Raw genomic sequence first — 144,179 nt, 5'->3', positions numbered from 1 at the left:
TGCTCAGATTTTCTTTTCCTAGTTAAGATTCTGTCAGCTGTATTCTGTACTAGTTGTTTTCTACTCTATGCGACTTGCACACAAGGCAAGCAGGACTTCACAGCTGATTTTGTATCCTGTTTCTAATTATGATTCTTCACCTCTGGGTCCCCCAACAATTAAGAATGAAGAAACAAGCGCAATTACAAAAGAGAAATAAAATTGAACAGTGCCCGGGGCGGGTGAGGGAAGTTGAAAGGATTGCAATTACATATTGATTAAAAATCTTATAAGGCTGTACTGATCACCTAAGTGGCATCCCTAGGGGGGTAGTGTGAGGTGGATTATACCAAGAGCAAGTCCCATATATTCAAGATCCAGCAAAGGCCACCTGTGACTTAAAAATGGCAGAGAAACACTGGTTTAGGAGTATGTGCCTACGTATATGACTAGCTCTGTGCTCAGGTCTGCCACCAAAAGGATTGTCCTTGCCCATGTTACCCAGCACTGGAAGATACTGGTATGAAAATGTATATATGTATTTAGTTAATTCCAGGTGTAAAATGCTAGAAAAAGCAACAAAAACAAAATAAATAAACATTTGTGTGCAATAGAAGGCAGGAAAAGATGTGTGAATTACTGAACAAAAACTTCAATCTAGCATACAAAAAATAAGCTTCCTCTGTGTCTAGTGGTAAATGAAACCGTTTCAAGGACTGGCATGACAAATAATTTTAAAAGTACAGGTTTGAATGAGTACATGATTCTACCTATATAATTACAAATTGTGTACTTATTGCTTCAAAGTGATATAAAGTGTATCACCCCAGTAACTCTCTTTATATCTTGACTCAAAGAAAAAATGTTAACATAAATAGTCCCAACAATAAGGAACTAAAGTGTTTGTCACAAAAATCTTTGATATAACACATAATCGCTTGCCTAGGCTTCCATCTCCTCCATGGTCCACTCAAGATCTGATCGGGGAGACCTGTGGTACACACTGTCAGAGGTGCTGGGGCGACGACCTGGCCGGGATGCCATGAAGGACCGGAAGAGGACGTGCGCCCGCCTTGGATTACGTGGGGGCCGCCACCATGGTTGCTTTGGGGGCCACGGGTACGGAGCTTTGAAGCTCCACCCTGTAGGGGCCCGTGGTCACCACCAGGGGGCGCCCCCATGCCTTAGAAGCCCTGGACCTCAGCACTTCTGCCACACCAGGAAGTGCTGGGGGGAAGAAGAGCAGGGACACCTGGAGTTCTTCCGGGGATGCAGCCGGAACTTCCGCACACAGGGGTGTGTTGGCGGGTGATTGCTGGAACCCACCTGGAGCACATCCGGGTGATAATAAAAGGGGCCGCCTCCCTTCATTAGAGGCAAGAGTCGGGAGTGGAGTGGACTGAGCTGGAGAAGAGAGAAGGAGGCGGTCTGAAGAGAAACGCATTGTGTGGCCAGGACTTTGGGGGTTTTGTGGTGCACTTTAAGACTGTAAATATTGTAAATAAATGTTTTTGTGGGTGACATGAACGTGTCTGCCTGACTGTGTCTGGGCCAGTCTCCACCATGGCACCCAATGTGGGGCCCGAACCAACGACCCTGAGATTAAGAGTCATGCTCTACCGACTGAGCTAGTCGGGCACGTGTTCTTCATTCATTGGATCGAGCCCGGACGTGACGTCAGAGGGGCCGGAGCTGGTAAGGTCTAGTTCCATTGGCTCGGCCTCGGAAGTGACGTCAAGAGAGCCAGGTGGAATCTCCCGGGAATGGTCTACAGGAAAGGGAGAAAAAGAGTCAGTGCACTCTGCCACATCCCAGCATGCCTCAGAACTGCCTTCACTCAAGCCCTTTAGCTGCCTCCCATGCGCACGTGTGTGACAACACGCATTATAAACTGTACATTTTTTTAAAAATAAAAATGTAAATATAACTATAGATACAATACTTATTTTGAGAGATTGCTTAGATACAAGAGACTAAATGGTTCCAAAAAGGGACACTATGCTTCCAAACAAAGAGACACGTTTTGTCAAACTGTATAACTCTGCAATGCTTTTGGATATGACATCCACAATTGTTACAATGATAGCTGATGGATTGGGACAAAAAAGAAAATTGATTCCAGTAAAAAAGTAATAGATGTTTGTTTTCAGGTACATAATTTAAATGCAGTAATGCCAAAAAAACCCATAGTGCATAAAGGGTTTAATAAGAAAATGAAGTCATATACAGATATTGTTGCAGGAAATAAACGGAGCTCCAAGACACTGAATATTTATATTAACTAAAACAGTAATCCACTAGTACAACATTTACATTTCTTGTCCTCTTGTATGAAAAAATGTCTGGATATCTATCTCTGCAAAAGTGCCATCAGCTAAAGTCAACCATAATTGCATATGAGCAGTGCATTTAACTCTCATGCCTAAAGACATATTAAAGAAAATTAAAGGAAAAATATTTCATGTAATATGAAGGAATATGACTAGTCAGTTTTCACCATTCGATTTATGCTGACCTGAGGCATACGTGTCATCACATACAATGTAGATACCACTGAACACAATCTTAAGAAATCACTACCTCATATTTAATCATTGCATATGGGAAAAAGTGGCAAGACATTAGCAATAATTTGACTACAGAGTACTACTTTTACTTCAGGACTGAAGGATTTTGATAATGCAATATGACAAGTATACGCAACTAAAATGACTACTCCAGAAAGCTAGCATAACTTTAATGGCAAATATCTACTACTAAAAACAGATTACTAAGAAAAATGTTATTATGTTTAAAGCATTATAGCACGGGCGGCACGGTGGTGCAGTGGTAGCGCTGTACTTGCAGCAAGGAGACCTGGGTTTGCTTCCCGGGTCCTCCCTGCGTGGAGTTTGTATATTCTCCCCATGTCTGCGTGAGTTGCCTCCCATAGTCCAAAGACATGCAGGTTAGGTGCATTGGCGATCCTAAATTGTCCCTAGTGTGTGCTTGGTGTGTGGGTGTGTGTGTGTGCCCTGTGGTGGGATGGTGCCCTGCCTGGGTTTGTCCATGCCTTGCACCCTGTGTTGGCTGGGATTGGCTCCAGCAGACCCCCGTGAGCCTGTGTTAGGATATAGTGGGTTGGATAATGGATGGATGGATGGCATTATAGCACTAATTATTATTTATTAGTCAGATAATTTACCCAAAGCAGGTTTCAACATCAGGATAAATTTCATTTAGCAGATCGACAGGTTATGCAACTTGTTCAGAGTCACATTGTTAGACAGAGGTGGCACATGATCTGGCATTTTCATGGTTAATTATTCTTAGGTATTAGGCCCCACTTCATGCAGCATCTATGGGCCACAAAACTAACAACAGCATTTTGCACTGTAAGCAGTGCTTAAACGGTTTATTGTTATAACCTAAAATCAGCGTTATCATCTATAGCTCTTCAAAAAATTTTGATTTTCCTTAAAGCAAGCATCAAACCATAGGAAATATTTCTGGGAATTGCTATATGTTCTACCCTACCCAGCAAATCTGACTGAATTTGAAATGGGCAAATTGCTGCCAATCAGGAGAAGGTGACACAGGACAGAGACTGTGCTCAAAGTGAGAAGACCACAGTTAAGGTCAGTCTTGGTGCTGGTGGCACCTGGTTCATGATATATGACCTATTTAGGCCAAAATCCATTGTTTTAGAAATACAGTAATTCAGCAATACAGCGGTTATTCGGCATTTTAAGTGTTTCATCCTTCAAAGGCAAATTTAAACAATAGCGGCCACCTAGTCTTGCAGATTCTGAAGCTATGTGCATGAACTTGATGTCCTCCTGTGACATCTCCTCCTTTTCTTCACAGTTGCGCTCTGGAAAATCTGTGTTATACTGTTGCAGCAACATATCTTCAATCTCTGTTTTTGACACACGATTGATTGAATGTTTAGGCATTTTACCATTTTGTTTTGCGAGGTCATCTATCTCTTTGTATGGTCCACCAACTACCCATCCAAGTGCAGTTTTCATGGCGTGAGGTCCACCTCCTTGGCTAGGTATAATTTGTGACTGCTTGAAGATTTCTGGGTAGTTGATTCCTATTAAAAGATCAACTTCAGAGTCAATATTAGATAGATGTACCTCTTTAAGATATGCCCACTTAAATATCTTCTTGTAGTGCTCACTGGAATGGAGACCTGTGTGAAGACCTTTGGCAAATCAATATATTCAACATCATTGAGACCACAGACTTGTAAATCTGATAAGACAGAACATTGGGTTAACGTCTTTGAATCGTTATCATAATTACTCATAGTTTTGAGGAATACTTGAGTCCTTCTCCCTTGAAGGCTCAATTGTCTCTGGAGCCTTTCAGTGCAAATTGTTACTGTACTGCCGAGGTCTATAAAGGCGTATGTTTCTACATACCTTTCACTTTTCTTAGATTTTACCTTAACAGGAACTACTTGAAGTGCGCATTCTTCTCCAGCCCCAGTAAAGGCACAAGTTCCAGTCTCGGTTTTCATTTCAGTAGATGTTGCCACACTACTTGTAGCTTTAGATACTGCTCCACTGTCCCTTTTAATGTGCAGGATATCTGGGTGCTGTAAGGAACATGTTCTTACTTAGATGACCCTGTTTGAGACAGCGAAAACATAAACCTTTAGATTTTAAAAGGTCAATTCCTTCTTTATGTGGCAGTTCTTTGATTTTTCTACATTCGGCGAGGATATGCTGGCCACTGCAAAAGGCACAAGGTTTTTCAAATGCACATGTATCGTTAACAGTCATTAAGACAGAGATTTCTTGAGTCTCCTTTTCAGCAGCATCAGATATATTTGTAGTGAAAATATTTCCTGATTTCTGTCCATACTTAAGAGGAGATCTAATTTTGTAATTTTTTTCCTTTTTCTCTACGTCCTGTGGTGGATTGCCGGCATTTCACTCCGGCCCTCAACCCCAGGCCGCCAGGAGGAGCTCTCCGACAGCATGATCATGCCCCGAGTTCCAGCAGGGCATCATGGACTATGTAGTGTTTGTATACAGCCCTGCTGGATACCTTGGGGGCCACCAGGCGTCGCTGTAGGGGGGCTCGTAGGCTCTTATGTGCCCTATGACCCGGGAGTGCGTCACGGTCACGTGACAGGAAGAAACGACGTGCTCCCGGGTTGAAGAAAAGGACTATTTACCCTGACCCGGAAGGAATAAGGACTTGTGGACTATTGGGCAGAAACACTTCCGGGTCAGGAGGTATAAAAGGATTATGGGAACTCACAGACAATGAGCTGAGTTGGGAGGCAGGGTGGCTAAGCGTCTGGGAGTGGAGGATTGTTATTAATTATTGTATTGTTTATTGAGAATTGTGGAGAGGAGCGTGCTTTGTGCACTTTATTATTATAATAAATATCATCATTGGACTTTTACCTGGTGTCTGACGTATAGTCTGAGGGTACAAGGGTGCGAGAAGCGCCCTAATCTATTACAGTCCCCATAAACGGGATGCATAAATTTCTTAGCCTGTTTATGTAAAAAGACAGTTAAATCGTGAATGTCAATCTCTCTATTTTCTTCATCTTCAATTTCGTAAGCTATGTCTCGCTACTTATCTTGTATAGAATATGGGAGCTTTGAGAGAATAGTACAGATATTTTCATTGCTATTGAATGCTGCTCGATTTCTTGCTTTAGTCATGGAGTCCATACAGTTATCAAGAAAGGTTGCATAATCTCTCAAGGCTTTCCCATCATTTTGTTTTATTTGAGGCCACTTCAAAGCCTTGCTTATGTATGTATGTATTACGAACACTTGGTTGCCATAGTAACTTTCAAGCTGCTTTCTAGCCTTTTCATAGCCTTGATCAGGTGGCAATCGTGTACACCCTTCAATCATTTCTTGGGCTAGTCCTGTATATTGAATCAAATAATCTATTATCTTGTGGGTCTACTAATATATCACCTACAGCGTGATCGAAGGTTCTGATAAATTTTGCGTAAGTCAGTGGGTCACCTGAAAATAAAGGGACCTCTCTGTGTGGTACTTCACCACGTGGCGCCAGAGGTGTTGGAGGTGAAGGAGGTACTGGAGCAGGTGTTATTTTTTGATTAGTTAATGATCTAGCCATTTCAGTAATTGCTTGATTCTTCTGATGTTCGACTTGATTCCGCGCAAGCACATCTAGTATGTCATCCAATTTTCTGGAGCGCTGTGTTTCTGTTATTGCACTAATTGTGGGCTGTTCCTGTCTTTCCGCTTTAAGTTGTATGTATGTATGTATACAAGGACAAAAACAGAACACTAAATGAGATGAGATAACACAATACCATAACTTAATCTTCAGGACAGAATTTTTCTCATTCATTGGAAAGCTCACCTGCTAAAAAATACAAACTCAATATAAAAGTAAAATGGCCAGCAATGCACTTTACCGCATAAATAATACACCAGCTCTGAAGAAAGAAAGAAATAAAATTGGACATTAGCATCAGTAGGCTACACGCCCTAGGAACCCAGTTACCCAAACTATTCTATAACATTTCAGTAATTATGTACTGCTCTGATGCTGATCTTTCTGATCATAAAATAGGTCATTATGATAGCAATTGAATTCATAATTAATTGCAGAATTACAGTATTTGAGGGTTCCTCTAGAGGTCCTCTTTCTATTCCACAATTTGGCTCAAAAACTAACCAGCACATCGTCATCTCATAATAGGCTTAGGTTTCGAATTTGGTATTTTTCTGTCTAGCTGTTTCCACTATAGACCATCCTCAAGAAACTGTGACACACAGACACACATAGGCAGACACACACCCATCATTGAGATATCAATGTTTTTGGTATCAGAGAACCCAAAAACATTGTGATCCATAGAAAACCGGAGATTGAAATTTATGATGAACCTAAAGCTTTTGACGATAGGTTATGGTGGGGAAGGGCGCAAAGCAAAAACAACAAAAAACTTTCTGCTTGTAACATTTCAGTAGCGAACAGCATGTGAAATGAACAGACAAGGACTATGCTGTGTGGACATCTCACTTGTGTGATGTGATTTACTGTGAATTACTAGTTAGTGTAATTATTTGATCACTGGCAAAGTTCAAGTATTTTCTGAGTACAAGTTAAGTGACCAAAAGTGTGCTTTGCAGTATGTTAGACACTGCAGCTCTTAGCAAATATCCACACACCCCTGCCCCGGGTGCTTTTCTGCATATATGCTATGTAACAGAACAACACAGATTTTTGGAACATTGCTTAGCAGGGGCCTTTTTTGCCAAGATGGCCTTTTCTTATGTAGCAGCCCGTTTTATCTTTAGATGCTGTACTGTTTCAACTGCAACCCTAAAATCAAACCATTTACAAACAGCAGTGGTAACCTGGCAGAGTGGACATAGACAGGCTTAGAAAGAGTGCTGGAGATTTTGTGGATTTTATGTAACATTCGGGAGAAGGTATGGAAAAGTAAATAAAAATGCTGCACATCGTGACATTGACTTTTGCATATTGATTTTATTAAAGCCCTATTTGAAATGATACACAAATCAAAGTTAGCAAGGTAATGTGTACAGCAAAGATGTAAAAAGTAACAAATTGTGAAATGGGAATTGCTGCTTAATCAATCTATCCTTCCCAATTCACAGAGATATTCAAATAACTAAGTCCTGGGGAAGTCTTATTTAACACCAATCCATTTATTACTAAGGTGAAACTCTCACTAATTCTGAAAAAATAGATGTACCAACTGACTTCTGATTGTGAGATTTTCTCTTTCCCTATTTCTCTTTTTGCCTGTTAGTAGTGAGCCTACCATTTGTTATCTCAGTTTGCCCATCTATTCGGCACTCCATCTCTGTTTAGCTTTGCTCATTATCGCTAAAACCCGCCAAAGTCTGTAAACAAACTTAGGATGGTAGTTGATGACAAGCTGTCCTTCAAGGACCATGTTGCTACAGTGTCTTGGTCTTACAGATTCACTCTATACAACATCTGCAAGATTATGCCATATCTGCAAGTGTAAAACTCCTGGCCCAGGCTTTAGCTTTGTCACGTCTGTACTTCTGCAATTCTTTGCTGTCAGAAGTACTGGCTTGTGTCACTAAGCCACTACAGATGATTCCAAATACAGCAACATGTCTGACAGGGACATGTCACTCCTCTTTTTAGATCACTACAGTACTTTGGCTTCCTGTTGCAGCATGTATTAAGTTCAAAATCTTGATGCTTGCATACAGTGTAGTCAATAGATCAGCACCTTTATATATGGAGACGCTTGTGAGGTTCTATGCTACTTCTCTACAACTCAGGTTTGCTGATGAATGGCATCTGGTAGTGCCACCTTTGTGTGGCATCAAATCTCAACTTCAGACTGTTTTTGTGTATAGCTCCTAGCTGGTGGAAAGAGCTGCCCGGCCCCATTCCAATTCTGTGTGTTTAAAAAACATTTAAAGGCTCTCCGGGTTGATAAATGTCTGTCTATTGTAGCTGATACTGGCTGTTAGGAATTTGCTACCTAGAAATTCTATCTAGCTTGTATTTTGTATGATGACCTATTTTGTAACCTTGTCCTATAACATTTGTTTCCAAACAGTACCCCGGCTGATGTTATCTTGAATATGTTGACCTCTTTTGTAAATCGCTTTGGACAAAAGCATATCCTAAGCAAATAAATGTAAATTTAATGGCATCCAGGAACTTCTGTGAGAGGAAAGCATGGTCAGCATAAGGCTTCACCACTAGAGTAATTTTTTTTAATAAATTAAAAAAAACCCTCAGTTTGGCACCCCTAAACTTAGAACACCAGTGCAGCACCACTCTGAAGCCAACCCCAGTTGTAGAGCACAAAATGGTTCTGACTCAGGACAGGGTACAAGTAACCCTTTAAAAGGTGAGGTCTTCAATGACTGGACCTAAGTAGACTGCTATTCTTCAGACTCACAGTTACAGTAAAATTAAATAGATTTATAGCCCTTTGATGACTACAGAAAATTGAAGTGAAGTTTTTTGGTTCACTCAGTGGTTTTAGGGACTACCAGAGGTTTGATGACTACAGTACTTTAAATCACTTCTGTACCACTGTAAAATTAAAAGTCCAGTGAAATCAGTGTGAGTGATAAGATGGGCAGTGTTCTGCCAGAGAGGAAAGGGCAGAAGGAAAAATATTTCTCGTAAATGCCAAATGAAAAAAGCTAGCAGTTTACTTGTGTCACAGCATAGGCAAGTCTTCCCTGCTACAAAACAACAAGCAAAAAAGGAGCAGGAGAAGAACAAAGCGAAAACAATAACATGCAAGGGTCCTAGGTAAGAAGAAAAGAGGCCAGACAAGAAAGAGTGTATTAGAGAGAAAGAAAGGTGGAAGGTAAAAGGAATCTTTTCTGGTAGAAAGAGACATGAACCCAGTATGGGAGGCAGTGAGTGGCTGCAGGGTTACTTGTCATCTGTTTACTTTGTAATTTTGTGCACTGCATTTCTCCCTCCCTTATGTTTAATTGCATAAAAAGTCATAATTTAATGTATGTTTTGTCCTTGTTGCCATCATTCTGAGCACAAAAGCACACCAAATTGAGCGCAGTCAGAATTTTGTCTACCAGAACTAAGGATAGATTCCTGTAAAAGCTCAAATTCAACATTATAGTTATGGCCTTTCATTTGTTACAAAAATAATGTGCACATTAAAAATACATTTGATACACATTATACTGATATTACACCTATAATCAGAGCAAGCAATGCCAACAACAAGCCTAAATATTACTTCAATAATTTTAAGCTACATATGACACAAACTGCTGTATTTGAAGGACATAGCTCAAAAGGCCTTGATCTGCTTATTACATTTAAGTAGAGGAAGGCAAGCATGTCCCACTAACAAATGTATATATTCAAGTTTCATGGCCAATCGACTTAAACTTTTGACATCTGGAAAATTCATTAAGTATAAGAAAAAACAGTTAACTTGAAGATATTTTATTTGTCTTTAGCATAAAAATCATTGTCCTTACAACAGGTTAATTATTTTGAATGTAAAAGTAAGCACATAGAGCTAGAGGGCATAGGTGAATGTTGAATTTAGATGGCTATTTAAATTTAAGAAATATTCAACTGAGTTTTGCAGATATTATGAAAGCACATGGGTGAAAAATGTGATGTGAGCAATGTCATTGTTTTTCTATAATCATAAATCTGCAAGTTTGAAAAATAACATAATGGGAATGCTCATGGCCGGCTCTAAAATATAGACAAACTAGGTGCCCGTCACGATGGGTTAGAGGTGGCATTTTGTCAGCTATAATTGATGCAGCTTCTGCTTGCATAAAATTCCAAGGGATGAACAAATCACCACTACCACATTCTCTGCCACCCCATAGTGGTCTTCAATCTGATATCCACTTAAAAATCATGCAAAGCCCCATGCCCCCACAAACTGCACTCTTTTATCTACAGTAATATATATGTAGCATTTGCCTTCAAGAGTCCGTAGTCTGGATGCAACATTTACAGTTTTGCCTAGGAATGCTAGATGTTTGGCAAGAGGTAAACTGTTAATTTTATTATAATGTAACATTTTTACTTTTACAAAAAAAAAATTGGGTGCATTATTTATATTTTGTGTTCATGAACTTGAGCACAACAAACTTTGTCAAATCATAATTGTTATGTATTGTAGGTTAGAATGTCAAAATCTTTACTTCCATTACACAAAAGCCACTGTTTCAAAGATCATCCATTTTCTAAATTCCTGTGTTTTATTACAAGGTAGACAACAGAACATCCCAAAGCAAACTCTTTTGCCTCAGATTCTCATTTATGTCATTTATAAGTAATAGGTTAAGTAAAAACTAAACCGACCCGGGTTCGCTTCACAGGTCCTCCCTGCATGGAGTTTGCATGTTCTCCCCGTGTCTGCGTGGGTTTCCTCCGGGCACTCCGGTTTCCTCCCACAGTCCAAAGACATGAAGGCTCGGTGGTTTGGTGATTCTAAATTGGCCATAGTGTGTGCTTGGTGTGTGGGTATGTTTGTGTGTGTCCTGCGGTGGGTTGGCACCCTGCCCAGGATTGGTTCCTGCCTTGTGCCCTGTGTTGGCTGGGATTGGCTCCAGCAGACCCCCGTGACCCTGTGTTCGGATTCAGCGGGTTGGAAAATGGATGGTTGGAAAACTAAACCATATTTGTTTAGTTAAGTATAACCCACATTTAAGGTGCTAGAGTGACAATAAAAACTTGATAATAAAATATAGCACAAAAAAAATATTTCTGATATATATATATATATATCTATACTAATAAAAGGCAAAGCCCTCACTCACTCACTCACTCACTCACTCATCACTAATTCTCCAACTTCCCGTGTGGGTGGAAGGCTGAAATTTGGCAGGTTCATTCCTTACAGCTTCCTTACAAAAGTTGGGCAGGTTTTATATCAAAATTCTACGCGTAATGGTCATAACTGGAAGCTGTTTTTCTCCATTTACTGTAATGGAGATGAGCTTGAACGCCGTGGGGGGAGTTTCATGTGACATCATCACGCCTTCACGTAATCACGCAGTACATAGAAAACCAGGAAGACCTCCAAAAAGCGCTGAAGAAAACATGCATTATATAATTTAGAAGGCAGCAAAACAATAAGAAGCGAGCAAGTAACATATACAACCATATTTATGAGTTCTGCTACTTCGGAAACAAAGCACGATGTAAACCTACACTTTAAATTAAGTTCATAGACAGGCTGCGCTGGCGTTTGTAATTTAGTGCCTGCCCATATAAGGCCGTCCGTCAGCGGCAATCCAATAGCAAACTCCCACTAAATATTCACGGGTTAAGGACTGTGCTTATGCAGAGGAAGATGAGATGGTCAGGGTGGTGTTTGGTACAAACTCAGCTAAACTGCGAGAAAGTTTTAAGTGCCAGGACTAAGGTAACATTAAATACAGCCATGGACATAGCACGAGATGGCACCAGCACAGCTGGGAAACTTCGATGCATGTACACCGAGTGGCTCACGTGAACTGACGCAGTGCACAGATAAAAAGCAACAGTTCCAAAGAGCGCTGAACAAAAACTAATTACACAATTGAAAAGGCAGCAAAAAATATGAAGCATCTGATACATACAAGCATATTCATAAATCCAGCTACTGCGGAAACAAAGCACATGTTGGAAAAAGTCAATGTCCCGCTAAAGGAAGACAGTGTAAAAAAAACCCGTGCATGCAGTGTGTCAGGTCTCAGATAAAGAAGAAGACGAGCTGTTTATTGATGCAGTAAGAAACGAATCGATGAATGAAACCTGTCATCTTTACAACGATTGACAAACACGGAATGTAACTTGAACACAACACATCCTACAAATACGAACCTGATTGAAAGAAATAATGATAATCAAATCCTTGATGACAGCAACACTCAGTAACACTCACAAAACAAATACTGTATATTGACAGTCATGTTACGTTATTTTTAAAATGTTCCCTTTTCTTTTTCTAGCTTTTTAACACACTACTTCTCGCTGCGATACGGGTATATATATATATGTATATATATATATCCCGATCTACATACTCGAATAATGGATACTTTATTCGCCATCAATGATTGTTTTGGTAAAGCCATACTCAGTGTATTCATTAGATGAACGGTAAAAAGTAAGAGCGAGGGAGGATGACTTATTGAGGCATGCAGGCTGTAGTGCGCGTCAACTCTATCTGAATTGCGCGATCACATTTAAAAAATATATATATTTTCAAGTTCTATTTAGTCCATATGTGTCAAACTCAAGGGCACAGGCCACATCCGGCCGGCGTAATTATATCCGCCCGAGATCATTTTATATACTGTATTATTGTTATTAATGGCCCGGGATATGAAGCGCTGGTAACACAATAAACTACAGATCCCATAATGCAGCGCTTCAGCTGCCTTGCCGAACACTTACCGCGTTAATCAAGTCTAGCTTATGATGCTGCAAGTTATTGCGAAGCTAGCTCACACGATGCTGAAGAGAAAAGTTGATTCTGAAAATAGAGCCTTTAAAAACCGATGGGAGGCTGAGTATATGTTTACTGAACCCGTGTGTCTCATTTGTGGAGCTAATGTGGCTGTAATTACAGAATTTAATCTAAGACGGCACTATGACACAAAACATCAGGGTAACCTGAAAGACCTGAATGCAATGCAGAAGATACAGAAAGCAGAAGAATTAAATAAGAATCTGACACTTCAGCGGACGTTTTTACCCGTGCACAATCACAAAGTGATTTCAAGTGAAGCTGCTTTTATGGGAGACACAAATGCACCAGTGCAACTTGCCCCACTTTCCCTGTTGCCAAGTAATGTTAAACCAAGTCGTCACTACGGTGTTCCCAAAATACGCACTTTGCTGATAAACTGAGCGCACTGAGTTTGCACGGCGCTTTGGTGACTTTGAAGAACAAAAAAAGTCCGTCTACATGCGGCTCGAACCTTGTGCATGTTTGGTAGCACATATCTGTGTGAGAAGCTCTTCTCAGTGATAAAGACTAACAAAACAGCACACAGGAGTCGCCTCACTGATGAGCACCTGCAATCCATCCTGAGAATCTCCACAACACAGAACCTCACACCAAACATAAACGAACCTGTTGCCAAAAAGATGCCAGGCGTCCAGCTCTAAAATGACATATGAGCAAAGACAACTGAATGATTTGATTTGTTATTGCTGAAAGGAACACATTTTATTTATATTTCCAGGTTTTGTTATGCAGCATGTTCATATTTGAATTTGTATAATTTTGACAGGATATATTTTATGGAGAGCAAAATCTTTTGGGATATTTAAAATCTAAGTTTATTTTTATATAAAATTACATAAGAGTAAAGAAATTTGAATGTTTGTTCTTTTAACGTTTACTTTATTTCTAACTTGTATAATTTAGACAGGATATATTTTTATGGAGAGCAAAATATTATAAGTTGTTTAAGGTTTGAGTTGATTTATTCACGAATAATATTCCTGTCTGTTTTTACCATTCCTACCAAAGATATTTCTGTCGACTAAATAAAAATTCCTTCTATTTAAAATTTAAATAGAACTTGAACAAATACGATAGTTCATAATATCCACACAGACTTGCACGTAAGAGCGGGAGTTATCCGTTTTAACAAGCAGCGTATTGCACTGATACAAAATAGCTGTGTGTGTATATATGTGTGTGTATGTGTGTATGTATATGTATATATGTAGATATATATGTATGTATATGTGTGTGTGCGTATATATATATATATATATATATGTATAGATATGTATATATATGTTTGTGTGTGTGTGTAAATATATATGACAGCAATACTATCACTCACAACAGTGACAAAACAATTACATTGACAATCATGTTACGTTATTTTCAAAATGTTTCCTTTCGGCGCTGGCTTTTCATTGCTTCTTTAACACACTGCCAGAGCCTCCTTCTCCAGTATATATATATATATATATATATATATATAAGTCACTGAATGCAGCCCCGCTTATCAGACCATACCACCGTATTAGGAGCTCTTTTCTTTGTCAAGTCGGTCAAGGCGCCGCTTCTCGGAGAAGCGAGGCACAAACCGGCGGTAGTACCCGCCAAACCGAGAAAGGATTGGACTTGTGTGTGCTAAACGCGTTTTTCCTTCGGACTCTAAAGGAACCTGCCAGTACCCCTTTGTCATGTCAAGTGTAGTCAAGAATTTGGCTGGTCCCAGTCTCTCGAGGAGGTCGCCCACGCGAGGCATGGGATAAGCATCAAATCGGAAACTTGGTTGAGCCGACGGAAGTCATTGCAAATATATATGACAGCAATACTCATCACTCACAACAGTGACAAAACAATTACATTGACAATCATGACCTCAAGTCCTCCCTCGCTGCCGGGCGCTTTTCAAAATGATTGCTTCTTTAACACACTACTCCCCCGAGGATTACTCCGGTGAGAGAGAGAAGACTGAGAGAAAGGTTTGGGGATCCTCCCTGTATATTATAATAAAATTTTTATTCTGCAAGACTTTATTATCTCAAATAATCTGGATTTCTTTTTCATCACTGAGACCTGAATTGTAAATTGTGACTCTTCATGTTTTACTGACTTGGTACAATCAGGTTATTCATTTTTAAACTCTCCTCGTCTGACTCGTTGTGGTGGGGCCATTGCCACTGTTTTTAAAGTATGTTCTTGCGTTCTTCTTCAAACTACAAGTTTTCGAAGTATGCAGCTCCCCTTCTTTGTTGTTTGCTGTGGTCTATAGACCTCCAGTAATTAATGATAACTTCATTTCTGAATTCTCTGATCTCCTGGCTGATATCACCTCTCCCATTACAAAGCATTTATTGTTGGTGATTTTAACATTCACGTTTGTTGTCAATTGAAACCTTTGGTTAATGACTTTTTATCACTATTGGACTCATTTGATTTTATCCAGCATATTAATACACCAACTCACTCTCTCGGTCACACCCTTGATCTCGTTCTTACGTGTGATATTTCAGTTAATAATATTGATTTATGCAATGTTTCTTTTATTGATCACTTTTCTATAATGATGGATTTGAATATTACTGTAGATGTCCCTAGTACTAATTGTGCTCCATGCTGCTCTCACTTTTTAAATTCTTCCATTATATCCAATTTTAAAACCATATTCTCTAGTCTTGATGTGAATGTCCAATATGATGGTATCAATGATTCTGTCTTAGAATTTAATTCTTCTTGTAAAATGGTTTTAGACTCAATTGCTCCATTTAAGATACGCTGTAATAAGGGAAGACCTGCTCCCTGGCTAAATGAAACTACGCGATCGCTGCACCTCGCCTGTCAAACTGTGGAACGGTGCTGGAAAAAAGATGGACTGATTGTTTCTAAACAGATTTTTAGGATTTCTCTATTCAACTTCCAGGTTGCAGTTAAGAAAGCTAAACATGATTTCTTCACTGATTTAGTATCCCGTTATTCTAAGAATCCTAGGGTCTTATTTAATTCAATTAATTCACCCTCATTTTGTGATGGGATTAAATAGCACTGTTCTTTCATGTGAGCAGTTTCTTTCTTTCTTTGTCAGTAAAGTTGATAAAATTCGCTGTGGTATTGTTCCAACTGGCTATGAACTTCCTATTGTTAATCATGGTATTGTCTTGGAATCTTTTTATCTTGTCTCACTTTCACAGTTAAAAAGAACTATTCCTATTCAATGACATCTCTATTATTACTGACTCAGGTGGTGCTGCAGTCCTTGTCCTCCTGGGCCTGTCTGCTGCCTTTGACAGTATTGACCATGAGATATTGCTGTTGCAGCTTGAACATCTTGTTGGGCTTAAAGGGGCTGCTCTTAACTGGTTCAGGTCATATCTAACTGGTAGACACTTTTCAGTGACTTTAAATTCCTCTTTTTCGTCTACTTCTCCTCTTGAATGTGGTGTTCCCAGGGATCCATTGTGGTTCCTGTTTTTTTTCTCTATATACTTACATCCTATTGGAGCTATTTTTACGAAATTTAAAATTTTTTTTCACTGCTATGCTGATGATACACACGTTTATATTCCCGTTTGCAACTCTTCAATAAATCAACTGCACAACTGTCTTTCTGAATTAAGATCCTGGATGGCTAATAATTTTCTTGATCTGAATCAAAATAAAATGGAGGTGCTTACAGTAGGTCCATCAGCTTAAGCCCAAATTGGTCTTGGACTTCTCGGCTCTTTCTCTGCCTTTTGCAAACCTCAAGTCCGCAATCTTGGTGTTATATTTGACAGTAACCTCTCTTTTGAAAAACAGATTAATTCTGTAGTCAAGAGTTGCTTTTTCCAGATTCGTCTATTAGGCAAGATCAAGCCTTTTTTATCTTCTAGGGATCTTGAGAAAGCTACTCATGCTTTTATCTTTTCTCGCCTTGATTACTGCAACTCGCTGTATTCTGGGATTAGCAAATCCCTGATATACAAGTTACAGTTGGTCCAGAATGCTGCCGCTTGCTTTCTGGTTGGAGCAAGAAAGTCTGATTCTGTTTCTCCAATATTAGCTTCTTTACACTGGCTGCTTTTTATATAATATATTATATAATCTTGTTGCTAGTTTTTAAATCTTTACATAGGCTTGCTCCTGCCTATTTATCCGAATTGTGTGTTTTACACCAGCCATCTAGATTGCTTAGATCTTCTGGTCAGTTGTCTCTTGTTGCCCCTTGTTGTAAAACTAAGGGGGGCAGGGCTTTTGCAGCTGCTGCTCCTCGCCCGTGGTACTCTTTACCTCATTACATAAAGGAGTCGTCTACAATTGAACTGTTCAAAACACAATTAAAGACTTATTTCTATTTTCTTGCATTCTGTGACCTTCAGTAATACTGATGGTTTCCTCATTGTGATTATGTAACATTATTTCTATTTATTATTTATTTTATTTATTTATGTTATTCATGTTAATTGTATGTTTTTCTTTTATTTTATTATAGTAAAACACTTTGGCCACAGCAGTCCTATGTTGTTTTAAATGTGCTATATTAATAAATTTGACATTGACATTATAAGAAAAAGCAAGCAAAACTAATGAGTAGTCACAGAAGACTGAGTCCAAATAGAAGTGAATGGGGAGGAGATGTGTGGGGCTTTTATAGGTGGAGTGCAGGAAGAGGCGGGTCCATGGGAAAAGTGGTGGAAGTGAAGTCAGTAGGAAGGTGTGGTCTGGGCAGGAAGTTGATTCTGGTTTAGCTGGGTTTCCCTGTTGATGATTTGTAGAAGAGGTAGAATAGAGGTTAGTGCACTACATCAACCGCCAAGCTGAGATCTTACCCTCAGTTAAGCCCTTTAATTGCCTCCTATGTGCATATGTGTGACAATATATATATCTTTTTCAGACATGGCTAATATTATTTTAAAGTTCACAACGTGTTTCTAAGATATTTTACCCTCACATTTGTTTGTTTAAATAGATTTTTGACAGCATTGGGCATTATGTTCTTTTAATTATTAATACTTCCCTTTCTACTGCCTCTGTCCCTTCTTATTGTAAACATGCTGTTGTCACCTCCTTAAAAAACCCAATTTGGACCCTACTGTACTTTCAAATTTTAGGTCTATATTCCATGCTCCCTTTATTGATAAGCTCCTTGAAAAAGTGGTCATTGAACAACTCCAGTTATTTTTAAATGTAAATCATATTCACAAACCTTTTCAGTCTGCCTTTAACCCATACCATAGTACAGAGACAGCACTTTTAACAGTTTTAAATGATGTGTTAATAACTGTTGACTCTGGGGTTTCTGTTGCACCTCTGCTCCTTGATTTAACCGCTGCTTTTGATACAATAGACCACAATATTCTTTTATCCAGATTGGAAAAGGTTTTTGGCATTAGAGGCTCTGTGCTTGACTGATCTAAATCTTATGGTAATGATAGGACCTTTTCTTTTTGAATAGACAAATTTTTGTCCTCCAGTGCCATTTTTAATTATATTTTAATTATATTTTTCCACATCCTTGGCCCTATGTTATTTTCCATTTATTTGCTTCCTTTTGGTTCTACTTTTATAAAGCATGGTCTGTCTTTCCACTGCTATGAAATTGAAAACCAAATGTATTTACCACTTAAAAACAACACTCAGTCTCTACTGGAATGTTTGGATGACATCAAGAGCTGGATGTCCTTAAATGTTCTGGATTTTAACCAGAACAAAACTGTGATTTAAATTTTTGGTCCTTCTGAAGTTTCTTGTATGACCGCTAGTAGTCTTGGTCCCCTGGAACAATATTATACATAATCAGCTAAGAATCTGGGTGTCATTTTTGACATCAGCAGCATTAATCCTTGCCTCTTGAGAAGAGTAGAGTAAGAGTTTGAGAAGAGTAAGACTGCGAAGAGGTGATGTCTACATGGAAAAGAAGGCGAGTCACTGACTTTGAGTGAATGACTATAATTTACTTAGCAGCAATTGTGCGCAAAGAGAATAACCTGTGCATTGCTGGAGAAAGGGGAAAAGACACAGAAGGTACAATTAAAGGTAGATTTGTGGATGAAAAGTTATTATGATAGAAAGAGCAGCTGAGAGAAAATTGGAAGCACTAGACCAGAATACAGCAACTGTTGAACATTTCCAGAACACAATAACAGAAATAGTTTGAATCTGGAGGGAGATCAGGAATTGGTCAATAGGATAGAGGGGGAGAAAGTCCAACTTTTGCAGAAGGTGTTCAGTGGAAGAAAGCTCCATGTCATATTTTATAAGCATATTCCTGATGTTTACAGTTTATTCTATGAAGACATTTTGGTGATGCTGTCTCTTTCCTAGATTGCATGTCTAGCAGATGTCTAGCATATAAATATATAATGAACTGATGTAAAGGAGATTTTCTGTAACCAAGGAAACTAGCATTTGCTGTTATGTCTTAAAGCACCCTAAAAGTCTTCCATTTCAAACACTATTATAATATTTTAATACTGTTGTAAAGTATTTTATTTCATTATACTCTTAATGCAAACATTTTAAAACTAAAGGTAGAAAATAAGCAAAATATCACAGTGTTTAAAAATAACACTTTTGTTTCAAGCTTTCTCCAGATACTCTTTTCCTCCCCTTTTTAAATATTATGCTGTTAAATTTACCGGCTATTCTAAATTATTCGTTCTTGACTGAGTTTAAATACATAATTAAGCTCTAGCACTCTACAACACCAACCAGAGAAAGTGAGCATGAATGGATGGGAAATAAAAACTGTGGCAAGAATAGTTCAAGGAAGGCATGCATTCCTCTTATAGTCTTAAAAAGATGGTTTCTTTTATGGCATTTTTTGGTTCTTTACTGGGTTGTGTGGTTCCTTGTAGAACCTTTGCTTGACAAAGCTCCATTTAATTCTGGGAAGGACTCTTTGCATATGAAGCTGGTTCTTTGTACTTTGAAAAGCTTCCTAATATGTCCAAAATTAAATATGCAGCATTTGGTAGGCTATCTAACAATATAGTATCAGATTAAGAAAACATGAACTTAGCCTATGTTATTGTAATAATTCCTTTAAAAATCAGGAGCAGTTGGTATTTCATAAATCTGTTACCATCCATTCACGGTTGTTTAGTGTAAGGAGCGTGTTATGGATCTAAATAAATAAAATGTTCTTTTTGGAACCTTCATGTGGATGTCTTTTGGGAAAGTAGAAGAGGGTATATGTTTCCTGAACGGGAATAGAGATTTTACTTTAAAAACAAGTTTGCCTATCAAAGTCTAAACTTAAATAAAAAATTAACATATTTGTGTGCAGGCTCACCCATCTATCAATAAATTAAGCTCATATTCAAAGAAATATAATCATTTAAACCTAACTCAACTCCATTGGGTGGTGATGTGGTACATTTTTTTCATTATTTGCACTTAAGTAAATTTCATGAAAAACTAATTTAATGAGTAATTTTTGACATTTTACTTAAAAAAACTCTTTACTCGTTAAATTTCCACCACCCTCTTTACTCTTTCATTTTAAATTTCCACATGTAATATTTTAACTTTCTCTCCTTTATGTCAAACAAGTGCCTTCAACAGTGAAGAAGCAGCAAGAGCTCCTTGTCATCAATTGATTTATTGTGTGAATTTAATTGGTCATTCCTGGCTGTCAGTCAAAGTTTTTTGTTAGTAATGCTAGCCAATGGTGAATCCTCATTACATTCCAGTGACTTATTCTAAAGACTTCATTGGCCAAAACTAGCTGTCAGTCACTGACAGGCAGGCAAGTCTCAACTTTGTCCAGACTTTAAAGTAAACGGGCTCTAGCAATTTACTTAGAAAACAACAAAAATAGAGGAGTTGCCAGGTAGCTCAGGTGAACACCCTGACTTCAAATATGACCAATGTTTATTCTGAAAATGAACTAGAAAGTTACTTGACATGTTGTCATCTTTGTATGCACTAAGGTAGAAATGTCAGCATACAAAAATTTTACCTGCAATTTATGAAAACATAAGACTAGAAGTACATTTATATTTACTGTTTGTTTAGCTATCTTGCCAATGTACTTTTTTGATTAGCGTTTTTAAAGAAGATTTGGAGCAGGGACCTACTATTCATAAGATCACCATGCTGAATACCCCTTTGAATGCATCAATCAGTCCATTTCATATTGGATGAAACATGATATCAATTCATTTTTCTCAATTTATATCATTTTATTGAAAAAAAGCACTCAATGCCTAAAATAGTGGCTCCATTGCATCAACTCAAAAAAGAACAAATCATTTTCTTGATTTTCCCACATTGTCAAATGAGTTACAAGACAAAAATATCACACTGGAAGCCTAAAACTAAAAGTCTTTTCAATATTCAAGGACATTCCACCAATCATTCTTTTAATAGCATTATCGGGAACTAGAATCACAGTCAGTTGTTTGTTTGCTGCCCCAAGTAACATGGCAACTAGAAGGACTAGGTCTTCAGCTCTTGTGTTCAGCTCTATTACAGCTTTTTCTGAGTTGGAACACTTCATAAAGGTCAAGTATTTCTTCAAGTATTTAGTTCATCTGACCTTACATGTTTATAGCCAAACTGCAAACATTCATCAGTGCATTGCAGTGCAGAACTTCAACTGTATTATATTTGCCATTTTCTTAATGCAAAACATTGCTTTCAAGGTTCCACCTTTTCACTTCAATCAGTTTTCACTGCTTCAGAGAACCCCTTTTTTGAGTAGTATTCCATTTTAATTAGAGTAAAAACAAATATTTACAAAAAACTAAATAAAAAAACAAATAATAAACAGATTAATTATAAACAGATCACAGTTGTTTTATTATACTTCACTAAACCAACTGCAACCTTCTTAAACAAACTAATATTGATAAGGAACAGGACTGAGTTGTGTCATTGGTTAATTTCTTAGTTGTTATGGGGAAGGAATTGTCATACAGGATGTGGCAGTCTCTGTTGCTCTAAAAATCTGTTGTTTCCAAAGTTTAATATTTACATATATAACAATTTAACCCTCTTTTAATTTTCTATTAACTTGTATTTTGTCTTTCAACAAAAACACTTAACTAGTGTAATTTACTGCACCTTCACCACTGATTTTGAACACTTTGTGAGACATGGTGAAGCCAGAACAGTGAACACTTAAACACATTAGAATAATACCTACTTTGCAAACTTTGTTGCCATGTTTACAGCTGGCACTATCATGTACTTTAGGTATAATTTTGACAGATTACATATACACCTTGTATTAAAATGTGTATTTAATGTCTGCATTGTGCCCCAGATGTGTGGCAATGTACGATTATTGGTTTGATCATCGGTTGCATTTATCAGTTTAGATTAGGACCTTGACTGACTCAATCACAATCTGATCAAAGATGAATTTAGACTTAACTTTTAATACGGGCAAGTGCTATGGGGACCTTCCATTATGCTGTTCTTTTCATCCCTTCAAATCAGTTAACAAAAGACAATACATCATTTGTCTTTTATCTCTGCCATTTTATTTCCTTGGTGTTGTAGAAGAAGAATGTTCTCCTCAGCACCACGTACCCTGTGTGTTTTGTAAGAATACTTGTAACTTTTCCAGTAAGAGAAAGCTTGATTTATGAACTAACAAAATATGTTGCCACATAATGATGTCCTAAGCTGTTTTTCTGTTAAGTTCCTCAAAGTGAACAGCTTAGGGTGAAAGGGTCATAAGGCTAAAAAGTGCGAGCGTAAGGTGTTATGTCCTGTGGTCAGTCTTAGAGACATAAATAAAAAAATTGCTTAGCTTAGACATATTCCTCAACTTTAAAATTTTGATGATAAGGATGTTTTCTGTCTAACTGATCATGAGATAAAGAGGTATAAAAAACTAACCCTAACTTTTACTCAGGGTTCAGATGAGCCAGCTGTTGCTTCAAATAGACTGTGCGGTCTGAACCTCTGCTTCCCGCGACTCTGATTTTAAGAAATAAAGAGAACTGAGAAATAACACTCACCTGCTGTCATTTGCATTTTATCGCCCACAGTGTCTAGGAGAATAAAAGGAAATTCAAATTAATGGAGGTTCATGGATTCTTTCTGGTGGTGCTCCTATTTCCAACTTTCCTCTCCAGCAAGCCAAATTTGACTTACACAAACAATATACACATTTGTATATATTTATATAAACAAAACACCTGGGACAGTAAAAATAAATTCAGATTAACTGAGGCTCCTGCATGCCTTATGGGAGATGTTTCTATATCCAATTTTCCACTAAAAGAAAGGGAAAACATTACAACAAGAAAAAATCACTTAAGGTTTAGAAAAATTAATTTTAAGACAAAAATTGAACAGAATTCCGCAAAGCCCATCCTGCCTCCAGCAAGCCAAATTTGAGCTTACTGAAGGCAGCAAATGAGTTCATACAATTGCGTCCTGGGTGAGAGCCTGAAACACTTGCTCCCCCAATAATGGTTCCTGTCCATGTTAAACATATGTTGGGCCAAACCCATTTTATCCAATGTGTTAAACAGGTAGTCCCATTCAACCATGTCAAATGCATCCAAAGACAATAAGATCTCTGGTGTGTTAGACTTTATGAGTGAGTATATTAAATGAAATAAACATTGAAAACTAGAAGCTAAATGTCTGCCTTTAATAAATTTATTTTGGTCTTCTGATATTACAGAGAGTACTTTCACAGTTCCTCCAGCTAGAACTTTGGAGAGTATCTTAACATTTTTCAGAAGTGAAATTATTCTGTATTATGCACATTGTAATGAGTACTTATTTTTCATTAAAAAGACAGCAATTAATACTTGGCGAAAAGTTTGAGGTTGAGTTTCGTTGTCTCCAACTTGTACAAACATTACTAATAATAGCAAAGCTAACTAATTTGAAAATATTTAATACAATTCCACTGGGTAGCCATCAGGGCCTGCTGCTTCTGAGAATGTTAGATGTTTGTCCAGTTCCTCTGCAAGAAGACTATCTAGCTGTGGCGATTTGTAATACATCAAAAAAACTCATTACATTGTGTCTTATCTTCTTTAACCCGAGTAGAATATAAAGACTTACAGTACTTTCTAAATGTGTGGGTTATATTTATATGGTCAATGATTTTATCTCCATCTGTGGTGGAAATTTCTGTTATTGCATTGCAAACTACCTGCTTCTGGATTTGTGGAGGTATGATCTTATTAGCCTTCTCTCCATGTTCATAGTAGTAATATTGCAATTTAAACAGAGACCTGGTATATTCTTGATCTATTCTGGTAATTTTGCTGATTAACCCTGATGCCTTCTTGGTTTACAATTATTTTTTGTGGGAAAGATTTGAAATAATCTGTCTTCTTTAAAAAGTCTTCAGAGTTTCCCAGAGTATTCCTGTAGAGATTCTGAGGATGCATTTGTCTCTAAAAAATAATCAATTTGTTTGGAGATGAATTGTGTACAGTTCTCATCAGATAATGACATGGGGTTAAGATGCAATCTATGAAATGAGTGTGTAGGGCATAGTGATTTAACTCCATAATCAGAAGAGTGTGATTGTAGATAACAATACTGTTGTACTTGCAAGATTTGATAGTGGGCAGTAAATTATTATCTATAATGAAATAATCAATTCATGAGTAACTATGATCTACTGATGAGAAGAAGGAATATGCTCTTGAGTTAGGATTTAAAAATCTCCATAGGTCTGAAAAGTTATGACCCATTACAAACTGTGATTATTTTTGCAGTATTAGATGTTACTGCCACTGTAGTTTAAGACCTATCCAGGAAATAATAATAATAATAATACATTTTATTTATATAGCACCTTTCCCCCGCTCAAGGCACTTATAGAATATAAGAAAGAATGGCAGGGTATACAGTGTATAGCATTGTACAAATCAAATAAATAAATAAAGGAGATTAAGACAGTAAATTCAGAGAAAGCCTAACAGACAGCAGAATTGATGGTCTAGCACACACACATACAGGTTACATGAGCATCTTGACAGAGAGGTAAACTGAGAGATAAAGTCAAGTAGAGCTAAAAGCCTTCCTGAACAGATGAGTTGTTTTTTAAAAGAATTCATGGAGTCAGCTGACCTGATTAATTTTGGTAGGTCATTCCAGAGTCTGGGCACTATACAGCTGAAGGCCCTGTCACCCATGGAGTGAAGATTAGTGTGGGGCACAACAAGATTACCAGAATCAGAGGACCTTAGTGAGCAGGCAGGCACATAGTGATGGAGAAGGTCATGGATGTAGTTTGGCGCAGGGTTATTTAAGGCTTTGTAGGTTATTAGTAGGATTTTATATTCGATTCTGTAAGACACCGGGAGCCAGTGAAGACGGAGCAGGATGGGTGTTATGTGCTCACTGCTGCTGGACTTAAAACCCAATTAAAGTCTCCAGCCATTCTTTCTTTATCAGTGTTCATATTAGGAATATATGCAAATACATTTTAGGTGAAATCTCTATCATTATAGTTGCGTACATATTTATCAAGATTATCACCCTTCAGAATTAGGTACTACACATGATACTACAAATGAGATTGTTTGTATGTATTCAGATTCCTACACCTCTAGTTTTCTTTGTACAGATGTACAGATTTCGCTAATCCAATCTCTTTGCAATCAGAACTGGTGAAATTGATTTTGAGGCTCAAAATGAATTGTTCTTTTGTGTGAGTTTTATTGAAATACAAAACTAACACTTTAAAGGTGAACATAAACCATTCTGAAAGGAATTACAATGAAATAAAACACCATGCGTGGCGCCCACTTCCCACCCTACCACCCCATAGCACAACACAACCCAGCACTGCTTCATTAAAATTAATTGCAACAGCAAAAGAATAAATGACCCCATGAGAACCAGGAAGTGATTGGACAGCATAGCATGACCCCATTAAAGAGAAGAAGAGCTAAAGATTAGATTTGCAGTCAGGACCAGGGAGCATCCGTGCTCTGATCAACTGTACCATATCTGCCCATTTATCAATACAAGAGACAGACGTCCCATTGATCCTGGTCACTAACAACTCCAGGAAAATCAGATTAAGAATAAAAATCAGGAGATTTGTAGCAAGAGGCAAGGCCAGTTTTGCCAGTGATTCCCCGTAACACAAATAGCTTTGGCTGGAATGAATTGCTATTATTAATAGTAGCTGTAGTCTTATCCATCCATCCATTGTCTAACCCGCTGAATCCGAATACAGGGTCACGGGGGTCTGCTGGAGCCAATCCCAGCCAACACAGGGCACAAGGCAGGAACCAATCCAGGGCAGGGCGCCAACCCACCGCAGGACACACACAAACACACCCTAGGGCCAATTTAGAATCGCCAATCCACCTAACCTGCATGTCTTTGGATTGTGGGAGGAAACCCACGCAGACACGGGAGAACATGCAAACCACCAGGGAGGACCCAGGAAGCGAACCCGGGTCTCCTAACTGCGAGGCAGCAGTGCTACCACTGCGCCACCGTGCCGCCCAGCTGTAGTCTTATGTAGCTGTCAAATCAGCTAAGCTGGCAGAGTTACAAAAAGATCACTGAATTTTTTTTATTATGTGAATCGAAGCAAAATGGCTACCTGCGGTATTGTTAAAAAGCAGTACTTTAAAAGGTTGTTTTGTAAAAAATGTAGAAGGTTATATTTTTAGTTGCACAAAACTGTGCCGTATGAAAAGATATAAAAACAATTTATAAAGAAGCTGGTTTGTGTAAAATATATAAAATAGTAATTCAAATTATTTAAACCTCTGCCTAAACTTTGTGGCCTCTGCTGCTGATGGGCTCCTGCATGCTCATTCTTCCTGGTTGCTGTACCTGAAAGGCGCTGCTGCTATTATTTTTCCCTTCTTATGTAATGTTTATGATTTCTTTGCATCTTTAAACTTTAGTTTCATTTAGCTTTACAAATTATTATTTCTTGTTTGTAATCTTTCAGTTTTGTCTGTGACAGATGCAATAGCATGTCATGTGCTTAATGCAGACCAAATTCAGAGTAAGAGCAAATAATACTGTAGCTATCGTCTCTCTTTTTTCTCCTCTCCAGCTGTCATGAAATCGCAAGAATTCCTTTGAGCTTTTCTCTAGCATCCTAGTAGCATTTTTCCAGACCCCAGATAATATCCCTATAGAATCCAACCTCATATGTGTGCCAGTTCGACACAAATTCATCAATGTTACTTATTCTCTTTATTATGTATTATTTTTTTATTGCCTTAAATCTATTAAGTAGGGCTTGTCCATTTTGAACTTCCAAACTGTGTGATTATTTTTGCAGTATTAGATGTTACTGCCACTGCAGTTTAAGACCTATCCAGGTATGGACTCAAAACCCAATAAAGTCTCCAGCCATTCTAACTTTTTGAGTGTTCGTATTAGGAATAGATGCAAATAATTTTTGGATGAAATCTCTATCATCCGTATTAGGTGCGTTCATATTTATCAATATTATTTTAGATTTAAATATATTACTCATTACACTGACATATGACCCTTCAGGATCAGATACTACATATAATCCTAGAAATTAGATTGTTTGTATGTATTCAGATTCCTAAATCTTTAGTTTTCATTGTAGAGATGTAGTGAAGGATTTAGCCAAACCAATCTCTTTATTATGTATTATTTTTTATTGCCTTAACTCTATTAAGTAGGGCTTGTCCATTTTGAACTTCCAACCCATCTCAGTAATTCTGTGCTTAATATGCATAAAATACATTGACATTTCAACATTGTCAGTTACATTTAATGGCAATAATATTCTTTTCTTTGTTATAAGCACTGAAATGGAAAACCAAGATACTCCACAGAAATGGCAGTTCTTTATTTTTTCAGGGAAAAGAAAGTAAATGGACTAATCAACAATATCCAAAAGCCTCTCTGTTAGGGTTATATAAGAACTCTCCATGCAGCTCTGCAAAACGATGTTCATCATTAATTGTCCCACTCCACTCTGTTCCATGGATTGTTGTTCTCTCTCCGGTTTTACAATCTTTCCATTCTTTAATGTGTCTCTCCAGTGTAGCCCACCTGACACATTTTTACCCACACATAGCCCAGTCTCTCCAGTCTGGCCAACTTCTGTTGTTTTACCCCACTTTTAAACAATTTGCTATATCACAACAGTAGTGTGTGACTCCAGGAAAAGACCATTCTAGGTGGCTAGGTCAGGTTTTATATCAACAATCATTCCAGAAGTTTAATGCAGCGTCATGCCTTCCCAGGGTGAATGTTATCAGTCTCTGTGCTATTAATCTTTACTTTAGAGTGAAATTCTAATTTAATGTTTTCCTTGTCTTGGGATATTCAAGTTTTCATAGATCTCCAAGTATATTTGGGTTTGTTTATGGATTTTCTTTTTAGCCCTATAATCGATTGCCCTCTTAAAGCAATTGTTTTTTATTTTTTCAGTTCTGAGTCTTTCTGGATGTTATGGATCTTTTTTGAAGCTAGCATACTCGAGGTAGTGTATTCTTCCACATACTGTATATTCTGTATAATGACTTTTAGGTATTTTTTAAGGCTAGTAAAACAATTTAGCTGTACTTTTTTAAGAAGGCCATGACAAGGATAGTTCTCTGTGTATTAGATAAGCTCAAACATGTACCCCTTTTCAAAGCCATAATTCTTAATCTTCTACTCTTTCATTTCCCTTATACAAATAACCTCTATGAATATGGGGATGTTTATTAATACAACCTAACTGGTTATCATTTTGCTCCTTTGTTTAAAACAGGAATTCAAAAAATGAATGTATTTTATGTTACTTGCCTATTAAATAAATACAGCTAAGCAAAACAATTAATCATCATGATATCCAAGACCAAATTCTAATTAGAATGTTTGGCAAGTATAAGATATTGTATTTTGCTAAAACAAAACTACAGGAAATTAGTTCCTTAGTCAACACCAAAGGTATTAAAAGTATTTACATTTTCTTTTTCTTCTGTGTATAAACATACTGAATGTAATAATTATTTTGTTTTGGATTTTAAAAATATAATTAAGTGCCTTGAGTATGGGAAAGGCACTTTATAAATAAAATGTATTATTATTAAGCACCATGAATTAGTATAAAATGAATTAAATAAAATGCAGAAACTCAGTTTTCGACTACACAAACAATTTGGTCATTCACAGAAATAAACAAAATCACAAGACTATGGAAAGTCAATGGAAAAAAGATGCACTGTATTACTAGAATTTAAATTGTGAGCCAAGCCTCTGAAAATGCTTTTACAGTCTAAATTTTGAACAAGTTATATTGTATACTTTTACCAATAATATCATTTCCACAACAAAATATGAATAATGATAAACATTAAAAAACTGATGCATCAACTTATTGAACACTAAAACATTTTAGATTTGATACTGACACAAGATGCTTTAATATTTAATATATTTTAAGGGATAGTAGTATGTTTTGACTTAATATACTGTATTTTATTTCATAAATGGTTTTCATTGCAATAATGAAAAAGTAACATTAAATAATTCATTGTTACCCTATAACCTGTAATTATTGATGACTACTCTACATATCAGAAAGCTAACAGTAATATGTTTACTGCTGTCATTCAAACATTTTAAAATGAACGAATTCATATCATAATCAAATATACACTTTAAGTTTTTTCTTTGCAATTCACTACATAGGTTTCTTTTTCTAAATTTTCTACTTTGATTCATTCCACTATTAAAGTATGATTTATTGTACCTTGAAATGCAGCCAAAAAGTACACATTAATGCTATAAAAATGAAATGCAAGCTTCATGACATAGAAAAAAAAATTAAGTCATAACAGTGCTTTTTCATTTTACTGTTTTTTTTTTCATCTGGGAGGCAATTCATTCATGGAGATGTGTCGAGGCTTTAGTTTGTCTTATTACCAATAGCTATTCATCAGTACATTATTCAGCACCTCTCAATGGGACGTGCACGCATGAAAAACAGTTGTGAAGCTTAAGTAAGACACTAAGTAAGACATCCAACACTTTATGAATTCTTGACAAGTGTTATTATTTTCATTGCCCCTTGAAAATTATATTCATATATTGCATTGGAGTCCTAGACCAGAGGAATGCTTCCACCTAGCATATTGGGGGAGCATATGGCCCCAGGAGGCACTCTCCCTCCACCCTTCCACCTCATCCTGACCAGTAAAGGGTACACCCAGCAACCTAGCTGGGACACCCATCCATTCATGCGAACCATCCATTATCAGAGCTTCCTGTCCTTCCTGCCAGATAATTTATGTCCTCTATAACAGTATAACGGATTTGTTGGTGTATAACCACTGCTTTGGGTTTTTGACAGTAATATTTTTATCTTTTCAAACCAAAAGACTTCAATAATTCTTGGCACACATAAACAATTCTGTGTTTGTTTCTTTTTTGCTTTCCAAACTGTAGTGTGACACCAAGTTTATCCTCCCCATAGGAAATATACACATGTACACAGGCTAAACATGTAGTTTCAGAACTAAAATATAAATCATGTGCTGAATAGGTATTTGAATTAGCCTTTGCAGGCCAGGCTTCAAATATCACTTATCAGAAGCAGTTTCCTTAGAAGGGGTGGGTAAATATATTAGTAGAGTCTGGCTCCACCCTGCTGCCTGCGCTCGGGAAAGCAGATCATAACCTGGTTCTGCTTCAGCCTCACTACAAACAAAGAGTGAAGGCGCTACCTACAACCACACAATCATTCAGGAAGTGGTCCCCTGAGGCACACACAACAAGCTCTGAGAGACTGCTTTGGAACTACGAACTGGGATATCCTGCAGGAATCACATAGTGAGAACATTGAGGAGGTTGTTGACTGCACAACTGATTATATCAACTTCTGTATGGACATTGTAGTTCCAGTAAGAACAGTACGCTGCTATGCTAACAATAAGCCATGGATTACAAGTGACGTCAAGGGCCTTTTGAATCAGAAGAAAAGGGCTTTTAAAGGCGGTGATCAGCATGAGCTGAAGCGCATGCAGAAGGTACTCCGAGTGAAGCTCAGGGTGGCGAAGGAGCAGTACAGGAGAAAGCTGGAGCAGAAGTTGCAGAATAACAGCATGAAGGTAGTGTGGGATGGGATGAAGATCATCACTGGCTGCACCTCAAAGTGGGGTGCCACCATCGAGAGAGACGTGGAGAGAGAAAATCAAATGAACAACTTATTTAACAGATTTGACCTCCCTAACCCACTCTTACCTCAGAGTACTGCATCCCCCAACCATCCTTCTGCTGATACCAGCATAGTAGAGACATCCCCACCCACAATTACAGCAGCGTAGGTGAGCAGAGAGCTGAGGAGACTTCGTGCCAACAAAGCAGCGGGTCCAGATGGAGTATCGCCACGACTGCTGAAGGCCTGTGCGCTGAAACTGGGGAGTCCTCTACAGCACATCTTCAACCTGAGCCTGGAACATGGGAGAGTCCTGAGGCTTTGGAAAACATCTTGTATCAACCCAATCCCAAAGGTACCACGTCCTAGTAAGCTGAACGACTTCCGGCCTGTCACTCTGACATCACATGTGATGAAGACCATGGAGCGGCTGCTGCTTCACCACCTGAGGCCACAGGTCTGCCACACCCTTGATTCTCTGCAGTTCACATACCAGGAGAAGGTGGGAGCGGAAGATGCCATCATCTATATGCTACGCAAATCCCTCTCCCACTTGGACAGAGGCAGTGGTGCAGTAAGAATTATGTTTTTGGACTTCTCTAGTGGCTTCAACACCATTCAACCTCTGCTCCTTAGGGAAAAGCTGACAGAGATGGGAGTAGATACACACCTGGTGGCATGGATCGTGGACTATCTTACAGACAGACCTCAGTATGTGTGTCTCGGGAACTGCAGGTCTGACATTGTGGCCAGCAACACATGAGCACCGCAAGAGACTGTACTTTCTCCGGTCTTGTTCAGCCTCTATACATCAGACTTCCAATACGACGCAGAGTCCTGCCACATGCAAAAGTTCGCTGATGACACTGCTATTGTGGGCTGCATTAGGAGTGGGCAGGAGGAGAAGTATAGGAAGCTAATCAAAGACTTTGTTAAATGGTGTGGTCTCAAACGACTTACACCTGAACACTAGCAAGACCAAGGAACTGGTAGTGGATTTTAGGAGGCCCAGGCCCCTCATGGACCCTGTGATCATCAGAGGAGACTGTGTGCAGAGGGTACAGACCTTTAAATAGGAGTGCAGCTGGATGACAAATTGGACTGGACTGCCAAAACTGATGCTCTGTGTAAGAAAGGTCAGAGCCGACTATACTTCCTTAGAAGGTTGACGTCCTTCAACATCTGCAATAAGATGCTACAGATGTTCTACCAGATGGTTGTGGAGAGTGCCCACTTCTACGCGGTGGTGTGCTGGGGAAGCAGCATAAAGATGAAGGACGCCTCACACCTGGACAAACTTGTTAGGAAGGCAGGCTCTATTGTAGGAATGAAGCTGGACAGTTTAACATCTGTGGCAGAGCGACGGGTGCTAAGCAAACTCCTGTCAATCATGGAGAATCCACTGCATCCACTGAACAGGATCATCTCCAGACAGAGGAGTAGCTTCAGTGACAGACTGCTGTCACTGTCCTGCTCCACTGACAGACTGAGGAGATCGTTCATCCCCCACACTATGCGACTCTTCAGTTCCACCCCTTGTAAACGCTAACATTATTCAAAGTTACAGTGGGATGCAAAAGTTTGGGCAACCTTGTTAATAGTCATTATTTTCCTGTATAAATCGTTGGTTGTTACGATAAAAAATGTCAGTTAAATATATCATTTAGTAGACACACAGTGATATTTGAGAAGTGAAATGAAGTTTATTGGATTTACAGAAAGTGTGCAATAATTGTTCAAACAAAATCAGGCAGGTGCATAAATTTGCTCACTGTTGTCATTTTATTGATTCCAAAACTTTTAGAACTAATTATTGGAACTCAAATTGGCTTGGTAAGCTCAGTGACCCCTGACCTACATACACAGGTGAATCCTATAATAAGAAAGAGTATTTAAGGGGGTCAATTGTAAGTTTCCCTCCTCCTTTAATTTTCTCTGAAGAGTAGCAACATGGGGGTCACAAAACAACTCTCAAATGACCTGAAGACAAAGATTGTTCACCATCATGGTTTAGGGGAAGGATACAGAAAGCTGTCCCAGAGATTTATGCTGTCTGTTTCCACAGTTAGGAACATATTGAGGAAATGGAAGACCACAGGCTCAGTTCAAGTTAAGGCTCAAAGTGGCAGACCAAGAAAGATTTCGGATAGACAGAAGCGACGAATGGTGAGAACAGTCAGAGTCAACCCACAGACCAGCACCAAAGACCTACAACATCATCTTCCAGCAGATGGAGTCACCGTGCATTGTTCAACCATTCGGCGCACTTTACACAAGGAGATGCTGTATGCGAGAGTGATGCAGAGGAAGCCTTTTCTCCGCCCACAGCACAAACAGAACCGCTTGAGGTATGCTCAAGCACATTTGGACAAGCCAGCTTCATTTTGGAATAAGGTGCTGTGGATTGATGAAACTAAAATTGAGTTATTTGGGCATAACAAGGGGCATTATGCATGGAGGAAAAAGAACACAGCATTCCAAGAAAAACACCTGCTTCCTACAGTAAAATATGGTGGTGGTTCCATCATGCTGTGGGGCTGTGTGGCCAGTGCAGGGACTGGGAATCTTGTCAAAGTTGTGGGACGCATGGATTCCACTCAGTATCAGCAGATTCTGGAGACCAATGTCCAGGAATCAGTGACAAAGCTGAAGCTGCGCCGGGGCTGGATCTTTCAACAAGACAACGACCGAAACACTGCTCAAAATCCACTAAGGCATTCATGCAGAGGAACAAGTACAACGTTCTGGAATGGCCATCTCAGTCCCCAGACCTGAATATAATTGAAAATCTGTGGTGTGAGTTAAAGAGAGCTGTCCATGCTCGGAAGCCATCAAACCTGAATAAACTAGAGATGTTTTGTAAAGAGGAATGGTCCAAAATACCTTCAACCACAATCCAGACTTGAATTGGAACCTACAGGAAGCGTTTAGAGGCTGTAATTTCTGCAAAAGGCGGATCTACTAAATATTGATTTCATTTCTTTTTTGTGGTGCCCAAATTTATGCACCTGCCTGATTTTGTTTGAACAATTATTGCACACTTTCTGTAAATCCAATAAACTTCATTTCACTTCTCAAATATCACTGTGTGTGTCTCCTATATGATATATTTAACTGACATTTTTTATCGTAACAACCAACGATTTATACAGGAAAATGACTATTAACAAGGTTGGCCAAACTTTTGCATCCCACTGTATTGTCTGTTTTTATATGCATTTTTATTACTCTTAAATTTAATATATATACCGGTATGTATATATATATATATATTTTGTATCCGTATACTGCTACTGGTTATGTGAATTTCCCCTTGGGATTAATAAAGTATCTATCTATCTATCTACAAACCTTCAGTCATAAGAACTAAAACAGTGACTTAATGGATAAACACTTGTGTGCATGTAAAAAGGCAGATATGGACACTTAAATAAATAAATAAATAAATAAGGCCTATCCGGGAATCATTCCTGCACAGTTCCCATTGCTTTCTAAGATAGGCCTTGTGACCCTAACCTGGACAAAGACATTAAGAAATTGGATGGATGGATGGATAAATAAATCTATAATGCCATGTATGAATATTATTTTATGAGGTGTTTCTTGTGGCCTATAACAGTGTCAAATTTCCTGAGGTACTGATGGGTAACTTAAATAGCATTCGGTGTGTTTCAGTCTTTCCATCTTGTTATTAATATGAAGGTATTTTAAGATGTTAGCTGGTTAAATGCTCTCAGAATGTACCTATTTTTAAAGACATTGCCACTATAGCACAGATACAAAAATAGTAAACAACCTTTTGTTATTGAAATTATGCAGTTGTTAATTTGTAATATTAGACTCTACTGTCGAAATGCAACTGCACTAATTTATTTATTTATGCTCAGCATCCACATATGTCTTTACATGCACATATACCTTGTAAAAGCCAGCCCTGACACAGACAGATGTGGGACACAAGTTCAAAGTGCACATGGCTTTTATTTTCTTTTATACCTTGTGGGCAACACCTTCCCCATTCCCATAAGCTCAACGGAGTTCTGCACAAGCACAGCACAGCACAGCACAATATAATAAGTCTTCTTTTCTCTTTCTTACTCCTCCACTCTCCCTCTGGCAAGGTTCGTCTTCTACCTCCCGACTCTGGCTCCCGGAGTAGTGGCCGCTGGCTCCTTTTATATTGCACCTAGAAGTGCCCCAGGTGCTCGACGACCTAATTCCGGCAGCACTTCCGGGTGTGACGGAAGAGCTGCTCTGTAGGGCTGAGCAGCAGCTACAGCACCCCCTGGCGGCGCCCATGGATCCCAACAGGGCTGCACCAAACTCCAACTCCCATGAAGCCCTGCGGGAGTCGTAGGCACCGCTGCAACCTAGGGGGGCTGCCATCTAGCGTCCCGGGGAAGGTACTGTCCTGACCAGGCTTGCTCCCCTGGTCCATACGAGAGAGGCATCCCGGCAGTCAGCCACAACCTTTATTCATTAAACCAATGACCCACTGAATGGCACATTTTCAACACTCTTGACTTCAGCTCCTTCTGCATATTCCTTCCTGTCAATGTAAGTGACTGACACAGAGTTACACAAAACACTTGAAGCTACAGTATTTATAAAAGCTGAAGCTTTTTATATGAAGCTATTTATAAAGCATTAAACACTACACATTGAAGCTTGGTAGAGCATTTTACTTTTTATACAACAAGAGACTGCATTCTATTGATTTCTACGGGTAGCGACAGAAATTAAGAGTTATTATATAAAATCAGCGTAATCAATAAAAAGCAATGAAATGAGAATCAGATATGTTTGCTGTGTTAAAGGACCTTACCCTTTTAGGGGTGTGCTTACTTTCTCACAGCATTGTCTTTCAAGTTTACAGTCAATTGTGTGTTATCTTTCTATATAGTCTCATCTCTATTTTTTTCTGAACTTCGTTATTTGTCCTATTCACATTAAGGCAGCTAAAATAAAATTAGTGTGGCTAAATGGAGATTTCAGCATTGTCCAGTACTGCAATAGTTTCACTTAAAAAAATGATTAAGGTGCACCTCCTAGAAGTTGAAATTTCATTATACATTGTAATAACATTATTTTTAGTGTTTGTTATTTTTGTTGAAATAAATAATTTGACAAGGTGATACATATCCTTACCGAAGGACACAGGAAACAGATTAAGTACTTTATTCAATACTATATCACAAATTGAAATTACCATTTGTTACAAAGTTTTTTACTTAAACCATCCATCCATTTCTAACCTAATTAATCCAATAGGATGTAATAGGCAGATTCCATGGGACATACGGAGCAGTAAACAATATTGTGTAATTATATGACTCAGCAGAATGCTGCTCTTCGGTGACTTAATATCATGTTTATAATACTCCGCTTATCCATGCACGACAGGATTTTTTGGCTTTCTTATACATGTGAGGGACACAGCCTAGGCTTTTCTAGGGTAGATAGCGCATGTCTCATTGCATCTGAGAGAAAACAGATGCAAATGTTGGGATAGTTTTTGTTTTTTGATTAAGGTCTCCCAATGGTATGTACTAGTTGTCAAAATAGAAAGCACACATCTGTGAGTTTTTGCAATTAAAAATCCATTTTGAGGATTGCTGCAGTTTCATGCAAACACCGTGGTCAATTCAATCATTGTGCAGTAGAGCAAGCCAGTTGAATTCACACCTGTTGTTAAGTCCTTTTGACGATTCATACTGAGCAGTGTGCTTTCCCAAAGGCATATTTTCAAATTTTACAGCAAGATTAATTCTCACATGCAAATTTACTTTTGTGGAAAAGTACTTCAGTAATACTGTACTTTATTTTGTGATTAAATAGTCCCCTTCTTACATCTGCAGAGGTAAAAAATAATTTGTTTTCTTTCCTGAGTGATACATTTTTGGTGAAAAAGAAACATTCAGGACAATTTTATATTTTACATTTTATTAATAGCTTTTCTTTATTGTATTATTGGTAGAACAGTAGAAGCAATGTATGTTTATGTAGCAGGAGATGGACTCAGTACATGACATGGGTTTGAGAAAGTGCCTCTATTAGTGCTATTTTTACTTTTTGTTGCCAGTAAAGACACTGAAGAAATTCAACCCTGAGCAGGATGAAAAAAACAAATGGATAAAAGTGCACACCTTCTAGCTGACTTTGAAGCCTAATGCTGTTAAATATTTCCCAGAACTGCTGGCAGTCTTGAGTGTTGTGAATTTAGATTTTGTGTAATATTCCTTAGGGTGAAATTTCTTAGTACCATTGCCTCGTACTCAGTTTGAGGCCAGCCCAGTTCCTGTTTTTTTAAAGTTTGCTTTTTCTCCCTGAGAGTGCAATCACTCCTGTTTTCATTGAGTATGGATGGATTTGTAATTGTTCTGTGACAGGTGCCCCATCCAAGAGCGTTCCTGTATTACAATCAATGCCTTGCATATGCTCTTGCTTCCTTCATTTAAATAAGTTTAAAAATGGTATCCGTCTTACTGTAACTTCAATTCTGCTACAGATGTTCATTTTAAACTGTGATGACCCAATGAAAGGTACACATACACAGACTCTAATACTGTAGCTTATCTCTTACTCCATTTATTTGTCCCACATGTAGACAAAGTGTTTGAGTACACAAGACGAAGAGTATTGATGAACGACATCTTCAGCAGCAATATTTCCCCAAGCCTTGCTGGGTGCCCAGACTGATCTCAGATAGAAACACAATAAAACGGAGGACTTGATGACAAGATGCTAAAGTAAAAAATTGGACATTTAAAAATATATACAAATACACAGGATGGAAACGAAAGATGAACAAGAGGCAGACACTGAATAAAACAAGATGATTTAAAATGATGAATTTTAAAGTTAAAAATATGCATCTAATGAGAAGTCAGGTAGGTGCATTTTGTATGTTATTATTGTTACCTTGCTTGATCCAGAACTGCATACCTTATCCAAGTCATTTCACATTTGGTTGTTTTTAAATAATTTATTTGAAATGAACTAACAGCAAGACAATGTATGGAAATCTGTTATTGATTGTCCATCAGATTTATTCTGAGAGCCAGTCTTCAATTTAAGATATTTAGCACTTTTTGAGACATTTACTCCTACAGAAGTTATGTGATTAATGTCTGTGTCTGCATACTGTATGAAGTCGTAACTTTTCAGCAAATTAATTCATAAGTTTATGATTCTCCTGACTTCATTGTTCCATCCCTCCCAGCCCACCTACAGGTCTTGACCTAAGGACTATCAATAAACAGTTTTTCACCTTTCATAAAAACCATTTATCTTCTAATTAATTTAGTGCTTTTTTCAGTTAAAATGAAATCAAGTTTACTTGGAAAAAGTTATATACAACAACAATGATTTGATAACAGAGAAAAATATCTAAATAAAATTCAATTTGGGTTGTTTTATTTGAAACTAATAGGATGTAAATTATAAATGCTAAAAGTAAGGCTAATGTTCACCAATATGTGTATAACATGATCTTAATGAGAACATAAAAGAAAAAATATTTGCTTCAGATTAAGAATACTGTATATAATGATTTTAAAATATGTTAAAAAATACAGACAGTTGAAACCAAGATTGAATAAGTGATTTGTGAATGTTCCTCTCTTCACAAAAATAAAGCTGATTTTTTCAGAAACCTGGACTCACTTCCTTCTCTCTTGTGCAAGTCTGTGACCCACATATCACAAAATATATATTACCACTATATGTTGTCACAGGAGGCTGGGGTCGCCTGGTAGGACCAGGAGGTGGTTTATACGTCAGGCCATGAGGGGGATGTTGAGGGGACCATGGGAAAGGAGCAAGGAGGCTCAAGCCCATTGGGGCCTGTGGCCATCGCCAGGGTGGCACCCCAAGCATCATGGAGCCTGGGAAACTTGCATTTCTGCCACGCCTGGGAAGGTGGAGGAAGATCTTTCTAGCAACACCTGGAGTGCTTTTGGGTGCAAGAGCAGCACTTCCACCACACCAGGAAGTGCTGCCGGAAGGATGTCATCATGCACCTGGGGCACATCCAAGTGGAAATAAAAGGGGCAGCCTCATTCCCATCAGGGAGCTAGAGTCAGGAGTGGGAGCAGGACGAAGTTCCTGTGAGGAAAGGAAAGGCGGCCCATGTACAGTAAAAGAAAGGCCTGTGGAGGGTGATTGGTGCTGGGGGCACTGTGTGCTGTGCAAGAACTGGTTTAATAAACGTGTGGTTAATAAAGTGTTGGTGTTAGTCTGGTGGTGTTCGGATCCAGTTCTCACAATGTATAGACTGTAAATATCTCTATATATAATCTTCATTTGGATCTTGATCTTTGTCCGCTAATGAATTATAAGAAGCAGCACTAGATGGCAGTAGAGAGACAGCTAAAACATAGGCATTGCTTTAAGAATCTCCTCCAGGCTTATACTACTGAAGACTGTAGTACTCCAGTCACACCTCAAAACACAGATATTAAAACTAAACAAATTGTTGTGCTTTAAATTAACTAAAGAGATCTTCATTTAGATCTTGATCTTTGTTTGTCCGCGAATTCCACGCATGCATAGACGACCTTCCAGTTTAGTACGTTGTTGTTACTCACCGATGTCAGCAATGTGCCGGAATAACGAAAACGGATGGTGAACAGGTGTTACACTGGTTAGCTCCTGAGGCCTGGTTAGAGAATGAGATTGCCGAAGATAAAAGGTACGTGCCTACGTAACATATGAATGAAAGAAAGACAGTGGGTAAAATGAATGACAACGTAACAGCACGTTCCAGAAATTACTATTGTTATGTTGTAGCCAGCGAGTGCTGCGCGTCTCACAGTTGTACTGTGGCTTGCTCACATGTCAGTGAATTGATCCCTATTTATGCTTTAACACTAGAATTACCAGAGCCTACGAAAAAACTCGTAAATCCGTCCCACCTTAAATCGCTTCTTAAAATCGTTCACAGATCTCCACCAGCGTCTTTTGTCATCTAAATGTGCTGATAAAAATCAGGCTGCAAGATGCCGGCTATTCCATCTCCCCACTGACTTAGAATGTGCACAAACTTCTCCCAGCTCATGCCTTGATTGATTTTCTGGGAGTGAAGTAGAGTTTTAGAGTGGAAATAATAGATCGTTGTTTGGAACACACGCATTTCATGTCTGTTCCGTTTCTACAGTAATCTGTGTAAACACATTGTTAAAACAGAAACATTTTTTTATATTCTAGTAGTAGATGACAAAATGTAGGCATAAACTATATAATGTATGAAGCCTGAAGTATCAAATAAATACTTTCACAAAAGGTACAAATCTAACACAACAATTGCACTTTTATTCAAAAATATAACTGCAGAAACAAAAAGCCGCCTTAACATGCGACAAAGCAACCTGCGAGATTGGAGAGAGGTTGAGACGAGATCGTGAGAGGAAACGACAGCATCGTGAAAACGACATGGACTGTGAACGGACAGAAGCAGAAATGCTCCTACACCACCACATAATTACTATTCGGACAGTGATTCCGAGTAGGCCGTTCCTATCGAATCAATATCCAAGGGTTTTCTTTTGTAATTTTGTTTCCCTTGTAAAAAATCATAATGCTGTGCGACGAAGGGCCCAGTTCACGACTGCCGCGTATAAATAAGGAGCCCTTCACAGACAACTAGATGGCTAGTAGTTTATATATATAGACTATACATATAAATACAGTATATAATAAATATAGTTTAACACAAAGTCAATCAAGCTTCAGGAATACCAATCTGTCCAGTTAGGAAGCATAAGTGATTGTGAATCAATTTCACCTGCTTTGGTGCAAATAAAAGTGACAAGTGCACAGGAGAGGCAACAGCAAGACAACCCCAAAAATTGAGCAGTTTTGCAGGTTCTGGCAATAGGCAATTGCTCTATTCTTATCCTTTCTGACTGATTCTTCTCTAGTTTTGCATTTTGCCAGTGTCCTTGTCACTACTGGTAGTATGAGGTGGTACATGCAGCTGACTCAGATTGCACAGGTAGTCTAACACTTTCAGGAAGGCACATCCAAATGTGCCGTCGCTAAAAAGTTTGCTGTGTCTCCCAGCACAGGTCTCAAGAGCATGGAGGAAATGCCAGGTGTTCAGCCCCACGTGCTGTTAACTGTTAGTATTATTTGTTGAACCGTGTTTCCCGATTATCTTGTCATTTATTAGCACACCTGTTAGTCACATCCCACACTCATAGTGGTGTTATAAATGTCCATTAAGCTTGCGTAAAGCATGTAGGTCTCACAATGAACATTTAAATACAATGCGCAGTTGTGTCACACCCCCTTTATCTCTTGTTTCAGTAACATCCAAAACACACCTTTAAGGTAAATAAACTCCTGGGTCTGGTTAGCTGTGGTACACCGCAATCTTAATCTCTGTCTACGTGCATCTCTAGTCACTATCTGACACTGGAAATCACTCAACTTGTAAGTGTCTTATATCTTAAAGCTTTATTGTTTAATGTATGCTGTCTGCTATGTACTGCTTTGTAAGACATTACTTCTTATTTAGCAGCATGGAGTCGGCATAAAACCAGAAGACAGGCCATTGCATGAGGAGAGTGGGACAGGTCTATAGAAGGGCATCAATCCAGCAACAGGACCGGTACCTTCTCCTTTGTGTGAGGAGGAACATGAAGAGCACTGCCAGAGCCCTACAAAATGACCTCCAGCTGGCTAATGGTGTGCATGTTTCTGAGTAAACTGTCAGAACAGAATCCAGAGTGGCATGAGGGCTAGAGGTCCTCTAGAGGTACTTGTGTTCATAGGCACTCACCATCCAGCTTGATTGGCATTCACCAGAGAATGCAAAATTGGCAGCTTCACCATTCACAGATGAGAGTAGGTTCACACTAAGCACATGTAACAGATGTGAAAAAGTCTGGAGATGTAATGATGAAAATTATGCAGCCTGCAACATCATCCAGCAGCACTGGTTTGGTGCTGGTTCAGTGATGGTCTGGGGAGGCATACCTTGTTGGGTCACACAGACTTCCCCGAGCTAGGGTACAGTACTCTGACTGCAGTTAGGTACCATGATGAAACCCTCAGAGCCATTATCAGTCCTTACACTGGTGCAATGAGCCGTGGGTTCCTCCTGGTGCAGGACAATGCCTAAAATCATGTGGCCAGAGTGTGTAGGTAGTTCCTGGATGATGAAGGCATTTGTGCCATTGAATGGCCCACACCCCAGACACAAATCCAATTTTGAACCTCTGGGACATTATATTTCACTGCATCCAATGCCACCAAGTATTGCCACAGACTGTCCAGGAGCTCACTGGGGCCCCAAGGACACCATCCACCGTCTCATCAGAAGTATTCCCAGATGTTGCTGGGAATGCATGCACATATGTAGGGGCCATACACACTACTGAGTCACATTACGAGTTGCTGTGATAACATTCGCGCAAGTTGGATGTGATTTCAGTTTTTGACTTTCATTTTTAGGGTAAAATGGTAAATCCAGCCCTTGATGGGTTGGCGACCTTGGTTTCCATTAACTATTGTTACATCATTTTTTTCTCAACTAACTACACAGTATTAGTCAGTAAAGATTTTCAACTTGAATATTTTGTTCATCAAGAAACAATGTGTGATTTAAGTTTTCCCTTAATTTTTTTTGAGCACTGTGTGTATGTGTGTGTGTGTGTGTGAGTGTATTTCTTTTTATGTATACTTTAGAATTTTTTTTCACATCCCTGTATATTTGTTTTACACGTATTTATAACTTCACATTATTTCATTGTCTCCTATTAAAGAAGCTTTGATGGAATAAAAGAAGTAAGCAAGTTACAAAATTCAAAACACAAAAAACTGAAAATCTATTCATTTTTTTAAAATGAGCATTTTTAAAATTGAGATGAACTGCACACCAAGAATATTTATATACCACAGTTTATACAACTAACAGGTGCCCTTAGTTATTTGCAACAATAAAACCAATTAACAACTGAATAAAAAAGTGTAGAACATGATCATTTAAAATAATAGAGAATTGAAGGAGAAATAAAATCAACACTGACTACGTGAAAATATACAATTAGAGAATAAAAAAAATCTGTATCTCGTGGAAACTAATGTATACTGGCCATGTCTGAAACAGAGAAAAACACAATAAAAATAGCCAGACATGCAAAAAACGTATTTGAGTTTTTGTTGACCAATATTGTAAACATGCATTCCATAAGCTATCCTACCACCCTACACCTTAACCATGGGCACCAGTCTAGGATTGAACAGTTGTGCATCTCTGAGCTCACTCATATTCACAGAATTGTTTTATTAATATAGTGATGGCAATCTAAGCATCTACTGTATATACAGTCCTTTGAAGCTATGAGAGAAACCTAGAGTCCCCTGGGGTAACCACCATCAAAAGATAGGGAAGTTCTGACCACTAATCAAGTCTTATGTATGCTTAACTGAATTAGAATTGAGCAATTTCTCCAAACTTATACTTTTTAAACTTTAAACCTCTCTTATAGAAAATGTATTTGTTAATTTTACCACTAATTCCAATTTTCTAACAATAAAAAATTACATACTTTCCTTTTCATTTCTGGGCATTGCTAATTTAACATGTCCCTTTGGATATGTGTGCCTGTAGCCTGTGATAGACCAGCATCCAGTTCATAGCTGAGCCCCGCTTTGTTCTAGTTTCAGTCAAAACTCCAAATCAAGTGGAGCTAAGGTGAAAGTTACAAGAAATACTGCAATCTGTCACTTCACTGCTAATTTTCTCTTAAGAAACTGTTAGTTTATTGAGTATGTGCTGTGATTTAATTTTCAAAAGCTGTTAAAAAAATTGCCAAAAATGAAAAGTAGGCCATCAGGTTGTAAAGAAAATTACAATACCACAGAAAACCTCACATTTTAATTGGATTTTCTAAGAAGCAACATCTCCTCTTGGTCTCTTGGCTCAAAGATCCTGAATGAATGCTATTGATATAATCAAGTAATTACAAAAAACAGCACCTATGAACATGTAATTAGTGATAATCCTAAGGTTGTACCAAATCACAGACAAGACAAAGAAATCAATTCTAAAAATAAAGAAAAATAAAGAAATGCCAAAAAATAAATGACAGTGACCAAGAAATACTCAGAAATAGTGGGGTAACATGCCCAGAAACCCTGAGAAAAGCTAAAGCAGTACGGACAATTTAGTAATCGAAGTTTAGATAAGCTTTGGCTGAAAAGGTGCACTTAATATATTACTTTATTACTATTACCTTTCAGAGATACAGTGTTTAGGTTGTCTTTCCACTTAATAAATTCATTAGTCAAAAATTCAAAACAAGTTCCAAGACAAGAAGTTATATTAAAAGCAAAAGAGGCAGAAGCAGGCTTAAAGTTTAAGCCATAAAGAATAAACACAAAACTATAGCACAAAGTAGTAATTCATATTTAGAGGGGTTAGTCCATCCAATTAATGAGGAATCAGTCCTTACATTTTTCAGTCTTCTCTTTAAAACCTCAGTGCTAATTCTTTACCAGAGCAGTGCACACTATACAGCGACAGTTTCCCCAACTCTTAATCAGTTTCTCTGTGTCTTTTATACTTCGCTATATATATATATATATATATATATATATATATATATATATATATATATATATATATATATATATATATATATATATATATATATTTTTTTTCTCTTAAAACTTTGGCACAGACTTGAATGTTCCTTTTGCACTAAACAAATACATTACCATAGTTACTATCTAGTTATACACCAAATGGTGCACATGAAAAATAAGCATACTATCTTCAGCCTTGGCTTTAAGAAGCAAGAAGTCGTTTACAGCAGAAAATAAACTTTACCTAGGAAAAAATGTGAGAAGAGGGTTCCAAAATCACTACAAATCTTCATTAAGGGCTCCCACTACTAGCTTAGTGTTGTGAAAATCAACACTACGTTTCAGGAGCAGAGTCAAAAAGCATAAATGATCTATGAACATATTATGTTGTTTTGCGTGGTTAGTTTGAACTTATACCCACCATCTTGATTATTCTATCACAACGATATTTTGTACAATATTTTTTAAAACATTACTTTGTTTTACCAAAAAATGCATTATTCAGTTCAAATATTTTCCATCAACGTATATTTACTACATTTAATTCAAGAGAAAGACAACAAATTTCATCACATATAAATTCAAACCAATATATAAAACGTATTTCAGGTGTGTAAATTAAAACATGAAATGTTTTGTGAGTTAAAACCATTGATATTACATCATGAAACAGGCAATATGCTACATACCATGCATTGTGATAGAAAGAATAGTTCAATTTTAAGCTTTCACCCAAACCACGGAGCATTTATTATATAATTCTACTCGACTCTCTTTATCTTTGCCAAGAGACTTTCATGATACTTTGAGATTTGATAGAAAAGATTGCTGAGTGTTTAGCAGCACTCAGAGGTAATTATTCAGAGCCAGAAATTTGACACATTTCAGTCAGCTGATTGATTGCTTTCTCCAACACATTAAAGCACTTTCAGCTGTAGTGACGTTTAAAGGCTCAGATGTGATCATCACTCTTCATTATAACCTTTACTGTCAGTAAAACATTTTATCTTATTGAAACCTTTTTTCTGCCATCTGTTAGTATAGTTGGGCTAGGCAGAATGTCTTGGTGAGATCTAAAATGATAACATGAATAATAAAAACTGAGTTATAATATACAGTTAATTGTAACCAAAATACACACACTGTAATTGCAAAGAAAAAGAGTCATACAAGTATGAGTGCTTAACTTTTTTCAGATTTAAACAAGCACCACATTTTGCCAAATGCATTACATTAACTCTAGGTGAAATCTTTGGGTAAGATAAACACATTTGTACAAATTATTTTATTCAACACATTTTTAGTTCAGAGTCATTTAATAATGGAGTTGAAACAGTGGAAAATGAAAAAGCAATATACATGATAAGAAGTACTAAAGAGAACTCTAAACAGAGAGTGCTGTTGATAAAATTAAATTTTTCTAAATTTTAAAAATTATTTTGTTAGTTTTTTTTTTTTTTTCAAAAATATGTGCATGTATTAACACTGCTGAAGAAAACTGAACAATTTGTAAATTAATTTTTCATTTTCTTACACCAGGGTTTCTCTGGATGGGCTTACAGCTTTCCCCCACTGACTCATGAAAAAATACTTTGTATCTGCACTTTATTAGGCATTGTTCTCTTATTTGATGGAATCCACAAAGCCCATAGGTAGATTATTTTGAAAATTGTTATTGAAGTTATCTAGCTGGGTCTTATAGTTCCACCCCTGTTCAATTGCTACTGTTATTAAAACACCTTTTTTCCAAATAGCTGTTTGCTTAGATCATGTGATTAAGTAACTAGTATGTTCGTTTTTAAAACCCATGGCAAAGCAAAGCAAAACTGTTTTTCAAAGAAGAAAGACATAATATTTCCCGTAAGCAAAAGTTCAAAGATAAATGTGAATTGTCACCACCAGTTAAAACATAACAGACTCACACATGAGGCTTGAAAAGGCAGATGAGAAAGGATTAGCTTCACCATGACATCTGTGTTAATTCCTCAACCAAAACTAATAAACTTTGAAGAACTGCAGTAGTTGAAACATCATGCTGTTTTTCCTGTTAATAGTATGCAAAGTGTAAGTGAATACAGCATGAGAAAAAAAATTCAATTTTCTTTAACATACATTACTCATGCACTTCTTTCATAAGCAAAATCACATTTATGAAAGTGAACTAGAAAGCTCACCTGATTAAGATATATAGAACAGCATCACAGAAATCTTAGTGACTGCCAAATTGTGAGGGCATTATAAATAAACGTGACTCCTTAGGTATAGAAATCAAGGCGGAGGTAAAGAATTTAAAGGTAATCATTGAGTCTGGCAAAAACTTTAAATCACATATTAAGTAAATCAGTAGGACTTAATTTTTTCACTTAAGGAATACAGCAAATGTTAGACCTCTTAATAATTTACAAGGCAGTGAAAAATGAACGTATGCTTTTGTTTTTGGTTAACTAGATTACTGTAATGCACACCTAAAAGAACTACCCAAGAAAGACATAAATCAGCTGCAATTAGTGCAGAATGCACCTTCAGATCTAAACATTTTCAAATGTGTATGTTTTTTGATGCCAGATAATTGATTTTGCTTGTGTCTTTCTAGACTACAACTTTGCCACACAGGTGTTTTTCTTTCTTTTTCTTTAACTTATTGTTGTGATGTGAGATTTTGCATTTAACTTGATAAATGTTTTGTATGTCTTTATTTCTAATTTAGACAAACCAATGTAATTTAGTGTTACTTTGCTGAGAGGTAGTTGTGTTTGCACCCAACCACCCATACCCCACGACTAATTTTACGACGGGATTTGGAGGGATGTGTCTTAAACCTGTTTGATGAGTATTTCTCTGCTAAAGTCTTTTAACCCCCCTGCAAGGAAGGCAGGATGTTTAACATATGGCTTGGGGGGCAGGTGTTAAGATGTTCTATTTCACCCATTGGTCTGAGGTATGGCTGTTTGGAATTGGCTTGTCTTAGAGGCCTCTAAGTACCATGATGTCCTATTGGTTCTAGGAATTGGAGAGAACATCTATAAATGTACGTGCTTAACCTCACATTCTCTCTCTTACCAACATATGATGAAAGAAGCATCTCTCTTGCTAACCTGTGATGATGTAGAAGTATATTTCTCTTGCTAACAACTGAAGAAGACCATCACAGAGCACAGCTTCAGCCATTTTGAACAGACATGTGGCTAAAAGCTGAGCACCAATGATGCCTTAACTAGAGACATTAAGTAACTATAAGTCTGTGTGCCACCTGAATTACACATCACCATTTTATCAGGTTGTATGGTTGCCAATATTCAAATGTACTTTGCATTTTGTTATTATTTATGAATATTATCAGCAATACATTATTTTATGTGTAACTTAACTCCTGCTTGTCTTTTTACTACATCTACTTGCCGGAGGTTATAGATATAGAAGGGAAGGTGGGGATAAGTATATATACCTATAAACAGTGGTACGTCTGTGAGATTAGGCATTCTAAGGCTACATATTAATAATACAATAGGGGAAAGTAGAGCAATATATATATTACTCTACCAAGATAAAACAATTGGCGTTGTCGGGCAGGATTTTGGGGTAACCATGTTTTGCACCCTGTTTGCAAATACTGTTTTGATGAATTTTAGGGCACCCAGTGTACAAATGCGGTGGAAGTAAAACTTTGTTTGGTTGCTGAATGGAATATAACCAACAAAGTGTAGAGACTTCATGTGTGTCACAAGGACACCCGCATGTTTGTTAGTACTCTTGGTAGTGAGTCCCTAATTAAAGTGCTAGGTAGTGGTGAAAGATGCATGCGTCATTCATACGGCATTTAAGTGGTTAAAGTGCTAGGGAGTGATGGGACATGCATTCGTCATTCATACGGTACTTATTCGTTTAGAATCTTTGTGTATGTATGTGTATGTTTGCTTACAGGGGCAAAAGTAGGCCAACCCATAACGAATTTGGCAAATTGTATTAGAGTAAATTGTAGACTTCAGAAATGCCTAAGTTCATTTTAAAGTCAGCCATCTTCCAGTGGAGTGGCAGAGGCAAGCAGGCTAAAGCTAGGAAACCTGTAGTTCAGGTAGAGAAAGCAGAAGCTGAGCTGAGTGTGCCACAAAATGGAAGGGGCTGGAAGGATTAAAAGCAAGAAAACAGAGATCAGGTTTAAAGAAGACAGCTGCTGTTATAAGAGGTTTACTAGCTTGTATTATTGGTAATAAGGAAGATCATGATAAGGAAGAAAATAGCAAAGTGAATGAAAGTGAAAGTTGTGGAATGTTGAGTGAGAGTTTTGAAAGATGTAACAGTTGGTGTGATAATTGTGAAGTGTTAGCATGTAGAACACCCACTGCTGAAGTGGAAAGCAGAAAGGGGAAACAAAGAGAAAACCCACCCATGGTGAAAGTTAGGGCAATAGTAACCAGATCGGACTGGAACCCTAAAACATGGGTGGGTGACTTACATGAGACAGATGAGTGCTCAGATAAAGAGTGGGAATGTGAGTGTGAGGAAAAGGAGAGAGATGAAAGGAAGGAAACAGCCAAGGGTGTTTTCTTCCATTATTCTTCACTGCACCACAATCTCCAGGTAATTCTGAGGTCTGTCCAGTATTTAAACAGCATGCTACACTGATAGATATTTCACCACCGTTAGGAAAGGTAACCAGTGCTGCATTGATTTAGGACAAAGAGATCAGATAGAAGGCAGAGAAGCTGGTGAGTGTGAATGGCAATTGTTGACTAGAGGGCATGAACTGGATATTGGCTTAAGGATACTGAGTAAAGAAAGTGTGGAATTTAAACAAGAACAATGGAAATGAAAGGGATTCAAGTGCTTGTGTGTGAAAGGTCTGAATGTGCTAGTGCAAGAATGGCTGAGTTGGAAAGAAAGTGCACCAGTTTAGGAGTTGGTTTGAATGGATCAGGACAAGCCAAAAACAAAGGATGGGGATGGTGCAGCAGGAAGTTTTACAAGCTAGCAGCAAGCCAGGAATGCACAGGGGTGTGAAGGTCCTAACAGCTGTGCTAGGGCCAGCAGTAATTAAAAAGCACACACACTTAGGTTCAGTAATTCGAAACCTGACTGACCAGTTGTTTAAAAAGACAGCCTATGAATCTCCATGCAATAAAATGGAGAAAAGTGAGCTGGTCTTTAGTAAAGAACACAGGTCAGTTTTAGCAGAAATGCTGGATTTAGCACTTGGATTCTGGAGAGGTTTTAGCCCACACTTTCAGGTAGCAGTTACCATACAATAAAAAAAGGACACACAGGCAATGAAAAAAAAATAGAAGGGTAGCGCAGGAAGACAGGAAAGGAAAACAGTTATTTCTGTTTCAATTTTCTGGCCTTTTGCAATAGTGCTACTTCTATTGTAAGGTTTTTATGGACTTTGGTTTGGTGCAGGTAATAAATAGTGAAGGCAATTAGCAGAGTAAAATCCATGCAGGAGATTGGGTTACCATTGGCACATTGGAGTGGCATGGCACTAGCGGCTAAGCTGTTCCAATGAATGCCTAGAAGCAAATTTTGAGTGTTGGCACCAGGTCGACAGCCAAGAAAATGAGATGGACAGAAACTGCTTTGTCACCTTCCATTTTGCAGACCTGCCTACATAGCAGAATGAAGAAAAGACAACATGCAAAGACTAAAGACAAAGACATGAAGAAGAACTGAAGGGACAGCAAGAAAAGACACTTACTGGGGTTTAAGTGAGTAACAAGTCCACAAGTCATGCAATAATAGGACTAGTCACAACAGCTACAGTATAGTTTAAAAGGAAAGGTTTGTTCATTACTGCAGCAAATTTATATTCCAGGAATGCCAAAAATAAGGGGATTCATTTTGTGCTCATAAAGTATACATTCTGGGTATTAATTAAGTGGGATAATTAATATAAGATATACTAAGAAAATTGGTGAACTTTTCAGGAAAGCAGGTGCAGCTGATACATTTGCAAGACATATGGGCTCCGATGTTTAGGTATAGTCTAATTGGGAAAATACGGAAGCCCTGCTGAGATTGTCGGCTGTGGTACAGGCACAGGACCAGTGGGCCAATTCTAAACTGAGGTGTTTAGCACAATGAGTATGCATATGGTGAGCAAATAACTCTAGGGGTGGCCTACAGAGGGGAATGATGAGAGTTGCATAGTTTTGATGTCTCATGGTGGTGACGCCAGTCTATACTGTTAAAGGCTGATGGTAGTCAAGAGATGCACCATGGGTAGGAAAGCACAAGAGGCAACTAAGTCAACCCCAAATGTGTGCAGAGGGGCCACAAATGTTGGTTTTTGAACAGTTTATGCAGTGGCACATGTGCCCTCACTTGGACAGAAGTGGTTGTACTAGCACCTGTGGCATGTTACCTTTCAAATTTTGATGTTAATTGTACAGCTGCATATGCTTAAACAGATAGTTTGGGACAGGGTCTAATTAGCAGTTAGACACAAAACCAGTACAGATTAAAATTCACACAATAGACTAAATTGCAGTGGGCTAGTTTAGTGGAAGGTGTGGACTTGTCTCATTTTGAACCACCAGATCTGATGACATATGAAGACTGCAGAAAGAGTTGATGCAAGCTGAAGCAGATCCAAGTCATCAGGAGCAGATCCACATTCTTCAGATTGTCTTTGAAATAAAGAAGATATGTAATGGACAAATGGTTACAGACAACTTTTAACACTGGGAGAGCAAATACTGCAAATCAATGCACAAGTTATGCATCAGACTCTTTAATCAATTTAAAGACATTGTTTATAAAGACATTGTACAAAACATTCATTGGGGTGGAGTGTTGTGATGTGAGATTTTGCATATAACTTGATAAATGTTTTGTATGTCTTTATTTATAATTTAGACAAGCCAATGTAATTTAGTGTTACTTTAGTGAGAGGTAGTTGTGTTTGCCCCAATTTACGACTAATTTTCCGACAGGATTTGGGGGATGTGTCTTAAACCAGTTTGATGAGTATTTCTCTGCTAAAGTCTTTCAACCCCCCTGCAAGGAAGGCAGGATGTTTAACATATGGCTTGGGGAGCAGGTGTTAAGATATTCTATTTCACCCATTGGTCTGAGGTATGGCTGTTTGGAATTGGCTTGTCTTAGAGGCCTCTAAGTACCATGATGTCCTATTGGTTCTAGGAATTGGAGAGAACATCTATAAATGTACGTGCTTAACCTCATATTCTATCTCTTACCAACATATGATGAAAGAAGCATCTCTCTTGTTAACCTGTGATGATGTAGAAGTATATTTCTCTTGCTAACAACTAAAGAAGATCATCACACCATGAACGGAAGACAACACAATGAAGAGCACAGCTTCAGCCATTTTGAACAGACATGTGGCTAAAAGCTGAGCACCAATGATGCCTTAACTAGAGACATTAAGTAACTATAAGTCTGTGTGCCACCTGAATTACACATCACCATTTGATCAGGTTGTATGGTTGCCAATATTCAAATGTACTTTGCATTTTGTTATTATTTATGAATATTATCAGTAATACATTATTTTATGTGTAACTTAACTCCAGCTTGTCTTTTTACTACATCTACTTGCCTAAGGTTATAGATATAGAAGGGAAGTTGGGGATAAGGCATATACAATAATACCTTATAAATAGTGGTAAGTCTGTGAGATTAGGCATTCTAAGGCTACATATTAATAATACAATAGGGGAACGTAGAGCAATATATATATCACTCTACCAAGATAAAACACTTATTAATTATTTTCAATAGTGGCCTGAGCAGGAAGAGGTGAAGCCTTATGCACAATTAGGACACTTAGCTGCTGTGGTCAAAAAGGGATGCAGTCAACTGAAAGAACAATGAAAGACTCCAGGTTGTCAATATTGTTTGCTATGGCATTATTTAGCTTACTGTGCTTTCAGCCATTTTATTAGAAAATATTCCATAGATATTTTTATAAAACTGTTGTAACAGGTAATTTTTTTTCTATTTTTCTATCTACTGTAGTCAAACATGGCTACACACACCTAGTGTGTACTTCTGATTTTGAATTCTATCACTTCTTATGTTTAATCATATTAAATAGATGGTTTTCCAAGATTTATGGTGCTGACTTTTAAAATGATTTATCTTTTTGCTATATCTTACTAAAATGCCTTTTTGATCAATGTGCTATTTTAAACCACGAGTACTGCTAATTTTCTACAGCAGTAGAATAATTTAAATACTGAGATGTACGCTTGATATCATTTTCATGATGATAGGAACTAAAGCATGTATTAAACATGGGAACATGGTGGCGCAGTAATAGTGACAAACTGGTGCCCCATCCACTGATTGTTCCTGCCTCCTACAAGATGCTTGCTGCGCGACCTTTGATGAAATAATTTATTGTAGCAGTACTGTCTCTTTCAAACATGCTAACTACCAATTCTTGTCATTCCTTTTCTTTCTCTAAGTACCCTATTGCCACACAATGAGCTCTGTAATAGATGTCAAGCCATCTGTAAGCTTAGAATGGCGAATCTTCAGAATTTTACATGAACATTGAATTATCTTCGTAGTACATGTTTAATTATTCTATCCATGTATCCATCCAGTGTCACGCCAGCCCCAGCAAGCATGCAGCACGAGGCAGGAAAAATCCATGAACAGGGCGGCAGCTTGTCGCTACTGCTGTCCACCATGTCCTCACATATTAAAATATTAACAATATAGATTCTTTAAATGATAGAATTTTATCTGTATAATGTAATAAACATTTTGCTGTATTTCAACTTAAAAATTATATTGTCATCATATGTAAATACGCGCTTTATAAAGTTGCTCAGGTTGTGCAATATTGTAACTGTAGTGCAAGTTTACAGTGAGGTGATTGTACTTATAAGTAAAAACAGTTCTACAAGGAGCACTTGATGGACTGATTGAATGCGTTTATAGTTATTGGGATGAAACTGTTTCTGAACTGCAAGGTCCCTAGGTCCCAAGGAAAGGCTCTGAAGCATTTGCCATATGGGAGCAGTTAAATAGACTGGCTGAGGCAGTGTGTGCTTGATGCTGTATACCGATAATTCTTTTCCTGATCAGTTGCTGTAGAGCTGTGATTCCCCACTCAGATACAGTGGAATAGATAGATACTCTGAGTGGTGCATTGAGAGGAACAATGCTAAAGCAGCTATGGTATTTGGAATAGTGTGGCCATCCCGTGGACCATTATATTGTTACAGGTGAGAAAGAATATTTAGAATTAAGGTGCTTCAACCTTTCTAAATAATAAAAGTATGGTGCTAATAGAACTATAAGAAGCGTGACACTTATGTATTAAATAAGGATGTGCTAAGTAGGGAATCAATTTCCGGACGGGTTTATCCATTCCCGGGAATTCGGGAATCCCGCATGTTATTCCCGGGAATCCCGGGCTCCCGGGTATGACACAGTGCACGGGCATCTCATATGTGAATGGTTTTAGAATGACTGACACATTTTTAATAAAACTACTGCAATATGTTGACACCAATAAAAGACTAACCTTATCTACAAGCAGTTCATGCTATCATATAAGTACATGTGTCTAGTTCAGGGGTGCCCACACTGTTTTGGCTTGCGAGCTACTTTTAAAATGACCAAGTCGAAATGATCTACCTACATTAAAAATGCTATATATATATTGCATAGTTTTGCTGTCAAATAATGCAAAGAGTATGTGACACATGTTTCGCCCTTTATGTTGCGCCACGGCGTGTGGTTCATTTATTTGACAGCATGTAGATCGGGGTAATTACATTCATGGCACTCGTAGTCTGAATCACAATCTGATTGTATGGGTGGTTACCTACCAGGTAACACTTGTGTCGGCAAACATCCGCCACGGTGCCCTCTTCAGTTGCGAGAAGCAGATCATAGAATGTTGCAAAGTTTTACTGTAAAATAATGCAAAGAGTACGTGACACGTGTTTCGCCCTAATTCTGGGATCATCAGGCATACACACTCACTGTACGTCAGCATCAGAGGCGAAGCCACGGCGTGTGGTTCGTTTATTTGACAGCATGAAGATGGGTGTAATTACATTCATGGCATCCGTAGTCTGATCTGATTGTATGGGTGCATGTGGGATGACCAGTGTGTTAGAAGGAAAGAGATCTCAGAATGGCCGCCCAGTATGTCAATCAAGTGGCAAAGACCATAGGGAGGATATATGATAGGCTAACGTTTAACACTAGAATTACCAGAGCCTATGAAAAAATTCCGTCCCACCTTAAATCGCTTCTTAAATCCCTTCACACCTCTCCGCCAGCGTCCTTTGTCCTCTAAATGTGCTTTGATAAAGAGAAGCTAGGAGCAGCTGGCTATTCCATCCCCCCACCAATGTAGAACGTGCACGAACTTCAGCTCATGCCTTGATTGAGTATCTGGGAGTGAAGTGGAGTTTTAGAGTGGAAATAATAGAACGTTATTTGGAACACACGCATTTCATGTTTGTTCCGTTTCTACAGTAATCTGTGTCAACACATTGTTAAAACAGAAACGTTTTTATATTCTAGTAGTAGATGACAAAATGTAGGCATAAACTATATAATGTATGAAGCCTGAAGTCCAAATAGCAAAGAAACATTTTCATAAAAGGTTCAATTATAACACAACAATTGCACTTTTATTCAAAAATATAACTGCAGAAACAAAAAGCCGCTTTAGCATGCGACATTGACAGCAGTTTATTATAACTGCTTCCGTAGTGCAATGGAATCAGTTCTTGCCTTGGAATCAAAAGGCTGTGAGTTCGATCCTGCACCTCTCCGTTTTGAGAAGTAAACTGCTCTTAGTCTTACTATATTAGAATAAAAGCATACTGTACATTTGATTTCAGTCTGTAACACCCGGTACAATTTATGATCCTTGTAAAGGTTAGCTTTTTTTTAATTCACTTTTCATTCTCTCAGTCGCGTTCAGAATCAATCCATACAGCCCCATCTGACACGGCTGTTTTCACTAAAGACGCGCTATAGCTCTGCAGTGTACCACGATGCATACTAACGACCCCCCCCACAAAACCGGATTCTGACACACAACTGCTGGCGAAGCTGCCTTCTTCGTATCTCACCGTCACTTGATTTTCTTTTTATTCAGTTTTATTGAGTGTTCCTGCCAGTCCCCGCATGTTGCTGTATGCTGTTTTTTTTTGTACTCCAGGACATGCACAGGAAAGAATGGTAAAGAGGAGTAACTTCGGCGCTATATGCAATCATCAGGCATCTCCCCATCTGCCCGTGTCGTTCAAACACAGGAACATATATTGGTGTAAAAGTATAACAAAAGTGCACTTTTATTCAAGTGCACTTTTTCCATCGCATTTTCCTGTAAGAAGCAATGTACACACTTCTCTCTATGCTGTGGTTTCTATTACACACCTGAAAGAAAGAGACAATATATATGAAAATATAATCGCACTAATGCAATATTATTTGAAAACGAACAGCGTCAGATCGGGTGTGAATTTATGCAGGAACTGGAAATTCTCTGATGCGGGACCTTTCCCCAGGGAAGAAAGTACAGTGTCAGGTGCTCATTCAGTGTAATAGGAACCATAGCACAGAGAGGTGTGTGCACGGCAACAAGTACACGTGTTGTAAATGTAGGAAGGACGGTCCTTGGGTGTGTGGGAACTGTTAATATTTGAATGTGATGATTTTATATAGCACGGAATGAAAATCAGCACTTCTTAGCATTGCACCATGCAAGCTGTCGTATCAATAAACACTGTAACTTGCTTTCTTTTTTCTTCGGTTATACAGGTAGTCTTGAATAAAAGTGCACTTGTTTTGTTTGTGAAATAAAGTGTCAGCGTGCACTTTCGTGGCATTACACGTGTATTTTTTGAGCATGCCCGTTTGAGCATGCTCAAACACAGGAACATAAGTTGGTGTAAAAGTATAACAAAACAACGGGCAGATAGGGAGTGTCTGATGATTGCATACAGCGCCAAAGTTACTGCTCTTTACCATTCTCTCCTCTGCATGCCCTGGAGTACAAAAGAAACAGAATACAGACGCGCTATAGTTCTGCGTTGTACCACGATGCATACTAACGCACCCCCCCAAAGGGTTCTGACACACAAACGCTGGCGAAGCTGCCTTCTTCGTACTCACCGTCACTTGATTTTCTTTTTATTCAGTTTTATTGAGTGTTCCTGCCAGTCCCCGCATGTTGCTGTATGCTGTTTCTTTTGTACTCCAGGATATGCAGAGGAGAGAATGGTGAAGAGCAGTAACTTCGGCGCTATATGCAATCATCAGTCACTCCCCATCTGCCCGTTGTTTTGTTATACTTTTCAATACTTTTTATACTGCTCAAACGGGCATGCTCAAAAAATGCATGTGTAATGCCATGAAAAGTGCACGCAGACACTTCATTTCGCAAACAAAACAAGTGCACTTTTATTCAAGACTACCTGTATAACCGAAGAAAAAAGAAAGCAAGTTACAGTCGGTGATTGATACGACAGCTTGCATGGTGCAATGCTAAGAAGTGCTGATTTTCATTTCGTGCTATATAAAATCATCACATTCAAATATTAAGTTCCCACTCCTCCAAGGACCGTCCTTCCTACATTTACGACACATGTACTTGTTGCAGTGCACACACCTCTCTGTGCTATGGTTCCTATTACACTGAATGAGCACCTGACACTGTACTTTCTTCCCTGGGGAAAGGTCCCGCATCAGAGAATTTCCAGTTCCTGCATAAATTCACACCCGATCTGACGCTGTTCGTTTTCAAATAATATTGCATTAGTGCGATTATATTTTCATATATATTGTCTCTTTCTTTCAGGTGTGTAATAGAAACCACAGCATAGAGAGAAGTTTGTACATTGCTTCTTACTTGAATAAAAGTGCACTTTTGTTATACTTTTACACCAATATATGTTCCTGTGTTTGAACGACATGGGCAGATGGGGAGTGTCTGATGATTGCATATAGCGCCGAAGTTACTGCTCTTTATCATTCTTTCCTCTGCATGTCCTGGAGTACAAAAGAAACAGCATACAGCAACTAAATAAAACTACATAAAAAGAAAATCAAGTGATGGTGAGATATGAAGAAGGCAGCTTCGCCAGCGTTTGTGTGTCAGAACCCGGTTGGGGGTCGTTAGTATGCATCGTGGTACACTGCAGAGCTATAGCGCGTCTTTAGTGAAAACAGCCATGTCAGATGGGGTTGTATGGAATGATTCTGAACGCGACTGAGAGAATGAAAAGTGAATTAAAAAAAAAGCTAACCTTTACAAGGATCATAAATTGCACCGGATGTTACAGACTGAAATCAAATGTATGCTTTTATTCTAACATTGTAAGACTAATAGCAGTTTACTTCTTAAAACGGAATGGCGCAGGATCGAACTCATGACCTTTTGATTTCCAAGCAGGAACTGATTCTTTTGAACCACGGAGGAAGTTACAATAAAAGGCTGTCAATGTCGCATGTTAAGGCGGCTTTTTGTTTCTGCAGTTATATTTTGGAATAAAAGTGCAATTATTGTGTTATTCTTGTGAAAATGTTTCTTTGCTATTTGGACTTCAGGCTTCATAGATTATATAGTTTATGCCTACATGTTGTCATCTACTACTAGCATATAAAAAACGTTTCTGTTTTAACAATGTGTTTACACAGATTACTTTAGAAACGGAACAGACATGAAATGCGTGTGTTCCAAATAACGATCTATTATTTCCACTCTAAAACTCCACTTCACTCCCAAATACTCAATCAAGGCATGAGCTGAGAGAAGTTCGTGCACGTTCTAAATTGGTGGGGGATGGAATAGCCGGCTGCTCCTAGCTTCTCTTTATCAGCACATTTAGAAGACAAAGGATGCTGGCGGAGAGGTGTGAAGGGATTTAAGAAACAATTTAAGGTGGGACGGAATTACGAGTTTTTTCGTAGGCTCTGGTAATTCTAGTGTTAAAAAAATTTTTTTTGAATGCAACGCGATCTACCTGATCAGATACTGATACAGTTGTTCTAAACAACGCCCATGCTTGCCATTGCTCTGCAACACCGCCATTTCAGCTTTTACTGATGCATCTAGTTTCTTGTCATCATTCTGTGATGGGTTTCTTGGCACAGATAATGTGGATGCAACAGACTGACGCATTGCAATTTCAAGTTGCTGTTCAAAGGTGTTGTCTGACAGACGTCAATGAAGCCTGCCTTGTCCCGGCATTCATGAGCTGCAGAGTGCAGACTCCTCCCAGTCCACTATACTCAGTCTTAGTCAGAGCCGGGAGATTGACGACTGCTGCTGGTTGACTAAATTAATCTGCAAAACACTACACCATGGGAACAAAAAACTGAATGAAAAATGTCTGGGAATCTCCTAGTGCTAAGCTAACCGAACAAATGTAATCTAATGCAGATACTAAAGCTATAAGAATGTAATTTCTTTGTAACTAATGTAATGTACTGAACTAACCTTTATGTAACCCTTGATATTGTATGAGCTAAGTACGTGCAAAAAGTATAAGGAAGTGAGCATTGTCTAAATCTGCTGTAGTTGCAAAAACCCTATAACCGTTGGAACAAACTTGCTGTAACTGGACATCAGTTGTACGTAGAGACTAGCAGAGGTGTATTTGCCTAAGACTCTGAATATGCTGACAACTCTTTTATCTGTATGAAACACTGTGCTTTTCTGCATGTTTCAAACCAGGATGTGAACACAGGCTATAGCAATCTATGTATGGCCTGAAAATGAACTGCCACACTTCCTCTTTTTATTCTCATAAACAAACTTGGGTATAAAGGAAGGAAAGACGTCCTGCTAGCAGGCTTGCTGCCTGTAGCAAATTGAGCTGGCAGGTGCTGCTGCCTCTCTGCTCACCAAGAATAAAGAAATTGCTTTTTACTTTGCATTGGTGTCAGTCTCGTTTCCAACTTTCAGCGACCACACAGGTTAATTAAAATCAGATGCCTTAAACTAATAAGCAATATGGCATGAAAATGTTTAGTTTAGTTTTATATACATTGTGATGTGAGCGTGGAAACAGGCGTACACAACATTTTTCTGCATATGCACCATTTATACATGAGGCCCCAGGAGCCTTCCTAAATGCCCAGAAAGACTGATTTGGAATTTAAGTAGCAGACATTTCAGGTATGTAACAGAAGGGAAATCAAATGCAACCAAAGTTGAAACACTAAAGGTGATGAGTTTGTTAATCAACAATCAAAAGACTTTTAGAATCAGTGTAGATAAGAACTATCTAGCAATAAGTTGTGTAGTTTTCAGAATTCCAGGATCTCTATAAAGTATAGAATTGTTTCCTCAAATAGTGTCTTTTTATGTAGTTTTTGAGCTTCTACAAGTGAAGAGTTTGTTTCTCAAAACCTTTATGAACTTAACTTCCTCAATGTATTTTTTCTGGGGGTAGAGCCATGTCAAGGTGTGGTATGAAGGTATGAAGAGGCCCAGCTAACCAGGAGACCTACAGTTTACATACTTATTGAAATGAAAATGCACATACTGTATGCTTAAATATTTTAATAATACAACTCACAAAACCCTTGTCAATCATGCGCGTCTGGGGGTCCTGAGACTAATGTACTGTAAACAATACCAGAAAGAGAGAGCAGAAAGCTAGAAAGTCTGCAAGACTGACTTTAAATCAGTGAGTTTTTGGTGGTGTGTTTAAGCACCCATTTTGGCCTTTTAGTTTTCTGAGTAAAGAGTGGATGCTTTATTCAAAACTGAAGGCCTGCACCATGTCATAGGCCCTCAGATGCAAGGTAAATATTATTGTGACAAAACTAGCTTGAAAAAAAATGAATTTTTTATATCCAGATGTAGATGCCAACTTTGAACACACTGAAGTATATTAGGTAAATAAGAAGAAAAATGAAGCCACATATACAGTAAATGTGGCACTTAAAGGGTATTTATTGGATTTGTTGTAAAAACCAGGAGCAAAAACCAAATAAGCACAGGTGCTGATGCCAACAATGACAAAGATGGCAGCATCAACAGACCTGAATGTACCAATAGTATTAGTAACAATGGGGTACTTACCTCAACTCAGCTCTACAAAACAATACAATCAGGTTAACTTAAATCTTTCAGATGGAGAGTCTTATGACATTGATGCAATTATGTTGCTAAATTAGCTCCAAGCAGTTATAGAAACAATTCCTGCTAAAGCAACAAAGCAACAGTTCAAGTCCTTCTGTTTTTAAGATCCCTCAAAGGATTATTTTTCAATGAAATAGCAAACTATATTTCACTAACAATTACAGATATAGTGGTCTCATGATAGCAAAGCTTTTTGAAGTGAGTTCTATAAAGAATTAACTAAGGACAATTATGTCCCTATAGAGACCATGTAGTCTTGCTGTACTGTCTACTGAGAAGACTTTCAGATCTAAATGCCATATTTGCATCAAGGCCTAGTAAAGATAATTCTAATAATAATAACACATTCTTTATATTTATATATCACTTATATTTATACATCACTTTACTCACTTCACAAAGCGTTTCAGTGATGAGGGAGTCACTTGGATGATGCAACAGCAACCATTTTAGCGTCAGTATACTCACCACACTTTAGCTGTTAGGTGGTGAAGTTTTGAGAGAGATAGCCAATTAGAGACAGAGGATGATAAGGGGTGCAGAATGACTAGGATGTGGTGGACATCGGAATACAGCCTACTCTTTGCGAAGAATTCCCAGGGATCTTTAATGACCAAACAGAGTCAGGACCTTTGTTTTATGTCCCATCATTACTTATCTCATTTATCAGTTTGCTTTTTCCAACTCTGTGAGGTATAACGTCATAATCAAAAACTGTAGTATGTTTGAGCATAAGTCAACATACTGTATGTGCCTGTGATTTACTTTAGGTTACATTATTAATAATTTGTAAAGTACAGACATATTGGTTCATTTTCATTTTAATAATGTTTTTATGTAATATCACTTCCAAAGAATAATGCATTTTTGCTGATATTGTTATTAATGTACATTTTCAGAGCAAGTTCCAACTTACATATAAAACTATAGCTGCATTTCCTGAAAACAATGAATCTTAATGATTTACGAGCAGCTTTAAGATGCGCATATGTAACGTACAAGCTACTTTTTCATACGTTTCTCAAAATCTTTTTTAAGCAGCCACTTTATGAGCAAGCGTAAAGTACCACTTAATGAAACCCATCCCTAATATTGCTTACAAAAAAGCACCAGAAATCAATTGAAAAGCATTTGATTGATAAATTCATTGTATGTTGTCATTATTCGCCCATCAGTGAAATTAAATAATGAAAGGTAGTATAAAGTAAATATGACATCATAATTTAATACCCAAATATGTATAATAAAGCATAAAATCAAGCATTTATTGTCACTCAGACAAATATAAAATAAATGGCATGCATACCATTAAGGAAAAGCACCCTTATTTAAAGAACAGCCTGCTCTTCTTATAGGACAGCAGAGTGCCATTGTTTAGTAACAATGTGTAGCGGCCTTTCCAACAGTGAGAAAAACAAAAATGGTGTGATACAATAAAGAGAAGACATCAGTAACACAGACAACATTTGGACAGTATGGTATATATTTCATTTATATAATTTGCTGTTTTCTCCAGTCATTAAATAATGTAAAATTGCATTATGCATTAGAAATTCCCACATTCTTTCAGACAGTGCAGGATATGTTCCCTACTCAAATACTTAGGAAATATGTTATATTATTAATTTATTAATTTTCCTAACCTGCTTTTCTATAGCGCAGGGTCACAGGGCTGCTGGAGTATATCTCAGCAGTCACATTTAGCACCATGCTGGAACAATCCATTGTCGGGGCGCGAGCCCATTGCAGGTTGAACACGTACCCACTCACAAGAGCTAATTTAGCAATGTCAATTCACCTAACCTGCATGTCATTTGACTGTGGGAGGAACCAGGAGCACCCAGAGGAAACCCACATAGACTGTGAGAGAACATGTATACTCGATGCAGGGAGCACCTTGGGCATGAAACCCAATCTGTTTGCTGTGAGGCAGCAACGCACCATGCAACCCTGTTATATAATCTAACTAGCAAAATACCCGCGCTTCGCAGCGGAGAAGTAGTGTGTTAAAGAAGTAATGAAAAAGAAAAGGAAACATTTTGAAAATAACGTATATATATATATATGCACACAAACACTCACACAAACACACATAAAAAAATAAATATACATATACACATATACATATATACATATACATACATATCTACATGTATACATACATACATATACACACATATATATATATATATATATATATATATATACCCTTTGGGGTGCGAGCAACTGTTGCTGGGGGTGCCAGAATCCATCGAGGAAGAAAAATGAAAAACATTATTTGTACAAAATCTTAATTTATCTATTCATTCCTAAATAATTAAATGGGCAGGGAATTTCGTATCAGTGCAATACGCTGCTTGTTAAAACGGATGACTTCTGCTCTTACGTGCAAGTCTGCGTGGGTATTATGAACTATCGTATCTGTTCAAGTTTTATTTAAATTTTAAATATAAGTAATTTTTATTTAGTCGACAGAAATATCTTTGGTAGGAATGTAAGTTAAATGTAGTCATCATTGCATAAATTTTTCTTCAACATAGAAATTTAAAGACTAAATTCGACTTACATTCCTACCAAAGATATTTCTGTCAACTAAATAGAACCTACTTATATCCAAATAGAACTTGAAAAGATATATTTTATTGAATCTGATCGCGCATTTTAGATCGACTTGACGCGCACTACATCGAGCCCGCGTGGTATTGTGCTTTCGCCTGCCTGCCTCAATAAGTCACCGTCGCTTCGCTTTTACTTTTTTACCGTTCATTTAATCATGGCTAGTCACGAAAAAATTAGAAAGTGGAAGGAGGATTACACTGAGTATGGCTTTACCAAAACAATCATTAATGGCGAATAAAATATCCATTATTCATAAAGCTTCAATTGGTGATCTGTCTTTCTGCGTTAACCTCATATTTTTTCATACTTCTCAAACCAAGGGGGTGCGAAATCGGCCTTGTCCGTCACAGGGGGTGCAAGGGTAAAATGAATCGGGAAGCGCTGATATATATGTATTTGTGTGTGTATATATATGTGTATATATATATATATATATATATATATATACTAATAAAAGGCAAAGCCCTCACTCACTCACTCACTCACTCACTCATCACTAATTCTCCAACTTCCCGTGTAGGTAGAAGGCTGAAATTTGGCAGGCTCATTCCTTACAGCTTACTTACAAAAGTTGGGCAGGTTTCATTTCGAAATTCTACGCCTAATGGTCATAACTGGAAGGTATTTTTCTCCATTAACTGTAATGGAGTTGAGCTGGAATGACGTGGGGGGGCGGAGTTTTGTGTGACATCATCACGCCTCCCACGTAATCCGTGAACTGACTGTCAGCGCAGTGCGTAGAAAACCAGGAAGACCTCCAAAAGCGCTTAAGAAAACATACATTTTATAATTGAGAAGGCAGCGAAACAATAAGAAGTGAGCGAGTGACATATACTACCATATTCATGAGTGTTGCCAGCTCGGAAAGAAAGCAAGGTGTAAACCTAAACTTTAAATTAAGTTCATAGACAGGCTACCGCTGGCGTTTCACATACCCACAGGTAATGCGGGATACAAGTTTAATGAGAGGGCGCGGGATATAAGCGAGAGTTTTGATCACTTTGTAACTAAGTTAAAATTGTAGGTGAAGGGGTGTGCTAATGCAAATTCCGAGAGACTGTGTTTGTGGGGGATTGACAGTTAAGGCGGGTGGGGGAGTCACGTCATCATCTCCCCTCCCACCTCATTTTGCTCTGAGCTGAGCTCCGCGGCTAACGCTGTCTTCCGAAGCAACTTCGTCAGACTGCCACCAAATACTCACAGAAAAATCCACAAGTTAATACACACGCTGTCTCTAGAGTTTCTACACACTGAATCCTCCAGGCACTACTTACAAAAGGTCACATTGACAATCGTGTTACATTATTTTTAAAATCTTTCCTTTTCTTAGCACAAGCACAGCCAAGAAGCTTTGATGCATGTGCTCCATAACGCGTTAAAAAATAATGCATTTAATCACACTTTGCATTACAAGCAAAGGGGAGCTTTTGTCAATGCATGATTTCCTGGTACACGGATTACATTGATCAGCGCATCACAATTCATTTTACCCTCGCACCACCTTAGTTTGAGAAGAAGTATGAAAAAATATGAGGTTAACACAGAAAAACAGATCACCAATTCAAGCTTTATGAATAATCGATTCGCCATCAATAATTGTTTTGGTAAAGCCATCCTCCTTCCATTTTATAATTTTTCCGCCACTAGCCATGATTAAATGAACGGTAAAAAGTAAGAGCAAAGCGAGGGGGACTTATTTAGGCAGGCATATATATGACAGCAACACTCATGACAATGTCAATCATGTTACGTTATTATTAAAATGTTTCCTTTTCTTTTTCATTACTTCTTTAACACACTACTTCTCCGCTGCGAGGCGCGGGTATTTTGCTGTATATATATATATATGAATGACCTCCAAAGAGCACTGAGACTTTTGATATCATGAACGTGTCTGCAAACTGGGGTCTCCTGCCCAGCAAAAGTCGAGCAGCCAGCGCGCGCATAGCTGTGCCGGCCTTTGAGACACTGACTGCGTTTCTGCCTTAAGTCAAAGTGAGCACTTTTAATTTTTTTCATCCTCCCCCTGCGCTATAGCTCAGACAAGTGCAAACACGGGACCCCTTTTCTACACCACGGCAAAATAATATTAAGGCGATTCACACTTTCTTTTGCACGTATACGATTATCAGGTCCTCACCTCGAATTATGAAGACACGCACACGAGTGCAGGACTGACAGTGCCATCACAGCCGATTAATGGCGGGGACGTCTCACCAGTCTACACAAGACCCACCGCAACTGTCCCCAAAAGGCGATCATAACGTCAGCGAACACATCTCTCTATACTATATAAAAGAAAAAGGCAACTTTCCTTTCTTTACACCTTTTTTCCTTTTATCCCAAACCAAAGCCTTTCTCTCTTAACACTGCAGAGGACACAAAACTAAATTTCTTTAAATGCCGGTAAGGCACATTACCAGAGGCACAAATTTGAACGTTCACATAGAAAATGTAATTTCAATGTACCTGTACTCCTTAAAACGTTAATGTTTTACTGTTTAATAACTTATAGACTATAATTTATTATTTTTCCCTTGCACTCAGTGACCAAACCTATACACACACATATAGACACATACAAACATACACACAAGTATATGTATGTGTATATATATATACACACACACATACATACATACACACATATATATAATTTGTGTGTGTGTATGTATGTATGTATGTGTGTGTATATATGATGTAGATAGGTATGTATGTATATATATATATATGTGTATATGTAGATATGTATATAGATATGTAGATATGAAGATATGTATGTGTATATATATATATGTATGTATGTATGTGTGTGTGTGTGTGTGTGTGTATATATATGACAGCAGCAATCCAAGCTGTGAGAAAACAGTAAAAAGGAGGCATGTCAGACGTCGTGGTACATTTTCTGATGCAGCTGCCGAAAACAACTTGTGGCGCTGCCCAAATACACAAAACAATTACTTTGACGATCATGTTACATTATTTTTAAAATGTTTCCTTTTCTTTTTCATAACTTCTTTAACACATGACATCGCTGTGAAGCGCGGGTATTTTGCTCTATATATATATATCACAGCGACACTCATAACAGTGACAAAACAATTACATTGACAATCATGTTACGTTATTTTCAAAATGTTTCCTTTTCTTTCTCTTTTCTTCTTTCACACACTACTTCTCCGCTGCCAAGCGCGGGTATATATATATATAGATAGATAGATATATATATATATAGATAGATATGAGAACAACATATATATATATATATATAGATACATATATATATATAGATAGATATGAGAACAACACTCATATCAATGACAAAACAATTACATTAACAACCATGTTACGTTATTTTTAAAATTTTTCCTTTTCTTTTTCGTACCTTCTTTAACAAACTACTTCTCCGCTGCGAAGCGCGGGTATTCTGCTAGTATATATATATATAGTTTTACTGTCAAATAATACAAAGAGTACGCCGCACGTGTTTCGCCCTAATTTTGGGCTCATCAGGCGTACACACTCAGCGCACCCCCTCTCGGGAATCGAATCTCGGACGTCAGCACTAGAGGTGAAGCCTCTTGCATTGTGCCACGGTGTGTGGTTTGTTTATTTGACAGTATGTAGATCGGGGTATACCCGCGCTTCGCAGCGGAGAAGTAATGTGTTAAAGAAGTTATGAAAAAGAAAAGGGAACATTTTAAAAATAACGTAACATGATTGTCAATGTAATTGTTTTGTGACTGTTATGAGTGTTGCTGTCATCAAGGATTTGATTATCATTATTTCTTTCAATCAGGTTCGTATTTGGAGGATGTCTTGTGTTCAAGTTACATTCCATGTTTGTCAACCATTGTAAAGATAACAGGTTTCATTCATCGATTCGTTTCTTACTGCATCAATAACCAGCTCGTCTTCCTCTTTATCTGAGACGTGACACACTGCATGCACAGGTTTTTTTTACACTGTCTTCCTTTGCTGGACATTGACTTTTTATTTGCCTTTTATTAGTATAGATATAATGTAGTACAATATATAGAAGAGCATTTTCCAAATAGCTACACCTGTACCTTGCTTTCTTTACAATGTACTATACGTTTGCTGATGTGCTAGGTTGTATTGTTCTTTGGTTGTTGTGTGGGGGTTAGTTACAGGTGTTAACAAGTATGCATGAGAGTGATACTTGCTATCAATCAGCAGCCATCACCCAGTAAATTAATCATTTCCTCCCTTTTAACACACTGTCGAATTTGTCTCTGAGAAGACATTGTGGGTACTCCCAGGGCATCTTGCTACAGAATCCTTAAAAAGTCCACAGTGATTGTAAAATCACCAGTATGTTCAATGCAGAAAACCTTTATGGCAGGTGTAACAAAGGTACATTAGGCTGGGTGTAATAATGAGTATCAGCTACACCCAACTGGTTGAATTTAAATAATGTTTGGGATTCTCCAGTTAATGGTCAGAGACACAGAATGCAATGCATGTTCTCCTGGGTGGGCTTTCTTTATTGCAGTCATACTATCTCAATCCAAATGTTTAAACCACAGTTCCTGTCCCTACCTTTGCTTTCTTCATGCTTCTCACCATAACCAAGTGCAACACAGAAAAGTCTCCATGAAAGTAAAGTTACCTGCAACCTTAGGACAACTCTTCTACAAAACTTTTAAAGAGCACAGAAATATTAATTTATAAATGCTAATTATTCACAGTCTATATTGTTAAAATGAATTTAACAGTTTATCCATAAAATGTCATATTATAAATGCTTTATTGTATTTTATCATGATAATAATAACCACAACATAAATCTTATTTCAAATGTTCAGAGACCTGTCGTAATGTGAATTTAACATATTCTGTGTGGCAGCTACTGCCTGTGGCTACAAAAAGATGCCCTTTTAAGAAGCACTTAGTGATTGGCGACTAGTAAGAATTTAACATGCTAATTTAGTTATGATAGGGTTTGAGAAATACCCATAAATGGGTAAACGGTTGATCTGAAGGTTACTTTTACAATGTTCTTAACATCATGATGCTTTCAGGAAGCGCAGCCTGGTTATAGACATCTGTAGTAAATTAACGCATTTGTAACCTGGACAGCCACCTGTATTCTGTCTTTGGATGGTCACTGTCATTTTGTGATCATTTTATATCTCCACAGCCATATTCTTTGTGTGATGATGTGAGTCATCTTGTCCTTCCTATAAAGGTACCACACAGCCAAGTGATGAATATATATATATATTTTTATATTTGTAGCGTTAATTCATAGTGTTACAGAGGAACGTTTGTCATTGAGTTGAACATTGTCTTTGGTATAGTGTTTTGGTACTATTACTGGTTCAGTCATCTTCTTTTGATTTATCTGCTTTATTCCATTTGTATCTGTCCATCTAATGGTTAATTTGTCAGGCTCACAAAAAGTCAAAAAAACACCTGACTATTCCGAGGTGGTCTTTGCATTCAAGAGTCAAAGGGCTTCAACAGTAGTAATGCAATTAAACCAAATGGTTTATCTGTTCCTTTCTATAAACATAGCTATTTATCTTCCTATTTTGTTCAAACAAAACACTAACACAATTACTGTGCCTGCCACCTGAACTTATATAATTAAACTAATGATGTCACATGTGGACACACTCATGTGCAGTGTAACAATGGCTGTAGAGTGTCCGTGTACATGGTGTGCCCCATTTATGTCATGAATTGACAGCACTTTGGACAATAAAATACTAAACAACAAAGAATAAAGGGATCCTCTTAATCCTAAAATGTCTGGAGTTTTATTTACTATTTTTGTAACTATTTGTTCTTGACTAAGCCATATCTTCAGGTCAGCAACCAAAAGCTACAAATTGTTCAGTGAGTTTTTATTATATACCTAATTAAAAATGTTTCTGCCTGATAGAAGCCAACTGTCTTGGCTTAATATTATGTCATGACTTTGAGAGATAATTGAATGATTTTTTAAAAAAACAGGTTGTCTTGCAAAATTTTTTTCCTCAGTTGATTTTTAGGTTCAGATATAAAACTATTTAAAAAAATGATTACAGGCTCAATATTATTTAAAGTAAATTCAAATTAAAAGCTGTAAGAATCTAAAAAAATTGAACAGGCAGAAAAAAGTCAATTCAATCCTAATTACGATAACTGTTTTTTTAAACTTATCTTACTATTTTTTTAGCAAAAAAGCCAGTGAACAAGGTAAACAAAATATCAGAACTAGCGTCACAAAAACTAATGCTACACAGCGAATTGTAATGCATGGGTTGTCAAAACAGGTAGAAAAAACACAAGTTCAGTTCCAATTACAAACTAGGGTACCATTGACAGTAGAATTACTTTAAACTAAAAATAGTACATATAACATGTAGGAGAACAGTCTTTACATTTTCAGATAAGTGTTTATTTTTTGCCTGCTGCAGATGATGGCAGCACTAGTGATGGGCAGAAACTTTGAGAAGTAGTAAGACATTAGAAGTTATTGTGCCTGAAATTATTTTGAGGCTTTGAAACATGTGACTTCCGTCTCTCTAATGCAGTGTTTCTTAAACCAGGGTTCCACCCCGGCCAACCACAGACAAAACCCTGCCCCCACTGCTCCAATGATCACAGAGTCAGCATCCCAGGTAGAGCGTGGCTGATCCTTGACGACTTCCCCAACCCCTGATGACAGTGCTCAATTCATCAAAGTGGAAAAGCATTCATGATATACGCTTCACTCATTTAATGCTCTGGTAAATGTGCAGGACCACACACCACCTTTTGATAATTTGACGACCATGCTTGATACACCAAAAGGGTTGACTACCACCATTCCCGCCACTCAGACGATCATGCTAAATTCACTGAGGGAGAAAGGTGAGTTGTGAACACACTGGCATTTAAAAAACAAGGCTGTGACACTACAAAGTTTGGGAAGTACTGTCTTAAACTAAGGATGATGATGTACCGCCCACTATTGAGTGTACTATTTATTGTGGCAGTATGTGAAACAATGCTGTTGACAGGTCACAGAGTGCTATAGTTTCTGTGGTATAAAAATATATTGAGTATTCCCCATCTTCCATCTCTAAATCTACTAAACAATCAAACTGAGATGACGGACAAGGATAGACACATATAAGAAAGATTTAGAGAGGGTTGATTGATATAGACAAGCTAGTTAAGTGAAGGGACTATGGCACCTGATTCAAATGTCAAAATGAAAATAACAGTTGTGGGACAAGGATGTGATGGTTTTTAGGGTGTCATATAGTGCTTTGCAGTGAAGTACGTTAAATGCAGTTTCAGTAGCCATTATCAACTGGTACGTCATCATGTGGCATACATTACCTCAAAATCTGTAAGCACAAACAAGATTTTGCATTAAGTTCAATGTACCTCAGTTATTAGCAATTCCTTCTTGTAACAACTATTTAAAGTGGTTCGATTAATGTCCATCTACTGGTAGTGTGAAGGAGATGTTAGTTTTCCAACTGACTGTAAGAGCACCAAAAAATATTTGAAAAGGGCGAGACAAGCAAAAGTTAAATATTTCGAATTGAACTATTCAACAAATTATTCAGCAAGATTTATCCTATCAATTGTATAAAATACATTAGTGTACACATAGGAATATTTTAGCTTCTTTTTTAAACTCAGTTGCTTGAAATGTTAAATGGGAACCAGGGTATGTTAAATTATTTGCAAATTCATTTAGAAAAAAAATATCAATAAAGTGAAGTTTAATTGAAATATGTTATTGGAAAAATGTTATTTTAGACAATGAAAATAAGTTGCATTGATTAATTTTTGAGCTATAGTCAATCCTCAACTTTCATGGGGATAATATTGCTAGAAAACAGCGCAAAATTCAAAGATGTGATGTTAATAAATTGACCCTATGGGAGACAGGGGGCTAGGTTCCCACGACCACAAAACACTGTAATCTTTCGCTAGAAATTGCTCAAAGTACATCTTTTTGTATAGGATTCTTTATTATAAAACATTTCTGGTAATATGCACTTTTCATAACATGAAATAACCCATAAAATGTTGTACACAAAATGAAACTGGTAACATGCAAATCACTTTTTTCCCTAGTCATTCCCTAGTATTCTGTATCATTCTGTGATAATACAATAGTCTCTGCTATTAGAAATACCGAGACTGGCAAGGCCTCAAACATCAACTTCAACACTCTCTTTCATGTTCAGCAGATAGCGTTGGAGATCATGAAAGTTGCACCAGCTTGAAATAAATCACCAGCTACAATGTGCTTTGTGTGCCGGATGAGATCATTATGGTCTCGGAGTATAGAGCATAGCTGTATAACCTTGAGATCAGCAGCCTCAATGTCTATAGCTAGCCATTAGATTTGTTATCACCAAAGTCATGCCTGACAGAAGCTGCAGACATTCTGGCACATAGTTTGTCTATTATTTTTATTTTCTCACTATGGTGCATCAATGACTTTGTACACTTGGGCTTATAGCCAAAGGACTGGCCCTACGGTTTCGGGATATAATTTCAATGCAAAACCGATTTCTTTTTAAGCAAAATATCAAAAATTCAGCATGTAAGAAATGCATGGGGAGCTATTTACTCTACAATGGTAAAGTGAAAGAGACCAGTGAAGGTTTCTAGGAGGATACTAGCTGCTCCCTATGCTTATGTGCATCACGCCTGTCATTTTTTTCCTACTGTGCAATAAATGCACAAATCTGCATGGTTGCCATTGTGAAAATGAAGATGAGGGTACTAAATAAATTGTGCGAATGCTTGTAGTTGTGAAAGTTAAACGCCCAAATATTGAGAATTGACTGTACTTCATTCCTTAGCTGGCTCCACAAATCAACTGACTAAGTTAACTGTCTGCTTAGGCGATCCTTTCAACAATTATCATTTTTCCACAGCCTAAGAATTTCTCTCCCTCAGCTTTACTAAATCTTGATAAGCATTTACACTAGCAGTGATATCTCTCTTGAATCTATTCCTGTTTTGAATAATAATTTTTCATGTTTGCATGTTCTCAGCATGTGCACATAGGTTTCTTCTAGGTGTTCAGGTTTCCTCCTAAGGTTCAAAGACATGCAGGTTAGGTCAATTTGCTTTGCTAATTTGGCCCTGCTGTGTTCGCCTTGCAATGGACTGGTGCTCTGTCCAGGTTTGTTCTTTATTTGGGCCCAATTTGTGACATAGTAATATTCATCATAGAAATATGGTTGAAACCAAACAAAAACGTTTACTTTTTTATTTATATGGACATTGGTATTTGTCTATCTATAGCTCCACTGTCATCTATACTAATAAAAGGCAAAGCCCTCACTCACTCACTCACTCACTGACTCACTCACTCACTGACTCATCACTAATTCTCCAACTTCCCGTGTGGGTGGAAGGCTGAAATTTGGCAGGTTCATTCCTTACAGCTTCCTTACAAAAGTTGGGCAGGTTTTATATCGAAATTCTATGCGTAATGGTCATAACTGGAAGCTGTTTTTCTCCATTTACTGTAATGGAGATGAGCTTGAACGCCGTGGGGGCGGAGTTTCGTGTGACATCATCACGCCTCCCACGTAATCACGCAGTACATAGAAAACCAGGAAGACCTCCAAAAAGCGCTGAAGAAAACATGCATTATATAATTGAGAAGGCAGCGAAACAATAAGAAGCGAGCGAGTGACATATACAACCATGTTCATGAGTTCTGCTACTTCGGAAACAAAGCACGATGTAAACCTACACGCTGGCGTTTGTAATTTAGTGCCTGCCCATATAAGGCCGTCCGTCAGCGGCAATCCAATAGCAAACTCCCACTAAATATTCACGGGTGAAGGACTGTGTTTATGGAGAGGAAGATGAGATGGTCAGGGTGGTGTTTGACACAAACTCAGCGAAACTGCGAGAGAAGTTTTAAGTGCCAGGACTAAGGTAACATTAAATACAGCCATGGACATAGCACGAGATGGCACCAGCACAGCTGGGAACCTTCGATGCATGTACACCGCGGCTCCGTGAACTGGCGCGTGCACAGATAAAAGGCAACAGTTCCAAAGAGCTGAACAAAACGAATTACACAATTGAAAAGGCAGCAAAAATATGAAGCATCTGATAAGCATATTCATAAATCCAGCTACTGCGGAAACAAAGCACACGGTGGAAAAAGTCAATGTCCCGCTAAAGGAAGACAGTGTAAAAAACCCGTGCATGCAGTGTGTCAGGTCTCAGATAAAGAAGAAGACGAGCTGTTTATTGATGCAGTAAGAAACGAATCGATGAAAGAAACCTGTCATCTTTACAGCGATTGACAAACACGGAATGTAACTTGAACACAACACATCCTACAAATACGAACCTGATTGAAAGAAATAATGATAATCAAATCCTTGATGACAGCAACACTCAGTAACACTCACAAAACAAATACTGTATATTGACAGTCATGTTACGTTATTTTTAAAGTGTTCCCTTTTCTTTTCTAGCTTTTTAACACACTACTTCTCATGCGATCGCGGGTATATATATATGTATATATATATCCCGATCTACATACTCGAATAATGGATACTTTATTCGCCATCAATGATTGTTTTGGTAAAGCCATACTCAGTGTATTCATTAGATGAACGGTAAAAAAGTAAGAGCGAGGGGAGAATGCAGGCTGTAGTGCGCGTCAACTCTATCTGAATTGCGCGATCACATTTCAAAAATATATCTTTTCAAGTTCTATTTAGTCCATATGTGTCAAACTCAAGGGCCGGGCCACATCCGCCCGGTGTAATTATATCCGCCCGAGATCATTTTATATACTGTATTATTGTTATTAATGGCCCAGGTATATGAAGCGCTGGTAACACAATAAACTACAGATCCCATAATGCAGCACTTCAGCTGCCTTGCGAACACTTACGCGTTAATCAAGTCTAGCTTATGATGCTGCAAGTTATTGCGAAGCTAGCTCACACGATGCTGGAGAGAAAAGTTGATTCTGAAAATAGAGCCTTTAAAAACCGATGGGAGGCTGAGTATATGTTTACTGAACCCGTGTGTCTCATTTGTGGAGCTAATGTGGCTGTAATTACAGAATTTAATCTAAGACGGCACTATGAGACAAAACATCAGGGTAACCTGAATGCAATGCAGAAGATACAGAAAGCAGAATAATTAAATAAGAATCTGACACTTCAGCGGACGTTTTACCCGTGCACAATCACAAAGTGATTTCAAGTGAAGCTGCTTTTATGGGAGACACAAATGCACCAGTGCAACTTGCCCACTTTCCCTGTTGCCAAGTAATGTTAAACCAAGTCGTCACTACGGTGTTCCCAAATCGCACTTTGCTGATAAACTGCGCACTGAGTTTGCACGCGCTTTGGTGACTTTGAAGAACAAAAAGTCCGTCTACATGCGGCTCGAACCTTGTGCATGTTTGGTAGCACATATCTGTGTGAGAAGCTCTTCTCAGTGATAAAGACTAACAAAACAGCACACAGGAGTCGCCTCACTGATGAGCACCTGCAATCCATCCTGAGAATCTCCACAACACAGAACCTCACACCAAACAGAAACGAACTTGTGCCAAAAAAGATGCCAGGCGTCCAGCTCTAAAATGACATATGAGCAAAGACAACTGAATGATTTGATTTGTTATTGCTGAAAGGAACACATTTTATTTATATTTCCAGGTTTTGTTATGCAGCATGTTCATATTTGAATTTGTATAATTTTGACAGGATATATTTTTATGGAGAGCAAAATCTTTTGGGATATTTAAAATCTAAGTTTATTTTTTATATAAAATTACATAAGAGTAAAGAAATTTGAATGTTTGTTCTTTTAATGTTTACTTTATTTCTAACTTGTATAATTTAGACAGGATATATTTTTATGGAGAGCAAAATATTATAAGTTGTTTAAGGTTTGAGTTGATTTATTCAGGAATAATATTCCTGTCTGTTTTTACCATTCCTACCAAAGATATTTCTGTCAACTAAATAAAAATTCCTTCTATTTAAAATTTAAATAGAACTTGAACAAATACGATAGTTCATAATATCCACGCAGACTTGCACGTAAGAGCGGGAGTTATCCGTTTTAACAAGCAGCGTATTGCACTGATACGAAATAGCTGTGTGTGTATATATGTGTGTGTGTATGTATGTATATATATATATGTATTTGTGTGTATATATGTGTGTGTATGTATGTATGTGTGTATGTATATGTATGTGTATATATGTAGATATATATATGTATGTATGTATATATGTGTATATGTATAGATATGTATATATATGTTTATGTGTGTGTGTGTAAATATATATATATATATATATATGACAACAACACTCATCACTCACAACAGTGACAAAACAATTACATTGACAATCATGTTACGTTATTTTCAAAATGTTTCCTTTTCTTTTTCATTGCTTCTTTAACACACTACTTCTCCGCTGCGAAGCGCGGGTATTTTGCTAGTTATAATATAATTCTTCTTAGATCCCAGTATGGTACCAATTTTCTAAATTTGGTCTTCAGATTAAAAAAAAATGTAAGAACCCTCCTTCCCTAGTGACATCAACTGGCCATTCATAGTAATATTACACATTCTGACAATAGTGTTTAATGACAGTCTCTGAAATAATAACCCTTAATGCTGCTGACAAACCCTGATAATCATTGTAGCTGTGATTTAATGTGCTTTTTTATCTATACTAATAAAACGTAAAGCCCTTACTGACTGACTGATTGACTGACTGACTCACTCACTCACTCACTGACTCACTCATCACTAATTCTCCAACTTCCCGTGTAGGTAGAAGGCTGAAATTTGGCAGGCTCATTCCTTACAGCTTACTTACAAAAGTTGGGCAGGTTTCATTTCGAAATTCTATGCGTAATGGTCATAACTGGAACGTATTTTCGTCCATATACTATAATAGACTGCAGCTTGATGGCTGAGAGAGACGGAGTTTTGTATTAAAGCATTTAACCAATCACATTTCAGCCATCATTTTTTGCCAGGCAGAGAGGCTTTCACAATCCGTTGTGCAGGCACTTTACACAGAATAAATGTCGTTTAACCTGTTGCTTCAACCAATCAGATTTTGAGTTGGTGTCAGTAGGGCCCTCTAGAAGGCGTACGGCAACGTCACCGTTATCAGACCCATTGATTGGATAGAAACCGATATGAGGAACTCTACGAGGCCACAGAATGCACCGCAAATGCTCCGAGCGAAACATCATTGTGAACACTACAGCCAAATCCATGACAGGATTCTGGACAATATTATTTGCCAGACACAGACCAGATTTCAAGGCCACAAAAACCTGATGTCTGTCACGCTCCTTGAGCCCCAGAAGTTTTGGGAATACAAGAAAAATTTCCTGCATGCAGCCTTCTCCAGTTTAACACAAGAGCCACGGAGCAGTTTTTGATCTGTCTCGGCTAAAAACAGAACTGACTGTAATGTATGCCATGGATGATTTTGCAGGAAAATCTCCCTCTGATCTCCTTGACTTCCTTCATCAGAAAAATCTGAATGAGAGCATGGGGCAGCTGTTCACATTGGTATATTTGGCGGTGAGCATTCCCGTGTACACTGCTTCTGTCGAGCGGACATTTTCAGCCCTAAAGCAAATTAAAACTTATGCCAGAAATACCATAGGGCGGGTTCGCCTTTCAGCATTAGCTTCGATGGCGATAGAAAGGGACATTTTGATGGAACTGAAGTGCACGGATAATCCGTACGACAGAGTAATTGAACTGTTCTTGAGGAAAGAGAGGAGGATGGATTTTGTTTACAAATAATCCGAATTTTTGGTGAGTAAAATGTTGCGATTTTCCTAAATAATATTGCAAGTTTATGAGTTATTATTGATGTTTTTATGTGTGTCACGGCTGTGGCTGCAGTAGAAAGGAACTTGTTGACCCCTGGTTTGTCTATTCAATAAAGGCATTTATTGTGGCTACAGGAGTTATCATATATATATATATATATATATATATATATATATATATATATATATATATATATATATATATATATATATATACCCTGATCTACATACTGTCAAATAAATGAACCACACGCCGTGGTGCAACACGAGAGGCTTCGCCTCTAGTGCTGATGTCCGATTCCTGAGAGGGGGTGCAGTGAGTGTGTATGCCTGATGAGCCCAGAATTAGGGCGAAACACGTGCTGTTTGCATTATTTGACAGTAAAACTATTTCAATTCAATATATATATATATATATATCAGCGCTTCCCAATTTATTTTACCCTCGCACCCCCTTGGTTTGAGAAGAAGTATGAAAAAATATGAGGTTAACGCAGAAAAACAGATCACCAATTGAAGCTTTATGAATAATGGATACTTTATTCGCCATCAATAATTGTTTTGGTAAAGCCATACTCAGTGTAATCCTCCTTTTTATTTTCTAATTTTTTCGCGACTAGCCATGATTAAATGAATGGTAAAAAAGTAAGAGCAAAACGAGGATCACTTATTAAGGCAGGCAGACGACAGCTCAAAAGCTCGCAGGATCGATGTAGTGTGCGTCAAGTCAATCTAAACTGCGCGATCAGATTTGAAAAAATATATCTTTTCAAGTTCTATTTGGATATAAGTAGGTTCGATTTAGTTGACAGAAATATCTTTGGTAGTAATGTAAGTTGAATGTAACTTGAATTTAGTCTTTAAATTTCTATGGTGAAGAAAAATTTATGCAATGATGACTAAATTCAAATTAGATTCCTACCAAACATATTTCTGTCGACTAAATAAAAATTACTTATATTTAAAATTTAAATAGAACTTGAACAGATACGATAGTTCATAATACCCACGCAGCACTAAGTGCACGTAAGAGTGGGAGTCATCCGTTTTAACAAGCAGCGTATTGCACTGATACGAAATAGCCTGCCCATTTAATTATTTATAAATGTTTAGGTAAATTAAGATTTTGTACAAATGTTTAGGTAAATTAAGATTTTGTACAAATGTTTTTCATTTTTCTTCCTCGATGGATTCTGGCACCTCTAGCAACAGCTGCTCGCACCCCAAAGGGTTATACATATATATATATATATGTGTGTATATGTACGTGTATGTGTATATATACATATATATATATATAAAATGAATATATATTAAATATATAAATATATATTTTAAATATATATATAAATATATCTATATATAAAATATATATATTACATATATATTATATACTAGCAAAATACCCGTGCTTCGCAGCAGCGAAGTACTGCCTTAAAATTTTTATTAAGAAGAAAATTAAACCTTTTTAAACTAAGGGAAAATATACCAATAATTATTTGTTAAGGATCTCTTTGTATACCACATTGTCAGTTTGTCCCTCCGGTTGTAATATGACCAAGCTGTGTGCTGAGCTTACTCTTGAGCACGCAATGTACAGTTGGCCATGTGAACAGTAATCTTGTTTCAAATCTCACAGCTTGGATTGCTGCTGTCATAATCGGTTTGAGTTTCATGGTTTGTTTCAATTACGTCAGTATTTGCAGGACTTGTGTTGAAGTGATATTCGGCATCTGTCAAGCGTTGTAAGCATACAACCGGTTTCATCAATAACTTCATATCCAGCTTTTGAGAGTTTAAACATTCATAAACATCAAAGTGTCCACTACTGAAATCGTCACCTGTGAATCTAAGATGTTTAAGAGGCACTGACAGTTGTTGAAAGGTGTAAAATATTTGGCCATTTCGGTACATTTGAAAGCGACAACCGAACAATTCAGCGGCAGCCATCAATTCACATGCAGAACCATAGGTGAAGGGCTTAAGCATTTCACTCTTATAGTGCTCCTGTGTAGTATAATTATCTTCTGTACCGTCATCAGTCCACAATTTGAACCTCTCCCAGTCATTCAATACATAAGATACAATGTTCCTCCAGATATCAAGAGCCTGATATGACCGTGCAATATGCAACACAGACAATGGAAAAGGTAGGTGCCATCATGGAAACCACACGGTATGTGACAGTTCTTTGAGCGATGGTGATCACCTCGATAGACATGTTAATGGGGGTACGGTTGGAATGATAAAGGAAATGGGTACATGAATAATGTAAAGTAAGTCTAAAATACCTAAACAATACCTATAATCTTAATAAACGAACAATAAAACAGCGGAGAAGCCGTGGATTAAATAAAAAGGCTGTAGTTATCAGCAGGGAGACGTGAATCCTGTGGCAAAGCAAGAAAGGGAATGTAGTGACCGGAGCGACGGACGGCCTTATATAGGCAGGCAGGCAGCCAACAACGTGGGAGGTGTTGGGATGGGGGACCTAACGCCGCCTCACATGGTGATCGAGCTGCAGGCTATGGACGTATATATGTACGTAAGTAGGATTCAGTTAGCATTGGGAACCCGCGTACCAAATTTCTTGAAGATGGGCCCGTAAGTAACAAAGACCGTTGAAAAGTTCAATATGGCCGCCGACAGTGGCATCATACCACCGAAATAAGTACGTACATTGGTTTTGGTTAGCGCAGGGAAGTCGCCTACCAAATTTCGTGAAGATGGGGCCATGAATGAGAAAGTTCAACATGGCAGACGTTGTCGACCATTATGACCGTTACACGTAGAATTTCAAAATGAAACCTGCTTAACTTTTGTAAGTACGCTGTAAGGAATGAGCCTGCCAAATTTCAGCCTTCTACCTACACGGGTAGTTGGAGAATTAGTGACACTGGAAAGTTCAATATGGCGGCCGACAGTGGCATCATACCACTGAAATAAGTACGTACATCGGTTTTGGTTAGCACAGGGAAGCCACCTACCAAATTTCATGAAGATGGGGCCATAAATAAGAAAGTTCAACATGGCGAACGTTGTCAACTGTTATGACCGTTACGTGTAGAATTTCGAAATGAAACCTGCTTAACTGTTGTAAGTAAGCTGTAAGGAATGAGCCTGCCAAATTTCAGCCTTCTACCTACATGGGAAGTTGAAGAATTAGTGACGTTGGAAAGTTCAATATGGTAGCTGACAGTGCCGTCATACCACCGAAATAAGTATGTATATTGGGTTTCGGTTAGCGCAGGGAAGCCGCCTACCAAATTTTGTGAAGATGGGGCAGTAAATAAGAAAGTTCAACATGGTGGATGTTGTCGACTGTTATCGACCGTTGTGACCGTTACGTATAGAATTTCAAAATGAAACCTGCTTAACTTTTGTAAGTAAGCTGTAAGGAATAAGTCTGCCAAATTTCAGCCTTCTATCTACACGGGGAGTTGGAGAATTAGTGATGAGTGAGTCAGTGAGTGAGTCAGTGAGGGCTTTGCCTTTTATTAGTATAGATGTGTATATATGTAGATATGTATGTATATATGTGTGAGTGTGTGTGTATACAGTGGTGTGAAAAACTATTTGCCCCCTTCCTGATTTCTTATTCTTTTGCATGTTTGTCACACAAAATGTTTCTGATCATCAAACACATTTAACCATTAGTCAAATATAACACAAGTAAACACAAAATGCAGTTTTTAAATGATGGTTTTTATTATTTAGGGAGAAAAAAAATCCAAACCTACATGGCCCTGTGTGAAAAAGTAATTGCCCCCTGAACCTAATAACTGGTTGGGCCACCCTTAGCAGCAATAACTGCAATCAAGCGTTTGCGATAACTTGCAATGAGTCTTTACAGCGCTCTGGAGGAATTTTGGCCCACTCATCTTTGCAGAATTGTTGTAATTCAGCTTTATTTGAGGGTTTTCTAGCGTGAACCGCCTTTTTAAGGTCATGCCATAACATCTCAATTGGTTTCAGGTCAGGACTTTGACTAGGCCACTCCAAAGTCTTCATTTTGTTTTTCTTCAGCCATTCAGAGGTGGATTTGCTGGTGTGTTTTGGGTCATTGTCCTGTTGCAGCACCCAAGATCACTTCAGCTTGAGTTGACGAACAGATGGCCGGACATTCTCCTTCAGGATTTTTTGGTAGACAGTAGAATTCATGGTTCCATCTATCACAGCAAGCCTTCCAGGTCCTGAAGCAGCAAAACAACCCAGACCATCACACTACCACCACCATATTTTACTGTTGGTTCTTTTTCTGAAATGCTGTGTTCCTTTTACGCCAGATGTAATGGGACATTTGCCTTCCAAAAAGTTTAACTTTTGTCTCATCAGTCCACAAGGTATTTTCCCAAAAGTCTTGGCAATCATTGAGATGTTTCTTAGCAAAATTGAGACGAGCCCTAATGTTCTTTTGCTTAACAGTGGTTTGCGTCTTGGAAATCTGCCATGCAGGCCGTTTTTGCCCAGTCCCTTTCTTATGGTGGAGTCTTGAACACTGACCTTAATTGAGGCAAGTGAGGCCTGCAGTTCTTTAGACGTTGTCCTGGGGTCTTTTGTGACCTCTCGGATGAGTCGTCTCTGTGCACTTGGGATAATTTTGGTCGGCCGGCCACTCCTGGGAAGGTTCACCACTGTTCCATGTTTTGCCATTTGTGGATAATGGCTCTCACTGTGGTTCACTGGAGTCCCAAAGCTTTAGAAATGGCTTTATAACCTGACTGATAGATCTCAATTACTTCTGTTCTCATTTGTTCCTGAATTTCTTTGGATCTTGGCATGATATCTAGCTTTTGAGGTGCTTTTGGTCTACTTCTCTGTGTCAGGCAGCTCCTATTTAAGTGATTTCTTGATTGAAACAGGTGTGGCAGTAATCAGGCCTGGGGGTGGCTACGGAAATTGAACTCAGGTGTGATACACCACAGCTAGGTTATTTTTTAACAAGGAGGCAGTTACTTTTTCACACAGGGCCATGTAGGTTTGGATTTTTTTCAAAACTGCATTTTGTGTTTACTTGTGTTATATTTGACTAATGGTTAAATGTGTTTGATGATCAGAAACATTTTGTGTGACAAACATGCAAAAGAATAAGAAATCAGGAAGGGGGCAAATAGTTTTTCACAACACTGTATATATATTGTAGCGACCCGGCAGCAGCGCTGGCGGCATGTTGCATTATGGGTAATTTATGTAAATAGCATTGTGGGTAATTTATGTAAAAGCTTATTGTTGCGTTAAATTAACCAAGTAATCTCATTGTGTTTCCTGTTGTAATTATTGTATGTGTCTGTGCTCAACTGGTGGGGTGGGTTGGGTTGTTGCCGTCCAGGGGTTATTTGAATGTAAATAGTTACCATCAATAAGAAAGATGGCTTCATTAATGACCTTGGCAATGGCTAAGCAAATGAGCTAAGCTTTGTTTTTGCTGACTATCTGCTCTAATAAAGAGATACAACAGGACAGAGCTGTGTATTGCTAAGATTTCTATCGAAGCAATTATTACCGAGACACTCGGAGTCGTGCGGTATATGGGACACGAATGCTCGCTACCTAAAGAGCTGGGTGCAGCTGCGTGCATAACGCTGGCAGTCCGCTAGCCTACAGCTTGGGAGAGGTGCACGGCAGAGTACGGCTCTAAAAACTTTAAGACTCAACCACGGGTCGCTACAATATATATATATATATCACAGCAACACTCATAACAGTGACAAAACAATTACATTGACAATCATGTTACGTTATTTTCAAAATGTTTCCTTTTCTTTCTCATTACTTCTTTAACACACTACTTCTCCGCTGCGAAGCGCGGGTATTTTGCTAGTTATTAATAAGTGAAACTTTAAAAAAATATAATAATGCCGTAAGATGAAAAGCACTATACAACCACAGCTTTAATATGAGACAACCCTCTCTCTTACCCTAACATCCAAGCTCTTGTCAAATTTTTTTCTCTTTTTGTATTTGATCATTATCACTCCGCCACTGGAGCAAAAATGGTGGTGATCAAATATCCTTAATTATTATGCAACCTGTTAGGAACCTTAATGGACAAGCATGTAACCTTACCAATTTATTCTGCTCTAATCATGTTGAAAAGGTGAGGAATATGTCAGTCCCAGCTTGGACTGCCCACCCTGACTCTATGTTACTAGTGCCAGTTCTAATCAGTGGGATGAGACGCTGTCAGTCAACAGCAAGGTGCAGCACCTTAAAAAAATGAAACTGTCTGGCTTTGAATGCAAAAAAGAGAAGAGTCTTAAATGAGCATGCAATCCAAAAACACAAGGGTGACTTCAGGAGAATGCAGCTTCCTAAAGCTAAAACGATTTACATAAGGAAAGAAACTATTCAGTACAACAACAGAGTACATTATTAATTAATGAGCTGAGTACAATTTCTATGGAGCATAAACTGGTGCAGAAAATTGCAGTTGAAGTTGTAATAAAGATCTTTGCTGCCACATTTTCTCATTATTATCACTGCTGTTTTTAATAGTAAAGACTCTCACATATTTCTTAAGATTGCCTTTACTTCATTGTTGTTTGGGTTCCAATAGCCACCAATATTGTATGTATAAAAATCACATTAATAATTTAAAATAGAGCCTCTTTATTGTTCTGACTGAATAACAGGAATGACAGATTTTAGAGAAGAAAGGAACAGGGAGATAAAATGTATTCAAAACAAACAACATTTGTATCCTGAAAAATCAAACAGTTAAATCCCAAAATAAAACCCTAATTTGTAGTCAAGAAAATTCAAAATAATCAGTCTAAAGTTAGGAAGTCAAAAAACAAAGAAAGCACAATACAATTGTTTGAGAAATCCACAATCTTGGACAACCAGGAAATGCATTGATCTATACTAATAAAAGGCAAAGCCCTAATTGACTCACTCACTCACTTACTCACTCACTCATCACTAATTCTCCAACTTCCCGTGTAGGTAGAAGGCTGAAATTTGGCAGGCTCATTCCTTACAGCTTACTTACAAACGTTAAGCAGGTTTTGAAATTCTACGCGTAACAGTCATAACGGTCGGCAATATTAAACTTTCTTATTTATGGCCCCATCTTCACGAAATTTAGTATGCGGCTTCCCTGCACTAACCGAACCCGATGTACATATTTATTTTGGTGGTATGACACCACTGTCGGCCGCCATATTGAACTTTCCAAAGAAAACGACGTATCATGGTTAAGGGAGAGAGCTATCCTGACACCAGGAAATGACATAACTATGACTATAAACTACATTTTACTTCAAGAACTACCTTCACAACTGAAAACATATCAGTCTGTGGATTTAGTTGTAAAAGTGGAAGGCATGGTGCACTGTCCGGTAGAGTTTCTCCACACTCTGTATCCTCCAGGAACTCCTGAGCACAATCTAATTTTGAAGGCTGGAGCACCAATAATGTTACTGAGAAATTTACAGCCACTGAAACTTTGTAACGGCACGAGACGTCAGGTCACGTGTCTGCAAAAGAACCTAATTGAGGCAACTATTTTTACTGGCAGGGGAGAGAGTTTTTGTTCCTCGCATCCCCGTTATACCCTCTGATCTCCCATTTAAATTCAAACGCCTCCAATTTCCAGTAAGGCTCTGCTTCACAGTGACAATTAACAAGTCTCAGGGATAGACCCTACAAAAGGTTGGAATTGATTTGAGGCAAGACTGCTTTTCACATGGCTAACTGTACGTTGCATGCTCAAGAGAAAGCTCGGTTGGTCATATTACAACCAGAGGGCCAAACTGACAACGTGGTATTCAAAGAGATCCTTAACAAATAATTATTGGTATATTTTCCCTCAGTTTAAAAAGGTTTACTTTTCTTCTTAATAAAAATTTTAAGGCAGTACTTCGTTGCTGCAAAGCGCGGGTATTTTGCTAGTCATTAATATTTTAAATACAGTGATATCATACAATGTGCACTTAGAGATGAATTCACCTAGCAATGCCATAGAAGTGATAAATAAATGAACACAAAATGGTGCCACAATAAAAGAAAAACACAAATGGTGTTGTTGTAGCGTAAAAAAACAATTCAGCTACTTCAAAATGAAAATGAACCTAATGTTCAATAGTAAAAACAGATTCTACACCTTAGACAATGTTATACTGAATAAGAAAATTTTTTTTTTAAATAATAGATCATGGAGAACATTTTGACAAATAAAATATTGTAACATTTATTTCCTGTCACTTACGTCTGAGTTAAACATAACTTGCCACTGTCAAAAATTAAGAGTGCACATTTCAGAAAGGAGATTAAATCTGTATTATTATTATTATTATTATTATTATTTCTACATCAAATTATGACAAATTTTTAATTATTAATACCTTTATATGTAATATAGCCTGTATATTTTGGCAAACTGGGTCAACGCCTAAAGCATTCACCAAATGTCAATGAAAACTATAATGTTACCTTTTAGGAACTTGATGACCGAGCATGTCATACAACCAATTTCTCTTTAATCATGTTGAATGGCTGAGGAATGTGTCAGTCCCAAAAACGTAAATATGATTTCAGGAGAAGCTAAAACTAAAAAAACAAAAACACTACTTGTGCCTTACAATGGCACATTACAATGTTAACAGGCTGAGTACAATTTCCATGGAGCATGAACCGGTGCATAATTATTGTAAAACACAAAGCTAATTAGAACACAAATAACATTTTATTCACCAAAAATGACACTGGGGTCATTTTGATTGTTCTCTATGGGATATGATTATAGTCAGCATTACTATGTGATCATCTCATATTTAAGAAAAATATGATGTAACATAAAGACTGTTCCAACTTCCAAAGTGGATTCTTATACCTAGATATTTATGTGGAGAGACTGGGCATTTTTAAGTGATTCGAAATTGAGATAGTGAAGCAGAATGATTGACAGGAACAGCAGTGCAATCTGTTGTGCTTCCCTGAACCACAAAGCAGTGGAGTGTGTAACTACTACCAAACCAATTATTTGTGCATATGATTGGTGAATAGTATTCAGATTTTTTGAGTGTTTAATGTGCCTGTTCGATGTTTCTGTTAACTATCCAGGGAACAATTTTTTACATTGTTTACATCTACAACAGCTCATTACGACCAACCCCAGGCCAATAACAGATTTTAACAAGCCCAGGAAAGGGAGAGCAGTAATCGAGGAGCTTCAAGCAAGCTAGATGGTGATGATGAGCCAGCAAGACCCATGGACAAAATAGAAGCAGGCACTAGACCAAAAGATCTCTTGGTCTGTATTACAGCAGGATCAGCCCTTCCATATAAGATTCCTTATCTAATCAGCATACGATGTTCTCCCAAGTCCACTCAACCTCCTGTCTTGAGGCAGTACGGCTTCTCCAGCATCTCTCTTACAGCACAGAAAAGGAACTTTGGAAGACATACTTGGCTGCTGCTATAAAGCACTAGAAGACGGTCACTATTGTTGGCACCACTGATCAGGATCTGAAGGACTAATTGCAGAAACAACAATGCCAAGGATAAGTCAAAGTGCCTTCACCCAGCAACAAGATTGCTCTCATATTTCCAGGGGGTGGAGAAGCCAGCATCTCAACCCAAAGCAAAAGAAAGACTATCTAGAACAGCATATTACTGGCAGATAAGTGTGGATCTGGGAAGCAGCTTTGTTTAACAGAAAACATCTTAGAGACCACACTCAGGGCAGACATAATGCTTTTTTTCAGAATCAACAAAGCACGTAGTCATGCTGGAGTTAATGATTCCCTGGAAGAGTAGAATGGAAGAAGCAAATGAGAGGTAATGTGCCAAGTATGAAGACTAGTTGGGGAATTGCCATGGATGGGGCTAGTTGGGGAAATTGTGACCAATAGAAGTGCAGAGGATTTGTAGCTTGATTAATGTACAAGGCCTACAATAGCCTAGGCATCATAGGCATACAGAAGAATTAGTCTATTAGGACCACCACAGATGTAGGAGAGAAGACCTGAAAATGGCTGTAAACAAGAGGAGCAAGTCATGGACACAACCAATTTGGGCACAAGCTGGGAGCTGATCACTCCTGGTTGACATCTGGGAGAGGGTGGTGTTGTTCAAAAGGCCTGAAACACCCAATGACCTCAGGTAACATCACTGATGATGTGCCCAAGTGTAACACAGGATACATCAGAAGCCTAGTATTGTATTGTTTCCATTGTTTACTTATGGTGATATTTTATATAATAACTATATTATATTATTGTTTACAGAATATATTCACAAAAGAGAGTAAGGAATAATGTTTTCTTGTCTAAATTAAGAAAGAGAAAATGAAAGGTAGATTTTTTATATACTTTTTTGTATCTAGGTATTTCAACAAGAATTTTGAAGAAAGTAAAAAAAAAAGTTCCTAATAGGGTGGTAATACTTACTTTATATATAAAAGTATTACATTGAAATAAAGGTTGTGAACATATGTAATGCTACATTTTAACCTTTCTTCTTTTTGGAATAAATGCTTTTTCCATTTATCCAACAGACTTACTTCAGTACATATTTACATCATATATACTGTACAGGCTAAGCATTCTGCAATAAATTTATTATAAATATTTTAAACTTTTTTAATGCAACAGTCACTATTTCATCTCAGTGCAGATTTTTAATTTCATGGTTTGGCAACCAGGACGTAGCCACCTAGGAACACTGTGGAAGATTAAGCCAGTAGCTATGGTACTGTGCCATTTTGTTTTCAATGTATGTCATTATAGCTGTTAATCCTATGCATCTCAAACCTGTTCTGCCATAATTGCAGTTCTTAGTCTTCTTATACACACTATCACATCTACAGTATGCTAGAAAATTTAATTTTCCTTTGGACTTCCATTACAATCTGTCACTTTTCCAAATGGAAAATGAACATTCAAAAATGGAACTAAATAAATGGCAAGTTAAATTTTAAAAGCAAGTTGCAATTACAATTGTACAATTGCCCTTAATCTGATTCTTAGGACTTTTTCTGAGCAACTGTAATGACATATTACATTATGTAATGTCTGCAGTGGGCTGGCGCCCTGCCTGGGGTTTGTTTTCTACCTTGCGTCCTGTGTTGGCTGGGATTGACTCCAGCAGACCCCCATGACCCTGTAGTTAGGATATAGCAGGTTGGATGATGGATGGATGGATTATGTAATGTAAGTTGATTTTGTACTTCATTTCTTTACTTTGTTAATATTTTCTCCATGTAGTTGGCCTGATGCACTCCTTAGTGTTTAGCTTCTGTTTTGTAGGAGCTGTTTAATTTTGAGAGATAAGTTGAACATTTTCAATGTATTTTCTTATTAATTTATAGTATATAATAACAATTATTTTTTCAAAGAGGTTTCACCTATAATTCATAGCTAAACCTTAATCCTAAATCAACATATTACAAATGGGAATCTGAAGCTTTACATCTAATCTAAAATAAAAAAGAACAATGAAATAACGCAACTTTATAAAAGAAGTCAGGACAACAATAATATGTGAGAAGATATTCAATGCCAGCAATGCTGCTCTTATAATAACATACTTTTAAATCCACAAAATAAAAGCTTGCATTTAACCTAAATCCAGACAGTAAGGAGAGTGTTAATGATTTTTAATGACTTCTCACTCAAGAGGTTAGACATATGATAATCACACCCAAAGCCTTGCTAAAGTTCATGTTTGTGTTTGTCACATCTTAGTTTAATTTTATAAATTGTTTTGGACAACAGCCTAGAGAATCACAGCATGCAGTGGTATAAATGTATAAGCATATCTTAGTATATTTAATTCCTTATATATAGTTTACAAAATATATAATGTATATCTTTATTCCCGTATAAAGTTCTTTGTCAATATTTGTCTGCCAAGCCTACATCTATAAATCTTTACAACAGCTCAAAACAACCTGCACTGACATAAATGTCTAGAAATGGAACATGCTTCCTCTTGGGTAAATCCATGCTTGACCTCTAGGGCATACTAATGCCCAAAGCAATTAAAACCCTGTCTGTCATTTTCAGCCGTTAAGCCATTTATTTTCTCCTTTAAGGACACAATTTAAAGGGAATTTATATACTCTATGTAAATATACAGTTTTAATTACTGAAAATTGATATAAATAAATTAAGAAATGTTTCTTACATATCCATCTGCATTTAAGTAACTGCAGAGCTATAAAAAATAGGATGCTCATATAATTCAAATCCATGCTTAGAAAAGACCCAGGCAATTGAATTTTTTTAACGTTTTAGATAACATAGCATTTTTTTAATAAAGGGAAAACTGAGGTGGTCCTAATTATGTAGCTCTTCTAGAAGTATATCTTGTAATGCTAATTAACACTATTACTTCTTATTAAAAGCGCAAATAAATCTTGGTCATGGTGTCTCAGGAATTATCATGTTTATCATCTGAATCATTTTCGTGCTGTGTGCCAGGCCAACTTCAGTAGCATCAGCTTCATTACATTGCAGGTTAGTTTTGAAACAGCTGTCTGGCTAAGAGATCCCTTTATTTAAGACTGAAATGCTACAACTTTTAGAACTGAAAAGGTATTTGAAGACAGTAAACTTTAAAAGGACCCTTTCATGTGAAACACCCAATACCAAATGCATCAACACCCTATACATGATACGTTGGAAGTATATATACCATTCCAAGCAACTAAATGCATGCATTGGTACTTCACACATTTTGCAATGTGCGTTTCACTGCTGAAGCTATTGTTTCTACCATTTGCTACTGACTACTTAATCTGGCTTTCATTTTTTGTTCTCATAGGCAGCTGGAAAATGATAAAAAAGAAATGTGTTGATAACTGACAGAGAGAACCAAAAAATGCATATCTGTTTGTCTCAACACTTATCATTTCAAAAAGCCCCCGTTGAAATAGTCAACTGACTCATAGTCTACCAGGAGTTTTTTTTTTTAATCTAGCAAGTAAGATGCCTCCTAGGGATTAATATCTGTATAGTATTCTAAAAGGACAGTCACAGGAACTTGTTAAATAATAACGCTCTCACTCAACTGTAAGAATTTTTCAGCAGCACTTTCATTGTCGCTTTCTTTTAACAGCTCAAAATCCTCAATTGAAAATGTAAAATCAGAGTCATTAACAATATGGAAAACATCTACGACAGGGCACTTCTTTTGACGGCAGTGATGGCTGGTATTTAGTACCTTGCTGTAGGTGCAGTGTGTGGGACTCTATTTATCTTGCAGTCTTTGATGTCATCTGGCAGATAAATCTAAACAGTATAGTCTAAGTAACTGATCTTGACATTTTGCCTCCTGTCCTTGATGTTGACTTTTTCTATACCTGCATTCTACCTTTATGTCGTGAAGTGAAAACTTTGGGAGTTGTCTGTGAGATCCTAATTTTTAAAGGCTATGCAAGGCTGTTTCCTTAAAGACACATTAAGATCATCAAATAGAGACAAAGAGGACAGCCCTGACTGTGAAGTGATTTTAGAGCCTGATCTGGAAGGAAGTTTATGATTGGGTTTAAAACTGCATCAGACCAGGGAGAATATTAGACTGTAATTGGGAGGATATTTGGGGTGAAGGCTCACTAATGGGAAGAGCACTGCTGAGAACAAAAGATACAGGCAAACTACATATGAATACACATGCATATCAGATCAGGTCAGGTTGAGGAGCATGCACTGGTACAGCGTGTTGCCACACCCACCACACAACGAAACAGCTCAGGATCCTGGTGGCAACCCCCCAGGACAGACACGCAATCCAGTCCCACCCTCCAGAAATGACACTGTATCTGCCACAGCCAGGTGTTATGTGGGCATCCCCTTGGCCTGGTCCAGCCACTTGGGTCCTCAACAATGAGTATCCTGCGAGCCAAATCACCCTTGGGGAATTGAGCCACCTGGCCGTAGTGCCATAACTGATGCTTCCACACAATACAGGTAATGTGCCTCATTCAAGACTCCATGAGCAACCACTCATTTGACACAAAGTCAAACCAGTGGTACCCAAGGATTCTCCGAAGAGACACAGTGCCAAAGGTGTCCAGTCTTCATCTCGTGTCACTGAATAGCGTCCATGTCTTGTAACCATATAGCAAAACAGGAAGCACCATAACTCTGAAGACTTGGACCTTTGCCCTTTTGCAATTCCAGTACCTCATGACCCCCCCATGCTCTCCCAATCTGTTTAATGACTTCATAGGAAGAGTCACCAGAGACATGAATGTCAGTGCCGAGGTAAGTAAACTTCTCGATATGCATATCACACTAGTAATATTTTAAAGGTATTCAGTCTACCGTCCGGATTAAAGGTGAAAACTATATTTTTATGTCAAGTTAACCATCCAGAAAAAACACATCAGATGTCTTGTTTCAAATTTTTATCACAAGTTTAGAGCATATTGACCACAAATGAATCCGCTGCTTGACAGAGCTTGTGGTTATAAAATATTTTCTGGGTATACTGCCTGTCCTCCTTTTTCCCCTTTTTTCATTCTGCCATGTTTCAAATGCGAACGCAAGACATTGGACTGATAAACATTTATTCAGTTTGCATGGTCCAAAAACACCCATATTTCTACTTTCTTTGTTGCTATATTATATTCATTATACTTTAGGCTGAGCACTCATTGGCTTTTAACTCTCATTCATACAGGAATCTCCTCTTACAACTTAAGACAAAAACCAAAGTTTGATGTTTTCATGGCTTGTCACAGAGCAAGGAATCATTGTTGATGTCACACTACATAACTAGTGGTATGTTGATGAAGATTGCTCACTCCCTTCCAGGATCTATGGCTGTTGGGGTGTATTTTTATTGTTTACTGTCTTTATCTTTGAAGCTGTTTTCTGTTTTTATTTGTTCTTTTTTTGTTAGGGGTTTTCCTTTATTTACTCCAATTAAAGAAGACTATGGTGTTGTTAGGTAAAGATCCAGAGAAAGATTGGCTAGATTGTCACATGGATATGGCCAAATGATACAGTATATCATATGATGTGTTTCCTTTATTTATTTTTTTTGCCCCATTCCAGACAAATCACATTACTGTTTCCCTCATACTGCAGTTTTTCTTCACTGGTTCTACTTTCAGCCTGCTGACCTTCTGGACACCCACATTTTTAAAAGGTGTACTACCCATTAGCAGCTCTTTGTGCTCTCACGTTATTATGTATGTGGAGAATTTACACAGGATTTTTTCCTTTTTTACCTTCTTTTTTTGCCCTGTTGGAACCTTTAGTCTTGGTAATCTCATTAGTTCAACGCCCCCATCCTCCCCATTCATAAGGTCACGAATAAGGGCACATAGCTTTGTTCATTCCACTGTTTTTACATAATTCAGATAATCACCTGATATCATCATCTAAACCATGTTGGGAAGCCACTCACCGCTTACTGGTGGTAACGCTGCCATATAAATCATGGTAAATAAATTTATTCTTATTATTATTGTTATTGTTATTTTTTCTCCTTCAATTTTCAATTTCAAAAATGTAGAAGAGAATTGTTTACCTAAAATTGTAATGATAAAACAGTTATAAAAGAATATTTTTATACATGACTGTTTGTGCATTTCATGATTTTTTGTATTCAGGTATTCTATTTTGGTGGCTCGTCTTTTATTTTGATTTAATTTAGTAATGCCTAGTTTTGCTACTGTTCTGTTTCTGTTGTGTTCTCTATTCTCTGTGTCGCATCATGTGACCACATTTATCATGTTGCTGCCACAGGATGTGATAATCGTGGTGTTGATCACAACACTCACTATTCCTTGAGGGATGAAACTATGTCTCATATAATTCCTATAGTTCAATGTTTCCTGGCTCTTTTAACTTCAGTTTTGTCTTCACCTTATAACATCTGGACTGTTTGATTTTGGTTGCCAGGTAATTTTAATCTCACAGTTTTTACTCCTTGCCATTTCTCTTGACCACATTTTTTGAAGACGGTTCTACATCGGATCAGAAATGCACTTTTGCCATCGCTGTACTTTGTATATGTACATGGGAAGCTCTGCACTCTACTTGTAGAACTGTCATCATGATTTAAGTTTACCTCTGTTACAGCGCATCTATGTGAAAACAGTAGTGTCAAATGCAGGGGGGGGAGGTAGTTGGGATCGTGAACGTGGCTGAGAGAATAAAACTGAAAAAAAAACAAAGCTAACCTTTACAAGTATCATAAATTACACTGGCTGTTACAGACTGGAATCAAATGTATGTTTTTATTCTAAAATAGAATACAAGCAGCTCACTTCTCAAAACAGACTCGTCCGGGATCGAACCCGTGAAGCTTTAATTACCAGTCAACAGTTGATACCATTGCGCCACCAATGCTGTTGTAGCAAATGTGTGTCAATGTCGCACCCTAACGCAGGTTCTTTTTCTGCTGTTATTCTGTATTTTTGAATGGAAGTGCATTTGTTCTGTTATATTTGTACCTTTTGTGAAAGTGTTTTTTTGATATTTGGAATTCAGGCTTCACACATTATATACTTCATGTCTACATTTTGTCAATTATTATTAAAACATGAAAAACATTTCTGTTTTTAACAATGTGTTTACATAGATCGTTGTAGACACTGAACACACATGAAATGCAAGTGTTCCAAATGATGATATAGTATTTATAAAAGGTGTCATTTTGATTGACTTCTCACTCTTTACAACTCTAAGCAACTGACACGCAAGTAAACAGACCTGAGCTGAGAAAACTGTGTGGGGTGGGGGATGTGATAGCAGGCTGCTTGTTGTTTGCTGCTTATCAACACATTTAAATGACAAAAGACGCTGATGGAGAGGTGTGAAGCATTTTAAGGTGGGATGGATCTACAAGTTTTTTCTGGTTATTCTAGTGTTAATGGCCTTTCCTTCCACGTAGTTATGAAATTCACCTGAAATGAACTGGGGTCCATTATCAGTAGTTATCATGTCTGGCAGGCCCCACCAAGCAAAGAGGTAATCCAGTTGCAAAGTCACAGTTGCAAGAAGCAGGGTTTCTGACCATTTGGAAAGGACATCATATACCATCAGGAGATAGCGAGCATGGTGTGGGGCACGAAGTAATTCATCACAAATGTCAACCTGAATGTGTTTCTAGGGAGCAAGTGGCCATTGTACAGGAGTGAGGAGAGAACCAGTTCCCATTCTATTGTGTTTGGCTGTCTTTCCCTAATAAAATGGCAAAATTGAGAAGAAATAGGATCATCTCTAGATGCCTGGCACAGCTGGTCCAGTTAGATAATAGAAGAGAGAGGAGTATGCAGCATAAACACCAGGTATGGCTCCATGTCACAAATCTGCTGTACTGCGGCTTAGACAACTGCTCAGGATAAGAGGTCTTCTCCTATATTGTGCCTACCACTTGTGAATTCAAGCCTAAAATTGTACTGGTGCAGACAGTCTGTCTAACGTAGCAACTTGAGGGGCTTATGACCAGACCCATTTGTGTTTAACTGTGTTATGAGGACCTGGTGGTTAGTACTGAGAGTACAAGACCTGCCATACAAGCACAGGTGCCAGACTTCACAAGCCCATATACAGGCCAAAGCTACTGTTTTACTAACAAAATACTTCTGTTCAGCAGGAGGCAGTGCCCACAAAGCATAAGTGACAGGCCTTTCTATGCCATTGTGCACTTGAGAAAGGACTGCTCCCAATACTATAACAGAAGCATCACATGTAGGCTAAAGTGAGCTAAAGTAGGAGAACCGGTGAGATCCTGCTTGAGTGTCTCCACTGCCTTCTGAAATTCTGATATCCAGTGCCAGGGAACATCCTTCTTAAGTAAAGATTGCATAGAGGTGCTATTGTTGAGGCAAACTGTGGGAGAAAGCAAAGCTAATATGCTGCCATTTCCAAAAAGGATGCAAGTTTTGAAGATGTTTAAGGTTCAGGAAGAGAGCAGATAGCATCCTCTTGCGACATTATAGATGTAATGACTTGCCCTCAGAGCCTATACCCCAAAAATTACATTTCTTGCACACCAAAAAGACACTTTTCTGAGTTGTGTGGCATGGTGATTTGAGAGTTGGTGGAACTCCTGAGAAAGACGCTCATCATGTTGATCCAGGGTGGCACCATGCACTATGATGTCATTCAAATAAATATCTACACCTGGAATTCCTGCCAGCATCAGAGACATGACCTTCTGGAAAAAGCTAGGTGCAGAGGTGAGGCCAAAACGCATCCTACTGTAACGGGAGACTCCAAGGAGTGTCACAAAAGCTTTGAGAGGATCAAGAGGAACCTACACACAGCCATGATTTACGTGCATTGAACACTGTAGACCCACGAAAATGTGTGAACAGCTCCTCAGCAGTTGGCAATGGGTATTTATCAGGAATGACTGCTTTATTTACAGAACACAGATCAATGCAAAGATGCGAACTGCATGATTTTTTCTTTGCTACCACTAAACTGGTTCAATAATGTCCTCTTCCAGAAGGTGGTGGACCTCTGTAGAAACTTGTTCTCTTAATGATAATGGAACGCTGCACAATGGTTGGATAACTGGAGAAATTGTTTTATCCACTGTGGATGGATAGATGGACAAACCCAGTGATGCAGCATAACACTGTAAACAACATTGGGAGGGCATGCTGCCAGTGGAATGTCACCTGCATAATGTCAGTGCCACTTCAATCATACATGTGAAATTGTAATCTACACAGCAGATCCAAACCCTTCAGATTTGGACCCAAGGTGGTAACAAAATATGTCTTTATACTGTACTGTAAAAATGGATCATTACCTGTCACCCCAAGTCTGACATGGGCTTAATCATAATTACATGGAAATCTGACATGAATATTGGCAGTTGCTGCATTGTGAGCATTGCTTGGTGTAATTGTCTTTATTTTCTTTCCAACTGATCACAATCATTAGCCTTTTTGTCACGTAACTACTTGCATAGCAACATCTGATGACCAATTCACAGTGTCATCACTATCACTTGATTCAAACGATGGTTAATTTTCATTATGTTCTAAAACACAGCTCTTCATTTAAACACCATTGTGTTATTGGGTTAAAGGATCAGTGCCACTCATGAAAATTGATGTTACCATGAAATGGCAGAATGCATTCAAATATTCATTTTTTGCGGCATGATTTTATTTAATTCACAAGATGGCAGCAAAATATTGCCCCATGCATTATTTGGGCTTAACAATGTATATGCCATCAAAACAGGTAACAAACATAAAATTCTGAGCCTGAGTGAAATTCAGGGTTAGTGCCAAGGAGTGTGAGGGACAGTTGTACATTACTGGGCTGACTGTACACCTGCTGGCCTAATTCTTCTGTTAGAAAGAACAGCATTTACACCAGAGAGTAGTTTGAAGCTATTTTGAGGCTTGCATCAAGTATTTTAATAGATGTACATATATAATACATAAACAATAAATAAATACACTAAGTACACAAGTACAAATGGAGTACATACTGTATACAAACAAATGATCAAATGTCAAACTGAAACATTATACACTGCTCAGGAAGAGCAATTGTAAACATCAGTTCCCCAGAACTTTAAATATTCTTTGAACCAACTAGTCGATGGCACTATTACCCAGAATAAACGCACATAAGGCACAAGACGGCATTCATATACAAAAGAAATGTTTTACGCTTAATACATTTTTTGTACACTAAACATGTATATTAGCATCTTGGAGCAAAGTAAAGTACAACACATTGCTCCTCAAAGTTTAACAGTAGATAAATTTCATAACATGTTCATTTGTGAACAGCAAACATGGCCATAATAGCACATTTGTATATATGACAACTAAACATTAATATAGGTTGAATATTCTCTCTGATATTAAACTACATTAAACACTAAAAGAAAGAGAACAACTTACTTTGGAAGTAACACACAACATATACTTAGAAAAGGAAGCAGCAAACTTTAAGTTGAAAACACAAACAAGAAGGCAGAGTCTGTAAGCACATTTGAAAAGATGAACAAAAATGCTGTGCATGCGCAATAGTCCCACGTAGCGTGGTTTACCCAGCCTGAGCATGGAGTGGGGAATTTTGCACAAAGAACACCAGAGATTGGGGTTTAGGACAAATTTGGTCCTCCATCAAGTTAACAGAAATTGTAAACATTAAAATATATTGAAAAATCTTGATTTTTTATTCTCAATGTTATTCATAGTGTAAGTAGTAAGTGGTAGCATATAGGAAATATCAGGAAAAAAAAACCTTTCTGCAGAATGTGCACACTGAAATGCAAGGTGTGTTAAATAATGCAAACTATGAACTTTGCTTTATTATGGTATAGAAATTAACTTAGTCTTTAGTGAATCCCCAGGCTAAACATCTTCTTATCCATGGTCATTGCTCTTAGAGTTTTTGGAGTAAATGTTTTTGATTAATGGAGCTACAATTTCTTCCCCTGTTTCTTATATTATTTTTTTCTTTTATCACAAGTAATTTTTGTGTCTGATTAAATTTCTGTCTTGCACCTGATGCTGTTGGTTTAGACTCTGGTGGATTAGATAGATTCAATCATGAATAAAAGGGTGGAAAACTTTATTTGTTACAAAAATGAAATGCTGAACACTTTCTGGTCAGTAGACATTTGTGCTAGTACAGAATGAAACTGAGCTTTTAGACTCTGGTACAAATAAAAGTTGCAATTTGCAGCAATTCAAGTTTGATTGATTTTTAATAATTTAATTATATGTAATATGCTATTTATTTATTGAAGGCATGCAGTTAGGTTATAGCATAATTTTTTAACTAGTATAGTTAGTATATCTGTTCAGCTTCATGAATAAATGAATGCATGAATTGTTTGCACTTGAATAGTTTAAATGAAAATGCCATTTTAATAAATACATTTTACAAGTGTGTGCTGCAATGCATAAACACTTCAGATTATTACATATGAATAGATAATTATATTGCATAAGTAGTGCTTACAGGGTAATGTAGCTAAAATTTTTGCTCATACAAATCCACACTTTAGATGGAACTTTGCTGTTGACTGTCTGTCCTTATCACTAAATGGCTATATCCCTTAGTAGCCTAATGAGCGTGAGGGCTGTCAGCCTCTTAAAACGCACCTGTTTTTGAACATGGACACATAGCAATGGATTTGCTTATAAATGACAAGGTACTGTTTATGAGTACTTTGGGGTATGACATTGTCAACAACAATAGGGGGTGTATAAATGATGATGGGGCGGTCACAATTATGGAGCTCATTTAAAGGGAGAACACCCAGCAAATTTAAAAAATAACCTAAACTGCATTCAAAAAGATGCAGTAAAGAGGTTGAAGACTGTGACATCCTGAAATATCACATACCAACCAAAGAAGGCAAAATGACAGGTTATGTTGTTCAACAAACTAATTTTGCGTATGCAGATAGCTGTTGTCTGGTCAATGCAGTGTATCAAACACAAAGGGAGAGAAAGTGCACTGCTACAGTGCTTTATTGAAAGTCTAGAAGTGTGAATTATCTATGTTCATAAGGCATTATAAAAAGCTTGTTGTATATAAAGATGGGCACTACTAAAACACAAAATGTATCTATTGTAAAAAAAAAGTTTAGAAAATAAATCTCTTTGTAGATGGATAAAGCAAAAAGAGCCTAACTGAATCTTTTATTGGCATACGCACATTTCTACAGTAGCTTTGATATGCTGACATACTGTGCATTTCCTAATCTTCATTGGGTTTGTTTCCTGCCTGGCGCCCTGTGTTGGCTGAGATTGGCTCCAGCAGAACCCCATGACCCTGTAGTTAGGATATAGCGGGTTGGATAATGGATGGATGGATAGAACTGAACATGAAAAACAGGTGAAAGTAATATATAAATAAAATATGTTTAAAAAGTTGAACTAGTACCTTGGGATGTTGTCGGTTTGGCACCTACAGTGCATCTGTAAAGTATTCACAGCACATCACTTTTTCCACATTTTGTTATGTTACAGCCTTATTCCAAAATGGATTTAATTCATATTTTACCTCAGAATTCTACACACAACACCCCATAATTACAACATGAAAAATGTTTACTTGAGGTTTTTGCAAATTTATTAAAAATACAAAAACTGAGAAATCACATGTACATAAGCATTCACAGCCTATGCTCAATACTTTGTTGATGCACCTTTGGCAGCAATTACAGCCTCGGGTCTTTTTGAATATGATGCCACAAGCTTGGCACGCCTATCCTTGGTCAATTTCACCCATTCCTCTTTGCAGCACCTCTCAAGCTCCATCGGGTTGGATGGGAAGCGTCGGTGCACAGCCATTTTAAGATTTCTCCAGAGATGTTCAATCGGATTCAAGTCTGGGCTCTGGTTGAGCCACTCAAGGACATTCACAGAGTTGTCCTGAAGCCACTCCTTTGATATCTTGGCTGAGTGCTTAGGGTCGTTGTCCTGCTGAAAGATGAACTGTCGCCCTAGTCTGAGGTCAAGAGCGCTCTGGAGCAGGTTTTCATCCAGGATGTCTCTGTACATTGCTGCAGTCATCTTTCCCTTTATCCTGACTAGTCTCCCAGTTCCTGCCGCTGAAAAACATACCCACAGCATGATGCTGCCACCACCATGCTTCACTGTTGGGATGGTATTGGCCTGGTGATGAGCGGTGCCTGGTTTCCTCCAAATGTGACGCCTGGCATTCACACCAAAGAGTTCAATCTTTGTCTCATCAGACCAGAGAATTTTGTTTCTCATGGTCTGACAGTTTTTTTTTAGGTGCCTTTTGGCAAACTCCAGGCGGGCTGCCATGTGCCTTTTACTAAGGAGTGGCTTCCGTTTGGCCATTCTACCATACAGGCCTGATTGGTGGATTGCTACAGAGATGGTTGTCCTTCTGGAAGGTTCTCCTCTGTCCGCAGAGGACCTCTGGAGCTCTGATAGAGTGACCATCGGGTTCTTGGTCACCTCCCTGACTAAGCCCCTTTTCCCCTGATTGCTCAGTTTGGATGGTCAGCCAGCTCTAGGAAGAGTCCTGGTCATTTTGAACTTCTTCCACTTATGGATGATGGAGGCCACTGTGCTCATTGGAGCCTTCAAAGCAGCAGAATTTTTTCTGTAACCTTCCCCAGATTTGTGCCTCGAGACAATCCTGCCTCAGAGGTCTACAGACAATTCCTTTGACTTCATGCTTGGTTTGTGCTCTGAACTGTCAACTGTGGGACCTTATATATACAGGTGTGTGCCTTTCCAAATCATGTCCAGTCAACTGAATTTACCACAGGTGGACTCCAATTAAGCTGCAAAAACATCTCAAGGATGATCAGGGGAAACAGGATGCACCTGAGCTCAATTTTGAGCTTCATGGCAAAGACTGTGAATACTTATGTACATGTGATTTCTCAGTTTTTTTTTTTTAATAAATTTGCAAAACCTCAATTAAATTTTTTTATGTTGTCATTATGGGGTGTTGTGTGTAGAATTCTGTGGAAAATAATGAATTTAATCCATTTTGGAATAAGACTGTAACATAACAAAATGTGGAAAAAGTGATGAGCTGTGAATACTTTCCAGATGCACTGTATTTGGAATTCTACCTGGGTTGTGCATAAGATCTTAGGTAGAACTGAAATCATTATCCAGATACAAAAAATAAATAAATAAATAAAAAGAGTGCCACATGTTCTGCAACACAAATTAAAAGAGCTAGGTAAAACGTTTAAAGATGGAACTGACGTTCTCCCCGTGCCAATATTAGTCTTACTAACTAAAAAGAGATAAAAGATGAAACATGTGGCTCTGGTCCTGGGATAGAGTGGGCACAGGTTCATGAATAGTGTGGTGCCTTTTCCACCTGCTGGGAACTACACCACTGGGAATGATTACAGTTTAGCTGAACTGGAATAGTGCATTCTTGTATTTAAACATGGCACACAACCCTGAAAGTGGCCACATTTAAAAGCAATGGACAGTATAGCAAAAAAGTAAAATACTTAGAAAATTCAGTTAAGATTCCCACATACAAAAAAATTGTTTAAATATGAGGTAGATTCATATGATGAATAGCAAACATATTTGTAATAATATTTGGGTTAGAATTTAAAGTTGCAAAAATACCTCAGCTTTCATTAAGGTAAATAATGTATGTTCTGCTTCTTTTAAATGTTTTCTTGCTTACTTACAGAATTTCATATTAAAAAAATCTGCTTCATTGAAATCTGTTCTGACTATTCACTAACACACTTACACTGGGTAGCTGCTGTTCTACCTTGCTTTTGTACAGTGAATGACGTTTCTTAATTTGCCTGTGATAAAAGGTTAGCTAACTAGCCTGCAAATCACCTTTCTTATATAATAAAATGTTAGAGTAAAAGAGGGAGGGGGTTGGGTCTTATGGCTATTTATTCCTGTCATTTTGTCTTAATGTATTCAAAGGTTGATGACAATATATATATATATATATATATATATATATATATATATATATATATATATATAATAAATACAAAGCCCTCAAAGCCCTCACTGACTGACTGACTGACTGACTCACTCACTCACACACTCACTCACTCACTGACTGACTCACTCATCACTAATTCTCCAACTTCCCGTGTAGGTAGACGGCTGACATTTGGCAGGCTCATTCCTTACAGCTTACTTACAAAAGTTGGGCAGGTTTAATTTCGAAATTCAACGTGTAATCGTCATAACTGGAAGCTATTTTTCTCCATATACTGTAATGGGGTTGAGCTTGATGGCCGTGGGGGGCGGAGTTACGTGTGACATCATCACGCCTCCCACGTAATCACGTGAACTGACGGTCAACGCAGTACGTAGAAAACAAGGAAGGGCTCCAAAAAGCACTGAAGAAAACATGCATTATATAATTCAAAAGGCAGCGAAACAATAAGCGAGCGAGTGACATATACAACCATATTCATGAGTGCAGCTACTTCGGAAACAAAGCACGGTGTAAACCTAAAGTTTAAATTAAGTTCATAGACAGGCTGCCGCTGGCGTTTGTCATGCCCACGGCTAATGCAGGATACAAGTTTAATGAGAGGGCGCAGGATATAAACGAGAGTTTTGATCACTTTGTAACTAAGTTAAAATTGCAGGTGAAGGGCTGTGCTTATGCAAATTCCGAGACTGTCTTTGTGGGGGGATTGACAGTTAAGGCGGGTGGGGGAGTCACGTCATCATCTCCCCTCTCATTCACCTCATTTCGCTCTGAGCTGAGCTCCGCAGCTAACGCAGTCTTGCGGAACCAACTTTGTCAGGCTGCCACCAAATACTCACAGAAAAATCCACAAGTTAATACACACGCTGTCTCTAGAGTTTCTCCACACTCTGAATCCTCCAGGCACTACTTACAAAAGGTTACATTGACAATTGTGTTACGTTATTTTTGAAATGTTTCCTTTTCTTAGCACAAGCACAGCTAAGAAGCTTTGATGCTTGTGCTCCATAATGCGTAAAAAAATAACGCATTTAGTCACACTTTGCATTCCAAGCAAAGGGGAATTTCTGTCAATGCATGATTTCCTGGTACACCAATTACATTGATGCACACATCAGAGCTACAAAAATGTAACAGTCGGAAGAAAGCGCGTTGCTACGACTGATTGGAGGAAAATTTCATTTCAAAAGACTACCCGACGGAAGCCTTGATAAAAGCGTGGTTTTGTGCACATATATATATATGTATATATATGTGGATGTATATGTATATATACTGTATATATGTGTGTATATGTATATATATGTTTATGTGGGTGTGTGTATATATATATATACAGTATATATATATATGACAGCAACACTCATGACAATGACAATGTCAATCATGTTACGTTATTATTAAAATGTTTCCTTTTCTTTTTCATTACTTCTTTAACACACTACTTCTCCGCTGTGAAGCGCGGGTATTTTGCTATATATATATATATATATACTAGCAAAATACCCGCGCTTCGCAGCTGCGAAGTACTGCATTAAAATTTTTATTAAGAAGAAAAGTAAACCTTTTTAAACTGAGGGAAAATATGCCAATAATTATTTGTTAAGGATCTCTTTGTATACCATGTTGTCAGTTCGGCTCTCCAGTTGTAACATGACCAAGCTGTGCGCTGAGCTTACTCTTAAGGATGCAACGTACAGTTGGCCATGTGAACAGTAATCTTGTCTCAAATCTCACAGCTTGGATTGCTGCTGTCATAATCGGTTTAGTTTCATGGTTTGTTTCAATTACGACAGTATTTTCAGGATTTGTTGTGTTGAAGTGACATTTGGCATCTGTCAAGCGTTGTAAGCATACAACCGGTTTCATCGATAAAATCACATCCAGCTTTTGAGAGTTTAAGCATTCATAAACATCAAAGTGTCCACTACTGAAATCGTCACCTGTGAATCTAAGATGTTTAAGAGGCATTGGCGGTTGTCGAAAGGTGTAAAATATTTGGCCATTTTGGTACATTTGAAAGCAACAACCGAACAATTCAGTGGCAGCCATCAACTCACATGCAGAACCATAGGTGAAGGGCTTAAGCATTTCACTCTTATACTGCTCCTGTGTAGTATAATTATCTCCTGTACCGTCATCAGTCCACACATTGAACCTGTCCCAGTCATTCAATACATAAGATACAATGTTCCTCCGGATATCAAGAGTGAGCCTGATATGGCCGTGCAATATGATCATCTCAATAGACATGGTAATGGGGGTTGGAATGATAAAGGAAATGGGTACCTGAGCAATGTAAAGTAAGTGTAAAATACCTACACAATAACTATAATTGTAATAAACAAACAATAAAATAGCGGAGAAGCCGTGGATTAAACAGAAAGGCTGTAGTTATCAGTAGGGAGACGTGAATCCCGGGGTGGCGAAGCAAGGAAGGGAATGTAGAGACCGGAGCGATGGACGGTCTTATATAAGCAGGCAGCCAACAACGTGGGAGGCGTTGGGATGAGAGCCCCAACGCCGCCTCACACGGCGACCGAGCTGCAGGCTATGGACGTATATATGTACGTAAGTAGGATTCAGTTAGCGTTGGGAACCTGTGTACCAAATTTCTTGAAGATGGGCCCATAAGTAACAGACTGTTGAAAAGTTCAATATGGCGGCCGACAGTGGCATCATACCACCGAAATAAGTACGTACATTGGTTTCGGTTAGCTCAGGGAAGCCGCCTACCAAATTTCGAGAAGATGGGGCCATAAATGAGAAAGTTCAACATGGCATACGTTGTTGACCGTTATGACCATTACGCGAAGAATTTCGAAATGAAACCTGCTAAACTTTTGTAAGTAAGCTGTAAGGAATGAGCCTGCCAAATTTCAGCCTTCTACCTACACGGGAAGTTGGAGAATTAGTGATGTTGGAAAGTTCAATATGGTGGCCGACAGTGGCGTCATACCATCGAAATAAGTAAGTACAGCGGTTTCGGTTAGCGCAGGGAAGCCGTCTACCAAATTTTGTGAAGATGGGGCCATAAATAAGAAAGTTCAACGTGGCGGACGCTGTCGACCGTTATGACCGTTACGTGTAGAATTTCAAAATGAAACCTGCTGAACTTTTGTAAGTATGCTGTATGGAATAAGCCTGCCAAATTTCAGCTTTCTACCTACATGGGAAGTTGGAGAATTAGTGAAGAGTCAGTGAGTGAGTGAGTGAGTGAGTGAGTGAGTGAGTGAGTCAGTCAGTCAGTCAGTCAGTCAGTCAGTCAGGCAGGCAGGCAGGCAGGCAGGCAGGCAGTAAGGGCTTTGCCTTTTTATTAGATATATATATATATATATATAGATATATATATATAGATATATATATATATAGAGAAATATATATATATATATAGATATAGGTATATATAGAGAGATATAGATATGTATATATGTATATGTTTATGTGTGTGTATCTATGTATGTATATATATATATATATGCCAGCAACACTTATTTTTCATTACTTCTTTAACACACTACTTCTCCGCTGTGAAGCGCGAGTATTTTGCTAGTATATATATAGAGAGATATATATATATATATATATAGATATTTATATAAATATATATACTGTAGATATACATATATAGAGATATAGATATGTATATATGTATATGTATATATGTTTATATGTATGTGTATGTATGTATGTATGTATATATATATATATATATATATATATGCCAGCAACACTCATGACAATGACAAAACAATTACATTGTCAATCATGTTACGTTATTATTAAAATGTTTCCTTTTCTTTTTCATTACTTCTTTAACACACTACTTCTCCGCTGCGAAGCGCAAGTATTTTGCTAGTATATATATATATATATATATAGTCACGCACGAACGCATAGGGAGCAGTTTAAAGAGCTGACGAGCACTGCAAAATTTCATGTCAGGGGACAACGGCAGGATACTAACCTTTCTCTCTTTGTTCCCTCAGGAAAGACAAAGCAACACCGCCGTGAGTTCACCCAGACTCGATAAACACAAGCCACTTCCGTGTTCCTTCCTTCCCTCTGGTCCCCACCTGATGACATCACTACCACCCATCTACCACTGCGGCTCCTTCACAGCATTCCATGTATCCACTTCCGTTCCCACCCCATAAATTGTCCGCCTGTCATTGTTTAAATGTCTGTGTTCTACGTACGAACTGACCCTATTGAGAGGAAATCCTGACAGTATATGGGGACAGATACCCCAAACATTCATCACTTATATTATTAATATAAACTGTATATACTGTATATATATATATATATATATATATATACACAAACATGGTAAATGTTGGTGTTTTGTAGTCCCAATGACTTAAATTTTAATCTTAGTAGAACATAACTGTAGAATTTCCAGGATATTTAGTATGATCTGAATATTCTCTGTAGCTACTGATACATTAGTGACCACTTCAAAGTAGGAAACTCTATTATAAGGTGAATGTACAGTATTTTAATTACTGAGTCACCACGAGGATTTACCCAAATTTTTCAGAATTTAATATGTGGTACATTTTATCTCCATTTTGACCATTGTTTCACTTCTGAAATACTGAAAGAACCTCTTAAGTTTATTCCTTGACTGTATTTTATTACCTATTAAGGTAAAACTGAAGGAGCTGAAGTTTTTCATTTTTATCAAACTAAAATTGCTGCATGTGAAGGCATGTAAAAATTCTGTGAAAATTAACTATGCAAGTAAAAAAGTAGTTACCACTTGTTACTTCAAGGCAAGATCTTCAAGAAGAAAAAGGTAAGCACAGACAGAGATTGGTTAAAGATCAATTTGACATACTGTATATATATATATATATATATATAAACTGTATATATATCTATACTCCCCTCCTTGAGCCGTCACCTTATCGTGGTGGAGGGGTTTGCGTGTCCCAATGATCCTAGGAGCTATGTTGTCCGGGGCTTTATGCCCCTGGTAGGGCCACCCAAGGCAAACTGGTCCTAGGTGAGGGATGAGACAAAGAACAGTTCAACACCTCCAATGAAGAATAAAAACTGTGGACGACGTTTAACCCTTGCCCGGACGCGGGTCACCGGGGCCCCCCTCTGGAGCCAGGCCTGGGGGTGGGGCTCGATGGCAAGCGCCTGGTGGCTGAGCCTACACCCATGGGGCTCGGCCGGGCACAGCCCGAAGAGGTAACGTGGGTCCTCCTTCCCATGGGCTCACCACCTATGGGAGGGGCCAAGGAGGTCAGGTGCAGTGTGAGTTGGGCGGTGGCCGGAGGCGGGACCTTGGCGGTCTGATCCTCGGCTACAGAAACTGGCTCTTGGGACGTGGAATGTCACCTCTCTGAAGGGGAAGGAGCCTGAGCTAGTTCGCGAGGTTGAGAGGTTCCGGCTAGATATAGTCGGACTCACCTCGACACACAGCTTGGACTCTGGAACCAATCTCCTTGAGAGGGGCTGGACTCTCTACCACTCTGGAGTTACCCCCGGTGAGAGGCGCCGAGCAGGTGTGGGCATACTTATTGCCCCCCGACTTGGAGCCTGTGCGTTGCGGTTTACCCCGGTGGACGACAACAGCAGTTTGGAGTATCCACCCTTTTTGGAGTCTCTGGAGGGGATGCTAGAGGGCATACCTTCTGGGGATTCCCTCGTTTTGCTGGGAGACTTCAATGCTCACGTGGGCAATGACAGTGAGACCTGGAAGGACGTGATTGGGAGGAATGGCCCCCCCGATCTGAACCCAAACGGTGTTTTGTTATTGGACTTCTGTGCTCGCCACGGATTGTCCATAACGAACACCATGTTCAAACATAAGGGTGTTCATATGTGCACTTGGCACCAGGACACCCTAGGCCTCAGTTCGATGAATGACTTTGTGGTTGTGTCGTCGGACTTGCGGCCATATGTCTTGGACACTCGGGTGAAGAGAGGGGCGGAGCTGTCAACTGATCACCACCTGGTGGTGAGTTGGCTTCGATGGTGGGGAAGATGCCAGTCAGACCTGGTAGGCCCAAACGTGTTGTGAGGGTCTGCTGGGAACAGCTGGCAGAGTCCCCTGTCAGAAGTAGCTTCAACTCCCACCTTCGGCAGAACTTCGACCACGTCCCGAGAGAGGTGGAGGACATTGAGTCCGAATGGGCCATGTTCCGTGCCTCTATTGTTGAGGCGGCTGACGAGCTGTGGCCGTAAGGTGGTCGGTGCCTGTCGTGGCGGCAATCCCCAACCCGTTGGTGGACACCGCGTGAGGGATGCCGTCAAGCTGAAGAAGGAGTCCTATAGGACTTTTTTGTCCTGTGGGTCTCTGGAGGCAGCTGATAGGTATCGGCAGGCCAAGCGGAATGCGGCTTGGTTGTTGCTGAGGCAAAACTCGGGCATGGGAGGAGTTTGGAGAGGCCATGGAGAACGACTTTGGACGGCTTGAGGAGATTCTGGTCCACCGTCCGGCGTCTCAGGAGGGAAGCAGTGCAGTGTCAACACCGTATATGGTGGGGATGGTGCGCTGCTGACCTCGACTTCGGGACGTTGTGGGTCGGTGGGGGGAGTACTTGAAGACCTCCTCAATCCCACTAACATGCCTTCCAATGAGGAAGCAGAGCCTGGGGACTCTGAGGTGGGCTCTCCCATCTCTGGGACTGAAGTCACCGAGGTGGTCAAAAACTCCTTGGTGGCAGGGCCCGGGGTGGATGAGATCGCCGGAGTTCCTTAAGGCTCTGGATGTTGTAGGACTGTCTTGGTTGACACGTCTCTGCAACATCGCATGGACATCGGGACAGTGCCTCTGGATTGGCAGACGGGGTGGTGGTCCCCTCTTTAAAAGGGGACGGAGGGTGTGTTCCAACTATAGAGGGATCACACTCCTCAGCCTCCCTGGAAAAGTCTATTCGGGGTTCTGGAGAGGAGGGTCCGTCGGATAGTCAACCTCGGATTCAGGAGGAACAGTGTGGTTTTCCCTGGTCGCGAACAGTGGACCAGCTCTTCACCCTTAGCAGGTCCTGGAGGGTGCATGGGAGTTTGCCCAACCAGTCTACATGTGTTTTGTGGACTTGGAAAAGGCATTGACCGTGTCCCTCGGGGAATCCTGTGGGGGTGCTCCGGGAGTATGGGGTACGGACCCCTGATAAGAGCTGTTCGGTCCTGTACAACCGTGTCAGAGCTTGGTCCGCATTGCGGCAGTAAGTCGAGCCCGTTTCCAGTGAGAGTTGGACTCCGCCAGGGCTGCCCTTTGTCACCGATTCTGTTCATAACTTTTATGGACAGAATTTCTAGGCGCAGCCAGGGTGTTGAAGGGGTCGGTTTGGTGGACTCAGGATTGGGTCACTGCTTTTGCAGATGATGTTGTCCTGTTTGCTTCATCAGGCCATGATCTTCAGCTCTCTCTGGATCGGTTCGCAGCTGAATGTGAAGCGGCTGGGGTGAGAACCAGCACCTCCAAATTCGAGACATGGTCCTCAGCCGAAAAGGGTGGAGTGCCCTCTCAGGGTTGGGGGTGAGATCCTGCCCCAAGTGGAGGAGTTCAAGTATCTCGGGGTCTTGTTCGCGAGTGAGGGAAGAATGGATCGTGAGATGACAGGCGGATCGGTGCGGCATCCGCAGTGATGCGGCTCTGCATCGGTCTGTCGTGGTGAAAAGGAGCTGAGCCGTAAGGCAAAGCTCTCAATTTACCAGTCGATCTACGTTCCTACCCTCACCTATGGTCATGAGCTATGGGTAATGACTGAAAGAACGAGATCGTGAATACAAGCGGCTGAAATGAGTTTCCTCCGCAGGTGTCTGGGCTTTCCCTTAAAGATAGGGTGAGGAGCTCAGTCATCCGGGAGGGGCTCAGAGTAGAGCTGCTGCTCCTCCGCATCAAGAGGAGTCAGATGAGGTGGCTCGGGCATCTGATCAGGATGCCTCATGGATGCCTCCCTGATGAGGTGTTCCGGGCACGTCCAACTGGGAGGAGGCCCCGGGGAAGACCCAGGACACGCTGGAGGGACTATGTCTCCCGGCTGGCCTGGGAACGCCTTTGGGATTCTCCGGAAGAGCTGGAAGAAGTGGCCGGGGAGAGGAAAGTCTGGTCTTCTCTGCTTAAGCTGCTGCCCCCACGACCCGACCTCGGATAAGCGGAAGAGGATGGATGGATGGATGGATATATCTATACTAATAAAAGGCAAAGCTCTCACTGACTCACTCACTCACTGACTCACTCATCACTAATTCTCCAGCTTCCCGTGTAGGTAGAAGGCTGAAATTTGGCAGGCTTATTCCTTACAGCTTACTTACAAAAGTTAAGCAGGTTTCATTTCAAAATTCTACATGTAACGGTCATAACAGTTGACAACATCTGCAATGTTGAAATTTCTTATTTATGGCCCCATCTTCACGAAATTTGGTAGGCGGCTTCCCTGAGCTCACCGAAACCAATGTACGTACTTATTTCGATGGTATGATGCCACTGTCAGCCGCCATATCGAACTTTTCAACAGTCTTTGTTACTTATGGGCCCATCTTCAAGAAATTTAGTACGCGGGTTCCCAGCGCTAACTGAATCCTACTTACGTACATATATACGTCCATAACCCCCATTAACATGTCTATCGAGGTGATCAACATCGATCAAAGAACTGTCACTTACCGAGTGGTTTCCATGCCCGGAGATGGCACCTACCTTTTCCATTCTCTTTGTTATATATTGCACGGCCATATCAGGCTCACTCTTAATATCCGGAGGAACTTTGTGTCTTATGTATTGAATGACTGGGACAGGTTCAAGGTGTGGACTGATGACGGTACAGGAGATAATTATTCTACACAGGAGCACTAGAAGAGTGAAATGCTTAAGCCCTTCACCTGTGGATCTGCATGTGAGTTGATGGCTGCCGCTGAATTGTTCGGTTGTCGCTTTCAAGTGTACCGAAATTGCCAAATATTTTACACCTTTTGGCAACCGCCAATGCCTCTTAAACATCTTAGATTGACAGGTGACGATTTCAGTAGTGAACACTTTGATGTTTATGAATGTTTAAACTCTCAAAAGCTGGATGTGAAGTTATCGATGAAACCGGTTGTATACTTACAACGCTTGACAGATGCCTAATATCTCTTCAACACAAGTCCTACAAATACTGTCGTAATTGAAACAAACCAGCAGCAGTCCAAGCTGTGAGATTTGAAACAAAGATTACTGTTCACATGGCCAACTGTACATTGCATGCTCAAGAGTAAGCTCAGCGCACAGCTTGGTCCTATTACAACCGGAGGGCCGAACTCATAATGTGGTATACAAAGAGATCCTTAACAAATAATTATTGGTATATTTTCCCTCAGTTTAAAAAGGTTTAAATTTTCTTCTTAATAAAAATTTTAAGGCAGTACTTTACCGCTGCGAAGCGTGGGTATTTTGCTAGTATATTCATATATATATACTGTATATATATATATATATATATATATATATATATATATATATATACTGTATATATATATATATATATATATATATATATATATATGGGACAAACTAGTTACCTATCAGTTTAGCTAAAAGTACCACACAGCCTGCCTCAGCTTCAAATTTGATTCACCATTTTAGACACATTTCTTGAATAAAAATTGACAAGCTATTTTAATCTGAAGAATTCGTTTATTTCATTGGAAAAAAAGTGTTGTTAGCTTAAGGAAAGCAGAATTATGCGGAATGCCTGTTGTGGTACTGGAAGCTGTGGTATCGACCTGGCCTTTCATTGTGTCCATCAGCATGTTTTCTCTCTTCAAGTTCCCTTTGTTACCCTGGTTTCACAGACTCTCCTTTTAAAATCAAGTGTCAGCTTGCATTCAGAATTGTAAAGAAGAGACCAAACAATAGGCTTAATACACAAAATTGTATCATTCACTTTATTTTAATTTATTCAGTAGTTTATGACTTCTTATATATGATTGTTTGCTAAATAAATTGCATGACTGCCAAAAAGACATCTGATAAAAGAAATGAAACATGCAAACTCAGTCCTATAAATATGATATGACAGTTTCAAACATGGCATAGCATTACAGGGTCTCGTATTTTTTTTTTTGTTTTTAAGATCCTCAGAGCAGACAGCTCTGTGTCAGCGCCTTTATCTTTCATTTCTGAGCTGAGCATGATTCAAAAGAATCATCACACTTATAGTTATAGTGGCCCACAATTTGCTGTAGGTGACACATTGATCATTTAATTGCAGTCTGAGTGTGAGGGTCAAATCTCTGGCCACCGACATCAAGATAGGTCAAAAAAATGATAAAAGTTTCCAGTTGGATCAAAATTTCCACATCAAATGGAACAAGTAACCGAAGTTGTACCTTAAAAACTTAATTTTTTACTTGTAACTTAAAAAATTACAAATATTTTAAAAAAGAAAATAATAGATGAAGAATAGTCTATTACAAAATAAAAATATTAGAAAAGATAGGTAGTGTACTTTGTAACCTACAAAGGCATATGTGCTTTATTTCACAATATGTCCTTGCATCTTGCTGTGCTCTCCTTTTTATTTCCATAGTAACTGTAATTTCATTTTGATATACAAACACCAATTGCACCACCTACAAGATATGAGGTACGTTAATCTTTTCTCTATTGATAATACTTGCCTGACGGTTGCCATTGTTCCTTATTTGTTTTTTGTTACAGTTTACTCAGCTACCTACCTTGGGTTTAAAATGCTCAATGCCAATATAACATACAGCATAATAGAATCGGCATCCTTCAGAATTGCAAGAGAACGGTGACCATTCAATTTCTCTACATAAAAAAAAAAAATTAAAGAAAAATTTTGTTCTTCCAGTTTATTTGTAGCAGTATGCTGGTGGAAATACATACTCAGCCACGCACTCAATGCTTCCATAAGACATTTCAGCTCCCCATAACCAAGGAGTAGGAAATGTAGCTCAATTGAGTGTAAACCAGATGAACTTGCAGATGTGGCCAAACCTCCAACCTAAAAGCATTAGTCCGTGGAGCTGTGAAGACAGCAACATGATGTGAGAACTTGTAGTATGCTGGACAATTTTGGGAGCTAACAAACTTAGGCAGCGAGTCCATCCAGAATTTGCCACCTCAGCTAAATGCTGCACAATTAATAGAGACCTGTCAATGTGCCACCGAAATAAAGACTTTCAAAATCAATCAGAAGAACTGCATACTGGGAACATTTTTGTTAAGTTTGGCTCCTCCCAAACCTTTCTCTCTCTCTCTCTCTCTCTCTCAATATACTATAACATCTGTCAGTTTAGTAAGTACTATAGAAGTGTCAAATAAACCATCCATCCATCCTTCGGTCTACGTCCTATGGTTATGATTGTGATTAGTATGGAATAGTAAAAAAGTATTTCTAAAAATAAATAACCCAATATATAAATAACATTTGCACTTAAGGTCACACTACATTGCCTCCATTGTAATATATGGTGGTCACAAGGTTACCTTCCATCATTTTCTTACCATTCATCTTACATTTCACTTACTGACAGCAAGGCACTCATGTAAGCTGTTTTTCAACAACAAATAAGATGTCAGATTAAATTGTGAGTGATGGTATTCACCAAGGGCGGTACGGTGGCGCAGAGGTAGTGCTGCTGCCTCGCAGTTAGGAGACCCGGGTTCACTTCCCGGGTCCTCCCTGCGTGGAGTTTGCATGTTCTCCCCGTGTCTGCGTGGGTTTCCTCCGGGCGCTCCGGTTTCCTCCCACAATCCAAAGACATGTAGGTTAGGTGGATTGGTGATTCTAAATTGGCCCTGGTGTGTGTTTGTGTGTGTCCTGCTGTGAGTTGGCACCCTGCCCTGGATTGGTTCCTGCCTTGTGCCCTTTGTTGGCTGGGATTGGCTCCAGCAGACCCCCGTGACCCTGTATTCGGATTCAGCGGGTTAGAAAATGGATGGGTATTCACCAAAGTACCCTCTCAAAAGATTTAGAAAATAGAATTTCAAATTTTTTTGATGAAATCTTTATTGAAATACAAGAGTCAACATTTTTAAATAGAAATATAAGCCATTTTAACAAGTATTAAAATAATACACCTATGACAAGCACCCATCCACACAACCCAACTCTGCCATATTTATTGAAAAGAGTAACAAAGAAAACAACTATACCGGTGTGAGCTGACAAGTGTGGGAACAGTAGAGCACTAACCACATTCTTCTTCTTCTTTCAGCTGCTCCCGTTAGGGGTCGCCACAGCAGATCATCTTCGTCCATATCTTTCTGTCCTCTGAATCTTACTCTATTACACCCATCACCTGCATGTCCTCTCTCACCACATCCATAAACCATCTAATAGACCTTCCTCTTTTTCTCTTGCCTGGCAGCTCTGTCCTTAGCATCCTTCTCCCAATATACTCAGCATCTCTCCTCTGCACATGTTCAAACCAACGCAATCTCGCCTCTCTGACTTTGTCTCCCAACCATCCAACTTGAACTGACCCTCTAACGTACTCATTTCTAATCCTATCCATTCCACCCAATGGAAATCTTAGCATCTTTAACTCTGCTACCTCCAGCTCTGTCTCCTGCTTTCTGGTCAGTGCCACCGACTCCAACCCTTATAACAGAGCTGGTCTACCAACCACATTAATAACATGAAAACTTAAGGATCTGGGCTGTGGCTCAGATCAAGAGACACCCATATCTAGTTTAGTTTAGTTTATCAGTGTAAGAACCAGATACCAAGAGTTCCTAAAGGGGCAAATTGAAAAACAGATTTCCAAAAAGAGAAAGAGAAGCAGGGGATTTCCAGAAAGAAGCAAGGACAACGTTTGATGTAACTGTCCCTAAAGCAAATAACTTCTGCTGGATAACAGATAAGTGAAGCAAAGAAAGGTCTAGAAGTACAAAAATGTGGAGAGGCAATGAAATTTCCATAGAGAGAATAGATGTAAGAATATCAGGAGCAGCATAAGCAAGAATTTATATAGAGGATGGTAAACAAGAGCCGATTGGAGCTCCACAAACTTTAACAACAGATCTAAGTGGTAGATAAAAGGAAATAAAGAGAAGGGAATTCAAGCTGAGGTCTGGAAAGTAATGAAACCCCCTCCAATCCAGAGGTACAGGTTGTGAAAAATAGGAGAGAATGTGTGCCAGCCTGGACCATGGCCTAGACACCACTCCCCTGTACAACATATTTCTTGTAAATAGGGGAGTAATGGACCTCTCTTTGAAAACTGTGACCCAATGTAAACACTAGTAAAGGAGAAGGTGGGGAGGGCACTCCTATTTGACACCTGAAGCAGCCATGGGGGAGGATCAGCAGAGGGGAAAATCCAATGGCAGAGTTACCAATGTATATAATTCCTGCTTTTTTGGTATCAGTAAAGCCACGCTTTCTAGACTCCAACTGGCTCAAAATGCGGCTGCAAGGCTTCTAACTGGAAGTAGCAGAATCCAACACATTTCACCGATTTTGAAAACCCTACACTGGCTGCCGGTTAGATTCAGAATCGATTTTAAGATTCTCCTCCTAACCTATAAGGCACTAAACGGTCTAGCCCCTGCCTATTTGAGTGTCTTGCTCCATTGTCACAATCCCCCTCGTGTTCTTAGATGTGCAGATCAGCTGCTCCTAACCGTTCCCAAGGCACGTTTTAAAGCTCGTGGTGAAAGGGCTTTCTCTGTCTGTGCACCCAGGCTCTGGAACTCCCTGCCCTTAGTGGTTAGTCAAGCCGCTTCAGTCGCCACATTCAAATCTCACCTAAAAACGCACTTCTTCACATTGGCTTTTAATTCTTAACCTGTTTCATTTTCCACTTGCCTTTTGCTATTTTCTCTATTTTATTTGGTCCCTTGACCTGTTTTTAGTATCTCTGTTTTAATTCTCTCTTAATGTTTATTTTTAATATTTTGCTTTTAGTCCTGCTTGTTGTAACTGTACAGCGCTTTGGTCAGTTGTAATGCTGTGTTTTTAAGCGCTCAACAAATAAATATGGTATGGTATGGTATGGTATATGGCATAGCTCAGGATCTGGCAAGGAAAGTCTACCCTCATGGTTACAGAGTTGGCTATTCTGTGTATATCTGTGGATTAAATGGCTTACTATTCATTATCAATGTCTTACTGTGACTGTGTGAGCCCATGTCACGGCCTGCCATGGAAGGTACAGAATTGTTTCCTGTCTGGCACCAAGTGCTGGCAGGTTAGGAGCCATGACCAGCTGACCCTAAATTGAACTAAATTGGATTGAGATTATTGTTTTCATGTACAGTATGTTAACGCTTAATGAGCTTTAAATTGATACTTAGGTATCATCCATAAACTGTTATTGCTGTTTTAGTCTGCAGACTTTTTTTCCAGTGCCTTTTATTATATTGTACATTTTAGAGCTGTGAAAAGACCACCAAATGCAAAAAAAAAAAAACACATTTATTATTAGTGAGCTGAAAAAAATAAGCAAAGGAAGCAAAAAAGTAACATTACTTCAGGCAACAAAAGAAGTGGAAGAAGGAAAACACAATTCATCTTAATTTGTTTGCCAAGATAAACAAACTGTTTTGCTCCCAAATGTTTAAAGCCACCTAGCCAACTCACCCCACCCAGGACATTCTAACCATATGCAGTGTTACACTAAACTGTTTGTGTGGGTGACTAAAATTGTGGTACGGGACATTGTGTTATATGAACTTCTGGAACCCAATCTAGGATAACAGTGTTTTGACAAAAGTTTGTTCATCTAATATAGGATTGTGAGGAGAAATCACTTGCCCAAAAACTGAAGTTGTGCTAAGAAGAGATGACTCACAAAACATATCCTTTTGTGTGTTAATATTCCATGAACTGGCTCATTAGCGGTTCTTACAGTGGTAGACTGTGCCACAACAATGCATCTTTGTTCTTGTTTTGAATCCTGGATTCCTCCTGGCTATTAAGCTATTGTGGTGCATCATCATAGGATTGTTAATAATTATTGATGATATGTGATTAACACCTTTTGGTTAACACTACTAATTCTGAATGTAATTAACTGTTGCAATATAATGACCATTCTCCAAAACACATACATATCTGTCTCTCTGATTCATTTTCCGCATATGCGTGTAGGAGGCAGGCCAACTGACAGTACATAATTCTTGTTGTGGTTTGTAATTGTTAAATCATGAACTTCCATCCATCCATCCATTATCCAACCTGCCACATCCTAACTACAGGGTCACTTTTATTAATACTGCAGAATTAAGTGAGGACTTGGCTTTAGGGATGCTGAAGAAAGTAAATTTCTTAATATTTTCAAAATACTTGTGTGGGTTTCTGCTTTTTTATAAGAATGTTTTAGTGTATTATAATTGTTTCATTGTTTTTCAGTTTAAAGGATTACTTTATATATTTTTGTGTCTTAGATCCAGTTTGTTTTAGTCAATTAAGTCCAAGAGTGTAAAGGTTCTTTGCAACGTGACAAAATAAATTTTAAAAGGATTAATAAACAAGAACTAATTTGACTTTCATTTAGAATCCTAAGATGACAGCTCTTGTGTTTTATAAAATGCTGCTAATTTGTTTTTCTGTGGCTGTAAATTAAAAAAGGAGAGACTCTGGATGGCTCTAAGCCCAGATACTTCATCAGGGGAAAAAGAAACAAGTTCAAATGCTTATAGCCTTACTGTTTTATGAAAAAAATTAGAAAAAACTAAAGTGTTACAATGTGCAATATGAACCCTTTTAAGACATACCCTATATTTAATATGACAATGTGAATTAACAATGCTGAAAGTTTGTTTGATAGTAAATACATTAAAAAAACACATTTTATGTTTGGATGAAATCCATTTTAATAGGAGGTGAAGGGATGGGAAACCATGTTCAGATTGCATTTATTTTTATTTATGGTACACGTGAATAGAACCTTCCAAGTTATGATTTCTTTTGCAAAAAGATGAGTTAATCAATTAATAATAATAACAAGGATCCTGTATAATATCTTTCCAGAAATTCTCATCTTACAGGGTTGTACAATGGTGTGTTGCTAGGTTCTGTTGCCTTATGGATCTAGCATCCTGGGTTCGAATCCCACAGCTGGTCATGGGCATTGTCCATGTGGAGTTTGCATGTTCTCTCCTTGCATGTGTTGGATCTCTCTGGCTTCTTTGGTTTTCCTTCCACATCCCCAAAGACATGAATGTCATGTTTACTGGTGATTCCAAATTGACTCTGCGTACAGGTGAGTAGGCCTGACATTGAACTGGTGCTTTGTCCAGTGCTGGTTTGTGCCTTGTGCCAAATGTTGTAATTCTTAATTGAACTAAATGAGTTTGACGATAGAATGACATGGTTGTGCAGTAAACACCAAAGCTACCTTATGGGTCCAGTACCCTGGATTTGAATTAAATGCTTGGATTATCTGTGAAGATCCTTCATGTTCTTCGCATCTCTGCTTGGGTTTTTTTCCCCTGTCCTTCAAAGTGTGCAGGATAAGCTAAGTTCCAGTTCCTAAATGGCCAATGTGAGAGTTTAGCTTCATGTGTGAGTGGGGGCTGTGATGGACTGATATCTTGTTTCGGACCATTTACTGGTTTTGACCAGTGCAGCCATAATATACTCATATCTCCTGCAACCCTGGATTGAACTGAGTGGCTTTGAGGCAATTGTTCTGTTTGTGTCTTCTAGAATATTTATATTGTGAAGTGGGATATTGAGAATTATAAATTGTAAACATACAAAGTAGAAAATGTATCCTAATTCACTGTAACTTCATAATAGGACTAGGAAGCCAAAGTATGCAGATAAATTACATGACAGGAATGAACATGGGGAATATAATAATACTAATAAATAAATTGAAAAGTGTACTGCAAAACACTCCCTTTTCTCAGATCGTGTATGTCTCACACACAAGCCTGTTCCTAACATCAAAAAACAAGTTGCCCCAAATGGGAATCTGAAATCAAAAGCACCTCTAGCTAATATTGTTGAGCATTTAATGTCAAAACACTTGATCACAAAAGTTTTAATAATTAAAGTTAAATGTATTCATTTGTTATAAAAATGAAAACAAGAGGAATTTCAAAATACACAAATACAAAATGCTAAGTTAAACATTCAAAGATCTACATCCCAAAGGAAAACAAAAGGATGAATTCAGAAAATTCAATGGAAAAAATGCAATTACAAAATCTTAACAAAGAACCAAAAACTAAATGTTTAAAAGACCACAAGACTGATGCAGAAAGATAAGTACAAGGGAGCAGAATACCACAGTTAGGAAAATAACAACCAATGGCACAGCAAAATTGCAGTGGCCGGAGGAGCATTATATAATCCAGGTGCTACACAGAAACTAGTTAAGGCACCTAGGGTTGTAATAATTTAATTAACGGTCTCAGCTCTCCTTATTTAAATGCAATAAAGACACTTTTAACAAAATACTCAATAAAAGACACAGAGAGAGAAAGAGGAAAATAAAGTCACACAGAAAACTAAAAGATAGATATTATTTGTTAGACTAATATAAAGTTTAAAATAAATAAAAATAAAACATAGCAACTTGGAAAAATCAGAGAAAACAAAATATCGAAAAAACAGGGCAGGACTCACAAAAGCATTACAAACTGGAAGCTCTAATCACTTTTCTACACAACTGGGAGGGTCAGGACTTGCGCTACTTGTGCTGCAGATGCACATGTGAACTTTCAGTTGCCCTTGTCTTCATGGTAGGCTGTCTGGTGATGGTTCCCAGTTAGAAACAACATGATTCCTCTGCTTCTGTTCAGTCTGTCAGTCTTAATTAGCCTTGTTTTTGAATGGGCAAACCAGGACCAACTTCCTGGGCTAGTGATTGCATGTTCCCGTCTGTGAACTAGGAGATTCTTTAACTTCTTTCTAGCCTCACTAGGTTTATTCTTTCTATAGACCGTGGGTCAGGGAGGATGCACAATAATCTACATTATGTTGTCCTTTGGGAAATTGCATTCTTCTGTCCTTTGTTATCTCTTGGGTACTCTTCTGAGTATCCAGCACATGTAAAACACCTTATACAAGCCTGTAGTGGTTTCTCTCTCCCTCATTCTCTCACACACTCTCCCTCTGTTGGTTTCCTGCAGAACCTGACGGTGTCCTATGGGATTGTTGTGGTAAATGTGCCTGGCCTTTGCACACTATGTTCTTTGTATTTTTTAATATTTTTGTCTGTAGTGTCTGTCTGAGTATCTAGCACATGTAAAACACCGTATACAAGCCTGTAGTGGTTTCTCTTTCCCTCACTCTCTCACACACTCTCCCTCTGTTGGTTTCCTGCAGGACCTGACGGTGTCCTATGGGATTGTTGTGGTAAATTTGCCTGGCCTTTGCACACTATGTTCTTTGTATTTTTTAATATTTTTGTCTGTAGTGTCTCTTTTAATTTTTTGTTTATGGCTATGGTCTTTTTTATTGTATTAATTTTAATTTAAAGCAAATAAAAATCTATACAATCAAATCTAACATAACAAAACCAAAATTCAACCCCATCCAAAAGAAAGACAGGAGAGCCTGCCAACAAAGTAAATCTTTGAAGCAGCAAGGAAGGAAGAGCAAATTTTCCCTGATAGAGAAGCTTATTCTAAAATGTTACTGATTAGATCGTCTGAACAGATCCCCTGAGTGAGAATTATATTTTTTCCGATTTCAAATAGTCTAGAACAGGGGTTCTCAAAGTCGGTCCTGGGGACCCCCTGTGGCTGCAGGTTTTTGTTCCAACCAGATTAATAATCAGTGACAACACCTTATAGCACTGATCGCATTTAATTAGCTGGTATTTTTTTTTCTTTTATTCAACATTCAGAAAAGCATAGCAGCATGATTTTTACATTTATAAGACACTAGCAAAATACCCGCGCTTCGCAGTGGCGAAGTACTGCATTAAAATTTTTATTAAGAAGAAAAGTGAACCTTTTTAAACTGAGGGAAAATATGCCACTAATTATTTGTTAAGGATCTTTTTGTATACCGTGTTGTCAGTTCGGCTCTCCGGTTGTAACATGACCAAGCTGTGCGCTGAGCTTACTCTTAAGGATGCAACGTACAGTTGGCCATGTGAACAGTAATCTTGTCTCAGATCTCACAGCTTGGATTGCTGCTGTCAAAATCGGTTTGAGTTTCATGGTTTGTTTCAATTACGACTGTATTTGCAGGATTTGTTGTGTTGAAGTGACATTTGACATCTGTCAAGCGTTGTAAGCATAAAACCGGTTTCATCGATAAAATCACATCCAGCTTTTGAGAGTTTAAACATTCATAAACATCAAAGTGTCCACTACTGAAATCGTCACCTGTGAATCAAAGATGTTTAAGAGGCATTGGAGGTTGTTGAAAGGTGTAAAATATTTGGCCATTTTGGTACACTTGAAAGCAACAACCGAACAATTCAGTGGCAGCCATCAACTCACATGCAGAACCATAGGTGAAGGGCTTAAGCATTTCACTCTTATAGTGCTCCTGTGTAGTATAATTATCTCCTGTACCGTCATCAGTCCACACCTTGAACCTGTCCCAGTCATTCAATACATAAGACACAATGTTCCTCCGGATATCAAGAGTGAGCCTGATATGGCCGTGCAATATGATCATCTCAATAGACATGGTAATGGGGGTTGGAATGATAAAGGAAATGGGTACCTGAGCAATGTAAAGTAAGTGTAAAATACCCACACAATAACTATAATTGTAATAAACAAACAATAAAACAGCAGAGAAGCCGTGGATTAAACAAAAAGGCTGTAGTTATCAGTAGTGAGACGTGAATCCCGTGGCAAAGCAAGGAAGGGAATGTAGAGACCGGAGCGATGGACGGTGTTATATAGGCAGGCAGCCAACAACGTGGGAGGCGTTGGGATGGGGGACCCAACGCCGCCTCACACGGTGACCGAGCTGCAGGCTATGGACGTATATATGTACGTAAGTAGGATTCAGTTAGCGTTGGGAACCCGTGTACCAAATTTCTTGAAGATGGGCCCATAAGTAACAAAGACTGTTGAAAAGTTCAATATGGCGGCCGACAGTGGCATCATACCACTGAAATAAGTACGTACATTGGTTTCGGTTAGCTCAGGGAAGCCACCTACCAAATTTCGAGAAGATGGGGCCATAAATAAGAAAGTTCAACATGGCATACGTTGTTGACCGTTATGACCATTACGCGTAGAATTTCAAAATGAAACCTGCTAAACTTTTGTAAGTACGCTGTAAGAAATGAGCCTGCCAAATTTCAGCCTTCTACCTACACGGGAAGTTGGAGAATTAGTGATGTTGGAAAGTTCAATATGGCGGCTGACAGTGGTGTCATACCAACGAAATTAGTGCGGACATAGGTTTCCGTTAAAAGTTCAATATGGCGGCCGACAGTGGCATCATACCACCGAAATAAGTACCAAATTTCAGCCTTCTACCTACACGGGAAGTTTGAAAATTAGTGACATTGAAAAGTTCAATATGGCGGCTGACAGTGGCGTCATACCACCGAAATAAGTATGTACATTGGTTTCGGTTAGCGCAGGGAAGCCGCCTACCAAATTTCGTGAAGATGGGGCCATGAATAAGAAAGCTCAATATGGCGGACGTTGTTGACCGTTATGACCGTTACGCGTAGAATTTCAAAATGAAACCTGCTTAACTTTTGTAAGTAAGCTGTAAGGAATGGGCCTGCCAAATTGCAGCCTTCTACCTACACGGGAAGTTGGAGAATTAGTGACGTTTGGAAAATTCAATATGGCGGCCGACAGTGGCATCATACCACCGAAATAAGTACGTACATCGGTTTTGGTTAGCGCAGGGAAGCCACCTACCAAATTTCGTGAAGATGGGATCAGCCTTCTACCTACACGGGAAGTTTGAAAATTGGTGACGTTGGAAAGTTCAATATGGCGGCCGACAGTGGCGTCATACCATCGAAATAAGTAAGTACAGCGGTTTCGGTTAGCGCAGGGAAGCCGCCTACCAAATTTCGTGAAGATGGGGCCATAAATAAGAAAGTTCAACATGGTGGACGTTGTCGACCGTTATGACCGTTATGACCGTTATGTGTAGAATTTCGAAATGAACCCTGCTTAACTTTTGTAAGTAAGCTGTAAGGAATGGGCCTGCCAAATTTCAGCCTTCTACCTACACGGGAAGTTGGAGAATTAGTGATGAGTCAATGAGTGAGTCAGTCAGTCAGTGAGGGCTTTGCCTTTTATTATTATACAGTAGATTGGATTATTGTGATTATTGTGTATATTTGGAAGTATAGTGAAGGTGGAGGTGCTTTGTGCACTTTATAGTACAAATAAATTAATTATTTGGACTTTTATCTGGTGTCTGGCGTCTGGTCTTAGGGTTCAAGGGGATGACGGCGCCCCCTATCTGTCACAGGAGTTAGAGTAAATTCTGTGCATGGCTGCCTTACACTCCTTTTCTGAAATGTTGAGTGAAAGGTCCTTTCCCCATTGTGCCCTGGGATCTTTGAAATGAAGAGACTTCAAAATGTTTTTATAAATTGTTGAGTTGCTATCTGAGTCTTCAAGACTGATCAATATTTCTTTGGGAATAGAAATAGGCGGAAGGTGAGGAAAATTGGGCAGGTTCTGTTTAGCAAAGTTTCCAGCTTGAAAGTAGTGGATAAATTGTGAGGAGAAGTTCAATTTGAATCTTGATATTTACCCCTATATATTTAAACTGATCTGCTAAGATAAATGGGAAGGTGTCCAATCTAGAATTGTGTGTTAGAGAGTTCACACTTTTATTCAAATTAATTTTGAGTCAGATATCTTTTGAAAATCTGCTAGTGCTTTTAGGACTGCTGGCACGGAATTTTGTGAGTCAGATATACAGTACTATATCATATGCATATAGAGATATTTTCTGTTCAGGTCCTTCTCTGAAAATCCCCTTTATCTCTGATACATTTTGAAAGTAAACAGGTAATGGCTCAATGGTTATTGCAAATACTAGTAGTTTCAAGTAGTCCGAAGTAATGTTTTAATACAAACTGAGGCTTCTGGACTAGTATAGAGTAGTTTGAACCATGCACATATGTTTCGGCCAAACCCAGATTTGTGCAATGTGGCATTTCCGTAGTCCCATTCAACCATGTCAAATGCTTTTTCTGCATCCAAAGATTGTAAGATCTCTGGGGTGTTATATTAAACAGACTTTGAAGGTTAGAAGCTAAGTGTCTGCCTTAAATTTGGTTTGGTGTTATGATATTGCAGAAGGAAGCACTTTCTCAATCCTTCTAGCTAGAACTTTGGAGAGTATTTTAATGTCATATAACATCATCATGTCAAGACATCATGTGAGTGTAGTGAAGTGGTATGTATGTGACATCATGTGATCACTGGGTCTTGGAGGCTAGACTCAGTCTGTAAAACCAAACCCTCAGGCATGATCAGATTGTGAGCTCTTTTAAGTTTTTTTTTAAGATATCAGACACTTTTATCTACACCTATAATTTTGCATATTATTTTTACAAAAAAGTCAGCACTTTAGTCTTTTTGTGTACATTAAAGAGGTAGTTAATGGATGCAGATGACCATGGTGACTGTGCAGAGTTAGGGGGTGAAGCAAGCCGTGCCAGTTTTTAGAACAGTTTCGATGAGAACAAGCCATTCAACACAGAAAAGCTCACCAATCCTATTCACCATATTTCTAAAAGAAATATTGAGTCAAGTTTTAAGGGTCTCTAAAGTACTACTCTCTGCTACACTTGTTGGTAACTTATTCCTTAGGTCGGTGGTTCTCTGTGTGGTGAACCTTTCAAACATAACAAGCTTCTTTCCGTGTCCCTGTGTTGCTGAAGAATTCATTTTATAGTAAGGGGTGGGATCCAATATACTAATTCCATTCATGATTTTAAACACTTCAGTCATGTCATCTCTTAATTTCTGTTTGTTTAAACTGAAATGGGTTAGCTCCTTTAATTTCTCCTCATTGCTCTCATCTCTCAGTCCTGGAATCAGCCTAAATGCTCTCCTCGCATTCTCTAATGTTGCGGTTTCTTTTCTATAATATGGAAGTCAAAACTATACACAACACTTTAGTTGAGGCCTCACCAGTACATTATATGGTTCAAATATGATCTGCTTTGACTTGTACTCTATGCATATTTGAGCATATTGTAACCTCCTATTAGTTTTCTTAATGGCTTCTGTAGACTGCATGGGTATAGACAGTGATGAGACATCTACAGCCTTTAGGTCATCTCATTAGGTGTACATTCAAGATTCAAGCATCCTACTATCTGTTTATATCAAACATTTCTATTTTGTATTTGTGGTACTTACATTTATGTACATTAAATTCCATCTGCCACAAATCTATCCAGGCCTGTATACTGTTCAGGGTTTTCAGAAATTTATGAATAGGCCTATGTGTCATTTGTTGCATTTTGCCCGCTGAAGCAACTTACTGACACATTTGATACTGCTGGGTGTGACATCATGTTTGTTCATAAAAAAGAGCTTTTTTATTTTTTTACAAAAAAGTACACTTACAATTAGGATTCCAGTATGCCATAGAGTAAATTCAAATATAAAGAAGAGTAAAATAAGCACAAAAACAAAATATTGGAACATAAAGAGAGAAACATCACGCATTATATACTTAAATACCTGGCCCATTTGAACTCAGTTACGCTTAACTGAAGAGCTGAACACAAAACCTTGGAGGTAAATAAATAAAAAAAAAAGTAATGAAAATATTGCTTTCCTTTCTTGCCTCCTGAGCTACAAATGTTACTTTTTGAGTGGCAGAGGTTTGATACTCAGTGATGTTCAAGAAAAAATAAAAGTAAAAAGGCAGTAAAAATTGAATTTAAGGTGCCTCAAAGATGTAGAAGGAAAAAAAGAATTAGAAAAGAGCTACAAATAGTGAATAAACTAAATAAATATTTCTCCCAAGTATTATAAAAGATTAAAAAGGAATGCCTTAGGCAGAAGTAAAAACAAGCTCTGATTTTATGCATTTTAAAATTAAACAGTCAGGTGTCCTTCAGGCCCTTGATGCACTGAAGATGAATACATTTCCCAGGCCTGTTGGAAATTGACCAGTAATGTTGAAAGACACAAAAATTTTTATTCATACTGTAAATCTTTACTAAGCACATTCTAACAATTGCTGCAGATAGGAGAAGCTCCTGGTGACTGGAAATTGATTCCAATAATTACTGGATAATCGGCCTTCATTCTATAGTTTGGAAACCATACTCAGAAATAAGTTAGAAAACAATGAAAACAATATACTAACCAACAGAAGAAGACTATTTTAAATCAATCTGTTAAACATTTATGAACAGGAAACAAAATTGAGGAGAGAAAAACATAATTTACCGAGATTTCAAGAAATTTTGCTATGACTCAACGATTTGTTCTGAAACTAGAAGCCATTGGCCTTTAAAAGCTGGATTTCAAATGGAAAGTGGCCAAAGAGATAGAGTACAAATACGAGGAGAATGCTGTGTGTTATTTTAGTCACAAGTAGAGTCCTTCGTTGCAATGTTACTTTTTCTTATTTATATTAAAGACAGATTGTATTAAAGTTAGTAAACAGAAATTAAAACTGAAGAGAGAGCAGATACTAAGGAGGCAGCAAAACCTATTCAAAATGACCTGGACAATCTTGGAAACTGAGCAGCAGCTGAATGCAATTTGATATTGAGGAGTGCATCACAAAGGCAAATGAAACATTCATTATAAATACAAGATGGGCAACATAGTCTTACAATTTGACACAACATCCTCATCACGTAAGCAATGTGCAGATGCAATTAAAAACCCAATGAAAATGTTACATTATTCTGTAAAAGATTTTTTTACATAAATAAGGAGACGTTATGTTGAAACTCTGTAATATGCTACTGAGACTGCATCTGAAGCATTGTGTGCAGTTCTGGTCACTCCGATACAAACAAGTTAGAAATTGTAAGCATTATATAACATTGAGGACTGTGCAGGCACTCGATTGAGTTCAATAGGTAGGTTCTAGAAACATCTCAAACCATTTCAGGGCTGCAGGGACCAAAGACTGTCTCACCAGGATAGGACAAATTGGTTTAAAACAGGGCTGGACAGGACTGTAGTCCATCACAGAGACCACTTTTACTCACACACACATAAACACACACACATGTGCCACAAGATGCAACTGCCCATTAACATACCCTAAAAACTTTTGTAATTAATTCCTTCTTTGCCTGAGCATGTTTAGCTGTTAAAATGTGTATGAAATGGCACTTGCAAAGCTATTTAGTTATGACAAATGTTTGGGAATAACAGAAGTAGAATCCCAGCTTTATTACAGCCACTGACCACTGTTGGTAAATTATAGGGTGACCAGATTTATGAAGTCGCAAACCTGGCACTTGTGTAGCAAGTATGCCCAAGCTTAGAAAGTCCATCTTCATTTGTTTAATGCTCTTTGCACATGTCTTATTATTAGTAGTATTATTAATACCTGCTTTATCTCATCATCATCAAAGAAAGATCAAGGCACTGGGGAAAAAACACACTTACAAATGAATACATAGGATTCCCCACAGTGGTTGATGTGTAAATGAAAGAATGGAAGTACAGTGATCCCTAGCTATATCACGCTTCGACTTTCGCGGCTTCACTCTATTGCAATTTTTTTCTCATACACGCTTACGTCACTACGCATGCGCTTTCTGAGAACTTTTATCTAAGCCCTACGATGGCACCTAAACGTGCTGCTTTTTCTAAGCCTTCTGACAATAAAACTAAGCGCCGGAGGAAGATGCTTACTATCCAGGAGAAGGTGAAACTCTTGGATATGATTAAAGATGGCAATACCCATGATGGGTCTTAAAGTGGAGAAAGACAAACAAACTGTGATTGCATTCACTACACTGTTGGCACGCAGACTTATTCTGATAAACTGGAAGAACCCAAACTCTCCTCTTTTAAGTCAGTGGGAAACTGATGTGTTATATTATTTAAAATTGGAAAAATCAAATACTCAGTTAGAGGATCTGTGCAGACTTTTTTCAAAAATGGCAGGATCTAATCAGTAATATTTTGAAATGATTTTATAAAGCACAGAGAATTTGTTGATTTAGGTATTTTTAAAAGCCTTAAATTTTACACCGTTTGGCTTGCTCTCTCTCTCAAGGGTGGGGATCGATCTGTTCTTAGCATAATTCTTTTTTTTTGTAAAAACTTGATTGCTATGTATTGATTGTAATAAAATTAATAAATAAAAAAAAAAAAAAAAAAAAAAAAAGCGAAAAGATGGCAATACCCTACAAAAGCCTCCTCACGCATATGAAAAGACAGCGCCAGCAACTGCCTATCAAGATGTTCTTCAGCCGCACCCAGGCACCCACTGCCTACTCCTAGTACTTCTTCACTGAAGACAACAACGCACCTGCTGAAGATACTGCACCACCTCTGAAGACTCTCCTACTGAGGTCGTGCCTTCATAGGTTAGTGGTTGTGTGCAATTAAATGTACAGTACAATAATCTACTAGATAAAAGCGTTCGGGATTGTCCTTCTGTCCCATGAGTGCAAAGCGTAGCGGTATTCCGCTTATTACAGACTTACTAATTGCGGCTTGAGGTGCGAAGCGACGCAATGTGAACAGAGTTCTGGTGCTGTCACCGTTCCCTTGCTTTTGTGCACGATGCACTGGAAAAATAGACAAAATTATGTCTCTGGAAATAATTAATGTTGATGGAGTACAAATGCCTCACCGCGTAGTAAATATCAGGGGAGATGGTGCTTGCTTATTCTCATCTATAGCTTATTTAGTGCATGAAACTCCGTCTTTAGCGGTACAGATTCGGCTGACATTGTACGACTTTGGACAGGCACTTGAGGGGGATAAAAAAAAACTTAGGTTTTCGGGAGATGTTATGAATGGGCACTTTGATGTTCTCATTCCCTACACTTACATGCCTGATGTACACATGGAGCGCACAAAAATTGAGGATAAAAGTCGATCGCCTTAAAAGGCGAGTGCGCCTAGTAATATGATATTTGTAACGTCTAATATGTTTTATTTTCTCTTATTTTGTCTAATATATTGGGTAATACGAGTGTAATGGTGACTAAAGGGTGTTATTTCATGTCTAGAGGGCTCTAATAATGTTATAAAAACGTATTTAGAAGGTTGTAAACAGGTTTTCTATACTCTAACTGTGAAAATATTTGATTTATAAATAAAGAATCCTACTTCGCGAAAATTCATTTATCACGGTAGAGTCTGGAACGGATTAACCGTGATAAACGAGGGTTCACTGTACTATGTTTTTGTCATCTTCGTGATTTTCGCTGCAATGATTTTCAAAGTTAACACAAGTTCTTTATCAACCTTTCCCCCTTGGGAGTTTTTACTACACTATTATACGTATATGACTTTGAAGCGAGTGTTGAGGTATGGGCCTAACCCTTGGAACTTTGCTGAATATATTGTGAGGATATTTGTTTTGGCATAGAAATGTTTTATGATATGGGCAAACTCTTAACACTGGAACATTTTGAGATTCTTCAGTAATTTATTGGGACGCATGGCTTGAAATTGGGACTGTCCCTGTTACTGCAAACTGGTCACCATACTAAATTATACTGATGGTAAAACAGTGAATCATTGTAATCTGCAGATAATGGTGCTGTGAGGTTGGTTTAGTGCTGAGACATTGCTAACTTCCACACTTATTAGGGGCTCAGCTTTCTTCCTCTGATAATGCAGTTACTACATGTGTATGTGTTAGATCAGAATAGTGGGGGGTGGCCCACCTGAGGAGATTTGCACAGCTTAGTGGGTGGTGGTGTGTTGGGGGGTGCTGGGGGTTTGTCCTCAGGTGAGTTTTAGCACAGCCATCCATGCATGTCAGGACACAGATGAAGAAGGACTGTTCTCTCGAAGATCAGGGGCTAGGAGCCTGTCTATTGGACAGGATGGGGATGCTCACAAAGACCAGGAGCTTGATGTTTGAGATAAGGGGCTAAAGGCCTAGCATACAGGTTCTTCTAACAATGTGGCTGATTTAGGGTAAATTTAATACTGAGTAAATGTTTATTTACTCTTGTGCATAATGTCACAGGATAAATCATTCATATCTAAATAACCATTTGTTTTCCTTTCTTGCATTATATACTTTTATGGTTAGAAAGATCACTCAACTTACCTATTAAAGCCTCTGGAGGACTGAGGTGATGATGCACTTGTTCTCTTTTGCTTTTGCTGATGTAGAGGTTTCCAGACCTGCACATGCCCAAGCAGCCAGTGAGGGTGACCCGTGAATGCAGTTTTCCTGTTGCTTCATTAACATCTATTGAGGATTTGTTTGCTGTCAGCAGGCAGCTATTGTAGGTGGATAAGATGAAAATATACAAAATATACAAGCTGGTGTTACCGCTGTAAAGTGAAAATTGAAATCATCATTTTAAGATAGACAAGTTTGCAATTTCACCAATGTTTTTAATGGGAGATTTTGAAATTTTAAAAAGCATGTGCAGCATTAACTATTCAAGGTATCTGAAAAATTCAAGGTAACGAAAATCGAAATTTGCCCCCAAATTCCCTTGATGAATAAGTGTATCACATTTTAATAAAATTTGACCACGGGGGATGAGTTGTTACAGGTGGACAGACAGACAGCCAGGCAGACAGGGCTATCACAATAGGAGATTCATGCATTATATGTGAATGCACCTAAAAAGAGACACCATAGCAGATGCACAAGCAAAAGAAGAAGGAGTAAGTAAGTCCCTAGATTATGGAGAATGTAATTTTTGACAGGATAAAGGAATAATACCTGTTTAATCTGAGAGAGAGAGCTTATCTGGATCTTCGAAATTCTTTAAGACATCAATAAAGCTGATCAAGCAGGGTTCCCTCAGTTATATTATGAAAGGAGAAGTGCATTTAAGACAGAAGGTAGGAAACAGTTCTGTATAGAAACAGTCCTGAGAATCAAAGATTACAGTAATTGAAGCAGAATCCTAGAGTTTTACGAAATACCTGGAATAGATATTGGGCCAGGTTTGTTATTACTTAACCAAAACTAAGTAATAAACTGAATCTCCTCTTGTTTACTTTTGGTTTTCAATTGCTTTAAAAAAATAGGACAGAGCTGTGACCAGCAATTACCAAAATAACATTAAAAATATAAATTCTAGAATTTGGATCAGGAATGGCAAAATTATAGTCAAAGATTCTTTAATGCAGAAATATGACAGCCATCACTTAACATAAGATGACCTGCTTCGGTAATAGAATAGCTTTTACTAAGATTGTGAGTAAGCTAATTTAACAGGATCGATAATGAAAATAAAAACCCTAAAGTACTTGCTTGGAGTACCTACTGGGAGTAAATTCCCAAGGTTAATAATAATAATAATATAAACAACTAAATAATAAAAATAAACACTAGAAAAAAACTATAATATTAATGAATAACACATAAAGCTAGAAGTCTGAATCAACACTAATGCTTCTAATTCTTAAATGCACTGCCACTTATAAGTCTGAATGGTGGTTATTCAGTTTTGTTAAACTATATGAAAAGGCTTTAATGTTTTTGTCCGGTTACTCACTGGTGAAGTGGGTCAGGCTTCTGTTTAGCTTCTCTGTTTGTCTGCTGAACACAACAAACCAACAGTTGTTGATCTACACAGCTGGCAGACGTCAATATTGACATCTGTAATCCATGGTTCTGTATGTATTTCTCTTCTTGTTGACAGTTGTGTGTATTTGTAGTTATCTAGTTTAATTTGTGGTGGTGATCTTTAATAAAAAATAACCTGACTTTAACCTTTTCTTTCCCTTTACAATAACTTCTAGTTTCTCTCTCAAAAACAGTATTGTTGCATGACACGTGCTTCCGGTTTTGCTTATGATTTTGGCTAGCATACAATTATTTGACTTGACAAATAACATTGCAGATCCCAACAAAAAATATATTATAAGACTGTGTTTTTTTGTTTATCCTGATCATTACAGGCTCAAATATGAAATCATCACAAAACAAAAGTTAGGAGGCATTAAATGCATGAAAAGAAATGTGGCAAAAATAGAGGGGTTGTAAGAAACGGAAGCATGCCCAGATGACAATATTATTATTTTTGTCAACTCCATGACAGAAGTTACAGTATGAATCTTTGAAAGAACTCACCTAGCTTGAGGAAGGCTTAAACCTGTCTTATAAATTTAGGTAAATATCATAAGAAAACTGTAGTCAATTTGGATATCTGAGGCTTAATACTGTGCACTTCAGCATGTAAAATCCTGCCCAAATTTTTCAAGTTGACTTCTTAAGTGAGGGAGGTAAACACCAACAACAGCAACATTTGTTTCTATAGCACATTTTCATACAAATGATGTAGCTCAAAGTGCTTTACAAGATGAAGAAAGAAAAAAGAAAAAGAAAAGGGCAATAAGATCTCATTAAACCAGACTACATCTGACATGGGGATTTTGCAGTGTGAATACTACCATTTAGCAGACAATCAGGAACTGGTAACATCAAAAGTGTTGTTAGATTCGCAGGCTAAGTCAGCCTGTTATGGGGAAGAATTTTTGAATATACAGTTTGAAGATTTTTGAGAAAAGCAACAGTTTACAGCTGTTCTTTTCTTTCCTCAGATTTTAAGACAACCTGGAAGATGAGCTGTAACTCTACCTCTCGTACCACCACTTCAGGTCTCTTTGCTAAAAATATTCAGCAACCAAGAAAGCAGTGATATTTAGAGGATTAGCAGCAGAGCAAGCTGAGTTCAGAACACCTATTTAAGGCTGCTACAATTACTTTCTTTTTTTAAATAAAGTACCATCTATTGCTGTTGGACACTGATAAATGGGGCTGTTAAAGAACACCTCAAACCACTGTTATGCTTCCTTGTGTTTTTTCCAACAGCATATTACTGGGGTACGAGAATGATCAGTTTCCATATTAATGGAATGCTATTTGGATTCCTTCAATTCACCCTATAGGTGGTTGTTTTTTTGTAGGGGTTGTTCTGATGAGGTGATAGATTAACAAGAAAAGAACCATGGATGAAAAACAGAAACCAAAAAGTCAGGCTGAATTTCTTAACTGGGAAGAGGAATATTTGGCACTAAATCCTAATCACTTGACAAACATAGATTGTTAACGGTTCCTCAAATGCCAATACATAATCCCAAATTCAACATCAAAAAATGTTACAGAATTTCAAGCCTTAAAAGTTAGAAGCTAAAGAAGGCACTCACTATTCATTTTGGTATTTATCCACAATCTTGGACAATAACAGGAATACAATAATGACCTTTATATTGCTACGTCAGTGACATCACAGGTTGCAACCATTGAATCCATTCCAAATAGCAATGGGTCACGGCATAATGGCAAAGCCTCAAAATGGTGGTGCCAATGAAACATTTTCCACCTGCAGAAATTTTAAAAAGACTAAAAAAAATATAAAATGAATAATAAAACAAAAACCTTGTCAAGTGGAGAACTTTGTTTTTGGTATAGAAAGAAGTGTCTGCAACTTAACATCAGCTAAACCAAGGAACTGGTAATTGACTTTTGCCACACTAACCTTAGATGAACTATATAAGAAAGGGGAGAGCAGTTTCTTTTTTCTTACAACACTGTGTTCCTTTAATGTGATCTTTCACATCTTCAACAACCTGGTGCAATTTTCTACCCCATGGTGTGCTCAGCTTCACAACGTGTACAAGGAGATCAGCACTGACGTATACCAACAGCAATATATCTACATATGGCCTTACTGTGACTGTTCTTTCTTTGTAAATTTTCTACCTTTTTAGTCTGTCTGATGTGTTTTCAGACCATAGTATGTATATATGACAAATTTCCACGCTTTTGCTTTATTTTACAGCTTTTGAGCACGGGTGGAGTGGTGTTACAATTAGTTAGTATGCATTGAGAAGAGGTTAAGTTAGAATAAAACAAAGTTGCATATGTTAGACCCTCACACATTTTGAATTTTGGTTCAGCTAAATGAGGCATCTGCACAACCTGTCTGCTTATGTCAATGAGTACTTACAAATCAATAGAGAATGTTATGTGTATGCTGGAGTGGCAAGGGTGTGGTGTAAGAATAATTAGTATCTAGCAATTTGTGATTGGCCAGTCTGCAGAAAGGTCCACTGTCAATTTTTAATCCCTGACCATCCTTGCTGTATAGTAGGTTTCTCTATAATGTCTAATTTGAGAAGAACCTTTAATCAAGATATCTATAATACTGTGTCAATCTGGATGCCAACAGTCCTTGCCTATCTCAAAATCAATGAATTTCCTCATGCTGTTATACTGCATCATTTACAAAATGCTTTTTGTAAGTCTCTGATACAAAAATTCCTGTGGCTTGAGTCACTGTTCTGCCACAATTACCTAACAACGTTTGTAACGCAACGATATTTGGCTGCATATGTACACATTCAAATCTGAAAAGGATCAGAAGCTGACATCTGAAAAGCAAGCTATCACGAGATGAAATACTAGAGATTTATTATATTATTAATGTGGCGCTCTTATAGCTGGATGACAATCATGTCAAATAACACTATACACATCTTAAACTTCCCATGAAAACATTTATAATTCATACTGTACTATAGTTTGTAGATTGCAACGAGAAGTGACAGCATGAGTGTAAGGCATACATATTTTATTGAAACATGTTTGTATCTCAAATACTAAAATAAAGTTTACCTTTACCATCACTTAAGAAGTTACAATTTATTTATTTTTACAATGGATATGCATTTGTAATGATCTAAAATGCAGTGGTGTCATTTTATATTTGCAAATTTTTAACTAAAGCAAAATTTAAGACATAGTGTGTTGCATCTTACTAAAAGAAGGAAACAGTCTTTCTCCATAAATGTTTTTATAGCTTGAATAACTATGCATGATAAAAATGACTTTGTAGGTGAATATAGGAGGAACATGTACATGCATAAGTCTTTGCTGACAGGATATTTACTATTACAAATATCCGCCTGCACTTTTCTGCTGTTTCTTTTAAATCTATAAACCAGCAGTGTCATTGATCTGTTTAGTCAGAATATTCTAAGGGTCTATCTAGCTTATAGGATTACCGAGTAGACCATGCAGTTAAAGACCTGACCCCTTTGAATCTTACAATCTCAAGAAGTTGAAAATTTAAGTTGATTAAGAATAGCAAATAAACATCGCTATTGCCAGCTATGTATTGCCTTATGATTTTTTTGTTTGCAAAAATATATTCATAGAGTACCTAATGACATCTTTAGTAAAGACAAATATTTATAACTTTATCCTTTATTAAACCTGATGCATTTAGTTGTGAATTAATTAGTACATTCTTAGAAAACAGTAGACAGTTCACAGTAGAAAATGAGGCTAACAGCAATAGCTGAAACAACACCTAGAGCTGAGAATATGAGGCTCAAGCATTACAAGCCATAGCACTTAAAACAATCCCTAAGTAGAACTAAATTTGTTCTTTTGGGGAAAAGGAAAACCAACCTGTTATATTCACCTGTGGCATCCATAACCTTCACCCAGATCATTCAAAAATATATGTAATAATAAATGGAGAAAGTTTATCAAAAAATACTGTATCAAGCACAAAATAAAAGGTTTTTCTAATGTAAAGCATGATCTTCAAGCCTTTTTATGATGTATTTCTAAAAAACTGAAAAGGGCAGGATTTTGTATAGTTCTTCAAATACTAAATGGCATTACTCATAAACACATTAAAAATAGAAATTGAGGCTTCTACATGGTGAATAATTAAAGAGTGAGCTTATGTTCTTATTATTATAAGAAAATGTTAATCTTACAAACAGCTGAATGCCACTTAGGCCATTGGGTTAATTTTGTTAACTAACAAATAAATTGCTCAAATACCTAATCAAGATTTTCGCCTCAACTACATGACATTGTAGTCTCTTTCAGACTCTCACAAGCATTTATGTTAAGCAGTATTTCTGTACTCCATTTTTGAATGTGCTTTCACTATATATCTTGATTTGCATATGGTATTTTTAATATCAGGACATTTTTTAGGCATATCTAACAGAGTAAGCACAGAGGAGGAATAAAAAACACCAACTAAAGGGCACCATGCTTTTTTAGAATCCAATCTAACAGACAAAGTGGACATTACCTTTACTAAGAGGTTTTAGTAGCATATCAGCCATATTTAAAAAAAACAACAACAACAACAATTATTTATATAGCACATTTTCATACAAACAGTAGCTCAAAGTGCTTTACATATTAAAGAATAGAAAAATGAAAGACATAATTATAAAAAATAAATCAACATTAACATTGAATAAGAGTAAGGTTCAATGGCCAGGGGACAGAAAAACAAAAACTCCAGACGGCTGGAGAAAAAATAAAATCTGTAGGGATTCCAGACCATGATACCGCCCAGTCCCCTCTGGGCATTCTACCTAACATAAATGAAACAGTCCTCTTTGGATTTAGGATTCTCACGGAAGGGCTTGATGATGATGATGGTCACGTAGACTTCTTCCTTTTAATCCGTCCATCATTGTTGGAGCATCATGAAGCTTTGAGTAGGTGGAGGTGGCGCAGGCCACCACCACAAAGAAACCGGAAAAAGAAACAGAAAGAGAGTAGGGGTCAGTACCGATTTTAGAGCCACCATGAATAGTTGTTATGATGAATTGAACATACAGAGTATCAGGATTAAGTTAAATTACGATTAAAATGAAGTTATAAAAAGGCCATGTTAAAGTAATGTGTTTTCAGCAGTGTTTTAAAGTGCTCTACTGTATCAGCCTGGCGAATTCCTATTGGCAGGCTATTCCAGATTTTAGGTGCATAACAGCAGAAGGCCGCCTCACCACTTCTTTTAAGTTTTGTTCTTGGAATTCTAAGGAGACACTCATTTGAGGATCTGAGGTTACGATTTGGAATATAAGGTGTCAGACATTCCGATATATAAGATGGGGCGAGATTATTTAAGGCTTTATAAACCATAAGCAGAATTTTAAAGTCAATTCTGAATGACACAGGTAACCAGTGTAGTGACGCTAAGACTGGTGTGATGTGTTCTGATTTTCTTTTCCTAGTTAGGATTCTAGCAGCTGCATTCTGCACTAGTTGCAAACGATTTATATCTTTTTGGGTAGTCCTGAGAGGAGTGCGTTACAGTAATCTAGTCGACTGAAAACAAACGCGTGAACTAATTTCTCAGCATCTTTCAGTGATATAAGAGGTCTAACTTTACTTATGTTTCTTAAGTGAAAAAATGCTGTCCTAATGATCTGATTAATATGTGATTTAAAATTCAGATTACAGTCAACAATCACCCCTAAGCTTTTTACCTCCGTCTTGACTTTTAATCCTAATGTATCCAGTTTATTTCTAATAGCCTCATTGTATCCATTATTGCTGATCACTAAAATTTCAGTTTTCTCTTTATTTAACTTGAGAAAATTACTATTCATCCATTCTGAGATACTAGTCAGACATTGTGTTAGTGAATCAATAGAATCGGGTCATCAGGTGCTATTGATAAGTACAGCTGTGTGTCATCAGCATAGCTGTGGTAGCTCACGTTGTGCCCTGAGATAATCTGACCTAACGGAAGCATGTAGATTGAGAATAACAGCGGACCCAGGATAGAGCCTTGTGGAACACCATATTGGATATCATGTGTCTTGAGTTGTAATTCCCACAACTAACAAAATATTTTCTCCCTGTCAGGTAGGATTCAAACCAATTTAAGACACTGCCAGAGAGGCCCACCCATTGACTAAGGCGATTTCTAAGAATGTTGTGATCAATGGTGTCAAATGCAGCACTCAGATCTAAGAGGATGAGAACAGATAAATGGCCTCTGTCTGCATTTACCCGCAAGTCATTTACTACTTTAACGAGTGCAGTTTCTGTGCTGTGATTTGTTCTAAAACCTGACTGAAATTTATCAAGAATAGCATGTTTATTTAGGTGGTCATTTAACTGCATAATGACTGCCTTCTCTAGAACTTTACTTAAGAAGGGCAGGTTAGAGATGGGTCTAAAATTTTCAAGAGCCGAGGGGTCAAGATTATGTTTCTTAAGTAGGGGTTTAACTACAGCAGTCTTAAGACAGTCTGGGAAGACCCCAGTATCTAGTGACGAATTTACTATGTCAAGAACATTATCAATTAGCACGCCTGATACTTCTTTGAAAAACCTTGTTGGTATCGGGTCAAGGACGCAGGTGGAGGGTTTTAATTGAGATATTATTTTTGTAAATCAGGTAAATCTATCCTAGTGAAAGAGTTTAATTTGTTTATAACAGGATGTTGGGGTTTAGGGGGATCCTTAGTGTTGGGGAGATATACTATGTTATTTCTAATATCATTAATTTTTTGATTGAAAAATACAGCGACAGCCTCACAGGTTTCACTGGAAGCATTATAATCTTGGAGAAATAGCAGCGTCTCTCAAGACGGACAGTGTGATTGTATTCTGTTATTTTGACTTTTAATATTTCGTGGTGGATAGTAAGTTTAGTCTTCCTCCATTGACGCTCAGCTCTACGGCATGTTCTCTTTAAATCAGACACTCTTTGGGTCTTCCATGGTATACCAATGCTAGAAGATTTTTTCACTGTCTTTTCAGGTGCAACTATGTCAACAGCAGCTCTCACTTTAGAATTAAATCTTTCCACCTTACTATTTACATTGTCCTCGCTATTATAGCTGGCACTATAAACGGACTGATTGCTTAAAATGTTTGTAAGTTTTAAAGCTGCTGCCGAATCAAAGAAGCGTTTTTTAACAATATGCTTCTCATGAGTGTTTTTATCATTATTTCTATATTAAAAAGTAGAAGAAAATGGTCTGATAGACCAATATCAATGATCTGTTTTATATCAACTTTCAGTCCTTTAGTAATCACTGTCTAATGTATGACCTGCTTTATGTGTAGGCTGATTTATGAGTTGTCTCAAATCAAAATAATCCAGGAGGTTCATAAATTCTTTTACTTTTAGATCACACTGATTATCTATATGAAAATTAAAGTCGCCAACTATTAGGAGTGTGTCATAATTAGTAATTAAAATTGACATTAAGTCAGAGAATTCCTCAAAAAACGACACGAAAAAGCATATTTAGCATGGATACAGGCATCCAGTTGCAACTTTCCCCACTTACATTCCAAACTAAGTGAACTCCAGCTTGTACCAGAATCTGCCTGGACTTCATCTGATAACAAAGGTGTAAATCAGAGGTGACCTGACATCTCTCCAAAGGTTCCTCTGCAAAGCTCTTGAGCCAAAATACACAAACTGGCCTGAAGTGAGAGAACAAAGACCTATAATTTAAGGGATGACAACTAGGATGGACAAAATAGCTTACCAATTAGAAGACACTGATTTTGTTACTGGAAGTGAGCTTAACCCAATTAAGAGAAGGCTCAACCTTGCTTTGAAACCACAAACCACAAACCACATGCACCCCATCCCTCAAAGGAAAAAAGCAAAAAGAAACAAGGAGAATGGGGAAAAGTAAAAAGAAACTGTGTATTGAACACACTCAATGAAATTCTTTAGGGAATCCTAGATAACTCTAAAATCTTCTCTCAAACTAAAACCTGTAAGATATGCTTCCTTGGACAGCCGGAGCTAACAAACTCTGCTCTTTGTGGATAAGAAGCTGAGACCAAGTCTGTCAAGACAAAGCTGTGCGTCAGTAGTCAGATGAGGCTGAAAAGTCATTACTTCAAGAAGGGAACTTCAGCATGTACATTCTTGGGCCAGAATGAGTAATGCCTTTTCCCTATGAAGCGGGAAAAGACAGCAGAAGGCAAGCCGAGGAAGCAGCAGCACAGCACTGACAGGAATCAGGCAGCAAAGAGTAAGAGCACACTCAAAATCTTCTACTTGAACTCAGACCAACAACAAAACAACAACTTCACACAACATTGGGCTTCATCCATAAAGACTTGGTATCATAAAACTGTGCCAAGATAAAGCAGAACTCTCAATACCAGTAAAAAGCTACCCTATATGTTATATGTTTGTCTCTGTAGTCTGTCCGCATTCAGTTTTTTATGTCTATATATATATATATATATATATATATATATATATATATATATATATATATATATATATATATATGCATTTATCATATTTCTATAATCTTTGTGTTTATCAATAAATCATATTATTCTGTTCCTAAAAATGAATGTGCCTCAGTTACCTTGATATAAGTTTAAAGGCTTGAGTCCCCCCTCCTACAACAGAGAAAAGTAAGGTAAAAAAGTAGGAGATTTGCCATATTATTTGAGGAATTACAGGTTTTGCCAAAGGCAAAACTGATCATTAACTAAGCAATTTAAAATTCACTCAATTTCTTCAGACTTCTTCAAACTAGAAAGTGGTTTTAGACAAAGATGCCCTCTGTCCTCACTGCTGTTTGAGCCACTAACAGTTCACCTTTCAAATGCTTCTCAGATAAAGGGGATTATCAGAGATGGACTTGAACAGAAAATATCACTATATGCAGATGATATGGTACTGTATATATCAGATCCAGAAAATACTGTGCCTGCAGCCCCAATAGCACTAGCAGAATTTCATACAATTTCTGGACTCAAAATTAATTTGAAAAAATATGTGTGCTCTTTCCAGTGAACTCTCTAGCTCACAATATTTGATTGGACATCTTCCCTTTTATCATCACAGATCAGTTTAAATACCTAGTTGTAAACATCACAAGTAAACATAAAGCTCTTTATCAACAAAAGTTTGCTGTCTGCATGGAAAAACTTAAGCAAGACTTGCATAGATGGTCTACCCTCCGTCTCACTTTACCTGAAAGAATTAACATTGTCAAGATGAATATCCTTCCTAAGCTTCTTTTTCTATTTCAAAGCATTCTCATATACATTAACAAACCATGTTTTAAGATGGTATATTCAACCATAACCTCATTTATTTGGAATTCAAAATATCCACGCATCCAAAGGGTGACCCTACAAAGGTGGCATGGCTCTAACTTACTTTCGAAATTATTACTGGGCAGTAAATATACATGCTATAAAAACCTGAACATTGACAGAAATAAATGAACACACACAGGCTTTGTCCACTATAGAAATAAATATGCAGTACTTCTTTATATTCCTTTGTATTTCCTTTGCTTTGTATTCCAGTAAATATGAGTTATTGTGAATATACTAACAACCCAATTGTGCTTCATTCACTCAGAATATGGAACCAATGTAGGAAGTACTTTAAGATAGAGAAGCTTTTACCTGTGGCACCTCTGCATGATAACCACCTTTTTCCACCCTCTCAAACATATGCAGGTTTTCATGTCTGGAAAACATACGGGATTAAATTACTTAGAGATTTGTATGTAGATAATGACTTTGTATCCTACAAACAATTACATTCCAAATTTAACTTTCCAACAACACAATTCTTCCACTACCTCCAAATTACAAACTTTGCTAAACAAAATCTGCCCAATTTTCTTCACCTTCCACCTACTTCTATTCTGGAAGAAATACTGATCAGTCTTGAGGACTCAGACAGCATTTCTGTAATATATAAAAACATTTTAAAATCCCTTTTTTTCCCAGAGTACAGTGGGAAAAGGATCTCTAACTCAACATTTCAGAAAAGGAGTGGAAGGCAGCCATGGACTGAATTAATGAACAAAAGTGAAAAGATTCTGCCACACTGTTACATAAACAGTTAACACTTTAATATGCATATGTTATCATCCAGTTCCATGTGGTAAATCCAGTCATCCACTGTAAAAAAGCCAGTTATCAGTGAAAGCCAATATACGTTTACCATTTGAACAAAGGTTTGATTTAATGCAATTTGATTAAGAAATTGTTTTCATCTACATTAGGACAAAGTACCTGCATTTAACAGTCACCCATTCAGAGTTGGTTCTTGCTTGCTGGAATAGGTCTTGGTCCTAATGACCCTGAAGTAGACTAGTCAGGATTAGAAAATGAATGAAATGGTGGATAGAATATTAAAGGTTACTAGTAACTCACCAAAGGGAATGCCTTTGATATTTTTATTTATTCTAGTCACAGGCTCTTCTTTGATGGAGCTGAAAAACTACAGACTGTGTTCTAAAGTGCTATCAATCTGTCGGTATTCCCAGAGCAAAATGTCATAAAGTGAGATTCTTCCAATGCTATTTATCAGTCATTTCATGTAAACAAACAAAAATATGTAATTCTTAGAATTCTATGCATGTACTGCAATCCACAATAAATCTAGGAATTATAATTATGTTTAATTCAAGAAGCATGACACTGATAAAATCATTTTCAATAAAGTACAGACTTTCAGAGGAAAGAATGATTTTGGTAACCACACTAATATTGCCTCTCTGAATGATGCAACACAGCCTTTGTTTTTTCAGCCTAATGGCTGACTACTGTATGTAAGGCCCAGGACAAGTGCCACAAGTGGGGTACAAAAGGGAGCATCATTCCCTTAACTGAACTATGCTGTCTTTTGGGTTTGGATGAAAAGTTTTTTTCAACACTTCACTTACTTAAACTTGAGCTCATCACAACATAAGCACTCGTCCATCCAATTCCTACTGACTTTGTTTCATGTTTCAACAGTTCAGGAAGAAGTTGTGAAGCAATCTTTGCAGTAAACCATTCCTGTTTCAGTACTTACTCATGATTTTATTTATAATTTTAGCCTATGTTGGTTGTTTAAGATGTGAACTGAGCTTAATATAACAATAGCTGTGGATATTCCATGTCAAATATTTGTGAAGAACAAGCTGTATAGAATCTGAAGGGGCCAGAGCCACGTGTGGTGTAGCAACATAAGAAGAGCTGCACTGAGCAGACCAGTAAATCGAACTGGAAAATGATGAGTTTACTTTATTTGGGGTCTCCTGGAGCTGGGTATTGAGTAATGAGGTTATGAGGCCCCGAAAGAACCACAGAGCAGGACAGGAATTTCACTGACCTACCTAGATATAACTTCACCTCAAGGCAGACAGTCCCCAAAATACCATCTGCAGGTTTAGGCCTTAGCAGTCCCAAACTTTATTAAAAAATATCAAACAGTCAGAAACGATGAAACTCTAGCATGTAACAACAACAATATTTGCTTCTATAGCACATTTTTCTACACAGGATGTAGTTCAATCTGCTTTACAAGATATGACTGGCATAGTTATAATAAAAGAAAAACATTTAAAATTAGGCAAGAATAATAATGTATAAACACCATATAAAAACTAAATCAATACGCAGTTACATTAGTAGAAAAGTATAACTTTTAAATAGTATCATTTAAGTCTCTAAAGTCTAACAAAGTAACACTATAAATAAAAATATTTATTGAAAAAAAAAATAACAACAACAAAAGGGCAAAAATAAAGCAAAAAGGATTTGCCTGAAAAGCAATGTGAGTTAGCCCCAATCCAAAAATCTGATAGCAATAGCCAAAAACAGAGGCAAAACAATTCCAATAAACCAGAACATTAAGACAATACTTACAGTAATATCCACAAAAAGAGACAAAACAAATCCAATAAACCAGAAAATCAACAGCAATACAAAAATCCTACACAAACTCAATGATCCACTGCTGGGCCTCTATTTCTAACTCAAATATAAAGCCAAAGCTTTTGACACCAAGCTGACCCTGCCGCCTGGGACTCTACCCATAATGTTCAAAGAATGGAGATCTCTTTAAAGAGTACATAATTAACAAATAACAAAACTAACATGAATAACATAAAATAGTAAATCCAAATGAAAATAATAATAATAAAAAATGGAAAATAAACATAAGCCAGGAAAAAAACCCTGGTTTTAATACAATACTAGGTTCCTGTCAAAAACAGCTACTAAACCATTTTTCTAAGGGCTATTAATTTTTGGACGTTTCTGTGTCTCAGTCCTTCCTCCAATGCATTGTCTACTAAGAAAGGTGTATCATATATTAATAGCATAATAAATATGAATTAATTAAATGAAGAATATTATTTTATAATACCAGCTAATAGTATAGTGTATTCAATGTTACTGCAATGTTCATTGGGACAGAAAGTGAAAGTAAAGTTTCACTTGGGTAGTTGAAACAGAGCCATTTTAACAAAATATCACTGTCCAACTCAGAATTTAGGATGCCCTCTACAGATGTTCCTCCTGTGCTTGCCCTGTTACAAAGGTCATAAGCAGCTTCAAAGCAGTACTTACAATCACGTATGAGGGTGCTCTGGCACCTGCAGCCACACAATACGTCCTTGCTGCTCCTGTATAAGTTCAGTTCTGTCAAAATATAGAACACAAATAAATAGTAGCGTTGTGTGTGTTATCTGTCAATTCATCAATGGCTAGGGATATATGATTTGGCCTGACTTGAACAAGAAATCACCCGACTTTGGATATTCTCTGACAAAATGTAAACATAACCTACAACGCAGCTGACAGAGGTACCTGACTCACATATGTAATAAATGTATTAATTTATCACTAGCAAGCTAAAACAAAATGATTCTAATAGAGTCAAATTCCATTAGAACAAACTGTTTTAACAAAATCCTCATTTTATCATTTTTTTGACCCAGGCCAACTTCAAATTGAACTAATGTTTAAAAAAAACTCATTACAGCAAAGTCCACTTTATTTTTAAAATTCATTACAACAAAATCATTTTTCATAAGAAAGCAGAAAAAACACATGTATTTCCTCTGAACCTGTCCCAAAA

The sequence above is a fragment of the Polypterus senegalus genome, chromosome 1 (genome assembly GCF_016835505.1).
Source record: "Polypterus senegalus isolate Bchr_013 chromosome 1, ASM1683550v1, whole genome shotgun sequence".
NCBI classification, from domain to species: domain Eukaryota; kingdom Metazoa; phylum Chordata; class Cladistia; order Polypteriformes; family Polypteridae; genus Polypterus; species Polypterus senegalus.
Note: the sequence above shows the minus strand (reverse complement) of the source record.